Source organism: Rutilus rutilus (genome assembly GCF_951802725.1).
Source record: "Rutilus rutilus genome assembly, chromosome: 8".
Classification (NCBI taxonomy): domain Eukaryota; kingdom Metazoa; phylum Chordata; class Actinopteri; order Cypriniformes; family Leuciscidae; genus Rutilus; species Rutilus rutilus.
In genome coordinates, this window is record NC_140222.1 from 3433115 (window position 1) to 3577293 (window position 144179).

The 144179-nt window shown below is 42.4% G+C and overlaps 3 protein-coding genes across 3 annotated transcripts in view; 1 reads left to right on the forward strand and 2 right to left on the reverse strand.

Annotated features, from left to right (window-relative positions):
• Positions 1–358: 358 nt before the first annotated feature.
• On the reverse strand, positions 359–77759 carry LOC311295713 (uncharacterized protein). The gene is made up of 6 exons (XM_084417200.1): positions 77658–77759; positions 49272–49949; positions 47692–48351; positions 6444–7073; positions 4536–6215; positions 359–2354 (listed from the first exon to the last, which is right to left on the reverse strand). The coding sequence occupies exons 1-6, from the start codon at positions 77671–77673 to the stop codon at positions 466–468; spliced, it is 5553 nt and encodes a 1850-aa protein (XP_084273326.1). The 5' UTR covers positions 77674–77759; the 3' UTR covers positions 359–465.
• A 35693-nt stretch (positions 77760–113452) lies between these two features.
• LOC311295715 (uncharacterized protein) overlaps positions 113453–144179 on the reverse strand; it is a 59119-nt gene continuing 28392 nt past the window's right edge. Inside the window, exons 5-7 of the mRNA XM_084417202.1 lie at positions 118246–118875; positions 116544–118025; positions 113453–116280 (exon numbers count right to left, since the gene is read on the reverse strand). Coding sequence (XP_084273328.1) covers positions 114410–116280; positions 116544–118025; positions 118246–118875 — 3983 coding nt within the window. The 3' untranslated portion in view covers positions 113453–114409. The remainder of the gene's footprint in view (positions 116281–116543; positions 118026–118245; positions 118876–144179) is intronic.
• LOC311294747 (uncharacterized protein) lies at positions 131794–137686 on the forward strand (the record flags this gene model as incomplete). Its single annotated transcript, XM_084415777.1, has 3 exons — positions 131794–132015; positions 132198–137598; positions 137675–137686. Exons 2-3 carry the CDS (start codon positions 132403–132405, stop codon positions 137684–137686), a joined length of 5208 nt encoding a protein of 1735 aa, XP_084271903.1. The 5' UTR covers positions 131794–132015; positions 132198–132402.

Sequence of the window (144179 nt, forward strand, 5' to 3'; positions counted from 1 at the left end):
TGTTCGTTGGAATGATGGTTTCGGGAAACACCGACTCGTTGAACTGCTGATAACGACGGAACTTACGACTATAGTTGGTAACGATGCTTTCGGGAAACACCCCTGTTTAATTCTCCATTCTCAAATATTAGATAGAAATTTCACAAATATATTAAGTGTATTTTAAATAAATAATTAGTTTGTCAAATACTAAATGAACCGTTGGATTTTTAGTTAATTATTTTGGTTTGTTCAACTCAAACCATCAAGTAAATGATATTCAGAGACTTTATTAAGTTAATAATGTTAAATAATACCGGTTTACTTACTAAACCACTGAATTATTTTTTAGAGTGTTACAACAAAATGTGTGTGTGTGTAAGCATGCTTAAGAGTGTATTAAGTGTGATTTAACCCTTTCATTTCTCTGTGTTTATGTGTTAAGCATGTTCTCCATCGTGATTGTGTTATGGGAATGGGTCATTTTTAGCCCCAAAACAGTTTCTCAACACCTTTAATAATAAGATTTAACCCTGATCTTTTTTTCTCTTTATATAGTTGTTCAAGCCTCTCTTTGAGCTCCTGAACCTGCTGCTCTTTTCTCTTTCTGAAATCATTCAATTCTTCTTCTTGTTTTTTGGCTTCATCTTGATGTTTCTTCTTCATCTTCTCTATTTCCTCTTTATTTTTCTGTTTTATTTCATCACACTCTTTTTCTTCTCTTAATATTCTTTCTCTCTCCTCTCTTTCTCGTATCCAGATCTCATCTTGCTCTCGTTTCAGATCTTCCATCATTTTCTCCCATCTCTTTCTCTTCTCCCCTCGTCTCTCTCCATCCTCTCGTTTTCTCCTCTCCCACTCCTCTGTCCTATCTTCCTCCAGCTGCTCATAACGTATCTTCATTTCAGCTTTCTTGTCTTTATATTCTTTTTCTATCTGTTCTTTCTCCTTTCTCAGTTTCTGCTTCTCCTCTGCTATCATCTGTTCTTCTTCTTTTCTCTCAGTTTCAAATCTCTCTCTCATTTTCTCCAGATCTTCCTGTTTTTCTCTCAGTTGTTCCTTGTGTCTCTTTTTTATCTTTATTTCCTTGTCCTCTCGTTCTTTCATCTGTTGTTTCTTCTCTTCCTCCCATTCTCTCTGCTGTCGTTTCATTTCCTCTTGAATCTCTTCATCATCTTCAGCCTCTTTTATTTTTCTCATCCATTCTTCTCTCTCTTCCTCTTCCTCTTCTTGTTCCTTCTTTATTTGTTCCTTTAAATCGCTCTTTTTTATCTCCTCTTCCTGTTTTCTTCTTAACTCTGCCATGATGCGTTCCTGCTCAGTTTTCATCTTTTCTTGATCTTTTTTATAATCTTCTTTTCTCTTCGTATCTTCTTCTTCTCTTTCTTTTATCTGTTTTTTATACTGTAATCTGTTATTTTCAGTCTCTTTCTCCATATCTTCTATTGTTTGATCATATTCAGCTCTTCGTTGTTCTTCCTCTTCTGATCGTTTCTGATCCTCCATCTCTCGTTTCTTCTGCTCTGATATTTCTTTCTCCTCTAACTTTCTCCTCAGTGTTTCCACTTGTCCTCTGAACTTGTTCTCCAGCCTCGCTCTCACCTCATCTATCTTTAGTTTCTTCTCCTCCAGTCTCTGTCTCATGCTGTTGACTTCCATCTCATATTTGGCTTCTAATTCTTCAACTTGATCCTGATTTTTTCTTTCATTCTCTTCTAGCATTTCTCTTCTCTTTTCAATGGAGATCGCTGCCTCCTCAAACATCTCAGTAGTGAAGTATCGGCCCTCATTAGACTTCTTCACCTCTTCTATCATGTTTATCAGTCGAGTAACTTGCGTCCGGTCTTGTGTTTCTGTGTTGTTAAAAGCCAGGAATCTGTTTCCACATTCGCTGATCAGTTTCTTGAGTTCATCATTTTTACTTTTCTCTACATATTCTTCTATTGTTTGTTTCTTCAGAGCATCTCCTCTAGTGAAGAGAACAATACTGAAATCTGCTGCTTTTGGGCCAAAGATCATCTTTATCATGTCTAAAGTGTCTCTCTCCTCTTGAGTGATTCTTCCCAAACTCAACACAATGATGAACACATGAGGTCCAGCTGCGGACAGTGAAACACACTTCATCATTCCTTCAACCACTTGTTCTTTTGACACTGTAATGTCAAGGAGTCCTGGAGTATCAATAACAGCTACTGATTTACCATCAACTTCAACATCTCCCTTCTGACAAGTAGTGGTCACCAAACGTTTCCTGGCTTCACTGTGAAACTCATTGTTTCCGAGGATAGTGTTTCCTGTGGCGCTCTTTCCATTTCCTCTCCTCCCAAACAGCAAGATTCTCAAACATCCTGGATCTGAAGGTGAATCTTCATCATCTGAAAATGACAATAATAGGGTTTAGAGATTAATAACAACTTATTCAATTTGAGACCCAGAGCAACTAGTGTTGAACTTAAACCTAAAATGTAACCCTCTGAGGTCGGCAAACGCGCCGGCGCGTTTTGCTGGATTTTCTCCACATTGTAGCACAATAAACTTAAATTACTCCGTCATTTATGGTCATACAGAAAAAAGAAATATAAAAAAAGAATCTGTGATATTTCTACTTTTGTATGTGTCCACTTACAATCAAATCAAAACATTGTGCTTTTGAAAAATAAAGAAAATAAACAGAGTGTGCGTTCTGCCTCTCCGTCGTGGTGAACTTTTTTTTCTTGAGCACGTCTATAAACTGAAACAAAACTCAGCGAATACTTGTCACACATTTATGAGCCATATACCTTTATAAACATGTACTTTTAAAAGTGTGTACTTTTAAATGATCGGATTCAAACTAAAAACAAATATTCTCTGTTTAAGTAATTTGTATAAAACCAACAAGATGTCCAGCTTCTCAAACGCTTGCTCATTATTTTTAATTTGACCACGCCCACGCGCGTAAAAGAGATTCACATGCAAATCTCCACATGGAACGCGAACGCGCTCGTTACCTCAAAGTCCACAAGTCTCTGCTTTTCGTCGTGAGCTTACATTGGATTTACCTCAGAAGAAGAAGAACGCGATTTGAAGACAAGAAAGATGTAAGGTAAGAAATTCTTACTTATGTTATTGTTGCATAAACTTCACATTGCAGTTGAACTGTTGCTAGATATATGGTGACTATTATCATATTTAGATCCGTGTTTACTGTTACTGTGTCTGTGGATATCTGGTCAAACGTAGATATGTATGGTAACCATAATGTTTTATATTTGAGCACGATCGCGTTTGAATGTATCACATTTTGGATCGCGATCACGTTTGAATGCATCATATTTTGGAAAAGCAAAACGCTCCAAACGGCTTCATGTTTTTACTATTATCTCATTTCATATCATCATAATGAATGGAAACATTTGAAGTAACATGATAATCAATATATTTTTCTCTAGCTTAGTTACTGAAATCTTTTGGAAGATTTATATAGGCTGCTATATTGTTATTATTTTATGCAGCACTGCGCATAGCCTATGCCTACAAGGCACAACAAACGTGGTGTTCATTATATAATATATTGTTGGAAACATTTGTGTGTGTGTGTGTATTCTGTGAATTTTAAAAAGCAATTTTAACCAGAAAAATCTAAAATGTATTCCCAAAATCGTGCAGGCCTTTCTCTTGATATCAGTGTGTTCACTTTTTTTTTTTTTTCAGGACCCAGATGCCACTGAGTCCTGCTGACTTCAACATTCACAGTACATGTCTCTGTACATGAACATGGTAAAGTGAAAATCAAACACCTTGGAAATGAAAGGTATGTACAATGTTTTTAGGAATGGCACAAATGTCTCTTTCTTTGGATCATGTTGTGTTGTAAATAAATCCAAACAATCTAAAAGCCATTCTTTTTTAAATCTCCTCATTCTTTGTGGAAGGTTGGTCAGAATGATGGGCCCTGATAAGCTCCTAATAGGGCCATTAGGGTGTGTCTTTGTCTTTCTCAGGTGTAAAAAGCCTTACATATTAATGAGATGACCCGCCCCTTCGCATATTGCTTTTTCACACAAAACACGTCGTAAAAATTTTAAATCAATATATTGTCTTCTCTGAATGAGCAGTCAGGGTGATTTTCACATAGTTTTAGAGCAAATATTCTAGGCTACGCCATACAATTTTCAAAAGTCTTGTGAAGAAATAATCAGTATGGGTTTCATGACCTTATTTCAGTGAGAATTTTTTTTTGTATTTTCACAAACCACGCATAAATGTCATTATCTCAAAACTACAAACTTTTACACACATGCTGCTGATATATTATTGTAGCAGAGTTTGTGCTGAATACAGTGTAATTAGACTTTAGCCATGAAAATGTCACAAGTAACAGAAATAACCACAAATGTCAGAGCATGTCAGAACACCTCCAGGGCCCAGAAAACAGCTCAGACCTCAGAGGGTTAAACTATTTACAGTCCATCTCAGTGGTTCCCTTTTCTTTTCTTTTTTTTGTGATTAAAAAATATATATCAAAAGGATAAACAATGCAGATTTATTTTCACAGGCATATTTATAATTCTGACCTTCAGGGTGTGTGTCTGTATTATGTGTTTCCTCTCTTCTTTGTCTTTCCTGTTGTTTCTGTTTGTTCCATTCCTGTCGTTCTCTCTTCATCTCCTCTTGAATCTCTCTCTCTTGATCCTCTATGTCTTTAATATCTTTTCTATACTGTTCTTCTCTTTTTATATTTTCCTCTTCTCTTCTCTTTCTCTCTTCATCATGATTCTGTCTTTCTTTGTCCATCTTCATATTCACTCTCTTCATCTCTTCTTCATGTATGACCTGAAGATCTTCTCTTTCTCTCTGTCTTCTTTTTCTCTCTCTTTTAAGTCTCTCATAATATTCATCCCATGTTTGTGTGTCTATTTCTCTCCTTCTTTTTCTTTCTTTATCTTGATTCTGTCTTTCTTCCTCCATCATCATCTTCATTCTCTCTTTCTCTTGATTATATTCATCCCTCATTGCCTGTTCTTTCTTTCTCCTTCTCTCATCCTCTTCATCTCTTCTTTGTCTTTCCTGTTGTTTCTGTTTCTCCCATTCCTCTCGTTCTCTCTTCTTCTCCTCTCGCATCTTTCTCTCTTCATCCTCTCTTTCTTTAATATCTCTTTTATATTGTTCTTCTCTCTTTCTAAACTCCTCTTCTCTTCGCTTTCTTTCTTTATCATGATTCTGTCTTTCTTCCTCCATCATCATCTTCATTTTATCTTTTGTTTGTTGAAGTATTTTATTATATTCATCCCTCATTGCCTGTTCGTTCTTTCTCCTTCTCTCATCCTCTTCATCTCTTCTTTGACTTTCCTGTTGTTTCTGTTTCTCCCATTCCTCTCTTTCTCTCTTCATCTCCTCTCGCATCTTTCTCTCTTCGTCTTCTCTTTCTTTAATGTCTCTTTTATACTGTTCTTCTCTCTTTCTAAACTCCTCTTCTCTAGTCTTCCTCTCGTTGTAATGATTCTGTATTTCTTCCTCCATCATCATCTTCATCCTCTTTTTCTTTTCTTCATGTTTGTTCATCAGTTCTTCTTTCTCTTTGTTCAGTTGCTCCACTCTTTCTGTCTGAATCATTGTTTGTTTTTCTTGTATTTCTCTTTCCATCTCTCTGAACATCTTACATGAGTAGTAACTCTCTCCGTTTGCTTTCACCATGTGGTCTATCTTCTGCAGTAGATCAGACACCTGTGTTCGGTCTCCAGTCTGATTATTATTGAACACATGGAATCTGTTTCCACACGCTTCAATGAGGTTTCTGATCACAGATCCAGGTTTTCCAAGCCACTTATCAACAGTTTTGTTCCTCAGATCGTCTCCTCTGGTGAAGAGCACAATAGTGAACATTAAAGATTTCTCACCAAATGTCTCTTGGATGATCTTCACTGATTTTTCCTCCTCTTGAGTGAATCGTCCCACTGGTATCAGTAGGAGAAGCACATGTGGTCCAGGCAGGATCATGGAGATGCAGTTGCTGATTTCTCTTTGGATCTCTTCATTAGTAAGTTCAGTATCAAACAGTCCTGGAGTGTCGATCACAGTAACGTGTCGGCCGTTGATTTCAGCTCTTTCTCTCTGACACTCTTTAGTAATTGATTCATGAGATGTGTCTGATATAAATGCTTCTCTTCCTATGATGGTGTTTCCAGTTGAACTCTTCCCAACTCCAGTTTTTCCCAGCAGCACAATCCTCAGATCATCCACACTCTCCCTTGAATCTAAAGATAGATCAAATAAAAATTAAAAACAGTATATTGAATTTTAAGTGAAGATTGTTCATCATCCAGGTCATCAGATAATATTGTGTATAATTTATACTGAAGCATCATGTGCTTATCATTTTATTTTCTCTGAACTCTACATGTAATATGTTTTTCTCACATATCTTTATAAACCTTTGCAGCCATGAAAAAGTGTTTAATCCCTGCAGATTTTCTGATCATTACCTTTTGACTGAAACCACGTCTCTAATGAATGGATTTTTGTCTTCATTTCTTCAAATTTCTGCAGTTTTTCCATCTGTGCATCCATCAATGTCTCTGTGGAGAAACAAACACCACTATTTGCCTCAACCATCTGCTCTAGTTTCTCCATTAACATGGACACTTGTGTGTCGGGTTTAATGAAATGATGTCGTCCTCCAAAACTCTCAATGACAGACTGTGTTTCTTCATTTAGTTCTGCTGTCCTGTCTTCTGGATTCTGGTATATGAGGATCATGGTGTGTTTGCTGATTCTTGAGCTGAATATCTTCTGGATTTTGTCCATTTCTGCTCTGTCTTCATTATTTAGTGGAGCATCAGGAATGATGAGGATGAACACATGAACTCCAGGATCACAGAGAGACACACAGCGGAGCGTCTGACGCATCACTTCCTCCTCTGAGATCTGAGTGTTGAACAGAGCTGGAAGCTCCACCAGAGACACCAGACGCCCATGAAGCTCCACGTCTCTCCTCACACACCCTGAGCTGAGCGCTGATCTTCTGTCTCCCTGGTTCAGGATCAGGTTTGATATGAAGGATCTTAATCCATTACTCCCACACAGAACCAGATTCAGCTTCACACCCTCTGGATCTGTCAAAGGAATAAACTAGGTTAACATTTGTGGTTTTAACTGTTTTAAAAACCTTTCATGTCTTAGCTGAACTGAACTTAGTCCTGTGGAAACACTGAAGAGAAAGCTCTAACCTCTCCCATGTGATCGTTGTGAAATCAAGTAAAAACAGGTAAAATGGTAGTGGCTTCGACAGGGAGTTCAACAATCTTCATTTGAGATTTTCTACTTAAATGAAGGGGTCATCAGTCGGTCTGTGTTCTGTCATGAGCCGCTTGCGCTGATTACTGCAACTAAATCTACGATCAAAGTGCAGGCTGATTTCCAGCAGTGGTTCTCAAACTGAGAACAAATTACTGAGTTTTGCCGTTCATTTAATTCTACTCAATCTTAAAATGCCATAAATACATACCATCCAATCAAATTGCCTTATCCTTTGCAGTCAAAACTGACTGCATCCACACAAACCAGCAAATTGCGCTACATTACTGCCAGGGGCGTAGGAGCAATTTTGAACCTGGGGGGGACAGTAAATGCTAGGGGGTTTGGGGGAATTTTATATATATATATATATATATATATTGGGGTGCATCAAATTTGAATGGGAAATTTGAATTTCAAAATAACAATTTGGCTGGCATTGCATTTTGTTCCAATTAACATAAAAATTACTTTTGCAAAGTTTTGAGGAATTCCATTGAGAATTAGGGGTGCCACCTAACACATGAACTTTGGCGAAATTTCACAAAATTAGCAATTTTTAGTCTAATTGCCAAAAGGTTGATCTGGAAATGTTGAGTACAGTGAACTTTTATACAGTAACATGTTCTATAGGGTTATCAAAGTAAAAGTTGTTTGTTTGCCCTTTGAGCAACTTGGACATTTCTCAGAATTCAACTTTCAAGATTCTCCATTCATTTGTCCTATAGACAAAATGAATGGAGGTCAATGGGACATGTTCACGTGGCCTTACCCTGTTAATTTACTGTAACAACTACAATGCTACACTCAATACACGTGAGACATCTACAGTGGGGAGAACAAGTATTTGATACACTGCAGACTTTTCAGGTTTTCCCATTTGCAAAGCATGTAGAAGTCTGTAATTTTTATCATAGGTACTCTTCGACTGTGAGAGACGGAATCTAAAACAAAAATCCAGAAAATCACATTGTATGATTTTTAAGTAATTAATTTGCATTTTATTGCATGACATAAGTATTTGATACATCAGAAAAGCAGAACTTAATTTTTGGTACAGAAACCGTTGTTTGCAATTACAGAGATCATACGTTTTCTGTAGTTCTTGACCAGGTTTGCACACACTGCAGCAGGGATTTCGGCCCACTCCTCCATACAGACCTTCTCCAGATCCTTCAGGTTTCAGGGCTGTCGCTGGGCAAAACGGACTTTCAGCTCCCTCCAAAGATTTTGTATTGGGTTCAGGTCTGGAGACTGTCTAGGCCACTCCAGGACCTTGAGATGCTTCTTACGGAGCCACTCCTTAGTTGCCCTGCTGTGTGTTTCGGGTCGTTGTCACGCTGGAAGACCCAGCCACGACCCATCTTCAATGCTCTTACTGAGGAAAGATCTCGTGATACATGGCCCCATCCATCCTCCCCTCAATACGGTGCAGTCGTCCTGTCCCCTTTGCAGAAAAGTATCACCAAAGAATGATGTTTTCACCTCCATGCTTCACGGTTGGGATGGTGTTCTTGGAGTTGTACTCATCCTCCTTTTTCCTCCAAACATGGCGAGTGGAGTTTAGACCAAAAAGCTCTATTTTTGTCTCATCAGACCACATGACCTTTTCCCATTCCTCCTCTGGATCATCCAGATGGTCATTGGCAAACTTCAGACGGGCCTGGACATGCGCTGGCTTGAGCAGGGGGACCTTGCGTGCGCTGAAGGATTTTAATCCATGACGGCGTAGTGTGTTACTAATGGTTTTCTTTGAGACTGTGGTCCCAGCTCTCTTCAGGTCATTGACCAGGTGCTGCCGTGTAGTTCTGGGCTGATCCCTCACCTTCCTCATGATCATTGATTCCCCACGAGGTGAGATCTTGCATGGTGCCCCAGACCGAGGGAGATTGACCGTCATCTTGAACTTCTTCCATTTTCTAATAATTGCGCCAACAGTTATTGCCTTCTCACCAAGCTGCTTGCCTATTGTCCTGTAGCCCATCCCAGCCTTGTGCAGGTATACAGTTTTATCCCTGATGTCCTTACACAGCTCTCTGGTCTTGGCCATTGTGGAGAGGTTGGAGTTTGAAGTTTGATTGAGTGTGTGTTATACAGGTAACGAGTTCAAACAGGTGCAGTTAATACAGGTAATGAGTGGAGAACAGGAGGGCTTCTTAAAGAAAAACTAACAGGTCTGTGAGAGCCGGAATTCTTACTGGTTGGTAGGTGATCAAATACGTATGTCATGCAATAAAAGCAAATTAATTATTTAAAAATCATGCAATGTGATTTTCTGGATTTTTGTTTAAGATTCCATCTCTCACAGTTGAAGTGTACCTATGATAAAAATTCCAGACCTCTACATGCTTTGTAAGTAGGAAAACCTGCAAAATCGGCAGTGTATCAAATACTTGTTCTCCCCACTGTATACTCTGAATATGACATTGTCCACTCTAGAATACTGTTGATGTTAAGCTTAATAGCTTAGCAAACATAGATAGCTAACTGTGGTAAGCAAACGTCTCAGGTTACGACTGTAACCTATGTTCCCTGAGAACAGGGAACGAGACACTACGTCATTGACGCTTTGGGGAACACCTCAGGCGTGACAGGTGTCTAAAATCAATATCAACTCACGGCAATCATGTTGACCGGCGACAGCCCGTGAATCTTTAGCGTGAACGATTACCAGCGACCTGGATGTATAAAAGGGAGCCTTGCAAACATGACAATATCCTTTCGTCTGAAGGGACTGTTTGGTAGGCAGGCCCCGATGCATGGCAGGGAGACGTAGTGTCTCGTTCCCTGTTCTCAGGGAACATAGGTTACAGTCGTAACCTGAGACGTTCCCTTTCGAAGGGAACTCGACACTACGCCATTGACGCTTTGGGGAACGATATACCCACGCCGCCATGCTAAGGGGAGTGCATGCCCAAAGGCAGTGACAACTGTCAAATGAATTCAAATGAACGCTAGAACCACTCACCCTCAGGTCACACTGGGCTGTCAGTGACAGCACTCCCTACGGTCATAGCCCAAGCTATATGATACCACAGAAAACCTCCATAAACATAGTTTAGTGAAAGGTCTACCTGGGCCTGCTCAAGGGCCTAGGACCACAACTTCAACTTCTTAGAAGGGGTCCCTTCTAGGGAATGTGGCTAGGGAACCCGAGGGAACCCCACAGGCAGGACTGACCTGGTGTCACTACATAAAACACTACAGTCTGGCCACTTCCTGTCTGTCTGAAGACAGAGCTTCTGGACACTTGCCTTTAGGAAGGCATCCAACCCGAGGAACTGCGAAGCAGGCAGTGAACCACTCGGCCCGGATCTCAGAGACGGGATATCCTGGAGAGTATGACTCAGCATAGTGCTTTACAACCCTTGCCAGCGAGGGGAGTTCCTCTACTCGATCCATGGATCTACCCAGTGTTTGTGTTTCAAAACACTGAGGAGGCCTGTAAGGGCCTAAGGACTGATCTAACTGGGAGACCTCACGAGAGGCCTACGACCGACTGACCAGACTCAGGAGACCACATACTCATATTGACCCTCAGTGAGGGGAGCATAAGATCTACCTGGTAGGCAACCAGGCTGTAGCAGGATAAAGAGGTTCCAGGAGGGAACCCGTAGCAGAGAATAAAAACTTGAGTCGAGCCAGGGCGCAAGCTCACCTTCGGTAGCTGCCTGATAAGGACTGCTAACTGAGAGTAAGCGGCCACTAGCTTACAAAACCCAGCACCACTGTGAAACTACTCTCAGGGAGACCTGGAGAGGCCTACTACCTGACCACCACAGTATGTTGGAGCTCACCTTCAGGGAGGCCTGGTGAGGCCTACTACCTGATAACCACAGTACATGGGAGTTCACTTACAGAGAGGCCTGGAGAGGCCTACTACCTGTTACCAGAAAACCACCTTAAGTGGAAACCCAAAGTATGTTGGAACTCACCTCCAGGGAAGCCCGGTGAGGCCTACTACCTGACAACCATGACATGAGGGAGCTCACTTTCAGGGAGGCCTGGAGAGGCCTACTACCTGAAAACCATGCTAAGTGAAAACACAGTATGTGGGAGCTCACTTCCAGGGAGGCCTAGTGAGGCCTACTACCTGACAACCACAAAACGTGGGAGCTCACTTTCAGAGAGGCCTGGAGAGGCCTACTATCTGAAAAGCCATGCTAAGTGGAAACGCACAGTATGTGGGAGCTCACCTCCAGGGAGGCCTGGTGAGGCCTACTACCTGATAACCACAATATCTGGAAGCACACCTTCAGGGAGGCCTGGTGAGGCCTACTACCTGACAACCATAATAAGTGGAAGCACACCTTCAGGGAGGCTTGGAGAGGCCTACTACCTGATAGTGATCCTATGCTCACAGTATGTAGGGGCTCACTTCCATGGAGGCCTGGTGAGGCCTACTACCTAACAACCACAAAGTGTGGGAGCTCACCTTCAGGGAGGCCTGGAGAGGCCTACAACCTGATAACCACCATACCTGGAAACTCACAGTATGTGGGAGCTCGCTTCCAGGGAGGCCTGGTGAGGCCTACTACCTGACAACCACAATATGTGGGAGCTCACCCTCAGGGAGGCCTAGAGAGGCCTACTAACTAACTGGAAACTCGCCTTATGGGATGTGCAACTTATCTTTCAGGGAGGCCTGGTGAGGCCTGCTACCTGACAACCACATTATATGGGAGCTCTCCTTCAGAGAGGCCTGGTGAGGCCTACTATCTGACAGCCAAGACATGTGGGAGCTCAACTTTGGGGAGGCCTGGTGAGGCCTACTAGCTGATAGTGAGCCAGACTGGCAGTCCAGTTGTCTGTCTTTGGGGCTTTGCCTTCAGGAAGGCCTTATGAGACCTACTACCTGATAGTTCAAAAAGCGGGAATTCAGCTTCAGGGAGGCCTGTGGGGCCTGCCACCTAGTAACCACAGTATGTGGGAATTAACCCTCAGGGAGGCCTAGTGAAGCCTACTACCTGACCACCACAAAATGTGGGAGCCCACCTTCAGGGAGGCCAGAAGAGGCCTACTACCTGAAAACAGTCTAACAGCTGGATGCTAAGAGCCCTAAATCCGGTTGCTTACAGTCCCAGGGCGGCCTGCTAAGGCCCGCCAGACTGGGCTACATGGTGACTGCTGCTGGGGACTTGCCTAACAGGGAGGCCTGGTCGGGCCTACTAGCTGATAGCGAGTCTATTCTGCTACTTTAACGAACACTGCTGGAACCACACTATTTAAAAAACTTTCCTATAGTTTTGTACTTGTGTATGTTCCACAATGTTGGGACCCACCTTAGAGGAGGCCTGTTAAGGCCTACTACCCATCAGTGAGCCTACTGCCCGAACTACCAAGGCCAACCACCAAAGATGAGCTAGCCTAAGAGCCCTATTGGGGGCTACCCGGTCAAGGAGGCCTGCTGAGGCCTACTAACTGACCATGCAGCCTTCGTGGCAGAAAGCTGTTACTACAGCGCTTACAGCATCCTGGTACCTAATCACATTGCCAAAGGCAGTGTACTCAGCAAAAAGCAATACCCTTATAGCAGGGGAGTACAACATACGCCACTCTGCCTGGTGGAGGCCCCATTAAGGGCCTACCTACTATATGCATGGGCGTCAGCTCATGGCAATGCTCTGGCTTCAAGGGAGTGGAGTTCAAAAACCTGAATGAAATGAGTTTGGAACTCCCTGCTCAATCATGGTGTGAGGTAGATAGATACAGAGCTGAGAAAGGAGTACTCAAAACTACCCTGAATTAACGGGGGAGTAACAACCATATGCCCCTGAGAATTTAGACAGGGAGCGGGCCTGCAAGTTGCTCCAAGGGTGACAGGGATTTATCCTGCGCCCAGCCTAGGGGAGCGGGGGCTTGCTTGTAAGCCAACCAACTTCCACCCATCGTTTGAGCGGTTTAGCTCAACGGGCTGAGTGGAGCCAGCTCTAGAGGCCCAATTATATGTTAGCTCTGTTCGGCAGGGTCTGGCAAACTAACACATCGCAGAGTGAAAGATGGCCTAACCCTGCCCGAAGGACCATACCTCAACTACCACCCTGCATTACTCATTCACCCCTGAATGCAGTGAAAGGGGCGGGCCTTGGCCAACAACCCCATTTATGGGAGGAGGCTGAAATCTAGGGGAGGAAGCAGAAAACGCATAGGAATGCGGCAGCTATGCTTAGCAGAACGCCTCCACTATCCCTAGCATAGCCTAGGCCAGCTACAGAGGCGGCCCGGGTGAGGGCCAGCCTACAAGCATAGATCTACCTGAGGGCTCGGAGGGGCCACGGCCTAATTTGTTGGGGGCTGCAAAACCACTCAACCTACTGAGACTCGCTCTTTTACAGAGTTCAGGGGAGCGATATACTCAGGATATCAATGTCAACAAAACAAAAGGTCGGACATAAGACCTATCTGAAGCACTAGCGTCAGTCTATACTTAACCCTCTGAGGTCGACAAACGCGCCCGCGCGTTTTGCTGGATTTTTTTCAGTTCAGTTCAAAAGAAATTTATTTTGCTCTGTTGACTTTGATATTACAAGCAAGTTTCATACATCAATCGATTCTGTTAAATGTGTATTATTTTTGTGTATACTCACAATAAAAACAAACTGTTGTGCTTTTTGCCAAATAAAGAAAAATAAACGTGATGCGAGTTCTGCCTTCTCTCTGTCAGTGAAGACCATTCTGAAACGCGTCCGAAAATGAACAATAACTCAGCGAATACGGAGTCAAACAGGCTAACAGTCACACAGGCATGAAGCTTGAATTCTCTTCTTTAAAATTAGGTAATTTATATAAAAAACAAATATTCTCATCTTGTGAAATCTGTATTAAAAGAGAGCGATTCCAGTCGAGCTAATTAGAGCTCATTCAAAGGTAATGTGACTCCGCCCACGGAGAGCGCGCGCTATTCAAACGCAAATTACTGAGGCAAACCTGTGAACGCCCCCATATCAGCTCGAGGAAACACAAGTTTAATCATATCATTGTAGCCTACGTGTTTACACCATCTGGCAGCGCTGTGAGGAATAATAATAATGGAAAATCTACCTCAGAGTGCGGGTATTGCAGGAGAGAGGATCCGAATATGTAGTAAGTTTTTTTTCCTTCTCAAGTTAATCGCGTTTCTGTGAATGAATGAACGGCAGCCGCAGAGATGCGCGCTGTTTATCACAGCTCGCAAAAAGACAGTTTAAATTTAAATTGCGTCTCTGTGTGAATGAATGATGATGTTTTAGCAAACTGTATTGCTATACTGAGCTGAGTAAAAATCGACAGAAATATGTTGAAATAAAATGTAGGCTATTTGTATAAGCAACGTATTAAACTGAAAATTAACATTTATATGCCCTAATATTTCATAAAAACAACGTTACAGTCAGGCGTTTCTGTTTGTGAATGAATGTTTCGGTTTTAGCAAACTGTATTGCTATACTGAGTAAAAATCGACTGAAATATGTTGAAATAAAATGTATTTGTATAAGCAATGTATTAAACTGCAAATTAACATTTATATTTCTTATAATAAAAATGAAAGACCTATGTTACAGACATATGAAAGACAACATTTCGTTGATTAGTTTTGGATAGATTATACATTTTTACTGTAAAATATCTGCCAACTCAAATAAGCTTTTGTTTGCCAATATTTGCTCATGTTAAATATAGTATGTTTTGTCAAAAATAAAGTAATCAAATAATCAATCAAATCCTTAACTTTGAAATATGTATGATAAAATGTATACTTTAGTTTTTACAAAGAAAGATTACACTTGAATTGTTGTTGTAATTGTAACCTTTTTAATAAAAAAATATATTTACAAGGTAGATGTAAACAAACTATTAAAAAGTAAATATAAGCCTTTTCTTTAAATAATTTTTATTGTGTTTTATTAGTGACAAATTTGGGGAGAGGATAAATATTCCAAAACTGAAAATACAGTATGAGAATTAACTGCACAATTACTAGACATGTTTTCCTTGGATATTATAGGCCAAATTGCAATAATTAATTAAGTATGCGGGCCCCATTGTCTCCTAAGGTGTGAACCACTAAATATGCATGATCTGTGACGCCCACTCCGCATATTGCCTTTCCAAACGGAAAGTGCTTTGCAAAATTCAAATCAATGTATTGTGTTATGTGAATGATTAGGCAGGGTGATTTTCACATCATTTTGAAGAAAAAACACTAGGCAATGACATCTATTAGACAAAAGTCTTATTGGCACATATTTAGTATGTGTTTTATGGCCTTATTTCAGAAACTTTAGTTTTTAGTTTTTTCAATAACCACGCATAAACATTATTCTCTCAAAAATGCAGACATGTACATTCTTGTTGCTCACATATTATGGTAGCCCTGTTTGTGCTAAATAGTGTGTAATTTTTTTTGCCATTAATATGTTTATAAGCAACTGAAAAAAGCACAAATGTCAGGGCATGTCAGAACATCTCAAGGACCCCAAAAACACCTTAGACCCCAGAGGGTTAAGCACAACCCCTTTTTTTTTTTAAGAAAGACCAACTAATCTACCCCTGGGTGGCTAATAGCCCGAAAGGCTATTCACAGGAATGAGCTCTGGCACACCTCGCATAGTTCTCTGAAGATGTTATGACAAGAAGGCCATCACATACTCATGAAGGAAGCCAAATTTTTCTTTAGCTTCTTCCTAATCGTTCTAGCCACCTAACAGGGGGCGGCTTCAGGGCCCTGAATCCTTATTCCTCCTTACAAGTACGACCCATTAGGTCTATACAGGTATTTTTTTTTTTTTTTAATGTCTGAGAATACGGGCAGAGTATGGGTTCTTCCAAGCCTTCTCGATCTCAGTATGGCGATCAGGAAGGAATGGAAGGCTCACCTGAGCTGGTGGCCTATGTTCAGGGAGAAATCGATCGTCAACTTTTTGCCGTGAGCGATCTCTCCCCGAGCGTGCTGCCATGGCAACTGAAGTTTGTCTGCGGCACGCCCCATAACGTCCACCAGCAGGATGTCTGACGAGGCTCTGGATCTAATTCATCCTCATCAGCCATCTCTTGCCCGTCCTGAAGAGCACTCACTGCAGTACCAGTAGGAGAATCATCTCCGTCATCCACCTGCAGCTCGCTCTCGCCAGTCGATGACGTGTCTGAGAGGTTTACACACCTCTCAAGACTGTCAACGAGCTCCATCTGGGAGCCACATGAAAGTGAGTCGCCGCTCTGCCTCGGCACCAGCGGGACCTGAACCACGAGGTCCAGATGCTGAGCTCTCTTCCCTCGAGAAGAGAGCCAGATGAGAGCGAAGCGTTCTCATAGACAAACGCTCACAGTTTGCACAGGACGCTCCCTCGAGAGCGTCCCGTGCGTGCTCTTCACCCAGACAGAGAACGCACATTTCATGTGTGTCACCCAGCAACAAAAACTTTGGGCATGGGTTGACATATTTAATGAAATTCTTTACCTTAGGTCTTGCCTTAAGTGTGCGCTTCATTTTCTCTCAATTGGCGTTAACCCCCTGAGGTCGGCTATCGCGCCGGCGCGATATGCTCGTTTTTTTCCTTATCAGTGCAAAAAAAATAAAAAAAAATAAAAAAAATTATCTTATATGCTTGTGTTATACATCAATCGATCCTGTTAAGTGTGTATTATTTTTATGTATACTCACAATAAAAACAGTGTTGTGCTTTTTGACAAATAAAGAAAAATAAACATGATGTGAGTTCTGCTTTCTCTCTGTCAGTGTAGTCCATTCTGAAACACGTCCGAAAATGAACTGTAACTCAGTGAATTCTCAGTCAAACAGGCATACAGACACACAGGCATGAAGCTTGAATTCTCTTCTTTTAAATGAAGTAATTTTTATATAAAAAAAAATATTCTCAGTTTATGTAATATGTTAGCCTGGCTAACGTCAGACCAAGTCTCATTTGAGACTTGGTCTGGGAACCACGTGTTCATTTTCTCGTATTTGAGGCGTGGTTTACGAATGCCCAGAGCCGTTTATTGGGCGCTATGAATGTCTATCAAATGCGCCTGTACGTAGCTCATAGCCAATCGCTTCAATTATACCAGATGACGTATGTAGAGTGACAGAAATTCGACGAGGAGAAAGACGATGGGTCAAAGATTTATTTGTACACGATGGCGTTTAGCGAATATTACCGTTTGTGCAAGATAAACATGAGGGTAAAAGGTAACGTCGAGTCTGATGCCATGTTGGATCCATAGATATAAACAAACTGCTTCGGTGTCGTCATCGTCTTGCTGCTCCCTCCCCGTTCTGTGATTGGTTCCCTTTTTCAGGGGAAAATCTGGTCCATGGTGTCCAGACTGCCTAGCAGCGTGAATAAAATCGCGCTGCGAGCAAGGCAGTATGGGGAAACCCAGGCTAGTAATATGTATGAAAAGAGAGAGTCGTTCTCATCTCAGCTCATTAAGTTTTAATGTGACTCCGCCCACGGAGAGCGCACGCTATTCAAACGCAAATGATCTGAGGACGCAAACCCGTGAACGCCCACATCAGCTGGATAACACACACCGCGAGTTCACTTTCAGACTCATGTACTTTACAACGCTGTGAGGAATAATACTATCTTGATAATAATCCTGGAAAATTTACCTCAGAAGTGCTGGAAGTTTCATTTCGAGGAGCAAAGGGATCCGGCTGAGGAATAGGTCAGTTCTCTGCTTTGTTCTAATCGCAAGTATCTGTACACGCTGAATGAATGAACGCACAGATGCGCGCTGTTATGTAGCTACAGCTGGCAAAAAGACTGTTTAAATATGAATTGCGTTATGTATGAATAAATCAACGCACAGATGCACGCTGTTATGTAGCTACAGCTGGCAAAAAGACTGTTTAAATATGAATCGCGTTTCTATGTATGAATGAATGAACGCACAGATGCGTGCTGTTATGTAGCTACAGCTGGAAAAAAGACTGTTTAAATATTAATCGCATTATGTATGAATGAATGAACGCACAGATGCGCGCTGTTATGTAGCTACAGCTGGCAAAAAGACTGTTTAAATATGAATCGCGTTTCTATGTATGAATGAATGAACGCACAGATGCGTGCTGTTATGTAGCTACAGCTGGCAAAAAGACTGTTTAAATATGAATCGCGTTTCTATGTATTGTAAGAATTGAAATGGGAAGGTTTAAATAAAGTTAGATGGTACGAGAGATATCGCGAGCGTAAGAAACACGCGAAAAAGGGGAGTGGTTGAAAAAGAGGAAGGAGAGAGTTGATATGGATGGAGAAATGGACGATGTAATCGGGTGGAACAATGTAGAGTCATAGTTAAGAGAAATGTTGAAATAAACACTGAGTTCTGAGCACAGAAGACTTGGTCTGACTCCTCTATCAAGTGACCACGACAGATACAGAAAATAGCCAAGAACCCACGCATAATACTCGGTAAGCACGGATTCCTCGAGACTCGCAAACACGAGTATTACACTGGTGGCAGCGCTGGATGGCTATTTTTATCTTTCTGTTCTCAGTATGGACATTTTCTACTTGACTCTGAATGACGTAAAATAGCCACATTAACCTGCAGGCACGTTGCCCACAATATTTTACGTGCTATATTTTTGCAAGTTCAGATCACGTGCCATTTTTTTATTATTATTTTTTTTCCCCTCCTCTCGCCGTTGCTCGCACACACAAAATGTCTGATGGTGAGCATGATATTGTGGAGCAGCCGCAACCACATAACGTGATGGCTGGTACAAATTAACATGTGCCTTTCAGAATTGATCTTCCTGCTCCCTTTTCGGGTGATAACGCTGAACCATTCAGCTGCTGGATTCAGAGATTTGAAGTTGCTCTTAATGTCTCTGCCACACCACCAGATAAAGCTAAACTTCTCCCTGCTAAGCTCTCAGGACCTGCGTTTGCATATTGGCAGTCTCTCTCCCCTGCTGTTAAAGCGGACTATGATCTGACTAAGGCCAGTTTAGGTGCTGTTTTTGGACGTGCCACATTTTTGGCCACATTCCAAACATATTTGAATGCTCGTCCCCGCAAGCCTCAGGAACCTCTCGAAGTTTATGCAGCTGAGCTCACCAGTTTAGTGACGGAAGCTTTTCCTCAGTATGATGTTCGTAGATTTATTACTGGCTTAGATCCTGCACTTCAATTGAAAATACATGAGCAGTGACCTTGGACAATGCTTTAAAAATAGCCAGTCAATGTGAACGTGCACAGTTGGCCATCAGCATAGCCAATCCAACGGCTATCATGCCAGTTACTGTGCATCAGCAGCCTTTATCTACCACAGCGACGCCAACGCCCATCGCAGATCTGGCCTCAGCCATCGCTGACCTCCGGATGGACCTGCATACTTTACGCCAGTCTCACGAATGTCGGACTGACGACCGCCTGGATGTACTCTCACAACAGATTGGCAACCTTCAGCACAAGATGACAGAAACTACACACGCCTGCCCAGCTGTTGACTACAACATAACACCACGGACTCGCCAGCCTGAGTGGGATGACCGTCACCATCATCGTCAGGACTGCCGCTGCCCGACACAGCACCTACAGAGAGAGCGACGATAACAACCTTATGATGACTACAGCTCCTCGCACCGCCGCCGCTCTTCTCACGATCACACTACATCTGATGAAGACCCCCGTCACCAGAGCCATCCCAGCTATTCTCCCCCTCCCGTGTTGTGAGTCACACACCCCATATCATTCACATCCCGATCAACATAGCCCCCATAGACACAATTATACACACCCTGACCGCTCCCCCTCAAGAGAACCCCGATCCCATTTGGTCTATGATGACAGACCACACGCCACTTGCTCGCTCTCACCAAACTCACATTACAGGCATTCTACTTATCGCACCCATCGCTCACCATCGATGGTCCACTCTGATAATATGCACTATACAGATGTGGCCTTTAAAAATGCGCGTCTCAGAGAGAAGAATGCTGCAAGCACTTCCGAAATTCTGCGGGATCGTGCAGAAGGGGGATTAGGTGTTGGACACAGGAAATACTAAAACCTGTAGATGGCAGTCGTGTTTCATTTGGCCATACTGAGTTGAGGAAGTATGACGAAGACAATGTTTTCTTTTGCCAGTTTTTGATTGATTGATTCCTTTATTGTCATTGTACAGCCATACAATGACATTTTTATACTTTCCAACGTTCACAGCAAGAGTAGTTACAGTCACATTGCAAATTGCCCATTATTAAATAAGGTGCTTAGATTAAGTAAAAATTTCACTTAATTGTCTACATGTCAAAAATGTCTTGTGGTGATAATTTGAGGATGTAGTTTCAGTTCATGATTCATTATCCTGATGGCATTAGGATAAAAACTGTTCATGAATCTGGTTGTGCGTGTTTTGATTGACCTAAAGCGTTTTCCAGATGGCAACAATTCAAAAAGCTGATGGGCTGGATGATTCGGGTCCGTCACAATGTAGCGTGTTTTCTGCAGGGAGCGGGAGTTAAAAATGTCATCCAAGGCAGGTAGCTGTTGATTTGTGATGTTCTGTGCGGTTTTTATAACTCTCTGCAGTGCCTTTTTATCACCAGCCGAGCTGCCTCCATACCACACCAGCATATTATATGTGAGGACACTTTCAATAGAACAGCGATAGAATGACACCAGGAGACGCGCTGACAGGTTTATTTTCCTAAGCATTCTGAGAAAGTACATCCGCTGTTGAACCTTCTTGACTAATGCTATGATGTTTGTTGTCCATGAAAGGTCCTCGGAAATGTATGTGCCCAGAAATTTAAAGCTTGATACTCTCTCCACTATCTCCCCATTGATATGCAGTGGTGTGTGAACAATCTGTTTCTTCCTGAAGTCAATGATAAGTTCTTTCGTTTTCTTGATGTTTAGGGTAAGATTATTCTCCGTGCACCACGTCGTCAGCCTCTGTACCTCCTCCCTGTAGGCATACTCATTTCCTCTGGTGATCAGCCCCAGCACAGTCGTGTCATCCGCAAATTTGATTATGATGTTGTTGTCATTAGATGGTACACAATCATGAGTATACAAGGAGTAAAGAAAGGGACTTAGCACACAGCCTTGTGGGGCTCCCGTGCTGATTAGCGTAGTTGTGGAATAATGTGAGCCCATCCTCACTGACTGTGGCCTCTTTGTTAGGAAATCTTTAATCCACAGGCAGATGTTATGCTGTATGCCTAGGTCAGACATCTTATAAAACAGTCTGTTTGATAAGATGGTATTAAAAGCAGAACTGTAGTCAATGAACAGAAGCCGTGCATACGTCCCTTGATGTTCCAGGTGGCTCAGTACAGTGTGGAGTGCAATGTTGATGGCATCGTCTGTCGACCTGTTGGCCCTGTATGCGTACTGGTGGGGGTCCATGGTGGGTAGCAGAGCAGACCTAATATGATGTAAAACCAGCCTCTCCATGCATTTCATAATTATAGATGTTAGTGCAATGGGCCTATAGTCATTGAGGGATGTTATAGCAGCATGCTTTGGCACCGGCACTATTATAGACGTCTTCAGGCAGGTTGGAACAGTGCACTGCAACAGAGACAAGTTGAAGATGTTTGTGAGTACCTCACCTAGCTCAACTGCACAGTCTCTGAGTGCGCGCCCTGGAATGCTGTCTGGTCCAGATGCTTTCCATGCCTTGATCTTACGGAGAGTGCGTATCACCTCAGTAGGTTGAAGAATAAGCACCTGGCTATTTGTGTCTGGAACAGGGTTGATGGTAGTCTCAGTACTTTCCACCTCAAAGCGGCTGAAGAACCGGTTAAGCTGTTCTGCCATTAAAGCACTGCTATTAGACAGGCAAGTGGTGTTAATCTGCCCCGTGATGTGCCGGATCCCCTGCCAAGCCCGGCGGGGGTCGGAGTTGCAGAAGTGGTTCTCAATCCTCTGCTTATAAGCGGCCTTAGCATCCCTGATGCCCTTCCTTAAATTCGTCCTGGCTGCACTGTAAAGCTGCCTGTCACCAGACCGAAAAGCAGAATTACGGGCCTGCAGCAGATGTTTTACATTGTTGGTCATCCACGGCTTGTTGTTAGGAAATATACAAATCCGTTTCGTGGTGGTGACATTTTCAATGCAGCATTTTATATAAAATAGCACAGAGGATGTATAGATGTCGATTTTATTGTCCACAAATACGCTCCAGTCAGTGCGTCTAAAGCAGTCCTGCAGCTGCTCAGACGCTCCTTCGGGCCATAATTGTATTATTCTAGCAGTAGGTTTGATTCGGTTGATAACTGGTCTATATGCTGGAGTCAAAAACAGTGAAATATGATCAGACAGACCTAAGTGGGGGAGAGGTGATGCCTTAGGCCTATATCCATGCTTAACGTTACTATAAACATGGTCGAGTATGTTTTTCCCTCTTGTGGGGCACTTTACATGCTGGTAAAATTTTGGGAGAACAGTTTTTAAGTTGGCTCTGTTGAAATCACCTGCTATGACAAAAGCTCCTTCTGGATAAGCCTGCTGTTGTTTCCTAATGGCAGTTTGCAAATAAGCCAAAGCTGTTTTAGTGTTGGCATCCGGAGGTACGTAAACAGCATTAATAACAACAACTGTGAATTCGCGCGGCAGGTAAAAGGGGCGACATTTTACTGTTAAATACTCCAAGTCCGGGGAGCAGTAAGTGTCAGTTATTACAGCGTTTGTACACCAATTGTCGTTGGTGTAAACACAAAGCCCCCCTCCTCTGTTCTTACCGGAATCCGCGGTCCTGTCGGCTCGGTGCGCTACACGGCCTGCTAGTTGAATAGCCTCTGCTGGAATCGCTGGTTTAAGCCAAGTCTCCGTAATTACCATGGCACAGCAGTCCTGGATGCTTTTCTGCGTAGATGTAATGAGTTCCAGCTCCTCGATTTTATTGGTAAGTGATCTTGCATTTGTGACGAAGAGGCTCGGCAGTGGAGGCTTGTGTGGGTCTCTGCCTAGCCTAGCTCGTATCCCGGCTCTGCAGCCCCGCTTCTGCCTCCTCTCACAGCGCCGCCTCTGTCGCTTCTCGGCTGGGAGAGTAATCCACGGAGACCCCGGTGGTCTGACGAGCTCAGACGGTAGGCTAGAATCTTCCTGGTTAAAAATACAGCCCCCGGGCGTCAAACCAATGACGAGAAGTTCGTGCCGGCTGTATTTTATGTATACTTGTGCATACGTGGTTCTTAGAAAAAAATAAACTATTAGTAGACTACTTATAGTTACATAAACAGTCACATATTCTTCATAAAAATCCGACTCAAACGCGCATAATTTGTCTTTTTTTTTCTGTGTACTACAGTAGAAGAGATGTGATGTATGATAACTGAGTCTTATAACACAATAATTTGCGAAGACCTTTGAAGAGACCGAGAGCATTTGCGCAATATCATTATCTAATTTTACATTTAGTTCCTTTTTGCATCTTAACGTTTTAAATAGCTTTAACATGGTTGTAATGCGCTTTTCTGCATTACTGTACAGTACTTTTTATATTATCATGTTTCCCTTATAGGCGTCGATTTCGGTGGGGGCGGTGGGTACCACCCACCAGATTTCGTCATGAGTCATTTTGTACCCACCACTTTTAACTTCCGTCCATATTAATTTGACTTTTGGTTCGATTTTTTTGACCGGTTTCAGTGGTTATGAGGAGCAATATGAGAGAGAAATTTGGTAATCATTGTCTGACCCAACAAAAAAAAAACATAATAATATTCATTTTTTTTTACATTTTCGTGTTCACATTTATGAGGGAAAAACAACGTGTCAGTTCTCGGTTACGGACGTGAGTGCTCTGAAAGCGGCACTAAAAGACTGCTTTAAAACTTTCACAGAGACCTCAAACAGAACAGCTGCCTTTCTTTAAATTGAATTTCGTTTTGCATTAATTATATCTTAATTTTAATCAGTGTTTCATAAACCAATTGCCTGGATTTAAGAAGTAGGCTAAATATAGCAGACAATCATGACATTGGAGGCGCCGGAGAGTGAACTGGAGTTCGTCTCATAAATTAAACGAAACTCAGTGTATAATGCACATTCACATTCACAGCGTATTTAGACACATTTAGACGCATTCATAATCATTACTTTTACCAGTTCTTTGTGGCAACCTTTATGCGTACGGTCGTGCGCTTGAGTGCGGCTACGCAAATGCTCATTGTAAGCTATATAAGTAGGCTAATTAAATTAATATAAAGGGGCGATTTGTCCACGAATTACTTAAATGAACAACTAGCCTTAGTAGCCTACTAGTCGAATAGAAAAAAAAAACTTTTAGTTGGAAGCAGCCCTTATTCCACATATTTTCGAACCAGGCAACAGGACATCTGTGTTGAGCGAGCGACCCTGCGGAATGAACGAGCGGAGCGGAATATTCAGAAATGCGCTCTCCACTCACGAGCTCTGATCGGAACAAACCCGAACCTCACTGTCTGCTGAACTTGCAGAATCATCAAAATATAATATTTTCTAAAGAAGAATTTTAAAACTTTATTGGTGGTAGTTGAGAAGAATTCCTCTTTCCATATCTAAATCATTTTGAGCCCAATATAAATGTAGGCTATCATATTGTTATTCTTATTATATAAGAATAATATGTTTTTTTTAAAGTTTTTTTTACAACATTTTTAACATATAGAGAATATAAGTTTAGCGTGTTGTGTGTATTTCCTAATTATAAGCTTTTGGTGAAATTGCAACAAAACTAAAAGTGCATAAAAACATAAAAAACGTCATTACTTTTTAAATTCTTATTCACTCTTTGTTTAGCGATGTTTATAAATATACTTTTTTTTGTTGCATTTTGTTGACAACCTGTCCTACACTGAGGCCACATCCACACGAAGCCAGAGCTTTCCCTATCCGATATTTTTTTTCCCCTGTTTTTTTTTCTTTTCTTTTTTTATCAAGAACTTTGTTGAGCAATATGAACAACCATAAATGGTCTGGTACAAAATATGAGTCACGATATTCGATAGTTAACGGACGCATAAAGCTTGCCACAAAGAACCGGCAAAAGTAATCATTTGTCAAATATAGCAAGGAGACATTTTAATTGTTTATTAATAAACTAGTGTTTTATGTGTCAGTCAAAGATGTTGACAATGCTGACTCGTCATCTTCGCAGATGAACGTGCCTATAGAGAGAAATGCACACTTCATACGGATTACATAAGAGAGTTGTCTGTTTCTTTTCTTTTCGTTTTGAATTGTTTTGTTTAAAAGTGGACATTTCAAGCTTTCTAGATACATTTCTGAGTTTCGGTTCATTTATGAGACGAGCTCAATTCACGAGCAATGCAAGTTTTATCGCGCCGGTGCCTCCATTTCCTGATTAAATCGTCTTAAATGCGTCTCCGTGTGGACAGTAACCAATGTAATCTTCCTGATTTAATCACGTAAAACACAAGTCTAAACACAAGCACCACTCTTCTGAATGATGGTAACCACAAACCTCCAAGAGTTTGTAAACCAATTGTTTGTAAAACATATTTAATACTTTACTTACATATTAAAAAAAATATTTTTTTTTTACAGTGTATAAATAAAACGACATGAAGGAAGTTATTTCCAAAATGTAATTAATTGCATAGTCTTTGTTTTAGCTGCTTGTTTTAGCTGCTACCAATTGACACAGAGTCAAGAAATTACAAACCACCCACCCCCCAGGTCTGCCGATTCTTAGTCAACCCCCAATGCTAATCGATCTCCTCTCAGGGAATCAAAAGAAAACCGTTTTTTCCTGTTTTCACCAGCGCGTGGGCGGGGTTTTAATCCCTTGCAGTTCATTTGTTTAAATGCTATTTAAGCAAATTTACTATAGGGGAGAGCGGGGCACAAAGTAATGTTTTTTGACTTTCTCAGTTTGTGTAAATCTACTTAGGGTGCAGAGTATTTATTTTTTTCCACATTCATTTCCCACATGTCTAGTACAATTATGTGTTTTTGTTTTATCAATACAGTATATACTTTTTTTCTTGATATACCCCGAAAGAATGGAAGTGAAATGTGACAACATGCCCCATAGGTGGGGTACATTGTAACATGTGCAGGGGCACATTGTAACATGACCATATGACAGCTTAAAATGTTATCTGATCTAATAAAAAAAATATACAAAACAAACTAAAATATTTTCTAAATAAAATACAATTAAAAAACTTTTTCATATAAAATAATGGCAATTTTTAATAATTAAATATAAACTAATTTTTGAGTTTTGACTACGAACACACAGCTATACAACATAGTTCAAAACAAATAAATAATTAGTAATTTCTGAACATTGACTCTCAGTCTTTATTCACCTTTTTCTCACGTTTTCTCAATAAAATTAATAAAAGTATAGAATATAATAGCATATTTCTAATAGGGGCACATTGTAACGCAGTGTTACAACATGCCGTGTTTTACAGGCAGAGTCACGTGTATTATGCTCACACTAAATTCTCTGTTGCACTTATATAAATGCGCATTGCATGCACAATCATCTTAATAGTTGTACAAAAAAGTTATGCGCTGGCAAGAACGTCACGTTGCTGTTTTAATAAAAGCAATGTTAAATATTCTGCATGCACTCATCTCCTGGAAACCACAGCAATGACAAAGCATATAAAAATTCGTAAACGTTGTCCAATAGCCCTTCTTGTCTTAAGACAACTTTGATGAACCTTTTGCTTTTACAAATATTTTCAAATGTCTGTATAATACAGTAGCCTACTGTAAATATTTGTGTCTATTACTATTTATAATTTATATTTTATTGTGGATGTTTTCTCACAATCATGACGTGATGTGAAGTAAAATAAAAAATCGAATGTAAAGTTGTTTTTTTATGCGCCACCTGGTGGATATTCTGTGAAGCGAAACACATTGAGGGATTTTTTAAGTAGGCCCCCCCGAAAGCACTTGCAGAATTCTGCGAGACGAATTGCCGAATGCCGCGGGAGAAAACGCGCGTTTTTAAAGGCCACATCTGTACATCCACCCCACCTACACCATTCATTCAAGTTACGCTGGCTGGCACCGAAATCTACGGTTTAGTCGATACCGGTTCGGGTTTATCCCTCATTTTCGACGACTGTCATAGATCGATCCCAGCCTTGGCATCTCAACCTATTAATAAGTCATTCGTGTTGGCCTCCTCAGTCACAGGACAACCATTAGACATACTGGGCTCTGTAACAGCCCTTCTGCATATTGGGGATGCCACATTTTCTCACATTTTTCACATAACACGAACAGCAACCCATCCGGTGCTTATCGGATGGGATTTCATGGTCAAACACGCAGTTACGGTCGATATACCACACAAACAGCTACGATTGTATGACACTACAGTATTTCTCTCACCGCCACAGTCATTCATTCCAGTACAGGGCACAGCGATCACTATCGCACAGGTAACTGTGCCGCCAATGTCAGAAATAACGATCTCAGTTTCAATTAAAGACGGTGCTGTCGCAAACCCCTTCACAGACTCATATGTGGGTATTGTAGAGCCTCAGTCTCCCCAGACTGTGTCTTTAGGCATTGCGCGCACTCTAACGTCGATTCAAAATGGTAGAGGCATCGTTAGAGTCGTTAATCCGACCAGCCAACCGGTTATTTTAGAGGCGGGTGCCCCGTTGGCCAGTTTTTCTCCATAACGGGAAAAACACAGGATGAATACGTACTAGTTTCATCTGTATCCACCTCCACTGACAGGACACGCTTTTAGCAGACACCTGCTTAGATGCAGACCAGCAGTCGTTACTTAAGGAGTTGCTGACAGAATTTGCAGACATTTTTAGTTCACATCCACACGATTACGGACGGACCGATCTAGTCACACACCATTAACACAGGAGACGCGGCACCAATCAAACTACGCCCATATCGCACATCACCAGCGACGCAGAATATTCTACAAGAAGAGGTGTCTAGGCTTTTGGAGCTTGACATCATTGAGGAGTCACAGAGCCCATGGTCAGCCCCGGTTGTACTCGTTCGAAAGAAAGACGGTACATACTGGTTCTGTGTGGACTACAGACGACTCAATGCAGTCACAATCAAGGACTCACACCCTCTTCCTCGGGTCGACGACACTCTAGATAGGCTGTCTGGGGCACAAATGTTCAGCACGATTGATTTGACTGCGGGTTATTGGCAAATACCCCTTAACCCGGCAGACAAAGAAAAAACTGCGTTTTCAACGGAAGCAGGGCTTTATCAATTCCGTATGATGCCCATGGGTATATCAAACGCGCCGCCTAGCTTCCAGCGCTTAATGGAGTTGGTGCTCCGTGGTCTTCATTGGAGCATTTGCTTGATCTATTTAGACGACATAATCGTTTACAGTGCAGACTTCGCACAACATCTGAAACATTTGCGCTACGTTTTTGGACGCTTCCGTTCGGCTGGACTTAAACTCAAGCCGTCTAAATGCCATCTGGCATGCTCCTCGGTTACATTTTTGGGCCATTGTGTCTCCAGAGCCGGAGTTGAGCCTGACCCATCTAACATCGAGAAAGTTAAGACGTGGCCAATTCCAACATCCGCCACGCAGGTCAGGGCTTTCTTAGGCTTATGTTCGTATTACCGCAGGTTTATAAAAAAACTTTGCTCATACAGCAGAGCCCTTACACCGGTTAACACACAAGGGTGTTGCGTTCACTTGGTCAGTTCAGGCGGATGAATCGTTTCGTGTCTTAAAGGAAGCATTGACGTCGCCGCCTATTATCGCATTTCCGAACCTTTCTATACCCTTCCTACTTTACACAGACGCGTCCCTGTATTCAGTTGGCTCTGTCCTCTCACAGCAGGTGGATGGCAAGGAGCATGTTATTGCATACGCCAGCCATGTGCTGTCTGTGTCGGAAAGGAAATGGTCCACTTTCGATCGAGAACTATTCACCATTGTGTGGTCAGTGCGCCATTTCCGCCACTACCTTGCGTGCCACCCATTTACTATCATCACGGACCACAAGCCATTGGTCGGCCTAAAAAAGCTCCCTTTGGACCACGATCCAGCGGGTAGACGTGCACGTTGGGCAGTAGAATTAGACCTTTATGATTGGTGTGTGCACCACCGCGAAGGTGCCAAACACTTGAATGCAGACGCTATGTCTCGACGGCCACAGGGTGAGTGTTCTGCCCCCGCTTCTGTGTGTGTATGGCGTGGCATAACCTGCTACATCAGCTCGGCAGATAGCTAACAGTTTCCCCAAGACAAAGAATGAAGCTTGTTTATCCTTTCCAAACTTTACTCAGGAAGCACTGTAAAACTGCAAAGAATAATACATTTCAGTATTCAATTCAAATACATAAATTGTTTAAGAACAATATTGGAATTTAATCTGTTGAACGTATAAAAATAAATGCGCTAGCTTAATGCTAACTTCTATAGGAAATTACATTACGAGGCTAACGTTTAGCATATGCGATCAAAATACACATTTAGAACGAACTCAACTTCATAAACAAAGGATCTCATTACTAGTATTCTTAGTGCTAGATGATGATGTAACTGTATGACTTCGTACTTACAGGCAAACGTGTTTCCTGGCCAAATTTAATCCAGAGAGAAAAATATGAGATTGCTTAATTTACCGACAGACATTGAACTGACGCGAGATTGCTAGTGGAATGTGAACTGACGCGAACTGACGCGAGACTACTAGTAAATGTAAACAGCACGCTATGTTAGGAGTCGCCACAAGAGGTCTCTCTTTTGCCCAGATAAACAACAGAACATAACAGTGAGGTTGTTCAACAAGATAATGGCAATGAACGGGAGTTCACCAAGTTTTCGGTCGCCACACAGACCACATTGTTCGAGCCTCAGTCAAACCCTGCGTCGACACCTCTGCAAACACCAAAAATGGATGTTAATTCTCTCGTAGGCACGCCTGTTCCAAATTATGTCACAGCGAACCTAATTCAAATTCAAAGTGACTGGAAAGTAGCAGAACAACAACAGTCTGACCCTCACTTGGCCGCTGTCCTCTCATGGGTAGAAACGGATCATAAGCCCCCTTTGTGGAGGCTCCGGAACGCATCACCATACATTAGGAAATTGTGGTCACAATTCAGTCGGTTAACTATACATGACAATGTCTTGTGTAGACTGTCGCGCGAATCTCCTGCGGACGACGTCCTCCAAATTGTCATTCCAACGTCCTTGGTTCCAGACATACTGACCCATGTGCACGGCGATCCTTCAGTTGGCCACTACGGGCATGCTAAAACCTTGAATAGGGCTAGGCGGCTCTTTTATTGGCCCTACATGTCTGCAGACATATCTAAACATTGTTCTCGATGCGCGGCCTGTCAGTCCCGACGTTCGCCTGTGCCCCGACCACAAGCTCCGCTCATTTCCATTTCTCCTGATCGACCATTCGAAATTGTAGCCGCGGACATAACCGAGCTACCTTTGTCGACTAAAGGCAACCGTTACGTTTTAGTGATGATGGACCTGTACACTAAATTTGTAAATCTGTATCCTTTGAAGGATCAGACAGCTATCTCTGTGGCAGGTTGCATTTTTGATTATTATATACTGCAACATGGGGTTCCAGATGCCTTGCACTCCGACCAAGGCAGACAGTTAGAATCTGACCTCATTCAAAATCTCTGTAAGTTAATGGGCATTAACCCTCTGAGGTCGGCAAACGCGCCCCCGCGTTTTGCTGGATTTTTTTCACATAGCAGCAACATAAACTTAAAAAAGTCCGTCATTTACGGTCATATTAATAAAATAAATACATGATTATAAACTATAGAGGGTCTTCTTTTTTTTGTGTACACTCACATTAACATCAAAACCTTGTTTTTATTTTTAAATAAATAAAATAAACAGGGTGCGCTTTCAGCTCACTCTGTCTCCGCAAAAATCTTTTTGAAACAAGTCTGGAAAATGAACTGAAACTCAGCTAATACTTATCACACAACCATGAAACATGCGTCTAAAGAAAGCTTTAAATTTCTACTTTTAAATAAAACAATTCACATTCAAAACAAATATTCTCCTGCAATGTAATCTGTAAGAAACTAAAGAGAAGTACAGTTTCTCCCGTCTCACCTAATTATCGGTAATGAGTTCACACCCACTCGCAGAGCGCGCTATTCATAAGATAATGAGCTGAGGTGATCTATGCAAAATAAGGTAAACGCCCCCTGAAATGCCTTAAAACCAGCAAGTTTCATTTATTCACTTTCCTGTGCTGTTGGAAGATGACACGAGTTCAAATTTTGCTCAGAAGAAGAGCAGGACTCTGACGACGAACGTTTGTATTTTGAGCGACGAACGTTGAGCGACTTGATCCAGCCGTGGATAATATTTCGGGTAAGTCTTTTTAAATTTACTTGCATTAGTTGACACATGTTCGCATTTATGAGGAAAAAACAATATTACGTGACAGTTCTCCATTATGGACGCGAGCGCTCTGAAGCAGCACTAAAAGACTTTCAAACTTTCACAGAGACTTCAAAACAGAAAGCACAAATCCATTCTTTAAAACGAATTTCGTTTTGTTTTAATTGTATCTTAATTTTAATATTATTTTCATTAACAAATTTCCTGGATTTAATACATAAAAAGTAAATAGGCTAGCAATCACAACATAAGGTGCTTGAACTGGAGATCATCATGAACCAGACCGTTTGTTTATAACAGACTGATTATTTTTTTTATTTTGGTCACATTTGATTTGCTTACAGCAAATTTAGAACATTATGTTCTCCGGTAAAGACGGTCTTCAGATGATCCTGGACAGCGAGGAATAACTCACCTTGGCTTTTCCTCAGAGGAAGATTGTAACTCAGACGAACGGCAGCATGTTCAAGAGCGAATTGATCACGCCGAGTAAACACCGAGTTTTCACGTGAGCAAATACGTGAACTCAAGTGGTCTAGTGGTAGAACATTTGCCTAGCGTGTCAGAGGTTCTGAGTTCAAATCTGCACTCATAGTTTTTTTTTTTTTTTTGTCAAATCAGATTATGTTTATCAGTGGTTGTATATCAGGCAGAGACATGTGTGTGTGTGTATTTTGTTTTGTAATTTCACTGGAACGAAAAGAGAGTCTCCACAACGGATTGAAGCGCGCGTCCGAGTGAAGACTGCGCGAGCCTAAAACAAACACAGTATCCGCGTCTGACTCGCGGGAATCCACGGCGCAAACCTGTGAGGGGCTGTGTTTTCTCGAGCCCCATATCAGCTCAAGAAAACACAAGTTTATTCAGATCATTACTTGTTTACACCGTCTCGCAGCGCTGTGAGGAATAATAATAATAAGGGAAAATGTCCCTCAAAAGGTAGATGTAAACAAACTATTAAAAGGTAAATATAATTTTTTTTTCTTTAAATAATTTTTATTGTGTTTTATTAGTAACAAATTTGGGGAGAGGATAAATATTCCAAAACTGAAAATACAGTATGAGAATTTACTGCACAATTACTAGACATGTTTACCTTGGATATTATACAATTTACAAGCACAATTTGTGGAAAAAAAAAATGTATATAAAAAATATAAATAAAATTTATTTTTGTGTATAAATATATACACATGTATATGTGTGTGTGTGTATGCACATATATATATTTGTATAAGCAACGTATTAAACTGCAAATTAGCATTTATATTCCTTATAATAAAAATGAAAGACCTATGTTACAGACATATGAAAGACAACATTTCGTTGATTAGTTTTGGATAGATTATACATTTTTACTGTAAAATATCTGCCACCTCAAATAAGCTTTTATTTGCCAATTTTTTTGTCAAAAATAATCAAATAATCAATCAAATCCTTAACTTTGAAATATGTATGATAAAATGTATACTTTAGTTTGTACAAAGAAAGATTACACTTGAATTGTTGTTTATTTAAATATTTACAAGGTAGATGTAAACAAACTATTAAAAGGTAAATATAAGCCTTTTCTTTAAATAATTTTTATTGTGTTTTATTAGTGACAAATTTGGGGAGAGGATAAATATTCCAAAACTGAAAATACAGTATGAGAATTAACGGCACAATTACATGTTTTCCTTGGCTATTATAGGCCAAATTGCAAGCACAATATGTGGAAAAATAAAAAAGAATTGAGATGCTTCCAACTGTTGCTCTTGCATTCTTGTGGCTCAGTGACTCACCTGAATGAATGGCTCATTAAGTATGCGGTCCTCAGGTGTGAACCACTACATATGCATGATCTGTGACGCCCACTCCGCATATGGCCTTTCCAAACAGAAAGTGCTTTGCAAAATTCAAATCAATGTATTGTGTTATGTGAAGGATTAGGCAGGGTGATTTTCACATAATTTTGAAGAAAAAACACTAGGCGATGACATCCATTAGACAAAAGTCTTATTGGCACATATTTAGTGTGTGTTTTGTGGTCTTATTTCAGAAACTTTAGTTTTTAGTTTTTTCAATAACCACGCATAAACATTATTCTCTCAAAAATGCAGACATGTACATTCTTGTTACTCACATATTATGGTAGCCCTGTTTGTGCTAAATAGTGTGTAATTTTTTTTTGCCATTACTATGTTTATAAGCAACTGAAAAAAGCACAAATGTCAGGGCATGTCAGAACATCTCAAGGACCCCAAAAACACCTCAGACCCCAGAGGGTTAAAAAGCTTCGCACATCTCCCTACCACGCCCAATGTGACGGCGCTGTGGAGCGCTTCTATCGCACCTTAAAGGATGAGCTTGCCAAATATCTCTTTGAGTCTGGTAAGGAATGGGACGAACACCTCCCACATGTCGCATTAGCTTACAACACCATCAATCATTCCAGTACCGGGTTCACGCCATTCTTTTTAGCGCATGGACGCGAGGCCCGCGTTCCCTTTGACGTGCTATTTCAGGATAGCACCTCTGTCACTTCAGCCACATCGGGCACGCCTGCAGCGTTTGCTAATTCGCTACAACACAGATTATCTTCTGCTTATCGGTCAGCAACTGCCTACCGGGACAAAGCGCAAGGACAACAACGACATTACTATGATCGTCATGTGAAGTACACTCCATACAAGGCGGGCGGCTTGGTACTCCTTGATGACCCAGCCAACAAGCAAAATAAACTACGTCCTCGCTGGGTGGGTCCTTATGAGGTTTTACATTCAATAGCACCTCTTGGTAGTCTTACCCCCATGGATTTTGCTGTTCGTGATACTTCCAAACCACACGCCAAGACCAAAGTTATTCACTATAACCGCATGAAGCCATACATCACTGAGCACTCACAAACACACACACCCTCCTCACCTCAATTAACCGCCAATCCAAACACTCTGAACACACTATCAGGTCTCCTTCCACCTCATGTTACGCCAATAGCCCCAGGACCTCCCGCTGGACCCCCCAGGCCACGTTTGCCGCCAGCACACCAACCTTTGCCACAGTACGGCCCCTTACCTGATGTTTCAAAGGACAATGCTAGAGACATTTGCCCCGCACCTTCCTTGGTACAGCCCCCCCAAATGCCACCTTCGATGGTAGTGGGAGTACCCACTGGTTCCCCAGTGTCCCCTGTCACGCAGTCCTCCACTCCACACGAACGTCCAAGGTTGCGTCGAATGCCGGCTTACTTGAAAGACTTTCAATTGTACTAAATAGTGTACTTGGAAGTTCTGATGTGACTTGGTTCTATCATTATACAGTATGCATAGTATAATGAGTATTTTGTTCAATTTATTTTTATTCTATTTTTTTTTTTTTTTTATACCACTGTAAGTTGTTTAACAGTATGACGAGTTCATTGTTCTCATGGCCTTACAGTACTGGAAAAATATAATGTGTACGTTTCATGACATGCACTGTTATCACATGTTCTCTTATGGGGTTTTGTGTCGACATACATAGAAATGAGGACATTTCTTATAGGAAGGGGAGTATTATGTAAGAATAAAAAATGGGAAGGTTTAAATAAAGTTAGATGGTACGCGAGATATCGCGAGCGTAAGAAACGCGAAAAAGGGGAGTGGTTGAAAAAGAGGAAGGAGAGAGTTGATATGGATGGAGAAATGGACGATGTAATCGGGTGGAACAATGTAGAGTCATAGTTAAGAGAAATGTTGAAATAAACACTGAGTTCTGAGCACAGAAGACTTGGTCTGACTCCTCTATCAAGTGACCACGACAGATACAGAAAATAGCCAAGAACCCACGCATAATACTCGGTAAGCACGGATTCCTCGAGACTCGCAAATACGAGTATTACAGTATGAATGAATGAACGCACAGATGCGCGCTGTTATGTAGCAACAGCTGGCAAAAAGACTGTTTAAATATGAATCGCGTTTCTATGTATGAATGAATGAACAGCTTTTACCAAACTCTATTGCTATACTGAGATGAGTAAAAATCATTATAAAGATTATAAAGTTTTTACTGTAAAATACTGTCACATCAAATAAGCTTATAATGTTGCCAATTTCTGCTCTTATGAATTGAATTACGTATGATAAAATGTATACTTTAGTTTTTACAAAGAAAGATTACACTGGAAATATTGTTACAATTTTAATTGTTGTTGTAATTGTATAACCTTTTTAATATAATATATATATATATATATATATATATATATATATATATATATATATATATATATATATATATATATATATATATATATATATATATACACTAGGCCTACTGGTCAAAAGTTTTAGATCGGTAAGATTTTTTTTGTTTTTAAAAGAAGTCTCTTCTGCTCACCAAGGCTGCATTTATTTGATAAAAAAAAACAATAGAAAAAACTGTATTATTGTGAAATATTATGACAATTTAAAATGACTGTTTTCTATTTTACTACATTTTAAAATGTAATTTATTCCTGTGATCAAGGCTGAATTTTCAGCATCATTACTCCAGTCTTCAGTGTCACATGATCCTTCAGAAATCATTCTAATATGATGATTTGATGCTAAAAAAGAAATTCATTATTATTTTCAATGTTGAAAACAGTTGTGTACAATTATTTTTCAAAATTCTTTGATGAATATAAAGTTCAAAAGAACAGCATTTATTTAAAATAGAATATTTTCTAACATTATAAATGTCTTTACTGTAACTTTTGATCAGTTTAACTCATCCTTGATGAATAAAAGTATTGATTTATTTTATTTCTTTCCCCCAAAAATAAAATTAAAATTCTTACTGACCCCAAACTTTTGAAGGGTAGTGTTTAATGTTACAAAAGCTTTCTATTTCAGATAAATGCTGTTCTTTTGAACTTTCTATTCATCATAGCGTCATGAAATAAAAATGTAAACTGTTTCTTGAGTATCAAATCATCATATTAGAGTGATTTCTAAAGGATCATGTGACACTGAAGACTGGAGTAATGATGCTGAAAATTCAGCTTTGATCACAGGAATAAATTACACTTTACTGTATAGGCCTATTCACATAGAAAACAGCTGTTCTAAATTGTAATAATATTTCACGATATTACTGTTTTTGTTTGTATTTTTAATCAAATAAATGCAGCCTTGGTGAGCAGAAGAGACTTCTTTTAAAAACGTTAAAAATCTTACCGATCTAAAACTTTTGACCGGTAGTGTATATACAAGGATAGACGTAAACAAAATCTTAAAAAGGTCAATATAAGCCTTCTCTTTAAATAATTTTATTATGTTTTATTAGTGACATATTTGGGCAGAGAATATATTCCAAATCTGAAAATACAGTATGAGAACAATTAACTGCACAATTACTAGAAATGTTTACCTTGGATATTATACAATTTGCAAGCACAATTTGTGGAAAAAACAACAACAACTGTGAACCAATTATATATATATATATATATATTGTCCTTGCATTCTTCCTTGTGGCTCAGTCTTGTGGCTCAGTCACACACCTGAATGAAAGGCTCATTACGTATGCAGCCTCATTATGCGGGGGCCCATTGTCTCCTCAGGTGTGAATCACTAAATATGTATGATGGTGTTGGATCGTTGACGCCCCTTGCGCATACTGCCTTTCCAAACAAAAAGTGTCTTAAAAAAAATAAATCAATGTATTGTTTTATGTGAATAAATAGGAAGGATGATTTTCACATCATTGAAGTAAAAAATCTAGGCGACAACATCCATTAGTCAAAAGTCTTATTGACACATATTTAGTATGTGTTTTGTGGCCTTATTTCAGACATTTTCATTTTTAGTTTTCAATAACCATGCAAAAATAACCTCAAAAATACAAACATGTACATACATGTTGCTCACATATTATGGTAGCCCTGTTTGTGCTAAATAGAGTGTAATTATACCTTTGTCATTAATATGTTTATAAGCAACTGAAAAAAGCACAAATGTAAGAGCATGTCAGAACATCTCAAGGACCCCAAAAACACCTTAGACCCCAGAGGGTTAAAAATGACAGCGAAGTTGCTGGACAGGTAAATTAGTCCAACTTTAGCAATGTAACATTAAGGCCCCGTTTACACGATGGGAAAACGCAGATATTTCCCTGCGTTTTGGCCTGTCATTTACACGAAAACGCCGTTTTTATCCCTGAAAACGATTATTTCTAAAAACTCCGGCCAAAGTGGAGATTTCTGAAAACGCCGGTTATGTGTTGCCGTGTCAACTGGGAGAAACGGGGTTTTAGGTTCTCAAACATCACATTATGCGCCAGAAAATGCTTATGTCATGTGAGCGCCCTATGTTTAGAGTTTGTTTGGCTACTGTTTGATCATGGATGCTGTTAAGGTGGTGATTTTGTGAAAAAAAAAGAAAAAAAAATACTTTTGTGCAAACGCTTTTGGCCTGTTTGCATTTGCAAAACACAACTGCTGAACTATATCGAGGAGCAGAGGCGAAGGAGTACACGAAAATCAGCATTTTTACAGCAGCTTTTCCTTCCAAGACGCCGGTACATTGCCTCCCAACGTCTGTTGTTTTGAAAGGAACTGGAAGTCGCTCGTGCTATTTGTTGTTGTCGATTTTGAGGATTCTGATTGGCTTGCATGGCTTTATCCTTCTCCCTACGCTCCCTCCCTCCGCTGCCCATATGTTATGATGGCGCTCGAAGGCGAATTTATGCGGGTTGATGTAAACGACAACTTTTTTGAAAACGATGTTGTGTGCACGATGTTATTTTTGAAAACGGAGGGGGGGAAATATTCGTTTCTCTAAATACCCGGCTATGTGTAAATGTGGCCTAAGTGAAAAACTGTTGTTTGGTTTCTTTGGCTACAAAATGGGCATAATCACGGCAGGAAGTAATGTTTCCCTATCAGTCGATCACTTCAGGGAGCCCTATTTTCATTTCATTTTATTAAGGATAACCCCTTGAGATGGAACATCTCATTTTCGAGGGGGTCCTCAAAATAACATCAAACAATTACACACAATTACAAACTCACACATAAAGCTCTTCGACACATTCAACCAACCAGTCCCTCCTCTATTCAAAACATATTCATATAAACAATATGAAATAATTTCAGAATATTACAGGAGAAAAAAAAAACAAAAAAAAAAACATACACAAGTCATATAGAGAAACATTTGCATTGTTCACAGGATTGTAAATTAGTTAACAGGGCTGACTTAAAGAGTGAAAAGGAAGAGATGGACCTTAAGGAACAAGGTAAGCTGTTCCAATCAGAGGGAGCTTTGAATTTGAAGGCACGTCTTCCAATTTCTTTTGAAATATTTGGGACAGAAAAAAATAGATGATCAAGGTGTCTCAGTCCATAAGTTGATCTATATGGGACTAAATACTGCTTCAAATAAAGAGGATAATTAAAAAAGATACATTTATAAACAAACTGAAACCAATGTAACTGTCGTCTGGCCTTAGGTGATAAGAGATTCAATTGTTGATACATATAACAATGATGGGTTAGGAACGGACATCTCAACACAAATCGACAGAGACTGTTATAAACAACGTTTAAAGGTTTCAGGCATGATTCTGTTGTACTCATATAGACAATATCAGCGTAATCAATAATGGGAAATAATAGCTGAGTTACAAGTCTTAATCTAATCGGTAGTGAGAAACAATTACTTGAACGATATAATAGTTTTAAATTATAGTTTACTCTTCTCACTATAGATTCAATATGAGACCTGAAGGAGAGGCTGGAATCGAGCCAAAGGCCCAAATATTTAAATTTCTCAACATTCTCCATAAGTGTACCATCTGAGAATTTAATTGATAAACTATTGCCCTGATTATGTCGGTTATGTCGGGCAGACCAAGTGGGGAATAACATACTATACGATTTACTTTTATTCAATATAAGTCCGTTTTCTGAAAACCACTTTTGAATAGTATTAAAATCAAATTGCAGTGAGGATTGAATCAAGTTAATGTCACGTTTTGAAGAATAAATAACTGTATCCTCAGCATACAGGAGAATTTGACTATCAGAGCACATTTGAGGGAGGTCATTAACAAAAATTGAAAATAAAAGAGGGCCTAAAGAAGAACCTTGAGGAACACCCTTTTCCATTATCATGAACTGAGAGAGAGAACCATTAACAATTACACACTGGCGTCTGCAATGAAGATATGAATTAAACCATGAAATGGACTGTTCAGAGAGACCAATGTTATATAATTTATCCAGAAGAATATAGTGATCAACCAGATCAAACGCTTTGGTTAGATCTATAAATATTGCTCCAGTGGACAGATTATTACCTAAAGAAAATGTAACATCATTAACAAATTTTGTAAGAGCAGTAGTGGTGGAAAAATTGGGTCTAAAGCCTGATTGATGTGGAGAAAAAATAGAAAACTCATTAATATATTTGAACAGTCTCTTAAAAATATTTTTTTCGAATACATTTACTACATTACTAATAATTGAAATTGGTCTGTAATTGTTAGGATCTAAAGGATCACCACTTTTGTATAAAGGTGTTATTTTAGCACACTTCCACATAACTGGGACTTTACAAGTAGATATAGATAAATTAAATAAATCACATAATGGGTATGCTAAAACATGAGAGGCAATTTTAATAAACTTTATTTCTAGACCATCTACACCGACTCCACTTCCAGATTTAATTTCGGAGATTGCCTGCTGTACCTCAGTAGGAAGAATTGTGGTAAATGAAAAAGAACTGTTTGCAACATTACTGTTTACAAAGTTGGAGTAACAGAAATCAGGTGGACGTAGATTACAAACAGAAGAAAAGTGTTGATTAAAAGCATCAGCTACAGAAGTTGGATTACTAACGATATTATTATTTATTCTTATTTTTACAAGGGAGCTCTTATTAGATTTATTCAACAGGCAATTGAGTTTTTTTCCAAAAATGTTTCGGATTTTTAAAATGATCATTATCTTCGAGTATCTACAGAATGAGCCAATGAACGTTGGCGTGCATGAATTGCGTCACACGCCCCGCCCCGCAGCGCGGGTATAAACACGGAAGCGGGCGCACGCACCTTTGTCTGATAGGGCTCCCTGAAGTGATCCTCAGTTGGACGATTGGTTTCTCGGGGCGTGCCACGCTGGTTCTCAGCGTTTCGGCCCTGTGCCATTCTTCCTGCACAGGAAGAATGCGGCGGGCGTGACGTGAACAGTCTCTGGAATCGGCGGGCGTGACGTGAACAGTCTCTGGATTGGCAGACGTGACGAGAACAGTCTCTGGCTCGACGGACGTGACGTGAACAGTCTCTGGCTCGGCAGACGTGACGTGAACAGTCTCTGGCTCGGTGGACGTGACGTGAAGAAACTCAGGCTCGGTGGACGTGACGTGAAGAAACTCAGGCTCGACGGACGTGACGTGAACAGTCTCTGGCTCGGCAGACATGACGTGAACAGTATCTGGATCGGCAGACGTGACGAGAACAGTCTCTGGCTCGGCGGACGTGACGTGAAGAAACTCAGGCTCGGTGGACGTGACGTGACGTGAACAGTCTCTGGCTCGGCAGACGTGACGTGAACAGTCTCTGGATCGGCAGACGTGACGAGAACAGTCTCTGGCTCGGCGGACGTGACGTGAAGAAACTCAGGCTCGGTGGACGTGACGTGAAGAAACTCAGGCTCGACGGACGTGACGTGAACAGTCTCTGGCTCGGCAGACGTGACGTGAACAGTCTCTGGCTCGGCAGACGTGACGTGAAGAAACTCAGGCTCGACGGACGTGACGTGACGTGAACAGTCTCTGGCTCGGTGGACGTGACGTGAAGAAACTCAGGCTCGACGGACGTGACGTGAAGAAACTCAGGCTCGACGGACGTGACGTGAACAGTCTCTGGCTCGGCAGACGTGACGTGAACAGTCTCTGGATCGGCAGATGTGACGAGAACAGTCTCTGGCTCGGCGGACGTGACGTGAAGAAACTCAGGCTCGGTGGACGTGACGTGAAGAAACTCAGGCTCGACGGACGTGACGTGAAGAAACTCAGGCTCGACGGACGTGACGTGAACAGTCTCTGGCTCGGCAGACGTGACGTGAACAGTCTCTGGATCGGCAGATGTGACGAGAACAGTCTCTGGCTCGGCGGACGTGACGTGAAGAAACTCAGGCTCGGTGGACGTGACGTGAAGAAACTCAGGCTCGACGGACGTGACGTGAACAGTCTCTGGCTCGGCAGACGTGACGTGAACAGTCTCTGGCTCGGCGGACGCGACGTGAAGAAACTCAGGCTCGACGGACGTGACGTGACGTGAACAGTCTCTGGCTCGGTGGACGTGACGTGAAGAAACTCAGGCTCGACGGACGTGACGTGAACAGTCTCTGGATCGGCAGACGTGACGAGAACAGTCTCTGGCTCGGCGGACGTGACGTGAAGAAACTCAGGCTCGACGGACGTGACGTGAACAGTCTCTGGATCGGCAGACGTGACGAGAACAGTCTCTGGCTCGGTGGACGTGACGTGAAGAAACTCAGGCTCGACGGACGTGACGTGAAGAAACTCAGGCTCGACGGACGTGACGTGAAGAAACTCAGGCTCGACGGACGTGACGTGAACAGTCTCTGGCTCGGCAGATGTGACGTGAACAGTCTCTGGATCGGCAGACGTGACATGAACAGTCTCTGGCTCGGCGGACGTGACGTGAAGAAACTCAGGCTCGGCAGATGTGACGTGAACAGTCTCTGGATCGGCAGACGTGACGAGAACAGTCTCTGGCTCGGCGGACGTGACGTGAAGAAACTCAGGCTCGACGGACGTGACGTGAACAGTCTCTGGCTCGGCAGATGTGACGTGAACAGTCTCTGGATCGGCAGACGTGACATGAACAGTCTCTGGCTCGGCAGATGTGACGTGAACAGTCTCTGGCTCGGCGGACGTGACGTGAACAGTCTCTGGCTCGGCAGATGTGACGTGAACAGTCTCTGGCTCGGCAGATGTGACGTGAACAGTCTCTGGATCGGCAGACGTGACGTGAACAGTCTCTGGCTCGGCGGACGTGACGTGAAGAAACTCAGGCTCGACGGACGTGACGTGAACAGTCTCTGGCTCGGCAGATGTGACGTGAACAGTCTCTGGATCGGCAGACGTGACATGAACAGTCTCTGGCTCGGCGGACGTGACGTGAACAGTCTCTGGCTCGGCAGATGTGACGTGAACAGTCTCTGGATCGGCAGACGTGACGTGAACAGTCTCTGGCTCGGCGGATGTGACGTGAACAGTCTCTGGATCGGCAGATGTGACGTGAACAGTCTCTGGCTCGACGGACGTGACGTGAACAGTCTCTGGCTCGGCAGATGTGACGTGAACAGTCTCTGGCTCGGCGGACGTGACGTGAACAGTCTCTGGCTCGGCAGATGTGACGTGAACAGTCTCTGGCTCGGCAGATGTGACGTGAACAGTCTCTGGATCGGCAGACGTGACGTGAACAGTCTCTGGCTCGGCGGACGTGACGTGAACAGTCTCTGGCTCGGCAGATGTGACGTGAACAGTCTCTGGCTCGGCAGATGTGACGTGAACAGTCTCTGGCTCGGCGGACGTGACGTGAACAGTCTCTGGCTCGGCAGATGTGACGTGAACAGTCTCTGGATCGGCAGACGTGACGTGAACAGTCTCTGGCTCGGCGGACGTGACGTGAACAGTCTCTGGCTCGGCGGACGTGACGTGAACAGTCTCAGGCTCGACGGACGTGACGTGAACAGTCTCTGGCTCGGCAGACGTGACGTGAACAGTCTCTGGATCGGCAGATGTGACGAGAACAGTCTCTGGCTCGGCGGACGTGACGTGAAGAAACTCAGGCTCGGTGGACGTGACGTGAAGAAACTCAGGCTCGACGGACGTGACGTGAAGAAACTCAGGCTCGACGGACGTGACGTGAACAGTCTCTGGCTCGGCAGACGTGACGTGAACAGTCTCTGGATCGGCAGATGTGACGAGAACAGTCTCTGGCTCGGCGGACGTGACGTGAAGAAACTCAGGCTCGGTGGACGTGACGTGAAGAAACTCAGGCTCGACGGACGTGACGTGAACAGTCTCTGGCTCGGCAGACGTGACGTGAACAGTCTCTGGCTCGGCGGACGCGACGTGAAGAAACTCAGGCTCGACGGACGTGACGTGACGTGAACAGTCTCTGGCTCGGTGGACGTGACGTGAAGAAACTCAGGCTCGACGGACGTGACGTGAACAGTCTCTGGATCGGCAGACGTGACGAGAACAGTCTCTGGCTCGGCGGACGTGACGTGAAGAAACTCAGGCTCGACGGACGTGACGTGACGTGAACAGTCTCTGGATCGGCAGACGTGACGAGAACAGTCTCTGGCTCGGTGGACGTGACGTGAAGAAACTCAGGCTCGACGGACGTGACGTGAAGAAACTCAGGCTCGACGGACGTGACGTGAAGAAACTCAGGCTCGACGGACGTGACGTGACGTGAACAGTCTCTGGATCGGCAGACGTGACGAGAACAGTCTCTGGCTCGGTGGACGTGACGTGAAGAAACTCAGGCTCGACGGACGTGACGTGAAGAAACTCAGGCTCGACGGACGTGACGTGAAGAAACTCAGGCTCGACGGACGTGACGTGAACAGTCTCTGGCTCGGCAGATGTGACGTGAACAGTCTCTGGATCGGCAGACGTGACGAGAACAGTCTCTGGCTCGGCGGACGTGACGTGAAGAAACTCAGGCTCGGTGGACGTGACGTGAAGAAACTCAGGCTCGACGGACGTGACGTGAACAGTCTCTGGCTCGGCAGATGTGACGTGAACAGTCTCTGGATCGGCAGACGTGACATGAACAGTCTCTGGCTCGGCGGACGTGACGTGAAGAAACTCAGGCTCGGTGGACGTGACGTGAAGAAACAGGCTCGACGGACGTGACGTGAACAGTCTCTGGCTCGGCAGATGTGACGTGAACAGTCTCTGGATCGGCAGACGTGACGTGAACAGTCTCTGGCTCGGCGGACGTGACGTGAACAGTCTCTGGCTCGGCAGATGTGACGTGAACAGTCTCTGGCTCGGCAGATGTGACGTGAACAGTCTCTGGATCGGCAGACGTGACGTGAACAGTCTCTGGCTCGGCGGACGTGACGTGAACAGTCTCTGGCTCGGCAGATGTGACGTGAACAGTCTCTGGCTCGGCGGACGTGACGTGAACAGTCTCTGGCTCGGCAGATGTGACGTGAACAGTCTCTGGCTCGGCAGATGTGACGTGAACAGTCTCTGGATCGGCAGACGTGACGTGAACAGTCTCTGGCTCGGCGGACGACGTGAACAGTCTCTGGATCGGCAGACGTGACGTGAACAGTCTCTGGCTCGGCGGACGTGACGTGAACAGTCTCTGGCTCGGCGGACGTGACGTGAACAGTCTCTGGCTCGGCAGATGTGACGTGAACAGTCTCTGGATCAGCAGACGTGACGTGAACAGTCTCTGGCTCGGCAGACGAGACGTGAAAAGTCTCTGGATCGGCAGACGTGACGAGAACAGTCTCTGGCTCGGCGGACGTGACGTGAAGAAGAAGAAGAATCGGGCATTTATATAGCGCTTTCATATGTACTACTGTACACCCAAAGCGCTTTGCAATCATGTCAGGGGATCTCTCCTCAACCACCACCGCCAAGAAACTCAGGCTCGACGGACGTGACGTGAACAGTCTCTGGCTCGGTGGATGTGACGTGAAGAAACTCAGGCTCGACGGACGTGACGTGAAGAAACTCAGGCTCGACGGACGTGACGTGAACAGTCTCTGGCTCGGCAGATGTGACGTGAACAGTCTCTGGATCGGCAGACGTGACGAGAACAGTCTCTGGCTCGGCGGACGTGACGTGAAGAAACTCAGGCTCGGTGGACGTGACGTGAAGAAACTCAGGCTCGACGGACGTGACGTGAACAGTCTCTGGCTCGGCAGACGTGACGTGACGTGAAGAAACTCAGGCTCGGTGGACGTGACGTGAAGAAACTCAGGCTCGACGGACGTGACGTGAACAGTCTCTGGCTCGGCGGACGTGACGTGAACAGTCTCTGGATCGGCAGACGTGACGAGAACAGTCTCTGGCTCGGCGGACGTGACGTGAAGAAACTCAGGCTCGGTGGACGTGACGTGAAGAAACTCAGGCTCGACGGACGTGACGTGAACAGTCTCTGGCTCGGCAGACGTGACGTGACGTGAAGAAACTCAGTCCCGGTGGACGTGACGTGAAGAAACTCAGGCTCGACGGACGTGACGTGAACAGTCTCTGGCTCGGCGGACGTGACGTGAACAGTCTCTGGATCGGTAGACGTGACATGAACAGTCTCTGGCTCGGCAGACGTGACGTGAAGAAACTCAGGCTCGGTGGACGTGACGTGAAGAAACTCAGGCTCGACGGACGTGACGTGAACAGTCTCTGGCTCGGCAGATGTGACGTGAACAGTCTCTGGATCGGCAGACGTGACATGAACAGTCTCTGGCACGGCGGACGTGACGTGAAGAAACTCAGGCTCGGTGGACGTGACGTGAAGAAACTCAGGCTCGGTGGACGTGACGTGAAGAAACTCAGGCTCGACGGACGTGACGTGAACAGTCTCTGGCTCGGCAGATGTGACGTGAACAGTCTCTGGCTCGGCAGACGTGACGTGAACAGTCTCTGGCTCGGCGGACGTGACGTGAAGAAACTCAGGCTCGGTGGACGTGACGTGAAGAAACTCAGGCTCGGTGGACGTGACGTGAAGAAACTCAGGCTCGGCGGACGTGACATGAACAGTCTCTGGCTCGGCGGACGTGACGTGAACAGTCTCTGGCTCGGCAGATGTGACGTGAACAGTCTCTGGATCAGCAGACGTGACGTGAACAGTCTCTGGCTCGGCAGATGTGACGTGAACAGTCTCTGGATCAGCAGACGTGACGTGAACAGTCTCTGGCTCGGTGGACGTGACGTGAACAGTCTCTGGCTCGGTGGACGTGACGTGAACAGTCTCAGGCTCGACGGACGTGACGTGAACAGTCTCTGGCTCGGCAGATGTGACGTGAACAGTCTCTGGCTCGGCAGATGTGACGTGAACAGTCTCTGGATCAGCAGACGTGACGTGAACAGTCTCTGGCTCGGTGGACGTGACGTGAACAGTCTCTGGCTCGGTGGACGTGACGTGAACAGTCTCTGGCTCGGCAGATGTGACGTGAACAGTCTCTGGATCGGCAGACGTGACGTGAACAGTCTCTGGATCGGCAGACTTTTTTTCAGAAAAAAGTACATACTTTTGAGTGTGTAGCAGAAGAGTAGGCAAGCTTTGGGACAAACTATTACTTCATAGCATATATTTCATCATTAAAAGATGCTCTTTGTCACATAGTTATGTGCATCCTGTCACCGTAAACTGACCTGTCAATCATCTTGTCATGATTAACATCCTCCACATTTCATTTAGTTTCATTTCCTACCATAGTCGTGGGTCTTTCATGCGCAGACTCTTCTCATTTTTTGATTAATGTTGCATTTAAAATTCAATGGCCAAAAGGATCTTTATAAAAATTCACATTGTTGTTGCAGATTAATTATAACATGGATAACATTAAAACATTTTTTTTATCAGGTTAGACATTGATTAGTCTCTCAAACTCCTTTCTAAACATCTCTACTTTATCTCTACTCTCTACTAAGGTCACGCACATCTGCCATGCTTGTGGTTTTTTAAACTCTTTACACACGTTTGTAGTTCTGAACCGAATCCTCCAAAGCACAGCTGGTTGTGTGCAATATTAGCCTTTATAGTGAACACGGATCCACACTTCCAAAATCTACTGGAAATAGTAGACCATCCCGGGACTTCTGGCATACTCTTTTCAACATACTATGCTTTGAGACACATTTTTCTAATCTCACATATGATGGATAGTATAGACATTGGGATGCAGGGTTAGTGACTGTTACTTTCTGTCACAAAGAGTTACTGAATAATTGTCTTAATTCATTTAAATTATATTTTTTTGTCAATTTTTTTCTCCTTGACATTGGTAAAGGGTGTTTATCAATGTATGGTACTGTACTGTAATAACATGTAAGCTCATTACTGTATTCTCACAAATATGCTTTATTCAGAAAAGTAAATGAATCCACTCACCCAGTGTCTTGATCTTCTCCTGTAACTCTTTGATTTCATTATCTCTCGCACTCAGTTTCTCCTCTAGTTCATCTCTGACTCTCTTCTCTGGAGCTCTCATATACATCTGAAGTGAATAGGGTTCAGTCTTCATGTTTTCTATACAATCCAGAATCTTTGAGATCTCTCCGGAGTTTCTTTGGTCCTTTAACCCCATCACATGGTACCCACTCCCATAGAGACTCACGACGCTCTGAGATTCAGTGGATGCTATAAAATCTGACACACTTCGGTCAACAGTGAGATCAGTAATGAAAAGCACCATGAAGTGCTCATTAGAGTTAAATATTATTTTAATCTTCTCCATTTCTGCTTTGTCTTCATTAGTCAGTGGACTGACAGGAGTAACGAGGATGAACACATGAACTCCAGGATCACAGAGAGACACACAGTTGAGAGTCTCCCGCATCACTTCCTCCTCTGAGAGCCGAGTGAGAACTGGAAGCTGTATTACAGTAATCTGCCGTCCATGAATCTTCTCCTCTTTCTTCACACACACTTTACTCATCTCTTTCTGAGGTTTACTCGTTACCCCTCGAAATATTTTAGACACTGAGTCCTTGAAGGTTGTATTGTTTCCACACAGGACAATGTTCAGCTTTGTTTTTCCAGAAGTAGTCACTGAAACAATATTAGAAACAGACTCAGTTTAGCTTTGGTACCAAATGTACACTTCATTTAACAACAACAAAAATATACTGTAATATTATAAATAATATTACATTATATCGGAATAGTTCACCCAAAACTGACAATTCTGTCATCATATACCCACATGGTGTAACAAATACGATTCACTTTTTTTTCTATTTAACACAAAAGGGGCTTTTTAGCAGAATGTCAAGGCTCCCTTTTCACAATACAAAAGTGTAATGGTGTTGTCGAATGTTTCTGCATGCGTGATATTCCAAGTGTGTCAAGCCTAGCTCTGCCATGTTCAGCTCAGCCGTGCCGTGCCTGTATTTTCCCCCTACGGTGTAAACAGGGCCAGCGCCAAGGGGGGGCATTGGCTGGCCATGCTCCCCAAACAAGTTACTGTGCCACCCCTCCCCTCCCGTGAAAGTGCAAATCGACCATGCATTTGAAAGCGTTAACAAATGCGTGAGATACACGCACTCTGATGTATGCTCCCCTGGGTGTTTAGTCGTTTTTGTTCATTTTCTTGTTTTGTTTGACATTTAATAAAAGCCCTACTCATCCATCAACACCGACACTATGATGTTGAATGTGGTGTGCTTCAGGTAATATACAAACAAAGAATGTTCATTTTGTGGTGAACAGTGACAGTCTAACAACAGTAACAGTATTACTCAAACTTTGTCTAAAAAAGCAATTTAAGTCTTTCTGTCAATGTCTGATACTCTATTCAAAAATATCATTTATTTTTATTTACAAAATTTTTAGAAGCTTTTAAACCTAAACAAAAAAGATTAGATTTTTTTCCCTGTAATAACCTGTACAGTATAACAGTACAGTAAAGATATGGAAGGCACAGAATGGGGGGATGGGGATTATTCTGAAAAAAAAAGACTTTAACAAACCTCCTCCATTACTTCCTCTTTTCGTGCTCTGATTGAGTTTTCCACTGCCTTTGTGATCAGAATTCACTGGAACTCCATCCACTGATGATCCATCATCTCCAGCCTCATACATGTTACAGATGAGAAATTCTTCATGTTCTTCCTTTAGCATCTTCTCTGTCCTTCTGATCATCTCAGAGCGCCATCCTGGGTTTATTTCATCAAACTGAAGATGTCTTCCTCCACACTCCTTTATCAAATTATGAATAGGGTTATCCCATATCTTAGTAGCCCATTTAGATGTGCGTGGCTCTTCATCAGTAGTCAGCACTATAGTGTGTTTAATGGCCTTCTCACTGAAGAGGTTCAGCACAGTTCTCACTCTGTTTCTGTCCTCCTCACTGAAGTCATTATACTGCAGTACGAGTAAGATCACATGAAGTCCTGGAACAGACAGAGACACACACTCTCTCCCTCTCTGTGTGATCTGATGCTGTGAGAGCTGTGGCTGGAACAGGTGAGAACTGTTGATGACTGAGATGTGTCTCTTCTCCACCGTTCCACTGATTATCACACTGTGCTGCTGTGAATAAGATGATGAAGCTTTACTGTCAAACGCTGTTGTTCCCAGTATGATGTTTCCCACTCGGCTGTTTTCTGACTCATTCTTTCCCAGCAGAACAATCCTCAGATCACTCACTGAAAAAGAGCACAGACACACACACACATTGGGTTTCAATGTTTTATGTACTTTCTAAAGATATGATTTTATACTGTACAAACTGTGTATTCTAGCCCCTAACCCAGCACTCAGGAACCTAAGAGCCACACTTCGCACTTTTATAGAAATCATGTGGCTTGCCAGGTCTTAGTTTAGTTCAGTTTATTCATCCCTTCATCCCTTTGGTTTGCACAGGTGCCACACATCACATTAACACAGTCTCACACATAAACATTCAAAACAAAGAAATTAAAAGAACATAAATAAGAAACGAGTAAAAAAAAAATTATAAAAGAAATGGGGGGGGTGGATATTTTATTTAAACAATATATTTTTAAACAATTAATTTCCGCCGTCACTGCTTTCCTGGTGCTCGTGTTCTCGATGTCGCTGCTCAGATACCCGAGATCCTGAATTGTGACGAGAGCATCGGAGATGTCGTGCTGCACACGGGGGTGAATGACATCAGGCTGTGGTAGATGGAGGTTTTGAAGAGGGACTTCAGGAGCCTGATCCAGACGCAGCACATCACCCGCGACGAGGATCATCGGATGTTTCATTTACTTGTGCATGTTTGGGCTCAGTCAGCTGAAAACTCTTAGTCATACTCCATTATTCATCCGTTGTCCAGATGACTCCACCTTGTCCAAAGGACCTTGATGATTAAAGAAAACGTCTCGGTTACGTATGTAACCCTCGTTCCCTGAGACGTGTCGTCGGGGGAGTTCCCTGACGAATTGGGATCACGCTAGGGAGCCAATTGCCTTCGAGAGAATTAAAACAAGCCAATGGACATTGGCATGCAAGATTTGCATTCCGCGACCCGCCTACCAGCGCGGATATAAAGGCGGAAGTAAACATTGCATCAGTGCTTTTCGCTGAGGAGCCGGACAGTGTCCAGTCCTCCGCGAAGGTACAGCAACATGGCGAAGGGACGACACGTCTCCGTTCTGAACTCAGGGAACGAGGGTTACATACGTAACCGAGACGTTCCCTTTCGTCCTGGGAACTCCGACGTGTCGTTGGGGGAGTTCCCTGACGAATTGGGATACTTAATAAAACGCCATGGTGCTGGCCCCTTCCAGCGCCCAGCTAAGCTACCCTGCAGCAGTTTCTTGAATAAGTTGCGGGAGCTAGCTGGGGAATCACACTGCTGTTCCGCAAGACCCGCTCAGTGGATTTTGGATAACACTGGGAAAACGTGCCCTAACCCCCCCAAAAAAAGGGGGGGGGGGAACGCTGCGGAAGCCCAGCCTGCCTGAGGAAGGCCTGGAATACAAATATGTTCTAGCCCAGTGGGATAGTGAACATATGGCAGTCCCTGAGGTGGTCCCAATCCAGAGGAAGTGGGAGCGTACTCAACAGGGACGACAGAACGAGTCTGTCAAGGGGAAGACACGGCTGAACTGCACGTGACATAATGGGTCACTGTAGAGATCACTGGAAAACACCCAGTCTACTAGCAACTCCCTACTAGAGATAGCAGACCTGGCGCCGGGTGGTCCACCACGCCTGGCACCGGAGGGGTGATGGAGGAACTCACGAGGCTCACCGACGTTGGGCGCCATATGGAGCAAGGGACGCACGTATCCAGCCGCGAGGCGGAGTGGCGTAGCAAGCCGACACAACCTATTCCCTCGCACCACTGGCCGTAGCAAGTACTCGGGAGGAAACAGGTTCCATACGAAGGCTATAGAACCTAGCGAACATGTCGCTCTACAGATGTCTGTCAGCGAGGCGCCTTGAGCCAAAGCCCAGGAAGCGGCAACACCTCTAGTAGAGTGAGCGCGCAACCTGGGAGGACAAGGCTCACCCAGAGACTTATATGCTCGGGTGATAGCATCCACTAGCCAGTGGGCTAACCTCTGCTTGGAGACGGCCTTCCCCTTCTGCTGGCCTCCGTAACAGACAAAGAGCTGAACTGAGGTCCTGAAGCTTTGCGTTCTGTCAATATAAACCCACAGAGCACGGATGGAACAGAGAAAAGCTAGGGCTGGGTCTGCCTCCTCCTGGGGCAGCGCTTGCAGGTTCACTACCTGGTCCGCGAAGGGAGTGGTAGGAACCTTGGGCACATATCCGAGCCGGGGCCTCAATACAACGTGAGAAAGGCCCGGCCCGAACTCCAGGCACGATTCGTCGACCGAAAATGCTTGCAGATCCCCGACCCTCTTGAAAGAGGCCAATGCTAACAGGTGTGCTGTCTTAATGGACAGGATATTAAGCTCTACTGTCGACAAAGGCTCAAAGGGAGGACTTTGAAGAGCTCTAAGTACCAGAGCTAGGTCCCAAGAGGGTACAGAGTGCAAAACACGAGGTGGGTTTAACCTCCTAGCACCCTTAAGGAATCTGATGATCAGGTCGTGCTTTCCCAAAGACTTAACTTCTACTGCATCGTGATGCATGGCTATTGCAGCGACATACACTTTGAGGGTGGAGGGAGACAGCCTTCGCTCCAACCCATCTTGCAGGAAGGAAAGCACGACTCTAATCGGGCAAATTCGGGGGTCCTCCTGACGAAAGGAACACAATTCGAAGAACAGGTTCCACTTCAACGCATAGAGGCGCCTCGTAGAGGGGGCTCTAGCGGAAGTGATGGTGTCTACCACTGCCTGTGGTAGACCACCTAGAAGAGCCATAGAGTGCCCCGTCTCTGAGAAAGAAGGTCCTTCCTCAGAGGAATTGGCTGTCGCGAGGAGCATGAGTTCCGTGAACCAAGTCCTGGTGGGCCAATACGGCGCCACTAGAAGGACCTGCTCCTCGTCCTCCCTGACCTTGCACAGGGTCTGTGCAAGAAGTTTCACTGGGGGAAATGCATACTTGCGCAGGTCCCGGGGCCAGCTGTGAGCCAGGGCGTCCGTGCCGAGGGTTTGTTTGTTTATTGTTTATTCACAGAACAACAAGTTCCTGCAAAAAGGACTACCCAGAAGCCATACCGGCTTATAAATAGGGCCCTTAAAGACACATAGCCTAATCAGCACTAATAACAACAAATTCTAATTCACCCAGATCTACACCAATAACGCCACCATTCACCACAAAATATCCTCCCACCAGTCAGCATACATCACACATCTCATCCACCCCTCAAACAACGTCAATAATAGGGGTATTCAAACATCACAAAAAAAATAAAAATAAAAAAATAATAAAAAATAAGTCAATAAAATATGAAACCTTCAGCCTTATGGTGTCTATCAAGCATAATGTTGTAACAATTTGTGTTTAAAATGCTTTTTAAATATATCAAGAGAAGGTAGTTCCTTTATAGAATTGTCAATCTCATTCCAGATCCCAGGACCCTTACATGCTATACTAAAACTAGTACACTTCATCTTGCGCTTTTTCCCTCGTAATAGAGTTCTCCTTCTAGTGTTATGGTCATGCATAGACGAGGTTACTGGAATGAGACGGCAAAGTGTTGGATGCAGTTTATGAACTACATTATACATAATACAAGCATTTTGAAAACTATTGCACTCAGCGAGCTTCAGAAGCTCATACCTATAGAAAAGCGGACCAGAGGGAGCATCATAATTTGCCCATGATATAACACGTATAACTTTCTTCTGTAGAATCTGCAATTTTTCAAGATGGCTTGGATATGTGTTACACCATATAATATTACAATAATTTAGATGTGATTCAAAAAGTGACCGGTACAATGTTAGAAGAGCATCAAAAGGAAGATCATATCTTAATTTATAGAACAAACCAACATATTTTGACAATTCCTTTGTTAAAAACTCTATATGTTGTTTAAAGTTTAAGGACTCATCCAAATAAATTCCTAAGAATTTGATGTTCTCTACTCTTTCAATTACTTTGTTATGTATTTTGACTTGTATACTTTCAATGTTTGTCCTCATGGGAACAATGGCCGCCTCCGCAACTTTCGAGAAGACACGGGGCGACAGGGCCAGCCCGAAGGGTAGGACTTTGTACTAATACGCTCGACCCTGAAAGCAAACCGTAGAAACGGTCTGTGTCGAGGAAGTATCGAGACGTGAAAGTACGCGTCCTTCAGGTCGATCGCTGCAAACCAATCCTGGGGACAGATGCATTCGAAAATGCGCTTCTGCGTGAGCATTTTGAACGGGAGTTTGTGCAGGGCCCGATTCAATACTCGCAGGTCCAGGATTGGCCGTAACCCACCGCCTTTCTTGGGTACAATGAAGTAGGGGCTGTAAAACCCGGACCTCATCTCGGCAGGAGGGACCGGCTCGATCGCGTCCTTCGCCAGCAGGACGTCGATCTCTTTCCGCAAGACAGGGGCGTCCACTGACCGCACACGGGTGAAGTGGATGCCCCTGAACTTGGGAGGCCGGCGTGCAAACTGAATTGCATAGCCAAACCGAGTGGTGCTAGCCAGGCTTCCAGATACCGTCCCAATAAGCCCACCCGAACCACCGGCATACCCGCGAAGGGGCAGCGAGGTGGAAGACAGGGACCCGGCTCTGGTGGCGTTGTAGCGACCGAGAGCGGGGTCTGGGCGTGGAACTTGACACCAACCTGCTTCCACTGGGGGGCAGACGGCAGAGAAGGCCCATGGGCATTCTGCTGCGGGCTGCCCGGTGGCGAGGGGAGGGGGAGAGACGAGGAACGAGGCCCTGACTCTTCGTATCCTGGTCTCTGCGCCTCCGGGCCCAGCTGCAGACCGGAACGACGCACAAGCTATCCACAAGCTGGGGAGAGGGGAATGGGAGTGGTGTCGCTCGGGGGCGGCGCACACTGCCATTCTGGCCCTCTCGGACGGGGGAGACTGTGTGCCCACCAGTCTCAGCCGTGGATGACCTGGAGGAGGAGGTAGAAACCTGCCTCCGACTGCTTCTGGGCGGCGGAGAACTCTTGGGCGAAGCTCTCCACCGCGTCGCCGAAGAGGCCCCCTTGGGATATGGGGAAGTTGAGAAGTTTGTTCTTCTCCGCTTCCCGCATATCCTCAAGGGTAAGCCATAGGTGGCGCTCCTGGACCACCAAAGTGGACATCGCCCGACCCAGGGAACGTGCGGCGACTTTCGTCACCCGGAGGGCTAAGTCCGTCGCCGCACGCAGCTCCTGAAGCAATCCTGGGTCGGGACCACCCCCCTGCATGTCATGGAGTGCCTTGGCCTGGTGGACCTGTAGCAGCGCCATAGCATGCAGGGCGGAAGCGGCGTCTCCACACGCCATGTAGGCGTCCCTGGTCAGACCAGAGGAAAACCTACAGGTGCGGGAGGGGAGTGAAGGGGCACCCCACCAGGAGGAAGCGGTCTTTGGACACAGTTGCATCGCGATAGACCGCTCCACTGGGGGGATTCCCATGTACCCGTGCGCCGCTCCACCATCGAGAGTGGTGAGGGAGGAGGGGCGAGGTTGTCTACGTCTGGTCGCCAGAGGGGCCAGCCAAGACTTCCTCAACTCCTCATGCACTTCCGGTAAGAATGGTACCGGAGCGGACTGTGGGGCAACAACACGGCCTGCTCCGCGAGACCAATCATCCAGCCGCGAAGGTTCGGAACCCGGTGGAGTGTTCCACACAAGCCCGACATTCGCGGCCGCCCGTTCGAGCATAGCCACCACACCCGAAGGGGGTAGTCCCGCCAAGTCATCCCCAGAAGATGACCGCTCTCCCTCCGATGCCGCGATCGACATCTGGTCCTCAGGCGGCTCCCTGAGGGAGACACCCGGAACCGCACGAGGCGGCTCCGGAAGCTCCACCGGGACAGCCAATGGCAACGAGCTACTAGAGGAGTGAGAAGCCCGTGAGGATCTTTCACCAGACGGGACATTCTTCACTGTGATCCTCATTCGCTCACCAACAGGAATCACCGAAGTAGCCGCCTGCCGAACTGAACCGGCAGACGAACTAGATCGGGGAATCACTGAAGGGACTTCCCCATGTTTCAGGTTTCTTAGTCTCGAACGCAGCATCGCCAGAGTCATGTTCCCGCAATGAGAACATGACTCGTTCACAAACGCTGCCTCACCATGCTTTAAGCCCATACACGAGAGGCAGTGTTTATGACCATCTTCCTAAGGGAGAGGTCGACCGCATCCAGAAACGCACGGGTGAAACAACATCCTGAAAAGGACGCGAAACGCCCGTGATGCTCTCTTAGAAAGAGAAAATACTCTCTGTTCACGTGCCGAAGCACCGAGGGACCACCGCGGCAGACACAACGGTGAAACTGCAAGGCCGTGTTCTGCACTCACCCACTACCAGCCATGAAAACAGCTCTTTTTTTTTTTAAGAGAAAAAAAAAAAAAATCAGCAGCAGCAGGAAGCGATGGTCACTGAAGTGCCGTCACACCAGCACCAGAGAGGATCTTCTTCCCAAAAGAGGACTCGTAGTTTATAAACTCTTCTTCAGGCAAAAGAACAGCAGCTCACACAGAGACACACTGGATGGATCCGAAGCAAAAAGCACTGATGCAATGTTTACTTCCGCCTTTATACCCGCGCTGGTAGGCGGGTCGCGGAATGCAAATCTTGCATGCCAATGTCCATTGGCTCGCTTTAATTCTCTCGAAGGCAATTGGCTCCCTAGCGTGATCCCAATTCGTCAGGGAACTCCCCCGACGACACGTCGGAGTTCCGAGGACGAAAGGGAACTAGTTCACATAGGGCTACACTGCAAGATTCTTCGCGTGTCTTATATGCACCTCATGGCAGCCCACATGTCTAACGACTAGATCTGCTTTTGGGAATACTGTGTATGGAGATCTAGTCTGCCAAGACCAAGCATGCGCCTCATTTCTCATACTCAAAACTAAAGGGCCATGTACACATAGCTAGCATACACACGTTCCTATGGCTCTTCAGAGAAGCAGCAGTACATATGTTTTGGCAGTAGATCTGCTGGGGGTGGGGGATTATAGTACACTTGGCTTGTATTGTTTTGTCAAATACTTTGTCACCTGCTCTGTTGGGGGATAATTCATGTACGCTATATTGTACAGCAGCAGCATGTCTGACTTGCTCACAGCAGCGTGTCGTTTATGTATTGGCAGTAGCAAGTCCCGTACTTGCTCTGTCGCAGCAGCAGCGTAGCAGATCTATTCCGCCAAGACCAAACATACAACATTGTCATACCCATTACCATCCCAATAATTCCGAGAGGTGTCATAACTCAAAAAGAGATTCTTCTCCGCTTCTCCGTGAAAGATACGAGACCGGTGTGTCTCACAGGTGTCGCTCATTAGCAATCACGCCACCGGCCTCGCACCAATCTCCCACGGTCCCTTAGCCTCGTCCTGCTCGCCACACAGAGCTTCACCAATTTCAACCTTGACAAGGCTGGAAGCTGTAAATCTAATGTAGCTAATTTGATTTTTTACAGGTCCTGTATTGGTAAAGTGAACAACTGGCACCCTGGAGAGCCCCCTCCGTGCCTAAACCAAGGTCTTGGTACCATCCGGATAATCTATATGTGGCTATTCTGTTGTTACAAGAGCTGAGTGCCTAAGGCAGGGGTGGATTGCTGGTGGTCTTTTCATCACGTGTGCTGTGTCGTGAGTGGTGTGTGTGTACGTGTGCGTGAGTGTTGATGCACAGGTGTACGGAATGCTGACTTGCCGTGGATGCCTTATTGTGCCCTTTTTTCCCTCCTGTCACGCCTTTCCGAATCATTCAAACTTAAGCTTAGTGACCTTAGGGAAATGTAAAATTGTTGTGGAAATGTAGGGGAGCGGCAAAGAAATTCCTTATGAGTCTTGAAGTTGATTTCATCTTCTGCCTGATGAAACTGCAAACTATCTTTTTTTCAATTTATTATAATTCAGTGTTTGGAATAACGCCGTTTAAAAGAACGGCGTTAGGTAACGACGTTATTTTTTCAGTAACGGGGTAATCTAACTAATTACTTTTCCCGTCGTTACAACGCCGTTAACATTACTGAACGTTAAATGCGGTGCGTTACTATGCATTGATTGAATAAACTGTGTAATCCGAACGCACCCCTGGCTCGCACAGCGATTGAGGAGGTGGGTTAATAACAAGGTAAGCGATTATGATTGGCTAAGGCAGGGTCATGTGTTTCATGGTAGCCAATCAGAGCCAGTGTTTTTACACACATGCCAGCACACGCGCCACACACACACACACACACACACACCAGCTAAACAGAGATGCGAAGAAGCAGCAGAGATGGCGAGTCAGGAGCAATCCAATGAAAAGTTGGCATTTTCAAGGTGGAGATATAAGCACTACTTCAAATTCATTGAGGTCAAAGGCAAGAACTAGGGGTGGAACGGTACATGTATTCGTATTGAACCGAGAGAGAGAGAGAGAGAGAGAGGCGCGGGCGCGATCGAAAAGTTGCAAAGTGTTTACATTAATGTGTGTGTGTGTGAGAGAGAGAGAGAGAGAGAGAGAGAGAGAGAGAGAGAGAGAGAGAGAGAGAGAGAGAGAGAGAGAGAGAGAGAGAAAGAGAGGCGCGGGCGCGATCGAAAAGTCGCAAAGTGTTTACATTTGTGTGCGTGTGTGTGTGAGGCAATCAAACATCAAAAAGTGTTTAAGTTACTGCTAAATTAAAATTTTAAGGAAAACAAATATATTAATCTTATATAATGTGCACAGTCAGTGCACTACAAATAAACTGGTCCAATGCCTTTACTTTATTAATAAAACTTTTAATAAAAAGTTGAGAGAGGTTGATTTAATTTGCAGAGTTAAATGCACTTTATATGGTGTAACTGTTTACTTTTCTTACAAAGATAATGCTTGAAGTGCAGGATAAACCTCTTGCTGTCTGTCGACATGCAATAAATATTGAAAGTTATGTACAAACACCTGTCTGTTCTACTCATTTCAACTGACTTAAAAACTGCTCAAAGAAATCCAAATTCTTTGACATAGCAATTTTTTTTTTTTTTTTTTTTTTTACAGTAACGCAAATAGTTACTTTCCCTGGTAACGAGTTACTTTTATTATAGAGTAATTCAGTTACTAACTCAGTTACTTTTTGGAACAAGTAGTGAGTAACTATAACTAATTACTTTTTTAAAGTAACGTTCCCAACACTGATTCTGACTCTTGTCTTCAATTGTCTGCATTTCTGACTCCTGGTTTTCATTCATCAAATCTGGTCCTTGGGTCTTTAACTGTAAATTCCCCAACACTATGACTAGTACTGTAAGTCAAACCTCAAATCAGTCATTGTTCACCCACTTAATTGATAGTAATGCCTGTGAAGTCCATTCTATATAGACTGTATCTATTCCCCAAATTGTGATTTCAATAATCTACTATAGGATCTTATCTGATTTTCTTATCAGATTTCAGAAAAATCTGATTTTGATTAAACCAGAAAATCAAAAAAAATTGTGAACAAAACCAATTTCTAAATATTGGGCTCCTAAACATTAGATACTGCTCAGTGTACCCAAACACACAAATTTGAGGAAATGATTAGCAGTATGGGCATCACTTTCTCTAGTACATTAGGAACTGTTGCTCCTATCAGATTAAAATAGTTTAGAGCGAAAAGTAATGCACCATGGTACAACAGTGCTACACACACTATCAAGAGAAAAACTCATAATCTAGAGTGCAAATGGAGACAAACTCATTTAGAGGTCTTTAGAATCGCGTGGAAAGACAGTATTTCACGTTATGAAAAGGCTCTAATAGCAGCCAGGGCTCGGCATGTCCCCAAACTCAGAAAATAACCAAGTCATTATAATGCGAGAAAAATGTTGAAATACAATGTTGAGAATAAAGTCATTAAATTTTGAGAATAAAGTCATTGTGTTTCAAGGAAAAAAAACTTGTTGCATTTTGAGAATAAAGTCGAAATAATAGGTTGAGAATAAACGAATTTGATCATTGTTTATTGCATACTGATAGAAGACATGACAGTTGAATCACTTTGTCAAGCTATATTTTACACTTTCTTTCAGTAACAAAGAAATTGTTGTGAAGCATCAGAGTCAGAGAGATCTGTCACGGTTATGACAAGATCCATTTGCAGCTTAATTTATTGAGCAGAGTAGTCAAACAGCTTAATTTATTGAGCAGAGTAGTCAAACAGGCAAGCACAAAACACAATGACTTTATTCTCAAAATTTAATGCTGATAGTATTTCTTTGTTACTGAAATGAAAGTCTAAAGTATAGCTTGACTTAGGGGCCGATCACACCTAACGCGTTTTTCAGGTTCGAAAACACGAGGTGCACAGCACTTACCATCACAGAACGAGCAATGCGCTGCGTTTTTTATGTTGCTAGGCAACCACTGAAACAGCTGTCCTGTCAGTCAAGTAAATGTCAAATCAGCCTTTTATTAACTTTATTTACTTTCTGTTAACATTGTGGTAGTTACGGTTTGTGAAGTCGTTAAGCTCCTGGTAACCCACGAGATCACCACAAGTTTATCCTCCATCATCGCACTCTCCTGCCGTTCAAGCAACTGTAGCTTTCATCACTAAAACGGAAGGCCCGCCTCTCACTTCATTCGATTGGACAGTGGAAAAAAACGCGATGACGTCGGGCACCTTTTCCGCTCGGAGTTGCTTTTTTTTTTCAACTTCAAAAACGCGAGGCGCAGCAGACGCATAAACAGCGCACAGAACGCTCACTGCCATAGGAAACCAATTGAAAATAGGCGCCTCTCACTGCAAAAAACGCGTCAGGTGTGATCGGCCCCTAAGTGATCCAACTCAGTCATGTCCTCTATCAGTATGCAATGAACACTGATCGAATGGAGGCGGGCCAAGATGGCGGCTTGACTATACGCACATGTTCTAGGTGTAGTCTCTACCAGCCATTTGTTGTAGTCCTTAAAAAACAATTTCTTTAAAAGCAAATATCTCCCTTTGCTTTGAACTTTGAGCGTTGTAACTTTGCAGATGTTGGTGGGTTTGTGGAGCAGCTTAGCCAATTGCTGATTTAAGATATACATGTTTGACATAAACTGTAGCCAATCAGCGAGCTCAAATCTAGTCAGCTATGGGTGCTTCTGTTAGCGCCCCAAGCTGTGCGTGCCCGCCCGCGCACGCGCTCATGCCGCCTATCTCCATCAGACAGCTATTGGCCTGGCTAGCTGGATGCGGTCATGCTAATGTCTTGTTTTGCTTTCCGTGATTACTTTTTAAAACAACAGCGACAGATCCAGCATGGACAGTTACCGAAGTGAGGGACCTATCTGAGAAAGTAACTAAACTTTTTGAGTTAAATTTCAAATGCAAATGGAAAGTTTGTGCAATTTGTTTGTTTTTGTGTAACGTTATGCTTCAGTCTTGTAATATGGCATTAAATAATTACTGACTTTTTCACAGAGCACTGGTATCATGCAGTTTGTTTTAAATTGTGTTTGGGTGGTTAATTACGGAAGCGTATTGCATTCACTTGAGGAAAAAAAAATCTACTCTGTTTTTCTGAATTAATGACTTAATTATCTCAGAATTAAGAGATAATTTTCATGAAAAATTTTTTTTTTGCTCTGTTTTTCTGAATTAATGACTTAATTATCTCAGAATTCTGAGATAATTTTTCATAAAAAAATATTTTGTTCTGTTTTTCTGAATTAACGACTTAATTATCTCAGAATTATGAGATAATTTTTCATTTAAAAAAATTGCTCTGTTTTTCTGAATTAATGACTTAATTATCTCAGAATTCTGAGATAATTAAGTCATTAATTCAGAAAAACAGAGCAAATATTTTTATTTCAAGAAAAAATTATCTCAGAATTCTGAGATAATTAAGTCATTAATTCAGAAAAACAGAGCAAAAAAATTTTTTTTCATGAAAATTATCTCATAATTCTGAGATAATTAAGTCATTAATTCAGAAAAACAGAGTAGATTTTTTTTCCTCAAGTGAATGCAATACGCTTCCGTAGTAAATACTAATAATTATTTGTAATATTATTATTATTTTTCGTTTTACAAGGTTATGTAAAGGCAGCTGGTTCTCAAACTGGGTTTGTGGTGGTTCTCAAACCGTGAGGTGACAGAAGGGGGTGCGGAACAAAATGCTGAATTTTGCCGTTCCTTTAATACTATCTCATCTTAAAATACGATTTAAACTGAGCATGCATTTCTCTCAGGTTAAATGCTGTAAATACATGACATACGATCAAATTACCTCATCTTTTGCGGTCAAAACTTTCTGCATTTAAGCAGCGTGTCGGCTATATGACAGGTCTCGTTTAAGCAGTGTGTCGGCTATATGACAGGTCTCTGCCTCAGCAAATCGCGCTATACTTGTTACGTGTTTTATAGGTACACTGTAACCTTTATAGGAGGCTTAACACAAGGACCACAGCTGTACATCCGTTGAACCCACGGCTTTATTATCGTTCCCCCCTACAACAACAACCTACACATGGTTCCTACCCCATTAGTTAACCTGATACTACATCCCCCTTTCTGAGCAAAGGATAATCGTTGTGCAGATGCAAAAATAACATTAAGAGCATTTCTAAACTATAACAGAAGGCTCTTCCGATTACTTATACTGAAAATATAACCCATACCATCATTAAATGGTAATCAAGATCAGTAAGATTAATAACACACATTTATGGTACTCAACTTTTTCCATACTGTTCAACTGTGAAGTACTATGAACATGTGCTTCTGTAAACCTTTATCCATAACATAAACTGGCGACAATCAACTACTCCCTGCCCTCCTGCATAACTCAGGTGCCATTCCTAAGACCGAACAAAGTCTTTCAAGTAAGATGGAGGATTCCTTATTCGGGCTGGGAAACGTCTTTCACACACAGGAGACTGCTGACTGGCTACACACTGTGCTCCGGGTGTGACAGGAGTGTGTGTGTCATCAAGAACTGTGCTCTTGGGTGCTGGTTCAATTAAGTTAGCAGGTTCTCCAGGAGCCACAGGGGTTGGTGAAAGATGGTATCTGTTCCTTCGCAGAGTGCCCCCGGGCGTCTCAATGATGTATGACCTCGGCGTGCCGGCAGTAGACACCACCGTGCCTCTTTCCACTGTATCTTTGACCCACACATGATCACCGGGTTGAAGGAACGGCATGTCGCGTGCACTGTGTCTTTTGTCATAATTCTGTCGCAGTTTTTGTCTGTACCTTTGCTCTGTCCTTTTCAGGTTATCCATGTCTGCGCACCCTGGGTTGAGCTTGGATGGAATGACAGGAACTGGCGTTCTTATTTTCCTCCCCATCAGAAGTTCAGTGGGACTGTATCCATTCGCCAGGGGAGCAGCTCGATAGGCCATCAGGGCGAGGTAAGGGTCGCTGGATTTCTTGAGAAGACTTTTGATCGTCCTCACCGCGCGCTCCGCCTCCCCGTTGCTCTGTGGGAAATGGGGACTGGATGTCACATGACTAAACCCCCAATCCTGTGCAAACTGTCTGAAGATCTCAGATGCAAATTGTGGGCCGTTGTCTGAGCGGACCACTTCAGGTATACCATGACGAGCAAAGATAGACTTGACGTGATCAATCACAGCTCCAGATGTTGTAGATGTCAGTTTGGCTACTTCAAAATATCTGGAGAAATAGTCCACGATGACCAGGTATTGTTTGTTGTCTATCTGGAATAAATCCGCTCCTACAGTGGACCATGGTCTTGGCGGAAACTCAGTAGACATCATCTTTTCTTTGAAATTGACTCTTTCACGGCTGCACACATCACATTTCTCTATCATGTTTGTCAGCTCTCTGCTGAGCCCTGGCCACCACACTGAATGCTTAGCTCGCTCTCTGCATTTTGTTATTCCTAGATGGCCCTCGTGCAGCTTGGACAAGATGTCTGCCCTGAGTGACGCTGGGATAACTATTCTGCTGCCATACAACAGTAGACCCTCTTGGATTGTGAGCTCACCTGAATATTGCAGATATGGCTGGAATGCTCTGTTAATTGAGAATTTATCTGGCCATCCTTCGACACAGAATTTCTTCAATTGCTTGAGTATGGGGTCGTCGTCCTGGTGTCTCTGAATTTCTCTTAACCTCTTTTCTGTAGCTGGGAGATTCGCTACAACAGAGTCAACATAGAGGTTGATTTCCTCCTCCTGCAATCCTTCTGCAGTGTGACTGATGGGAGCTCGGGACAGCACATCCGCAGTAGCAATGTCTTTGCCCGCCACATGTGATATGGTGTAGGCAAACCGCATTAGTCGCATGCGTAGACGCTGTATGCGTGGAGGAAGTTCATCTAAGCTCTTTGAGCCTAGTAGAGGAATCAGGGGCTTGTGGTCGGTCTCAATGTGAAAACTCTTTCCAATGAGGAACTCCGCGAACCTCTCGCAGGCCCATGTTGATGCTAGCGCCTCCTTCTCGATCTGGGCGTATCGCTGCTCAGTGCTGCTGAGGGCTCTGGAGGCATACGCCACAGGTTTCCACTCTGTGTCTGTTTGCCGCTGGAGAAGAACGGCGCCCATCCCATATGAGGAAGAGTCAGCAGAGACAAGCGTTTCAGCGTTCGGGTCATACAATGAAAGCCCTGGGGGTGTCGTCAAATCTTCTCTTATGTTATCGAAGGCCTGCTGTTGTTGCGGCCCCCAGGCCCACATACTGGACTTTTTCAGCAGGTCTCTGAGTGGTCGTGTTTTCTCAGCCAAGTGAGGCAGGAACTTCCCCAGGTGATTTGTCATCCCCAGGAAGCGTCTCACTTCGCTGACGTTACTGGGTGCTGACATAGCTTTTACAGCGCTCACTTTATCAGGGTCAGCACTGACGCCTGATGCCTCAATGACCTGCCCCAGGAACTTCATCCTGCTCTTAGAAAACTCACACTTATCGTTGAGCGTCACTCCCGCCTCCTGCAGTCTTGACAGTACTTTCCACAGTCTCTCATCATGCTCCGTCTGTGTGGCTCCCCAGATGAGCACGTCATCCATCTGACATAGAACACCCACCAGGCCCTCCAAGATGCGTGACATGCGCTTTTGGAAATGTTCTGGTGCTGATGAGATCCCAAAACACAGGCGATTATAACAATACCGCCCGAACGGAGTTATGAAAGTGGTTAGCAGAGATGACTCCTTGGACAGTGGAATCTGCCAAAAGCCTGCGTTGGCGTCTAGCTTTGAGAACACTTTGGCCCCAGCGAGCTGCCCTAAAGTGTGTTCAACTGAGGGGAGGGGGTGCTTCTCTCTCATAACTGATTTGTTCAGCTCTGTAAGATCGGTGCATATTCTCACCTTCCCTGTGCGTTTCGGCACCACCACCATAGGCGCACACCATTCAGTGGGCCCCTCCACCTTTGAGATAACACCCTGCTGCTCCATTCGGTCCAGCTCCTCTCTGACCTTTGGCAGGAGTGGGAGGGAGATGCGCCTGGGAGTTGAGAGGGAGAAAGGCTGAGCGCCTGGTTTCAGTACTATGTTGTACTCGCCCTCCATTTTACCGAGTCCACAGAAGAGCTTAGGGAACTCCCTTTTTACTGTCTCTTTGGAGTCCAGGCTGATGTTATTTATTCTGGCGACCAACTGCAGTGCCACTGCAGCAAGCCCGCCTAGCAGTGGTGTGCACAGCCCCTCCACAACGTAAATTTCCTCTTTAGTACTTTTACTGTTCTTACTGAGAGTGGCTGTGAACTTGCCCTTCACATTCAGACGAGTCCCTCCTGGCCCCAGCAGAACCCTCGTTGACTTCTCCAGCCTGCTGAACTGACCCTGGTTATACAGCATTTCTGATATAGCGGTGACGTCTGCGCCAGTGTCAATTTTAAAGCGTGCATTGAGATTCTCCACATGTATGTCTGTCATCCATGGGCTGTCATTTGCATCCGCTGACAGTGAACCCAGAAATGCAACTTCCTCACCAGTGTCCTCAACCACTGTAGCTACATGCATTTCACACATTCTCTTGGTTTTGCACACTCTGGCGTAATGTCCTTTTTTCCTGCAGTTATTGCATATTACCTCTTTAGCTGGACATTGTTGTTGGCTATGCCATCTTGAATCACCGCATCTGCTGCATTGTACCTGTTTTTCCTTGTGTTTTTTCTCTGTTTGCTTGTATTGTGGCTTGGGTTGTTTTGCGCGTGCGCCGTTGCGCTGTCGCACGTGCACGCTGTCAAGCTGAGCGGTGGAAATATCTGCTTTAAAGTTCATTTTTAGCATTTCTTGTTGCTTCTTCACCTGCTCGCTTTGTCTAGCTCTGTTAATTGCTTTCTCTAGAGTCAGTTCGGGATCAAGTTGTAGCTGTTCAGACAAGCGTTTATCTCTCAGACCCACAACAAGTCTATCTCTCACCATTTCGTCATGCAGAGCTCCGTATCCGCAGTGCTCCGCTAGACAGTGCAGCGCAGTGTGAAAGCTGTCAGCCGACTCGCCCATTTCTTGCTGCCTCTGGTTAAACTTTGCCCTCTCAAAGATCACATTTCTGCGTGTTACAAAGTGAGCATCCAGCTTTCTCTTAACTGTTTCGTACTCACTCGCTTCCTCTGGGCTGAGGTGCAGGGAAACCAGTATATCCTCCGCCTCCTCCCCCATTGTGTAAATCAGTGCATTCACTTGATTTTCGTCCGCTTGTGTCTCCAATCCAGATGCAATGCGGAATCTGTCGAAGCGTTTAATCCATTTAGTCCAGTCTTCGGCTTTAAATGTGAACTTTTCTGGTGGGGAAACTTGAAACTGATTCATTTTGCCGTCTGTGAGCTCACTAGCGTTAGCGTTAGTCCCAAACTTTTGGTAATCGGCAGAGAGAAAGCAAATAAACAACTCGCCTGCGTCCTGTGTTATCTCTTATTTGTTCGACGTTTTTGCTTCTGACACCATGTTACGTGTTTTATAGGTACACTGTAACCTTTATAGGAGGCTTAACACAAGGACCACAGCTGTACATCCGTTGAACCCACGGCTTTATTATCGTTCCCCCCTACAACAACAACCTACACATGGTTCCTACCCCATTAGTTAACCTGATACTACAATACTGCCGTTCTCGACAATGTACGTTACCTTTGTAAAAGTAGGGATTTAAGTTAGCACTTACTAGCATGAAGAACAAATATAGAGGCTGTGCATAGATCCACACGATTGCGAATGTGACATTGATTTTATACAACAGTTCAACAAACGAAATATTAATATTAAGTGATGTTCATTTTCAACACAGTTGTCAGTATTTTTACAATAAATGAATAGCTCCAATGAAAGCCACAGCAGAACTGCAGCAATGATTGTGAACGAATCTTTAGAGTCAATGATCATTAATTCAAATACAGCCACTTGCTTTGTTACTGAATGACTGACTCGATGACTCATCACCTACTGGCGGTTTTAATTTAATATTTAAAAGCATCACTTCGTTTTTACCATCATTGCATATTTATCTATTTAACTTTTTTTTTATTATTCAAAGCATTATTTATTTTATAAAGGTATTTGCAAAGGTAAAAATGCACTTGAAAAAATCGATTTAAGGGGGCAAATATTGTCCCTTACTGAAAAAGGTGTGACTGAAGAGTGGGGGTAAGCAGAAGGATATTAAAGCCTCTTGGGGTACTATGGCATCCCATTTTAACATTTAATCATTTAAACCGACTAGTCTCTATTTTCATGCTTCTAGTACTTATTTTTTAGATAGTATCTATTCCATTAAGTACTAGTACTTATTCATTAGCTACTAGTATCTAAAAAATAAGTACTAGTAGCATGAAAATAGAGACTAGTCGGTTAAAATGATTAAATGTTAAAACGGCTTGCCATAGGGGTACAACCCTAAAATGTTTGAGAACCACTGGGACTGGGTTAAGGAATAGAACAAAATAAACATCAAAGCACAATACACATACCAAGGGCAGAAAGTAGGCCTAACACTCCCATGGTTACCAGACTATTAAAAACGGCTGATTATGACAGCCCCACCTAAGATATTTTTCACCAGCCGCCACTGCTTTACACACTCTCAACAAACTTAATTTGCTCACTGTTCACCTAATTGTTCTATTACAGTTTTGTTTCCTTCTTCTTTAAATTTATGTCAATATCAATATTTTCTGTTAATGCTCGGGGTATACGAGACATGCTAAAAAGAAAAGCTCTGTTTTTGTTTTGTAAAGGTAAAGAAGCAGATTTTTGTTTTATTCAAGAAACCCATGCCTGCAAAGATGATGTGCTTTTTTGGAAGAATCAGTGTGGTTCTGACATTTGGTTTTCTTTTGGTGCCTCAAATAAGACAGCAGGTGTCGCTATTTTAAAGGACAGGTTTTCAGGGAAGGTTAGAAGTCACAAAACAGATGATCAAGGTCATTGAATTGCTCTACTTATTGATATAAACCACGCTAAAATTATTATTATATGCCACCAATAATAAAAAAAAAAACAAATGAGTTAATCTCTCAAGATATTGAAGGCCATATTAATCATTTACGTTCAAAATTCCCCTCAGCTGTAATTTGGGGTGGTGACTTTAATACGGTGTTCGATGGAAAACAAGATCGATTGCCACCTAGAATTGACAATATGGCAAGTGCATCAAGCAATGTTTGTTTACGACTGAACATAATGGACATATAAAAATCCACAGTCACTTTTGTATACATGGAGTAATAGGGACATCTCAGCAATTGCGTATTTATTTTTGGCTTATTTCAGAACATACTGTAAAAATGAGAGAGTTGAATTTGTTACTACTGAACCATCAGTTTTAACAGATCACAAAGGCATATCTATTAAAATGAATGTGTTACTTTGTCAATCAAGTAGAGTTAAAGAGGATATTGGAAGTTAAATAATAGTCTATTGAAACATAATGATTTTTGTGACCAAGTTAAGAATTTAATTGTTAAATATTTGCAACAAGTTTCTTTGATTCAAACTTATGGGAATTTATGGGAACAAACAAAATTTGAAATAAGGAAATACGCATTATTGTATGTAAAATCCATTAAAAAAAAGAAAATGATTACAAAATAATTAATGAAATAATTAATCAAAAATGGATGGAAGCAGGAGAAAAAAATACACTTTTGGTTTAGAAAAAATAAATAGAGAAATAACTTCAGTAAACAAATTAATAATACATGGACTTACTAATGCTAATCCCAAGGATATTTCTTGTTTCGTTAATCAATTTTATAGTAAATTCTATAGTTTTCTTAGTAATTTATCAACCAGTATTGATTACACCAGACTACAAAAAAAGCATGTGATAAAGAATTAAATATTGAGGAAATTTATTTTTTTTATAAATAGTCTTGAAGAAAATAAATCTCCTGGGAATGATGGCTTGATGGGAGTTTTATAAACATGTTTGTAATGATCTTACACCCTTTATACTTGCAGTTTTAAAGAAGCAGTTGATTTGGGAGAAATGCCCGCATCACTAAAACGAGGGGTAATTACACTTATACCCAAGCCTTACAAAGATAGATTGTTCTTAGAAAACTGGAGACCAATTAGTTTCTTAAATAATGATACTAAAATCTTTTCTTTCATTTTTGCAAAAATTCGTAAGAAAAATCGTCTCTGGTTACGTATGTAACCCTTGTTCCCTTAGAGGGAACGAGACTGCGTCAATGACACTTTGGGGACGCTCCCTTAGCGTAGCGGCCCTGAAGTATGAATGAAAACTAATCCAATCCTATTGGCGTTGCGTCGTGACGAAATGAGTGACGGCATAGGTGGAAGCTAGATAAGGACGCCGGCACAGCATAGAGTTAGCTTCGCGATGAAGCAAGCGCTCCCAGGCAGGGGGAGGCGTGGCGAAGGGACGCAGTCTCTTTCCCTCTAAGGGAACAAGGGTTACATACGTAACCCGAGACGATCCCTGTCAAGGGAACTCGACTACGTCAATGACACTTTGGAGAACGAATACCCACTATGCCACAACGAGCCCTGCCTGTCCCAGTGTGAAGCTGAATACAGGCACCCTTAGGACGAGAGCACAAGGGTGCCAGGTGTCGAGGGAAGGTCCAAACTATAAAACCTAATAAAGGTTTGCGGGGTAGCCCACCCTGCTGCATCGCAGACTTCTTGGATGGGAGCCCCAAAAAGAGGGCTTTAGAGGACGCCATGCCTCTGGTAGAATGAGCCCTCACGGCCAGAGGTGAAGGCAGATTGCGCACCTGGTAGGCGAAGATATAGCCTGAACGATCCAGTTACTGATGGTGGGCTTGGAGGCAGGAAGCCCCTTCTTGGGCGACCCGAAACATACCAGCAACTGGTCCGACTTCCGCCATGAAGAGGACCTCTGAATATAGTTTCTGAGAGCTCTGACGGGGCAGAGCCGATGAAGTCTCTCTTCGACCACCGTCTCATGAGGTGGAGGATGGAAAGCCTGCAGAACCACAGGCCGAGCCACATTGGATGGAACCTTAGGTAGATAGCCCGGCCTAGGATGAAGGATGGCTCTGATGTCGCCTGGAGCAAACTCCAGGCACCCGTGAGATAGAGAGAGCACCTGAAGATCTCCTACCCTCCTCAGAGAGGTAATGGCCAACAGGAAAGCCACCTTCAAGGACAGGTTCTTGGCCTCAGCCGACTCCAGAGGTTTGAAGGGGGCCTCGACCAGCCCTTCGAGAACCACTGCCAGGTACCAGGTGGGAACCCTGGTACGAGCCACAGGTCTCATCCTCCGAGCCCCATGGAGGAAATGTGCGACCAGCTGTTGTCTTCTCAGCGGCCCATCACCCACAGGAGCCTCAATGGCAGCCACGTACACCTTAAGTGTGGACAGGGTAAGACCAGCAGAGAAGCGATCTTAGAGGAATTCCAGCACTGAAGCCACTGGGCAGTTAACTGGATCCACTTCACGTTGTCTACACCATGTGGTGAAGACATTCCACTTTAGGCCGTACAATTTCCTCGTGGAGCTTTGAATGTGGCCAAGGACGACATCTCGATGCCGAACCGCCATATCTTGAGACTGGGCCAAAATGAGCCAGTCGTCGATGTAGTTTAGCACACGGATGCCCTGGAGCCTCAGCGGGGCCAGAGCTGCATCCATGCACTTGGTGAATGTGCGAGGGGAGAGAGCTAGGCCGAATGGAAGAACACGATACTGGTACGCCTTGCCCCCAAAAGCGAACCTCAGGAACTTCCTGTCAGAGGGAAGGATGGAAACGTGGAAGTATGCGTCCTTCAGATCTATCGTGACAAACCAGTCCTCGGACCTGATTTGATTCACGATAGTGGGAATGGTGAGCATCCTGAATCTGAACCTCCTCAGAGACCGATTCAGATGCCTTAGATATAGAATCGGACACAACCCTCCATCCTTCTTTGGAACTATGAAGTACCGGCTGTAGAACCCGGACTCCCTGTCTGGTGGAGGAACATACTCTATGGCCTCTTTTGCCAGCAGCGAGTGAACTTCTTGTTCTAACACCATTATATTGGAGAGGCTTTGCCATGCCTCGGCAAAATTCACCAAGGGAACCAGCCCCTCGGGAACCCCTCGAAAACGACTCTCGTTGTGCGGACGCGAACGCTGCCTGACCATAAGCCTGTAGGGTGGAGAGAGCAGCGTGCGTTCGCTGGAAACCGATGTGTCCCGAAGCGCCAAAGGCGGCGGGATACTGACACCAGTTTCCTGAGGGCCCAACGGGAGAGAGGACCTCGATCGCTCTCTCTCGTGGGGGGCGGCCCTCAGAGGTCCCACTGACATTAGGACCTCTTTCCCTTAGCCTTCTTAGCCTGAAGGACATTTCTTAAATCTGCCCTTTCAGGAGGCTGCGGGTGAGAGCGCCATCCAGAGTCCCAAGCTCTTCGAGGGGGAGCTCTAGAAGCGACACTCTCTCTTTGATCCTGCCTAAATGAGGAGCTTGCAGATGTCTGAGGCTGGCCACTTCTCCCAGAAGCCACCCTCCTGGACCTCGAGCGGCGAGGGATGTGCTGCCTAAAAGCTGTGCTCTATTTCTTGGCTTCCTGAAATCTGTCGACGACCGTATTGACTGCGTCGCCGAACAGACCAGTGGCCGCAAACAGGGGCATCCAAAAGAAAAGCCCTATCTTTCTCTTTTATACCGGAAATATTGAGCCACAGATGCCTCTCCGCAGTTACCAAAGCTGCCATGGAGCACCCAATAGCACGGGCCGTCTCCTTGGTAACCCGGAGAGACAAATCTGTGGCTCTGCACAGCTCCGCGACATCCTCAGGTGTCGGGCCCTCGCCCTCATCAATGTCCTGTAGCAGGTTGGCCTGGTAGGCCTGCAAAATAGCCATGGTGTGCAGGCTCGCACCAGCCCGCCCCGCTGCCATATACGCCCTGCCTACTAAGCCAGATGTCGTGCGACAGGGCTTAGAAGGCAATGCCGGGGCTTTAAGAGATGATGCCGCGTCAGGAGACACATAACTGGCCAAAGATTCCTCGACCCGTGGTAACACCCCATATCCATTTTCCTTAACCCCCACGATGTTGCTGTAATCCAATATCGGGGGATTAGACAGGCGAGCAGAAAACGGCCTGTTCCACGACTTACACAACTCATTGTGTAAGTCTGGGAAAAATGGCAAAGCCCTGCGTGGAGGCTGAGGTCGGTACTGTAAAAAGCGCTCATCCAGTTTGCCTGAAGCACGCGCTTCCTGCCTCTCTTGAGGCCAGTTAATATTTAATTTCTCTACAGCACGTGTAATGACCTCTAAAAGCTCCTCATATTTAACTGGTGCCGATGAGGTTTGCACAGTGTGTGGGGGCTGTTCAAGGAATTCCCCTTCCACGATGCTGAGCACATCTAATTCCTCGGAATCAGAGAGCTGCAGCACGGGATCATCAGCGCGAGCGGAAGAAGCCGCAGGGCGGGCTTCCGCACAGGGAGGAAGGAAATCCGAGCTACCAGACGAGGACGGGGAAAGTGCAAAAGCAGTCCCGGTCGCGTCTGCTAGCTCACTCTGCGAGCCCCACGATCTGAGCCGCCGCGCCGCCTCAGCGGACGCGGGACCAGAGCCGTGGGGAGCGCAAGGTTGGCCGGCTTCATCAATTATAGCCCGCCGAGAGCGCAGCACTCTGATAGATAAACTCTCACAGTGGCCGCAAGCAGCCCCCTTGAGGGCTGCTTGGGCATGCTGCATTCCCAAGCATAGCACACATAAATCATGAGTATCCCCGCCCGGGATGTAGCGTGGGCAGGGAGGAACACACAACTTAAACTGCTCACTAGCCATTTCACACACTTTTTCTTTTCTCTTTCAGTTTTCACACACAACAGAGAAGCGCTTGCTGAAGAGCAAAAGCTAACTCTATGCTGTGCCGGCGTCTTTATCTAGCTTCCGCCTATGCCGTCACTCATTTCGTCACGACACAACGCCAATAGGATTGGATTAGTTTTCATTCATACTTCAGAGCCGCTACTCTAAGGGAGCGTCCCCAAAGTGTCATTGACGCAGTCGAGTTCCCTTGACAGGGAACTAAATGCAATAATTGATGAAGAGCAGTCAGGTTTTTTGAAAGGCTATTACATTGGAAATAATATTAGACTAATTTTAGATTTAATTGATTATAGATATCTTATCCCAATAATATCTTTTATATTATTTATTGATTTCTATAAAGCGTTTGACACTACTGAACATTTGTTTATGTTCAAAGTTTTTGATTTCTTTGGTTTTGGTCATTTTTTTCAAAAAGAATTTTGTACGCTTTAATGATTCGTATAATGGTATAATTCGTATAATTAAACGTATTATGGTTCAAATAGTTCAGTTATCTCGCAGTACCTGTCAGAGATCTGATATGGGCCGTGGGATCATGGGCGACGCTAGGGAGGGGCTAGCAGTGCTTCAGCACCCCCAAGAAAGACCAAAGCACCCCGAAAGCACCCCCAAAAATAATTTCTGGAAGCAATTATATTCAGGCTGTATTCTATGGAAGCCCTGAACCGCATTTTGAAGAAAAAAAAAAAGAAAACTTATCTTGTTATTTCGAGATATTAAGTCGTTATTTCAACATAAGAAGTCGTTATTTCAACATAATATCTCGTTATTTCGACTTAAGAAGTTGTTATTTCGACATAAGAAGTCGTTATTTCAACATAAGAAGTCGTTATTTCGACATAATATCTCATTATTTCGACATAATAACTCGTTATTTCGACATAATAAGGGGACATTCTAATCTGCATTAAGCCACATTAAATGTTCTTATAATGCTTAACGTGTAATAATTAAATGTCACGTTCATATTCTGGGCTCATCTGATTTTTTGTACATAACATAGCCTACTTTGTTATGATTTTAGTATCATAATGATTAATAAATGCACGCACAATTATCTATGAACTTGATTTGAACAAATGCCTTTCAACTTGTGTGTGCAAAATTCAGAAGTAAATGAATGTGCAGCAATTTGTACAAATAGAGAGTCTGTAGGCCTACTATACTGTTGTAGCCATTAAATAAGCGCATTTAGTTTCATATTTGTTAAAATATTATAATGTTATTTTTTTCCATTTATGTTGATTTATGAAAAGTGAACAGCATGAGTAAGATAGGATGCGCAATATATCGAGAGGAGCGGGCCAGACATGATTTTGACCACTTCATTAAGTTTTGTTTTGTAGAAAACCTTTCTTTAAAGTGAATTTCGTTTTGTATAAATTGTATCTTAATTTTAATAAATTTTTATCAACCAATTGCTTGGATTTAATAAATAAGAAGCAAATACAACAGACAATATAATCATAGAGGCGCCCGCTCGGTCACTTGCACTGAACGTTAACTGGAGCGCATCTCAAACGAAACTCCACGTATGCCTCACACAGACATGAGAAATACATCAAATACACAAAGCTTGAAATGTCTTTAAACGAAATAATTCAAAACGAAAAGAAAAAGGCTACTCTCTGATTATGTAATCCATTATGTGCATTTCTCTCTGTATAAGCACGTTCACAACGAATATGGCGATCGCCAACTTCATCTTTGCAGCCGACACTGTCAGAAAACACTAGTTTATTAATAAAAATCAATGCACGCGTCACCGGATTTACAAATGCACATCTTGCTTGTTGCACGCACACATATTATGTCGAAATAACGAGATATTATGTTGAAATAACATTATTATTAATAATAGCCTACATCTTTTAGAATATTTGATTGAATGCTGAATGTTGCGCTTCTTGAATTAAATAAAATAAAACTTTAATTGTGATCATTAAAATAATTGAATATTAAATATTTAGTGGCCAAGTTTTGCTCATTTATTAATAGTATATATATACTGTATATATTGCCAATAATTGCGCAGCTCCCACTGTCAATGATCTAGCACCCCTCAGCACATGTTAAAAATTCTCTGGCGCCGCCCCTGCGTGGGATAAGACAAGGATGTCCTATTTCACCTTTTCTCTTCACATTGGTTACTCAGGTCATGGCTGCTCATATAAAAAAAGCACGTTTTCAAGGAATTTCAGTGTTTGGAAAAGAGATTAAACTTAGCCAGTTAGCGGATGATACCACAATTATTGTCAAAAACAGTGACGTATTGGATGAAGTTATTAAATGTATTGGAACATTTTCTGGAATCTCTGGATAAAAGATGAATAAGAATAAGTCCACTTTATTCTCTCTTAAAGATAGTGTGTTGAAAGACATTTGTGGGATACCAATTAAAGACAATACCACATACCTTGGTGTGTAATGGTGATAATGGTGTGTAAAGATTTGAATCAAAGAAGCTGGTTAAATTTTGAGCTTATTATTGAGAAAATTAAACACCGATTCAATATGTGACTTATGAGAGATCTGTCCATAAATGGATGTATTCTACTTTCAAAAGCAGAAGGGATCTCAAGGTCTGTTTATATATCTATGACAGCAAATATTATTCCATATACAGCATCGATGTGGTGAAAAGTTGCCAAGCCAGCAGTGCCTTCTTATGAAAGTTTGCCAGTTTAACTGGGATTTTTTCAACTGAGAAATTACATCTTAAAAGAAAATTATTGCCACCCAAAGACTTAAATATGTAACTTGGGAAAGCATTCCATACACTATCGTTATTTTTAATAAATTCGATTATTCATTCTATTTTAAACACATTATTGGGATCTATAACATTTAAAACTTCAAGGCCACTAAAGTCTCTATTTTTTGTTTAGAATATCTTTCTGTAAATTGTGTATTTTCTTCTTCCAAATAAAATCATAAAGAATCTTATCTAATTACCTGACAACATTATTTGGAACATCTGCGGACATAGATGTATAAACAGACCTTCATTTCAAAAGTAAGATGTGCTTCCTTATACAACTTTTTATTTTACTTAGAAAATATCACATTCATGTGAAAAAATGGACTAAAGCTAAGCCAAGCTTTGAACAATTTATAAAAGAGATTAAACAATATGGTGACCCATTAGATAAAATTAAGAACAAAAAAGCAAGAAAGACCTATGAAGATTTTTGTTTACTTTAAATATTGTAATTTTATCCCTGGCATGAACTACTTTATTTTACATGTTCTTATGTATGTTATTTTCTACTTCTTGTGAAATATATATGCATGTACAAATATTTGTATATATTTTTGTTGCAATAATAAAATAATAAAAAACTGATCGAATGCTTTTCAAAGAATAGAATAATAAAGAATAATGAGTTTATTCTCTACATTTTATTTCAACTTCTTTCTCAAAAAAAATGTCTCAAAAAGTTTCACAAAAAATTCTCAAAGTTTTGTTTTGAGTTTTTTTCTCGAAATTTAACAAGTTTAATCTCACATTATAATGACTTTAATCTTGAGATGGTTTTATTCTTTTATTATTGCTTGGCCCTAATCCTGTTCTGTATGCAATAAATTAAATGCAACAACAATAATTATAATAATACTAATTATAATAATACCAACAGAGTTGTTTGAGGAAAGTTAATGGTGCTCTAATTATTTTATGTTTTTTAAATGGCAAAATATATAGGTTATATATAAAAAATCGTAGTAAATGGACTTGAACTTCCCTAAGCCAGTAGAGTAGGCTAGGCTTGTGGTCTGGGTTTAAACATTTCGACACGCAAAGTGAAGCATTCACGTGACTGGAAACAAAGCGAACCTTGGTTTTTTGTTGATCACGTGTTTCTCTGAAAACACAAAGCCGCTCAGTGACTGGGGGAACGTAAAAATAAATAAAAAAAACCTGTGTGTAGCCTGAGATAAAATCCTGCAGGCGCCTCTGATATAGGGACCCTCAATCAGAGTGCTCTGGTTTAGATTTATGGAGTAAAAAGTCTTGACCAGGGTTTAAAAATGTTAATTTTGGTATATTTGCATTGCATTCTTTTACTATTGCACATCTGATTAGTCTCAACATGCTTTATTTTTTTGTCACTACGTTTCCATCAAGATCAAATTAAAATGTCTTGCTTTGGTCTGCACTCTAGAAGTGTTCTGTTAATTCTGCTTACTGAAACTAAAATATATAAAAACAAAAAAATGTGATCACAAAATAAAAATGTTAACTTAAAACTATAACAAACTCATTAATGAAATCAATAAAAACGGAACTGAAAGTTATAGCAAATTTGAACAAGATTTTAAAATAAAAACTAATTTAAAATGCACAACTATAACCTTGCATAACCTAGATAATACATTTTATGAGTATTAAAAGTTTTTATGTAGCCTATAAAAATGCATGTGAGAGCCTTTTACGTCGGTTATTAGTTTCTTCCTGGTGTTCAAATCTACTTTAAAACATAAATGTAAGAGCGCAGTGAATAAACTAAATGAAGTAAACCTGATGTTTGCTAATATTTCATAAATAGCTACTTAATGAATAGCTAATTGAGGAAACGTTGCTGCATATATTTAATTGATTAATATTTAATTGATTCTTACCCGAAAATGATGCCATCTCAACACCAACGCCTTGAAATCTAAATTGAAAGAAAAGCACTGAAAGACTCGCCACGCCTGCAGGAGGCTGGAAAACAACAGTCATTCTGTATTGATTTGAGAGAATTAAGAATGAAGCCGTGTTATGTGTTCCAGTTCCAGTTCCAGTTTTTAAACTTCTGTTATAGAATGATACAAACTCATCTTCATTTTTCAAAATTCGTATTCAATTAAATAATCATAAAAATCATAGCAATTAAATACAACTTGTTATATATATATATATGGTCTATATATATGGTCTCCAGGAACTGAATGCCCTACGTGCATAGAATATTATCTTACAACTAGATAAAAAAGGTTTGTTGAGACAAACATTAAGTTGGCTTGAGAAAGCCGGACCAGAAAGTTTGAATTAGTTTTAAAATATTAAAGTTTGAAGGTTTTCAGTTGAAGTAGTTTGAAGTGTAAAGTAGTTTACAATTTAATACAAATTTAAAGACCAGTGAAGGCCAAGTATGGTAACCCATACTCGGAATTTGTCCTCTGCATTTAACCCATCCAAGTTAGTGTAGATGTAACGGTTCTCTATGGATCAGTCTCACTGTGTTGTGTATGTGGAGCTGCATCTGCACATGGGGAAACCAAACTGAATCAGGATAGGCATGTCGACATCACGGACAGAGACAAACAGGCCACAGCAGTTATCAGGAGTTCTGCTCTTTTTATTAAACTTGTTCAACTCTGATCGTATAGTGGGATGGTTATTTTTAACAAAAGTACAGTGATACATGTTTACAATACTTTGTCTATTTCACAATAAAATGTAAAATAAAATAAATTAAATTAAATCTTCAGCTTCTAAGGCATTTCTGCTGTATAAAAACAGTATATGAAACAGTACAGTGTCTTCAACACGGGATTAAAGCTGTTATAGTAACATTATACATACTTCACATAACAAAAGTCAACATCACATTCAATATCAGTTAACTGCACATGTGGAAACCAAGCTGAATCAGGATAGGCATGTCGACATCACGGACAGAGACAAACAGCCCTACACAACGCACAGTAAGTCAGAGGGAGGAATAGCATTAGAAGCCATGCAAAATAAGCTACATTTATAATTCAGCTCTGAGTCTAAAACTAGTGACTCACTCGACGCCAAACAAACGGCATTCATCTGGAAAAAGCAGCTGAGAAGTTTGAGATATCCATGACCAATGTAATGGTGGTTGTACATGATAATGCTGCGAATGTTGTTGCTGCTCTATGGATTTTGGAAGAAAAGCATGGGATTGCTTCTCTCAGGTGTGCTGGTCATACATTACAGTTGGTTGTCAACCATGCTCTAAAGGATCCCCAGATCAGTAGGGCACTGAGGGCTGCGAAGAGCCTTGTGGGACATTTTTAAAAAAGTGAGCTGGCCATCACAAGGCTGAAAGCAAAGCAGCAACAAATGGGTACCCCTAAGCATATCTTAATACAAGATGTATCCGTAAGCTGGAACAGTACTTTGCACATGATCAGCCGTCTGCTTGAACAGAGGTGGCCTGTGACAGCAACGCTTTCAGATCCTGATGCCACACCACAAGGGAAGCGCTTCCTGGATTTAAAAAGTGATCAGTGGAGCCTACTTGAGGAAGTGGAACAAGTCCTGAGGCCTTTTGAGTGTGCCACTGTCTTCCAGAGTCCAATGTGACTGTGTAACGGTGGTGGCCGCCCTAACATGAATAAATTATTTTAAAGAAAACTTCGGGCGCCAGACAGGATTAAAACCTGTCAAAATTTAAATTAACCCAGGATAGCCAGACATAAATGAATAACCACCTGTTACACAAACAAATCAAAATAATAATCCCAGAAAAATTCAGTTCACAATGGGATATTTATTCTTTAATTATATAATGTTCATAATAACAATAGTAATAATAATAATAATAATAACAAACTCCTTTTTTTAAAAAGTAAAAAAAAAAAAGTTCAACACTAGCAGTAGATAATCAGAAATCCAGTCTTTGAAATCCGTGCAGAAAATCGTGTCGCTCTAATCCACGTTTGCAGATTCGTGTCCACATTCATTCACAAATTGTCCATAAAAAAAGAAAAGAGAAAAAAGTAAACATCTGATAAACATCTCATTCATTTCATTGTAAATCAACAACATCAAACAACAATTTTAACGGGCGGCAACAATTAGGAACAACAAAACACTAAGCACACAGAATGTGCAAATGTGGAAGGTATGCGAGTGGTTGCGTGCGTGTGTGTGTGTGTAGTAGTGTGTGTAATGGCGGAGCAGAGGTACTGACCAAGTTTGCAGGTATGACGGCAGCTAGAGAGTATCGCGGGTCATCGTCAGACACCAAGATAGGCGGATAAGCAGCTTTGACTTGTCTTCAGAACAGCTCAAAATCAGTCGGTCTGGAAGTGCAACGCTTCAGTCGAACTACAGTAACGTTATATTTTCAGCTGTCTGGGCTGACTTAAAAAAACAAAAAACAGCTCAAACATCCCCTCAACTTGAATTATTTAACAAAAGCAAAGAAGAAACAGTGTCTGACTGACACTGAACCGAACTTCATAAATAAATAACGATGTTTGAAGTTGATGTTTGTTGAAGACGGATTATCTTTATTTTGGCTAGCATCCTGTGACGGGGGTTCGGCCCGGGGTAGGGTTAACGTTACAGATGCTGGAGCAAAGAAAGAGGTCACTTTTGGTAGACTGAGTAAAGCTTTTCTTTTGTTGTCTGATATCTTTAGTTTTTCAGCACCACTAGCATATGTACGTTTCATTTCCTATTAAAATCATTTTCCTGCTCAAAATAACGTTTTAACCTAACGGCAAAAAAGGCAAAGTATAACTACCGGTATTTATTTACTTCAGATCACCATTCGTGGGGGTGGTAAACATCGCCATGGTAACCGCGAGTTCGACCAATCAGAGACGTCAGTGTTTTGCTTAGAATTATGGGTAGTGTAGTATTTCTACAGAAGATCGCAAATAACAAGGTTGATTTTTATACCTTGTGGCTTTTATAGGAGCAGAAACTTTCGTTTCACAACCTCGTAGCTCGTGGTCAATCTACCTTGGATGGTTTAGACCAGTGGTTCTCAAACCTGTCCTGGCGTACCCCCAACACTGCACGTTTTCTTTGTCGCCCTAATCAAACACACCTGATTCAACTCATCAGCTCATTATAACATGGGTGAATGAGCTGATGAGTTGAATCAGGTGTGTTTTATTAGGGAGACAAAGAAAACGTGCAGTGTTGGGGGTACGCCAGGACAGGTTTGAGAACCACTGGTTTAGACATTATGGCTGAAAATCAATATCCTGCGGAGAAAATGAATGGGATTTTGCTGGTCTGTTGGGGCCCCCCTTAGAGGGCAGGGCCTGTTTCAATTGAAAAGGGGGAAAAATAGGTAAGGCCGCCTTTGGACACACTTCCCTATATCCAACTTCCTTCCGTCGTTAATTGAAGCACTCCACCCATTCACGCAAAAAGGAAAGTGAAAGTAAAATAAACAATGTTGTTGCACAGATTCTCTTCACTGCCACAACTGTTTCCGCTCTACCTCCGCTGGTGAAGGCCCTACAGAAGTCCATATAGAGCACATTATTTGAGAACGCAGCTGTCAAGGCTTTCCAAGGCGTTGCTGCACAGGAGATGACATCAAGATGGGATTGGGAAACTAAATTCAGAGATGATGGAGAAAATGTATGTATTATTGCAGCAGCCCTTGACCCCAGATTCCGCAAACTAAAATTCCTGCAAGCAGAGGACATTTTAAAAGTTCACTTCAAAGTTCAAGGTCTTGCACTGGAAGAGAAAAGAAGAGAAAAGAAGAGAGAGGGAGCAAACACATCAACATCAAGGTGGGGAACAGGATGACGCAGTTAAGACAATCTGATGTATTCCACTTAATACACAATAAAACAATATACTATAAGATTCGTTAACAACATGTTCTTCTAAAATAAGGGTGAGCCACAAATCCGTGAGTACAGTTTACAAACCCGTGGGAACGGATTGCGAAAGCGTGGGCATGGTTTATGAATTTGTGGGTACAGATTGCAAAAACTGAAGGCACGGTTTACAAATCTGAGAGTGTGGATTAGAAACTCGTGGGTACGGTTTGTTAAACCAAGGGAACAGTTTGAGAATTCGTGAGTACGGTTTATAAACTGAGCGGACGGATTGCGAAACCATCACCACGGATTGTTTTTTTTTTTCTCCCACAGGTGACTTCCCGGGCTCCGTATTTTTTTATCTGTTACTTGTACTGAGTGAAGTGAAGTTATTCAAATTAGTAACACAGTCCCCCAACTTTTTTTGCACAGTTGGGCAGTGTTTGTGTTGGACTTTGCTCCTTTAAACTAAAGGAAACATTTCAGGTGATCTTTGCACTGTATTAGGCAGTGTTTATGTTGGACTTTGCTCACATTAATGTATTTTTTTTTTTGTGTGTGTTTGGCAGAATTTATGTGGCATTAATGTTACATGATGCACTAAAGTAGTGTTTGCATTTCAATTCTGGCACTTTATTTTTTATACTGGGAAATTTCAGTGTTTTTCAGAAGATTTATTAATAAAAGTTTGAAATACTTATGGTAGAAGTTGTAACTATTATCTATTGTAAAGTTTGCCAATGGAAAAATCAGCTAATCCAAAAAATAATCATTAGATTAATCGGAAAAATAATCGATAGATTAATCGACAACAAAAATAATCGTTAGATGCAGCCCTAGTTGAAACGCTCTGTGATCCCGTTACCCATCGGGTGGTAAGGGGTAGTGTACGATTTCTTTATCCCAGCCATATCCAACAGTTCCTCGATGAGCTTACTCTTGAAATTAGCCTCCTGGTCAGAATGCACACGCTTTGGGAAGCCATAAATGCAGAAAATATCATCCCATAAGCGGCGAGCCACTTGTTTCGCTGACTGGTTCTTACAAGGAAAAGCAAAGGCCATCTTGGTGAAATGATCCGTCGCTACGAGAACATCAACAGACTTGTTGTCTTCCTGCTCTGCTGTCCAGAGATCAATGCAAATAAATTCCATGGGCTCTGTGGTGTGAATGTTCTCCAAAGGAGGACGAGCATGAGGCTCCGGCACCTTACCAACAATACAACGCTGGCAGTTTCTGACATAATGCACAATATCATGCGCCGTGCCTGTCCAAAACAACCTGTGTCTGGCCAGTGAGAGTGTACTTGAGCATCCTTGGTGACCTGCGGCATCATGAATGCCATGAAGCACTTGTTGTTTCAGGCAATCTGGTACAATGAACTGATAGAGCTTGTTGTTCATGTTGTGATCTCTTTTCACTTTAAATAGCATTTAAAGCAGTGTGAGCTTGTTCCAGTGCTTGAGCAGCTTGATTACACTACGAGGCTCCTTTGTACGCTCACGTAGGCCTGTCACGATAATTAAATAACCGTCTGATCGCGATTATTTGATCTAACCGCGATTGTTTCAGACAACCGCGATTATTGCGCTCTTTTATAGGCCTACGGCACAAGGGGGAGTCATGGACCAAAATAAATAGTACAAGCACTAATTACGTTTTCCTAGCCTGACTACGTCAGACTTCCTACTTCCGCTCAATTTCATTTCGCTTCTGTAGTCAGTCTGAGATAGCAGCTTATCTTTCAGTTTTCCACCGGCTTTCGGACGGCCGGGCCAATCAACGAACAGAGGGCGGGCTGAGAGCCGTGACGTAGACGCTGATTGTACCGTGGATGCATAGATTTACTTCACAAATAATCTGCAAAAGTCGCGCACAGCCATGTTTACTCCGGTATTTCGCTCGATGGTTTTGTTTTCGCATCATACATGTGTTTACAGTGGAAGTTAGATGCGGCTGAGCATGCGCATAACACACGCCATAACCAAACGTCATGTGATTGGCTTACGGGTAACCAATGGTTTTAAACTTCAGACAAGCGCCCCCCGCAAGAAAGAAAACACTTTTCAATTGTGCCATGCCAGACTCTGTCTACAAAGCAAAGCGAAGTAGCAGAGTTTGGTATTACCAGGCTAACGTTTTCCAGCAATATATTCAAAGTCATCTGAAGCCATTCCATAGCTTAATGTGAGGGACAGTAGTATATTTACATTGTTAAATTAAAGTTCACAAACTCGTCTGCAGCTGTCAATCATTCCGTTCAGCATTCAAACTCTGCAGCTGTCAATCATTCCGTTCGGCATTCAAACAGCGCGCGTCGTCCGGTTACGACAGGATACACGGTAAAACTTTCTCCAATGTGACATTGACGTTATAATGCTTGATCTGTAGATAAAGGGCTGTGGATTTGCATAAAATGACTTTATTTTGCTGGAGTTTTTTGCTGTTTCTAAATGACTCGCTCACTACCGTGTGCCTACACAGCACAATGACTATGAATTGGCATCAGACGCACAATAACGTCTCGTTTACATATGGTAACCCTCGTTCCCTGAGGGAGGGAACGGAGACGTACGTCGTAGTGACCGGACGATAGGGAACTGGAGTTTAAAACTGTGAAGAAACAAGTGATCAATAAACTGTTGGACTGATATACACTAGGATTTGTGCCCTCAGTCGACATTTCTTCGCTTTGTGCCGTGAACTTTTAAATGCGCACTTGTGCAGCGCTGCGCACTGTGACTCCATGTTGCATTAAGCACATCATTCTGCACCCGCGATGCGCATACGCGCTTTGTTCCGCTCTGTTTTGAAGCGTATCATATTATCATGATTTGTGCACATTTGTTTTTATTAACATGTTTAGATTTTATTAAATTACTGTGCAGATGTTTTCAAAAATGACTTTTTGCTGTTGATTTATACACTCACTAAGTTTAATAAACAAATTGTCATAGCTATTGAATATATTTATTTAATATTTAAAGGTGTTAACTGTAATCTTACACTGCAAAATGATAACTTACAAAGGATTAAATTCATCACAATTATTTAATGAATGAAGCACAAAGCCCTAAAACAGACAATTAATCGTCATAATCGCCAAAGCCCTAACACAGACAATTAATCGTCAAAGCCCTAAAACTGACAATTAATCGGCATAACCGCAATTATTTTTAAGACAATTAATCGTCAGCCAAATTTCATAATCGTGACAGGCCTACGCTCACGTTTGTCAGGTCTCTTGTGCCTCTGGACATAGTAAACCACTCTACTCACTGTGCTGTCCTGCTCCTGCATATTCAGAAGAGTGCTTTCAGGCAGAGCAGTGGCACAATCCTCTTTCTCCAGATGAGGGATGACTCCTGTCCCCATTACACGGCTTGTCCCACCAGAGCAGTGTGCATCCAAGAGGGCGGAGATTTCATGAGATGTTAACTTGCCCTGGGAAAGTGGGTGGGAGAGATCAGAGCTTGGCTCAGCATTGACAGTTGTTTGTGTATCTGAAAGCATCTTGAACTGTTTCATCCATCACACCATTCAGTTGATATAACAAAGCATGGTATGGCTCTGTCACAAGGCGATGACTGACACTGGACTGGACAAAAGGCTTAGTGCATCACTATAGAGACCCCTGCCCTGTTCTCCTCACACCACAACTCAATTAGTCTCCTCTGACCGTTGTTTTGTCTAATCCTGGCCTGTCTCTGCTCTCTTGGCTGCATAGCAGGCTCATAATTATGACTGAGGTCCGTTATATGAGTAAACATTTTCCTCAGCGTCCGAACTGTCATTGCGATCCATTGCTTTCCTATTGTTTACTTTGACCGCACTCCCTCCTGTTACGTCACGTCCGGTTTGGCGGTTTTCAGATGCAGAAGTAAAATTCTCACAAAAACGACTCCAGAAGCCTTAATAAGTATATATTTATATTTAAATCTCGTTCCTACATTATTTCTATACATTGACTCACTGGGTACTCTACCCTGCAGAATGCCCTTTAATGATGTCACACAGATGTTGGAGTAATGACTACTTTTAATGTATTTGTTTGAGATCGAATTAATGCTAGATGTTTTGCTATAGATAACAGAGATGCATCTGCGGACTATTTCTCATTTTTCTCAGTTATTTTGCTTTATTTCCAGATTCAATCATAGGCTCGTTCTCACTAGAGCTCGTTCACACATGCGCACTCTTCAAAAAATCTCTTAACAAACTAAAAGACATTAATGACATTTGTATATATTCTGAATGAAAGATATAGATTGTACTGAATATCAGCTTGCTTATTTTGCTCAAGATAAGGATTTATTGAGTCCACATGTCATGCAAACAAGAAAGTCTGCTTCTAACCACAGGTCGAGATCTGTCGCTCCAAACACACCATTTTCATTTCATTAACTCTGATGCAAAGCATAGATCCAAATGAAATCAAATGAGATAGATATAGAAAATACGTCAATGAATGCACACGTCACCTCATCCACAAAAACACATCTTCTTTGTTCCATGCACAAATTATGATATACTTATGTAAAAGAATACGTTTGTATTCACAAAAATGTCTCTATTTGTACAAATTCCTGCATATCTGAATTTTGTGCAGTTCGGTTGAATGTGTTTTCGACTTCCTCTGTTAGTGGTCAAAAGTGGACGAGCTCAAAACGTTTTAGACCCGTTTACACCAGTATTTAGCACTGTCTACTTGTCATCCGATCGACCAAAACGCTTCTTAATACCAGCTGTAAACACGGCCTCTAATTAATCTGATATTATACGGTCATTGCCTGTTTTGTCTCCCTTGTACTCTATCTCCATGTTCACAAATTGCAAATATCAAGCATAGCGTTAGTTCTGGCAGGTCACGTTAGTCAAGCTCGCATCAGCTGACCCTCAGCTGATCCACATCTACCTATAGGAATACGACACCTATCACCGTATACATATATAAGCTCCTTCAGTATTATCAGCAGCTATCGCGTTTCTCAGGAGCAAATTACCCTCCTCCATCCCCAGCTCCTCCTCTCGCCCAGTCAGGATTTGACATTCTGATTCCCCTTGAATCAGAATAATTATTGAATAATGTTGTACTTTAAATCTTGAATTAAATATATTTGCAAATTTTCATGTTGGTTCTGTTCTGTTTACCCCAAGGGGGATTATTGCTGCTCTCCCTGCTCTTATCCATGCTAGGCTGCATGGATGCGCAGGGAGTTCTCGCCCAGAACGGAACCATTCCGCCACTCCAAACTGTATGCTAATTGTCAATCATATTTGACGGTAGTGGTCCTGACAGAACTCTCTTTTTAACACACACACACACACACACACACACACACACACACACACACACACACACATACACACACACACACACACACACACTGAACATAGTGGTGGTTATAATCTAAGATAAATCACTTATCACTTATGTAAAAAGAATTCATTACATTTGGTTATCTGTATCAGAAATTTCTAATGAAACTATCTACAGAATCTGTATCTATAGATATCAATAGATGTACCAAATAATTAATTGATTAACCATTAAGTTCAGTTGAATTAAATAATAGACAAATGTATTTAATTGATACTTTGTGATTTTGTGTATTTTACTAACACAATGCTGAAATGCACTTTTGATGATCTATTGAAACTTTGAAACTCGCTTGTGAAAACTGCACTAAAGCATTTAAACCAAAAGGAAGTGGAATTTTGTATCTGCTGACATCAGCCTCTGCTTTCAGAGCATCTGAATCTGTAACTTCAGTCGACGGATTTTGTCATCTTTGGGAATCTGTAATATTCTTGTGTTTGAATGACACAAAACACAGAAATATCTTCAACAACAATACAGAGATCATTTTCTGACACCTAAACCCTAAACACATTCTGAACCTAAAACCCTACAGTTGTAGCAGCTGACGTCACTGATGTGATGAATAAATAAGATCAAATGAAGGACTGGAATTTTTTTCAGTGAATGACAACTTATGTTATAATAAGTATAAACAAAAAAAATTATCGTACGGGTTCAGAAATCTTGGAATGTAGGCCAAAAGCTGGATGAACTAGTTTATTGATCTGTTTCTCATTGCACAATGTTCTCATTGGTCTTTGAAACGAGCCTCTGAAATGCAATGTAGGCTATCTGTATGTATATTTATGAATGTGAACACATTTTGTCCAGTCGTGAACTTCAATTTTCACATGTTCAGGGAGAAGTGAACACTGCACAGGCTCCCTCAATCGGAGCTTGTGTAGATTTATGGAGTAAAAAGTCTTGACTGCTTAATTTTAGCGTATATTTGCATCATTTTACTATTACACTACACATCTGATCAATCTCAACATGCTTTAAGAGTGTGTAGTTACGTTTGCGTCACTATAAGCTTAAATTAAAATGTCTACCTTTGGTTGTTAATTCAAATTTAAAAATGCTAAACTATAATAACATTGGCCGAGATAATCGAACTGATGTGTAAAAATGCATTTCAACACCAGCACCTTGAAATCAAAACAGAAAGACAAACGCTGAAAGATGAGACTCACCTTTGCCACGCCTGCAGAGGTTAGAAAAAAGTAATTTTACATTATTACGTCCATTAATTATTCCATTATTAAACCATAAATGAAATATGGAAGATGCGGTTTATTCTTCAACTCTGATGAATAGAATAAGTGAACAAATGAATAATAGAACAAACTTATTTTCATTATTCAAAATTCTTATTCCATACAGTACTAGTCAAAAGTTTGGAAACATTACTATATATATAGATACTATATTGCCAAAAGTATTGGGACACCCCTACAAATCAGTGAATTCAGGTGTTCCAATCACTTCCATGGTCACAGGTGTATAAATCAAGCACTGGGCATGCAGGAGCTCTCCTCGCTCTCAGGAGCTCAGTGAACTCAAGTGTGGGACCGTGATCGGTTTCCACCTGTACAATAAGTCCATTCGTGAAATCTCCTCACTACTAAATATTCCACGGTCAACTGTTAGTGGCATAATAACAAAGTGGAAGCAATTGGGAACAACAGAAACTCAGCCACGAGTTATGGTAAGCCATGTAAAATCAAAGAGCGGTGTCAGCGCATACTGAGGCTCACATTGCGCAAAAGTCACCAACTTTCTGCAGAGTCAACAGCTACAGCCCTCCAAACTTCGTGTGGCCTTCAGATTAGCTCAAGAACAGCCTTTACGAAAAAGAAGTATACTTAAAGCTCATTTTATAAAGTATACTTGAGTAATGTTTAAGTATATTTTTAAGTACACATTATGTAGTAAAGTATACTAATGTCAGTATGTACTAGTAGTAAACTTGTAAGTGTACTATTTTAATACCGCTTGGGACTAAATTGGCCCACTTTTAGTATATAAAAGTATATGTTTAAGTGTACTATAAGTGTAACAGTAGTAAACTTTTAGTGCACAACTAGTTCATGATTACATTTCTCATTTGTACTGCAAGTGAACTCATGGGTATACTAGTAGTTTACTATTTTAATACTTGTAGCAACTTTGAAGTATACTCTCAGTAAACTACTTGTTTAATAGTTTTATACAGCAAGTTTTCTTTAAGTGAACTAAACATTATACTTATAGTTTACTATTTATATATAATTTTTGCACTTGCAATAGGCCTATACTACTATGTTCAAATGTTATTTTTTATACTTGAAAAATACCTTTAACTGTACTTTAATTTTAAAAACATTTTATTAGCTACATGCAACACTTGAATGTCAGTAAGTTTCATAAAGAAAGGCAACATTTTAAACAAAAAAGATGAGAACGATGATCAAACACAATCCAACAACCCCCCCCCCCCCCCCCCCCCCCCCTTCATTAATTTCATTTGGAAACATTAAGCAGTTTTGATTTACAAGCTGTTTAATGTTTGATGATCACATTATTTTAGAGCACATTAAGGGTTTTCTGTTGAATGAATGAATGAATGAAAACTTTATTGAACAACAACAATCAACACGAAGTGTTCAAAAGGATAAAAACACAAAAAAGCCCAAAGGCTTGTTTCCATTGTGGTCCTTATGATGGGAAATGAATAACAGTACATGGACTAACAACATTGAGAACAATAAAGAAAGGGAGCAAAAAAAATACAAATAAAATAAAGCTGATAAAAACACAATAAAACAAAAGAAACAATGACTAAATTCCCAAATAGACAAACAGACAATACAGTATTCCTACTACTTCAAGGATTTCTATTTCTATTTCCTTTCTTTTTTTTTCTTTATAAGTTTAATAACCAATTTTTTACTGAAGATTTAAAATTATAATATGAAGAGCTCAACAGTTTAAGGTTTAAATGTAAACTATTCCACAAGACAGCTGCAGAGTATAGGAAAGAGTACTTTCCTACACAGCTCCTAAAGCGACAGGGCCTATAATCTGTGGAACTCCCCCTGGTACAGTAATTGTGCGTATCACTAATTTTTGAAAAGTAATCACATAAATACTTGGGTGCCAGATTATTTCTTATTTTATAAACCAAACACAGTTTAAGTTGAGAAACCCTCTCCTCCACTCTGAGCCACCCAAGACTGGAGAAATGGTGAGAAAGAAGATGAGTTTTAGGATTTAATTTAAGAATCACTCTGATTAGTTTGTTTTGACAGATCTGTAGCTTGTCTTTAAGACCTTTAGTAATGCCTGTATACCAAGATGTACAGGCATAGTCAAGATGACATTGAACAAGCACATCAGCCAGGATTTTTAAGGTTTTACTATCTAAGAGGCTGGATATTCTTGCTAGGAACTTAGTCCTTTGGCTTACCTTTAAAATAATTTTTCGGGCCATAAGCTCACCTGATAATTTGTTATCTAGTATACAGCCCAAGTAAGTAACTGCTTCCTTGGCTGTAATTTCAACATTACCTACGACTACCCTAAACCCCAAACGGTTCAAACGGTGTGGTGTCGTCTCAGTTAATAACTAATGATCTTTGCAACGGAAGTGAATCAATCATATTCTTTACTTTATTATGGTGTGGGGTTGTTTGGTGGAGGGGGGATTGTGGTGTGGGGTTGTTTGGTGGAGGGGGGGTTGTGGAGGGGGGGTTATGGTCTGGGGTTGTTTGGTGGAGGGGGGGTTATGGTGTGGGGTTGTTTGGTGGAGGTGGGGTTATGGTGTGGGGTTGTTTGGTGGAGGGGGGGTTATGGTGTGGGGTTGTTTGGTGGAGGCGGGGTTATGGTGTGGGGTTGTTTGGTGGAGGGGGGGTTATGGTGTGGGGTTGTTTGGTGGAGGGGGGTTATGGTGTGGGGTTTAGAGCCCTCATTTCAGCCTGAGCCCGACGGGCCCCGACTTAAATACGCCCCTAGGGCCGGGCTTCGGGCCAATTTTCACGTCATAGTTCACATGCGGGCCGGGCCTCTGGCTTTTTTGGGGTTATCCTTCTTTTTATATTTTTAGACATTAATTAAAAAAAAAATATGACAAGTTGACGTCGACGATAGAAAAACAAACATAGAAAGACATTTCATAACCTCAACTTTCATAATCTTACACTGACATATGACTGACATGAAAGTCGCACGCACGCACGCACACAGAAGGTTTCCCATCAGCGCGACCCACGATTCACCTCATGTGCAAATAATGGAGAATATTAAGAGAAAAATCGCAGATGCTTAAAATGCAGCGGGAAGAGTGATAGAAGAGAGGAGGACTGGGTTAAAATCTCCTGTGGATGCTATTCTTTTTCCACGATGCTCTCTAAGAGACTGTTCTAACTTTTCGTTTGATTGGGCTTTATTTTCGTTTAACTGTTGGAAACTACAGATGTTTTTCGTTTGATTGGACTTTATTTTCGTTTAACTGTTGGAAACTACTGGAAAAAAGAATGGCCATGTTCTGTGGTGCATTTTTGAGGTAAGATAACCGGCAAGTTTATTTTTAATTTATTTAATTTAATTTGTTTAGATTGTAGGCTGTTGCTCATTTCGTTTGCGAGCGCTGTTGCGAGCGCTGTTGCGAGCAGCCTAAGCCTGCCTCAGTATTTCAAAAATGTTGTTTTACTCACTGTGGTTTATTAAACTTACTGTCTGTGTGATATACTTGAAGTGTTTTAGGCTATATCTATGGATTTTATTGTAGCCAAGTAAAGTATTAGCGTTGATTTGAGAGGCTAAACTGATCACGTTTTACTCGCTGTCGGCTCGGCTGCTTGGTCGTCATTAAAAAAAAAAAAAAAAAATGCACCATTGTCTAAATTAACTTAATAAAGAAATGAAAAGAAACATAACTAACAAAACTGACCTATATTAATGGCTGCAAATAGAGCAGTGTAATAATTTTTTTTTTTTTAAACGGGCTCGGGTCGGACTCGGGCTGATCATTCTGATGAGCTGTCGGACACGGGTCGGGCTAGGGCCTGACCGTCTCGGGCCAGGGCCGGGCTCGGGCCTAGATTTGAGGCCCGTGCAGGGGGTTGTTTGGTGGAGGGGGGATTATGGTGTGGGGTTGTTTGGTGGAGGGGGGATTATGGTGTGGGGTTGTTTGGTGGAGGGGGGATTATGGTGTGGGGTTGTTTGGGGGAGGGGGATTATGGTGTGGGGTTGTTTGGTGGAGGGGGGTTATGGTGTGGGGTTGTTTGGGGGAGGGGGATTATGGTGTGGGGTTGTTGGTGGAGGGGGGGTTATGGTGTGGGGTTGTTTGGTGGAGGGGGGATTATGGTGTGGGGTTGTTTGGTGGAGGGGGGATTATGGTGTGGGGTTGTTTGGGGGAGGGGGATTATGGTGTGAGGTTGTTTGGGGGAGGGGGATTATGGTGTGGGGTTGTTTGGTGGAGGGGGGGTTATGGTGTGGGGTTATTTGGTGGAGGGGGGATTATGGTGTGGGGTTGTTTGGTGGAGGGGGGATTATTGTGTGGGGTTGTTTGGTGGAGGGGGGATTATGGTGTGGGGTTGTTTGGTGGAGGGGGGTTATGGTGTGGGGTTGTTTTTCAGGGCTTGGCATTTTGTATTTAATGCATTTTGGAGAATTTCACACTCCCAACTTTGGTGATGTTCCTGTACCAGCATGACTGCACTCCAGTGCACAAAGCAGGTCCATAAACACATGGATGAGGAGTTTGGTGTGGAGGAACTGGACTGGCCTGCTCAGAGTCCTGAACTCAACCCGATAGAACAGCTTTGGGATGAATTAGAGCGGAGACTGCGAGCCAGACATTCTCGTCCTACATCAGTGCCTGACCTCACAAATGAGCTTCTAGAAGAATGGTCAAAACTCCTTCCCAGAAGAGTTGAAGCTGTTATAGCTGTCAACTCTATATGAAACCCTGGAGATTAAGAATGGGATGTCATTAAAGTTCATGTGCATGTATATACATATGTCCCAATACTTTTGGCAATATAGTGTGTGTATATATATTTTAACTTTTACATTTTAGTCATGCAGACAGACTTTTGGACGAGGTTTAGTGTCCTTGCGTGATTCAGCCAGAGGGTGGCGCTGTAATGTTGAATAAAAGGCTCCTACCTTTATTATTCAAGTTATCCTGAATACCTTGGGTGCTTCTCAATACTCAAATTAATGCTTCCTCGTTTCTCCCTCTGCCTGTTTGTCTTCTTAATAATCATTATATGATATTAGCCTGTGCTTTGGTCAAAAGACTTAAGTGTGTTCTGAGTTCTGTTATTGATGAGACTCAATCAGGATTAATGCCAAAAATACATATACACACCGGCTCCGCCTCAGTCCTCACTCACACCGGCTCCGCCTCAGTCCTCACTAACACTGGCTCCACCTGAGTCCTCACACACACCGACTCCACCTCAGTCCTCACTCACTCCGGCTCCGCCTCAGTCCTCACTAACACTGGCTCCACCTGAGTCCTCACACACACCGACTCCACCTCAGTCCTCACTCACTCACTCTGGCTCCGCCTCAGTCCTCACTCACACCAACTCCACCTCAGTCCTCACTCACACTGGCCTCGCCTCAGTCCCTATTCACACTGCACTCATACCGGCTCCATCTCAGTCCTCACTCACACGACTCCACCTCAGTCCTCACTCACACCGACTCCACCTCAGACCTCACTCACACTGGCTCCGCCTCAGTCCCTATTCACACTGCACTTAGACCGGCTCCATCTCAGTCCTCACTCACACCGACTCCACCTCAGTCCTCACTCACACCGGCTCCACCTCAGTCCTCACTCACACCGACTCCACCTCAGTCCTCACTCACACCGACTCCACCTCAGTCCCCACTCACACTGGCTCCGCCTCAGTCCTTATTCACAATGCACTCACACCGTCTCCGCCTCAGTCCTCACTCACACCGGCTCCACCTCAGTCCTCACTCACTCCGGCTCCACCTCAGTCCTCACTCACACCGGCTCCACCTCAGTCCTCACTCACACCGGCCCCACCTCAGTCCTCACTCACACCGGCTCCACCTCAGTCCTCACTCACACCGACTCCACCTCAGTCCTCACTCACACTGGCTCCGCCTCAGTCCTTATTCACACTGCACTCACACCGGCTCCATCTCAGTCCTCACTCACACCGACTCCACCTCAGTCCTCACTCACACCGGCTCCACCTCAGTCCTCACTCACAGCGACTCCACCTCAGTCCTCACTCACACCGACTCCACCTCAGTCCTCACTCACACTGGCTCCGCCTCAGTCCTTATTCACACTGCACTCACACCGTCTCCGCCTCAGTCCTCACTCACACCGGCTCCACCTCAGTCCTCACTCACACCGGCTCCACCTCAGTCCTCACTCACACCGGATCCACCTCAGTCCTCGCTCACACTGACTCCACCTCAGTCCTCACTAACACTGGCTCCGCCTCAGTCCTTATTTACACTGCACTCACACCGGCTCCATCTCAGTCCTCATTCACACCGGCTCCACCTCAGTCCTCACTCACACCGACTCCGCCTCAGTCCTCACTCACACCGGCTCCACCTCAGTCCTCACTCACACTGGCTCCGCCTCAGTCCTTATTCACACTGCACTCACACCGGCTCCATCTCAGTCCTCACTAACACTGGCTCCGCCTCAGTCCTTATTCACACTGCACTCACACCAGCTCCATCTCAGTCGTCACTCACACCGACTCCACCTCAGTCGTCACTCACACCGACTCCACCTCAGTCCTCACTCACACCGGCTCCACCTCAGTCCTCACTCACAGCGACTCCACCTCAGTCCTTACTCACACCGGTTTTGCCTCAGTCCTCTCACAGCGACTCCGCCTCGGCCCTGACTCACACCATGGTCCCTATTTTAACGTTCTGAAACGCAAGTATCATCGCGAAACACAAGTAACTTTGTGGGCGGTTCTTGGGCGCTGTTGCTATTATACCGGCGGGATAAATGACTCTTGCACCCGACGCAAATCTAAAATGGGTTGGTCTGAAGTAGCTTCATTATTCATAGGTGTGGTTTGGGCGTACCGTGAAATAAACCAATCAGAGCGACATCTCACATTCCCTTTAAGAGCAGGCGCGCTTGTTCCATGGCGGATTGCTATTAGAACGGCAGATTTGCCAGGCGCGCACCAGGAGCGGTTCACAGCCGTAAAACACAGAGAAGTGACATTGGGGATGGAGAAACACACCCAAATTAGCTTCGGTTAAACAGGCGTATAAAAATTTGGGTAAATGTGTAAGATAGATTTATGCCTATTTTTTCACATCTTCATGGACACAACAATGATTTCCCTTGTGTGTTAATATTTTTCCTTGTAGTAATGTATGGTTTTCTAAAAATGTGAACTGCTGCGTCTGTGTACATGAGAGAAGCAAAGTGCATGCGCGTTGTGCACACGCTACATTGATTATGGCCAAGCATGCGCCCTTAAAATAGCATATGAATAACACACGCAACGCGCCACTGACTTTAGACAAGGTTTTTCCTGGTCAGTGGCGGAATTGTTTTCTAAACCTGCAAAATAGCACAAGGGAACGTTTATAGGACTGACCAAAATAGGACTGATACATGCGTCGGTGTACAAAGTCAATTGCGCTGAGTGCAAGATAGGGCCCCATGGCTCCACCTTGGTCTCCTAGTCCTTTAGTGTCGCCTAGTTCTCTCTGTTCATCGAACTCCACCAAGACCTTCACCGATCATGCCATCACCATGGTAGGTTCACTCTGTTCATTGCCTTGAGTTGATTGTGGCTACCACACAGTGCCAAGAATAGCTAAATCCACAAGAGGAAGAGCACTTTCGTGCATGAAAGTGCAAGACAGTGCTCTTGAAAGTACCGTGCTTAAAAGGTTTTCATTGTAAGCACGGTAACATATGTAAAACTTAGGGACCGTTCGGTATTTATTGAAGGGGCCACCGGAGGAAAATAGGGGAGGGTCATGTCTTTTTATTCTTTGTTGAGGGGAGGGTCATCCAACTTTTTTTAGTCTAGAGGGAGGGTCACCCAACTTTTGTGAAAACAGCAACATTTCAAAGTGGCTTGTTTGGTGCATATTTTTTTACATGTAGCTCCATGTAGCTCTCGCGGTCTCGGGCCCCCATCTCTATCAGATGCGTCTGACCCAACAAAAATCCAGTTTGGCGCTGTTTGACAGTGCGCGCGCACTTCAGTACGCGCTCAGAAAAAGTGCATCATGTCAGAACAGAACGCCAATGAAATGTTTACCCGGCAAAGCTTTAAAGCACGAGCAAACAAATGAACTTTTATGATTGCGAATAAGTGCAGTGTCCTGTGAGTGTAACTCCGCTGCATTAACATGTGATGTGAATGTACGTCGAGTTTTAGGCTACAGTATTGGGACTGAGGCGCCAGAACTGCAGCTGATAGAATGTGCGCTGTAGTGCGATACTACCATATTTTAGTTTCCATTCTTATTTTGTTTCCACAATAATGTTAGTGAGTAAATCTACTGAAATTGCACCATAACAGTGGAGTGTGATGTGTAAGATGTAGGGCTACCACATCTTTAAATTACTAAGGTAGGCTACATAATAAAATACGTAGACCTAGACCAAAAAACTAGTTGAGGATAAATTCGTTAAAATTGGGCAATTCCAGCGTTATGGACGTGACATTTGCAGTCAAAACTTGAAATATAAGTTCTCAGAAAATGCATTTAATACCAATATATTGAAAAGTCTGTTTATATCATACTCCCTTAATAAAGGAATCAAGACATTAGAAAAATATCGCTCTACACGTTTTATACATGTACGTTTTATACTTAATATGAGGGAATTTCACATGTGACGTGACAAAAAATCTTTAACTTTTAGGTGGTAAAATATTTTTTTGTAATTCTATGAATTACACTGCGCAAACCAAAAGTAATATATCCACCGGATGAAGAAGGGTCGGCCTCCACAGAACATAAAATATTCTTTTTATTTTATTTTTCGTGTTCGCTTTTATGAGGAAAAAAACAATGTTATGGACGTTGACAGTTCTACCAGAAAGACTCGGGAGAGTTATTTCAATAAACCATACATTTATTGACAGCTCAGCAAGCTGATAAACTACAAAGTCATTTGGCGTAGGCCCCGTCCGTAGTGCATAATCCGAGAGTATCGGATCTGCAATTCCTGCCTAGAGATGAAGGCAGGGGCGCAGCCGACCCCCCCTGGGAGATATGGACGGGACCATCCTGGTGGTGGTGGGGAGGATGGGGGTAATCGTCGCTTCAGTATCTGCGAACTCAAACATGTGTAAGTACCGTGCTTTTATACAGTGAGCATAAGAATATGATTGGATAGAAGTGAAGGCAATAAGTGACGTAGTAATTGAGTCTTCCCAGCAGAACTTATGCTAAAGCTTTCATTTCTCCGTTACGGACAAGACCGCTCTGAGAGCAACTTTAAAACTTTCACAGAGACCTCAAACAGAAAGCACAAAGCCTTTCTTTAAAGTGAATTTCGTTTTTTTATTAATTGTATCTGAATTTTAACCAATTGCCTGGATTTAATAAATAAGAACTAAATATAGTAGAAAATAGATAATTATGACATGGAGGCGCCAGCGAGTGAACTGGACTCTCGTCTCATAAATGAACCGAAACTCAGCGTAAGGTACTTGCCTCACAGACCTGAGAAATATATAGAAAGCTTGAAATGTCAAAACGAAAGAAAACAGACTGCTCTCTACTTATGTAATCCGTATGAAATGTGCATTTCTCTCTGGCGCATTCACTACTGCGAAGATCGCGAGTCAGCATCGTTCTTCATCTTTGCAGTCGACACAGAAAACACTTGTTTATTAATAAACAATTAAAATGTCTCCTTGCTATATTTGACATATTCATAATCATTACTTTTGCCGGTTCTTTGTGACAGCTTTTAGATGCTTTATTGGATTAGGTGGGCTGGGGGGTGAGTTTGGTCATTTCCAGTGGTGGCTGTTGTATTGAGGGTGTGGGTTAAGGGTGATGAGAGTTTGGTTCAGTCTAACATTAGTCTTTTGGGGTAACTGGTTAAAAAGGGTAATGGATTTAGTCATTTATTGTTTTTTGGGTGTATTATTGGGTTTGTTTCTGTTCTTAGTATTGATTAGGGGGAATGAAGTAATGAGTAGAATGTAGTTTTACAGAGTCCCATATGGGTCTCTGTTTTGTGGGGGGAGTGATGTCACGCCTGGCTTTGCCGTGCTGGGTGTGCTCACTCCACCATGAACAATATGTTTGGGCCGTCTCTCTCCCCCCAATCTGAAGGGGGAGCTGTTTGTTTTCGGTCCATCTGACAGTAGCTGATGGGCGGGACTGTTTAAAAGCATCTCCTGCCAGTTGTTCTCTCTCTGCTCTGGGCTGCGCCAGAGAATGTCTAATAGGAAGAGAATTGGCACTCTCTGCTTACTTCCGGTTTCTGGACTGGCTGCAGTAACACGTCTCTGTCCATGCGGGGGCGCTCGCAGGCGAGTGCAGAATGAATGGAGGTCTACGGCGAAAAACCCTCAAAATCCACTTTTCTCAGGATATAATTTTTTGTCTAGTAATTTGAATGTTGTATTCGAAAGGAGATGCAAAGAAATTACACATTGCTGGGTGTTAGATTTTTTAGAGTCACTTATTTGGTTTAAAAAGTCTTTTAAAATGTCAATGACGTCAGAATGCTGATGTCATTAGCAGAATGCTAGCGTGTTATGGGCAACAACAACTCAACCTGTAAGAAATCGAAAAGAAATAAGTACTCGTTCATTCAACTTTCGACCTATAACCCATGTTGAACTTGCAAAACTTACAATAAAATCTGAGATTTCTCAACGGGAATCGGGTGAAAGAGACACATTTAGCCGTCTAGCCCCATAGACTCCCATTCAGTCTGCACTCGCCCGCGATCACCTCCAGTGGAATTCTAATGGAACTGCAACCAAGATCGATACAATGGGGCTAATAGGAAGTGCCAAGGCTCTCCGTAGACGGGCTCTGGCTGCGCATCTCTGCTTTGCTTTGGCCTTCAGGCTGGCAGCAGCAGCACCATCCTACTCCTTTTTTGCATTACACATAGTCTACACTTTACACTTTTTGATTAGCTTTCTCTTGCTTTTCATTTACTGACTCGATACATTTATTCATTCAAATTATGATTTCATTGTATAATGTAATGCTTTAATAAATTATTTTTGATTTAACTTAACAAACGGTGTGGTCTCCCCTATGTCATTGCTACTGTGAGCCAGGTAGTCGTGCCATTTAATAGATGTATAATTTGCTCTTGTCTTTTTCCCCCATTTTCTTCAGCTCCTCCACAATTGTTCCCAAGCTGGTCACCATCTTTTTTTCGAAGGGCACCTCTCCTTAAATTGCCGCCATCTCTCCAGATCTGGCCTTACCAGGGACTCAAGTACAGCAGTCCTTCTCTCTGCATGCTCTTCGTAAGCCTCCAGAAATTGTGAGGGTTGTGGTCGTCTCTGCCTGCTTGTGAGGTTTGTATTTTGTATGGTAGAGGTTCCCGGCTGTTCATCCATACTAGCACCTGCTGGCTGGTCTTATAGAGAAGTAGTGGGCCTGCTTTTGGAGGAGGTCTCTTCCAAACCCAGAGGTGTAGAGTGAATGGTGCCAGGTGGTGCACCCCATGACCCAAATAACTCATCCATTAGCTGATGGTTAGGGTTTCAAATGTACAATGAAAATGACCAGTGTTTCAGTCTTGTAAGAAATGACAATGTTAATTCAGAAACATAAAAGTAATAAATCAGTCTTCAACTTACTGTATATTACTCCCAGGTGTTCTTCCCCTCAGCTAAAAGCAGATTCGCCATGTTTAGAGTGAACCCTTGGTATTTCTAGCTGATATGATCCTAATGATCTGAGTGATCTGTTGGGTTTATATTCAGTGAGCATATCTGCAATATATTGAGGTCCTAGGCCATTGAATGATTTATATACCAGTAATAATACTTTAAAATCAATCCTAAATCTAACTGGGAGCCAGTGTAAAGACCTGAGGACTGGTGTGATATGTTCATATTTTCTGGTTCTGCTCAGAATCCTGGCGGCAGCGTTCTGTATGAGCTGCAACTGTCTTATGGTCTTTTTGGGAAGGCCAGTGAGGAGTCCATTACAGTAATCCACCCTGCTGGTAATGAAAGCATGCACAAGTTTCTCTAAGTCAAGTCAAGTCAAGTCAAGTATATTTGTATAGCGCTTTTCACAATACAGATTGTATCAAAGCAGCTTCACAGTATTAAATTAAAATAATACAACAAGGTTTGTTTCTAGTGGAATTTATTGATTGATAAAATCAAATTAAATATCCCCAGAATATCCCCAACTGAGCAAGCCAAAGGCAACAGTGGCAAGGAACCGAAAAACTCCATCAAGTGACCTAATGGTGTCCTAAAACTCCATCAGGTGACCAAATGGAGAAAAAAAAACCTTGGGAGAACCCAGGCTCAGTCGGGGGCCAGTTCTCCTCTGGCGTTTATTAACTAGAGGCCGGATTGTAATTTGAACTGTAAGATTAAAAATATTATATGAATGCCTGGCTGAAGAGATGCGACTTTAATCTAGTTTTAAACTGGGAGAGCGAGTCTGAGCAACGAACACTATCAGGAAGGCTATTCCAGAGTTTTGGAGCTAAATGTGAAAATGCTCTCCCTCCTTTGGTGGTTCTGGATATCCTAGGTATGACCAAAAGCCTTGAATTTAGTGATCTTAAAGAGCGCGATGGATTATAGGGCGATAGAAGATCCGTTAAATATACTGGAGCTAAGCCGTTTAGGGCTTTATAAGTCAGTAGCAATACCTTGTAATTAATACGGAACTTTATAGGTAACCAATGCAGTGATGATAAAATTGGTGTTATATGATCATATTTTCTTGATCTAGTTAGAACTCTAGCGGCGGCATTCTGGACTAACTGTAGCTTGTTTATTGAGGATGCAGGACAACCAGCTAATAAAGCATTACAGTAATCTAGTCTCGAGGTCATGAATGCATGAACTAACTTTTCTGCATCAGAAACTGATAGCATATTACGTAGCTTAGCAATGTTTCTAAGGTGGAAAAAGGCGTTTTTTGTAACATATGAAATATGATTTTCGAAACCGCTCTCAAGTCTAGTCTGGAAACAAAGCATCTTATTCTTGCAATATTTTTCAGATGATAGTATGCTGATTTAGTTATTGCTTTGACATGACTACTGAAACTAAGGTCTGACTCTAGTGTCACACCAAGATTCCTGACTTGATTTTTAGTTGTTTGACCCCTAGAGTGAAGGTATGCGTTCACCTTGAAAACTTCATCTTTGTTTCCAAACGCAATGACTTCAGTTTTGTCTTTGTTTAACTGAAGAAAGTTTTGACACATCCAACTGTTTACTTCATCAATGCATTGGCACAGGGAGTCAATGGGGCTGTAATCGTTAGGTGATAGGGCTAAGTAGATCTGTGTGTCGTCTGCATAGCTGTGGTAAGAGATTTGGTTCTTTCTCATTATTTGGCTCATTGGGAGCATATACAGGTTGAACAGGAGCAGCACAAGAATTGAGCCTTGAGGGACTCCGCATGTCATGGATGTCCACTCAGACTTATAGGGCCCTATTTTAACGATCTGAAATGCAAGTGTCAAAGCGCAAAGCGCAAGTAACTTTGTGGGCGGGTCTCGGCGCTGTTGCTATTTTCCCGGCGGGATAAATGACTTTTGCGCCCGGCGCAAATCTAAAAGGGGTTGGTCTGAAGTAGCTTCATAGGTGTGGTTATTCATAGGTGTGGTTTGGGCGTAACGTGAAATAAACCAATCAGAGCATCATCTCACATTCCCTTTAAGAGCAGACGCACTTTTTCCTTGGCGTATTGCAATTATAACGGCGGATTTGCCAGACGCACGCCAGGAGCGGTTCACAGCCGAGGAGAGCAACGCTCTCGTCACGGCCGTAAAAGAGAGAGAAGTGACATTGGGGATGGAGAAACACACCCAAATTAGCTTCGGCTAAACAGGCAGATATTAATGTGGGTAAATGTGTAAGCTAGATGTATGCTTTTATAATAAATTGTCTATCTATCTATCTATCTATCTATCTATCTATCTATCTATCTATCTATCTATTGTTTGTAATAATATGATTTGCAAAAATGAAAACTGCTGCTTCTGTGTAGATTAGAGAATCAAAGTGTATGCGCGTTGTGCACGCTATACATTATGGTCAAGCATGCGCCCTTAAAATAGCATAATGAACAATGCGCAACGCGCCACTGACTTTAGACTAGGTTTTTTCTGGCCAGTGGCGCAATTGTTTTATGGAACAGTAAAATAGCACCAGGGAACGTTTGCGCCAAAACACGCCTCCTTTTTTGCGCTGAACCACCCAGGGAGCGCAAGTTCATTCCCTAGTTTAGCGACGTGCTTCTGTGGAGGGAAAAGCGCGCTTTGCGCGGGTGCAAAATAGGAATGAAACATGCGTCGGTGTACAAAGTCAATTGCGCTGGGTGCAAGATAGGGCCCATGGTCTCCTATACTCACATAATAACCTCTCCCATCTAAGTATGACCTGAACCATTTTAGGACTATCCCAGAAAGCCCCACCCAGTTTTCCAGTCTGTCAAGAAGTATGTTATGATCAACAGTGTCAAATGCAGCACTGAGGTCGAGTAGCACCAGCACTGATAATTTGCCTGAATCAGTATTTAAGCGAATGTCGTTTATTATCTTTATGAGCGCTGTCTCTGTGCTGTGGTGCGGTCGGAAACCAGATTGAAAATTATCAAAGGATCCATTTAAGCTCAAGAATTTGTTCAGCTGATTGAAGACAACTTTTTCAATGATCTTGCCTATGAAAGGAAGATTTGAGATCGGTCTATAGTTGCTTAATATGGTCTTATCCAGATTGCTCTTTTTCAGGAGGGGCTTGACAAGTGCAGTTTTCAGGGAGTTAGGAAAACTACCAGAGAGAAGTGAGACATTTACCACTTCTAGAAGATCTGCTTCTAAACTGTTTAACACACTTTTGAAAAATGATGTGGGAAGTGTGTCAAGAGTGCAGGTTGATGTTTTAAGGTGCTGTACGGTTTCTTCCAAAATTTTGCCATCAATTTCTTTGAAATCAGACATAGTAACTACTTTCTCAGGTGGTCTGGTCTGTCTGACCTCAGCGCAACTCAAGGATGTGCTGATCACCTTTCTGATATTATTGATTTTCTCAGAGAAGAAAGAAGCAAACTCACTGCACTTGTTGTCTGAGAGCATTTCACTGGGAATCTGGCTTGGGGGGTTTGTCAGTCTCTCTACTTCTCCAAGACATCGCGAATAAAAGGCATTTATCCCAAAACAAGGTTAGTGCCCCATGAACTTTTGGCGGTTATATGAGCATATACAATCGCTTAGTACAGCCGTAGCTGGTTTTAAGTCTACCATGTATGGTTACGTTTTTATGGCTTATATCCCAACTGTCAATGGAGAAATTGTATTGAATTTTTACTTCCGGCACCGGCTGTGGGCGGGACTGTGATGCTCTATTGTTAAAGTTTCACCACTGATGAGAAGAAACCCACTGCCAGACAGGGATTGAGCAGAAGATCAGGACGGTGGTGCAGAGTGGCGGTCATAAATCCGCATGTCAACAGCTTCACTCGGTCCATGATGGTGTTTAAATGGAAGATACACTGAGGGTCAGTTTGCCACCAAACACATGTCCTACAGTTATGGGTGAAGGTTGTGGGAATTTTTAAGATACGTAAAGCCTTGTCTTCAGACACTGGTTCCCAAACCAGCCCTCAACTTCCCTTCTCTTGCATGTGTTTGTCTATTTTATATTCTTGCACACTTAAAAAGGCTTTCATGGCTGTAAATTGCAGATGCACTGTACTCTGGGTAACAAACACACCAAACTGGGTAAACCAAACTGTTTAGAACTGTTTTTAATAGTTTAAATATATTGATTGAATAAAAATATATTTTGAAAATAACTCAAAGTATGGTAGTATTATAATATTACTAACTATAGATTCATGTCTACAGTAGAGCTTAAACTCATTGAAAGTCATTGGCATGTGCTGGAGGAGACTTTACAGAGTGCTGGACTCTTGCTGTAACAAGGAGTCATCGGATTGAGGATCCATCTGCAGCTTTATTAACACAGAGTCGAAAACAGGTACAAACAAGGTCGAGGCAGGCAGCAAACATTCACAGAACAAGGACAGGCAAGAGGTCTGGGCAGGTAGCTGACAATCGTAATCCAAAAGACAGGCAAAGGTCGAGGCAGGCGGCAAGGAATCAAACAACGAGAAACAGTCCAAGATCAAACACAGAAAATAATCCACAGTAGAAAACGCTCAGAAATGATCACCACGGCAAATCAAGACTTCGCAACGGTGGTGTGTGTGTGGAGTGTTTAAATAGTGTTTGTGAGATGAGCTGCAGGTGTGTGTGTAATCAGTCCCAGGTATGAGGGCCTATGGGATTTGTAGTCCGAATAGCAACAGTCAATATTCTGGTGAGAGCTCCCTCTGGTGACCTAGAGGAGGCGGAGTGGAAGCCTCTCCTGTAACAGAGCCCCCCCCCCCTGCGAGCGGCTCCTGACGCGAGGAGGCAGACGACGCCGGGGTCTTCCACGTGGTCGAGGGGCCAGTTTCTCCGGGTGCATCCTATGGAACTCCTCTGTGAGGGTAGGGTCGAGGATATCATCCATGTTGACCCAGGATCGCTCTTCCGGACCGTACCCCTCCCAATCCACCAGGTATTGTAGCATAGCGCCCCGGCGCCTGGAGTCGAGTAACTCACGAACTTGGTACGCCTCCTCGCCTTCAACCAGGATAGGCGGGGAGGCCTGACCTTCGGCTCCACTCTCCGACTCTCCTCCCGGAACACCAGCGGGTTTAAGCAGCGAAACATGAAATGTGGGAGAGATACGATAGTTAGCAGGTAACTCTAAACGAAATGAAACTGGAGTAATTTGTCTAAGAATTTTGAAAGGACCCACATACCTAGGACTGAGTTTTCTGCATGGGTGTCTAAGGCGGAGGTCCCTTGTGGAAAGCCAAACCCACTGCCCTGGAGTGTACTCTGGACCTGGACGGCGGTGACGATTGGCCTGTTGTTCTTGTCTGTGTACTGCATGAAATAGATGAGTGTGTGCTCGGTTCCAGACTTCCTCGCTATGCTGAAGCCAGTCAGTGACAGACGGTAGATCGGACGGTTCACCGGACCAAGGAAACAAGGGTGGTTGGTAGCCCAAGATGCACTTGAAGGGAGTCATCCCAGTGGCGGGTTTCTGCAGTGAATTTTGTGCGTATTCTGCCCACATTAAGTATCTACTCCAATCAGATTGGTTGTGTTGGCAATACGACCTGAGAAAACGGGTGAGTTCTTGATTTAATCGTTCAGTTTGCCCGTTGGACTGCGGATGATAACCAGAGGTGAGACTGATGTTCACGTTGAGCTGTTTAAAGAAAGCCGACCATACTCTGGAGGTAAACTGTGGACCTCTGTCTGACACAATGTCCTCAGGTAATCCATAGAAGCGGAAGACGTAGTTGCATAGGACCTCGGCTGTTTCAAAAGCAGTGGGAAGTTTAGACAAAGGAATGAGACGACATGCTTTGGAGAAACGGTCAATAACTGTCAGAATGGTGGTGTTGCCCTGGGAGTTGGGGAGGTCGGTCACAAAATCAATGGCGATGTGGGACCAGGGACGCTGAGGAATCGGCAGGGGTTGAAGTAGACCAGCGGGTAATTGTCGAGGGCTTTTGGATGTGTTACATATGGTACAGTTCTTTACAAAGGTTGTGGTGTCTGTAGACATTGTGGGCCACCAAAATCGGTTAGTGAGGAGATGGTGAGTTGCTGTGATTCCAGGATGCCCTGAGCTGGGAGTCGAGTGGACCTGCTGAAGGAGTCTCTCCCTCAGTTGTTCGGGCACAAAGGTGAGATTGTGTGGGCAGTTTGATGGTGGAGGATTTTGGGTGTTGTATTGGTTAATCTCCGTCATGATGTCCCACTGAACTGGAGCAACGAGCAGTGTTTCGGGGATAATGTTCTCGTCAGGGTTATAATGAACTGGGTCTTCAAGTTGTCGTGACAGTGCATCAGCTTTGGTATTCTTGGAACCAGGTCTGTAGGTGACAATGAAATTGAAGCGAGTAAAAAACATGGCCCACCTTGCTTGACGAGGATTTAGTCGTTTAGCTGAACGTAGATATTCCAGGTTCTTGTGATCAGTGATTACTGTAAATGGATGCTGTGCCCCCTCTAACCAGTGACGCCATTCTTCTAGGGCGGCTTTCATGGCCAAGAGTTCACGATTGCCGACATCATAGTTTCTCTCTGCAGCGGATAATTTCCTGGAGAAGAAGGCGCATGGAAACATCTTTGCTGGGGATCCATGGCGTTGAGAGAGTATGGCCCCTATGCCTGTGTTGGAGGCATCCACCTCCACGATAAATGGAAGATCTGGATCAGGATGATGGAGAATGGGCGCAGAGGTGAAGCGTGTCTTGAGATCCTTGAATGCTTGCTGAGCATCAGGTGACCAGGAAAGGCGTGACGTGGAGCGTTTGGTCATGGCGGTTAGTGGAGCAGCGATCGTGCTGAAATCTCTTATGAATCTTCTATAGAAGTTCGCAAATCCAAGAAATCTCTGTAGCTCCTTCACTGAGCGTGGTTGAGGCCAGTCGAGCACTGATTTTACCTTGTTCTCATCCATTGCCACTCCCTCTCGACTGATGATGTATCCCAGGAAGGTTGTTGCCGTTTGGTGGTATTCGCATTTCTCTGCCTTGGCGTACAGTTGATGCTGGATTAGGCGTTGGAGTACTGACCTTACATGCTGGATGTGTTCTTCGAGAGAATTGGAGTAAATCAGGATATCATCAATGTACACTATTACCCATCTGTCGAGCATGTCACGGAAGACATCATTGATGAATGACTGAAACACAGAAGGACTATTTGCCAGGCCGAATGGCATAACCAAATATTCGTAGTGCCCAGAGGATGTTGAAGAAGCCGTTTTCCACTCGTCACCTTCTCTGATACGGATCAGATTATATGCACTGCGCAGGTCGAGTTTAGTGAAGTATCTAGCTTGACGGAGTTGTTCGAGTGCAGTAGGAACCAACGGCAAAGGGTATCGAAATTTAATGGTGATGTCGTTAAGGCCACGATAATCTATGCAAGGTCTCAAACCACCATCTTTTTTCTTGACGAAGAAGAACCCAGCTGATGCTGGGGATGTAGAGGGTCTGATGAAGCCTTTCGCCAGTTCTTCCTTGATGTAAGATTTCATGGATTCTGATTCAGGTTGTGACAATGGAAATATTCTTCCCCTAGGGGGAGTTGTGCCGGGTAACAGATCAATGGCACAGTCACTGGAACGATGAGGTGGCAATTGTGATGCTTTAATTTTACTGAATGCTTCACTTAAATCGGAGTATTCGGTGGGCAAGCCCTGAATTACAGGAGTTTGTTCGTAAACGTCCATTTCGTGTATTGGCAAGGGATTAATGCGGGTGAGACAATGTTCATGGCAGACAGGATCCCACTGGATGATTTGTTCCTCCTTCCAGGAAATATGAGGATTGTGTTGACGCAACCATGGCAGACCAAGTATAATGGAATTGTGAGGGGAATGAATTATATAAAATCGAATAGCCTCCCTGTGTAAAACTCCAACCTGCATACGGACCTCCTCAGTGATGTGTGTGATCCTCCCCTCTCCAATGGGACGACCATCTAGTGCCTCCACTGCCAGACTGGGGTTACATCGTGTTAGAGTGAGTTTATGTTGTTGAGCAAATTCATGTGACATAAAGTTGCCAGCAGCACCTGAGTCTAACAAAGCAGACGTGGAAATAGTTCTATCTTGAACCGTTATTTTCACTGGGGTTTTAACACATGAAGAGGAATAATTTAACTGTGCGCTTTCACTCACTGCTTTGGAGATAGAAGACTTGGGCCGAATGGGGCATGATGTCTTCAGATGTCCGGCTTGGCCGCAGTACAAGCACAGATGGTGTTGAATTCGCCGCTCCCGTTCCTCAGGGGTTAAATGAGTGTAACCAAGCTGCATCGGTTCTGGATGGGAGGCTTGTCTCTCGGTGAACAGGTTGCGAGCAGGACGACGTGAGCGAATTAAATTGTCAATTTGAATAGTTAGTTCAATGAACTCATTAAGTGATCTTCCCTCATCGCGGCACGCTAATTCAGCTTGGAGTTCCAGATTTAACCCCTTTCTGAACAGCAGTTTTAACGGATCTTCTCCCCAGTTGGTTTGTGCCGCGAGAGTGCGAAATGACAATGCATATTCTGCCGCCGTTCCTCTCCCTTGACTTAGAGCGAGCAACTGATCACCAGCACTTTTACCTCCAACCGGATGTTCAAATACTTCTCTGAAGCGTTGAAGAAATACATTGAAGGAAGGGAAAGCAGTTCCGTCATCTCTCCATACTGCGGTAGCCCAGTCTAAAGCCCTTCCGGTTAGCAATGAGCAAACGAAAGATATCTTGCCCGAATCTGCTGGGTACAAGGTAGGTTGCTGGTTTACAAACAGAGAGCATTGAAACAGGAATCCTTTGCATTTCGCTGGGTCTCCCTCAAATTTTTCGGGGAATGCAAGACGTTGGTTCACACTGGTGGAAGGAGTGGGAATGCTTTCAGCGGAAGGAGGTGACGGAGCCGCCGCATCCTCTGCGGGTGTCACACGTAGCCCTTGTAGTGCTTTAACGAGTTCTTCAGTCAAAGAGGTTACATGAGCGAGTTGGTGCTGATGTACTGCGAGTTGGTGGGCTTGAGCTGAAAGTTCAGATGACAATTGCGTGATGGCTGCTGGATCGCTTGTTGGCGAAGTCTTCTGTAACTAGGAGTCATCGGATTGAGGATCCATCTGCAGCTTTATTAACACAGAGTCGAAAACAGGTACAAACAAGGTCGAGGCAGGCAGCAAACATTCACAGAACAAGGACAGGCAAGAGGTCTGGGCAGGTAGCTGACAATCGTAATCCAAAAGACAGGCAAAGGTCGAGGCAGGCGGCAAGGAATCAAACAACGAGAAACAGTCCAAGATCAAACACAGAAAATAATCCACAGTAGAAAACGCTCAGAAATGATCACCACGGCAAATCAAGACTTCGCAACGGTGGTGTGTGTGTGGAGTGTTTAAATAGTGTTTGTGAGATGAGCTGCAGGTGTGTGTGTAATCAGTCCCAGGTATGAGGGCCTATGGGATTTGTAGTCCGAATAGCAACAGTCAATATTCTGGTGAGAGCTCCCTCTGGTGACCTAGAGGAGGCGGAGTGGAAGCCTCTCCTGTAACACTTGCATTGTCAATACAAGATCTTGACCAAAAATGTATGCACCTTATGATGGAAATAAATGTTGTAAGTGTTATTTTCATGAAGAGGTACATCAATTTTTGGACATTTTCTGGTCTGCGTGAGTAGCTTGTTTTCTGAGGAGTGATCAAATTCAAACACTATCCATCCTAAACAGTATGTGAGATTAAAATATGTGTGTCCCAAAGCGTAGTATGTTGAAAAGAGTATGCCAGAAGTCCCTGGATAGTCTACTGTTTCTGGTAGATTAAGTAGAGAGGTTAAGTAAAGAGGTTTTAATAATATTAAACAATTAATGTAATTAAAAATTATGTTAAGTAAAAAAAATAATGTTAAGTTATTCATGGTATATTTCATCTGCAACAACAGTGTAAACTTTTATAAAGATCCGTTTGGCCATTAACTTTAAAATGCATCATTATACAAAAAATATGAGGAGAGTTCTTCACATGAAACACCCAAAACTGGCTGAACAACATGCTACATCTTGTCTCTCCAATATGATTGGAAATTAAATGAAATATGGAGGATGTTAACTGTGACGATAGGCCAGTTCACGGTGACTGATGCGCGTAACTCAATGACATGATAGTTTGTCCCAAAACTTGTCTACTCTTCTGCTGCACACTTAAAAGTAAGTACTTTTTCCTCCACAAATAGAGTAGGCCAACTGCATCAGCCGATCTAAACCCCGTCTTTCCTCGTGTTGGACCAGTTCGAACGAAGAGACAAAAGCCTGAGGCTTTATTCTTTATTGTCTTTATTATGTATTCTTTGTTCTTTATTGTTGATCAGTAGAGAGAACAGAGTAGAAGAAGAAAAGAAGAAGCAGAGAGAGTCTAAAGGTCGACATTCTCTTATCTCTTACTTATGAAGACCTACCCATTGAGACCACGCAATCATAATAAATAAACAACAAAAGCAAGCATTGCAAGAGCTAGAAAAATAAGTAGTATTATAAATGATTATATGTTTATGATGTATGATAAGGGATTATATGTCTGCCATGCCAATGAAGACCGGATGTGCCAATACGCATAGTGATGTGCCATTGGCTTCTGTGTGTCAGATGCCATGTCACTTAATGTTAATACCGCCTCTCTCCCTCGCATCCTACACCCAGAGTTATGAGGTCACCTGCAGGACAACCGGCAAATTGCACCTAAACTTTACTTTAAAGCAGCACTCAGTAGCTTCGGGATTTCTTTGCTGTATTCTCGCTTTTTGCTCGCAGGTTTCTCTCTAGAGCTCCCCCCACAGCTTCGGAATAGATATTTGACAACACTGTTGTTGTCTTTGGTGATTCTCAGACACCAGAGGCTAGTAGATCAACGACATCAAAGCAGATGGGACATTCTTTAAAACGTCTTCTTCATTCGGGTTCGGACAGTGTGAGGGAGCGCAATAATGACGGCATTTTAGCAGATTTCTTTTGGCCGTAAAGCAATTGTTTACATCGCGAGACCTGATATCACGTGAGACTTCCTGACGCGGCGGCCGGCGGCTCAAAGTTGCAAGTGCGAATTTTCCGCTCACGGGCACCAGGGGGGTGCGAAACGAACACCATTCAACCCGAAATAAGTATTATAACCATTCCAATGACTCCGAAGCTGTTCAGTTAAGGTAAAAAAGTTACTTAGTTCACCTTTAATATAGTTTTATGTATATTTCTTTATTTGTTTTTTTTACTTGTTTTATCCCCCCCCCCCTTAAATTTATTTAACATAATTCAATAAACAAATAATAATGAATGAACAAATAAAATCCAAATTACATGAATGAACACAAATAAATGAAGGAATGAAGGAAAAATTACACTGCTGTATGTGGACAGGAGAGTACACTCTAAAAACTTTTACTATGATTATGAACTGATTAACTGCATTTGGTGCATTGACAATCAAAAATTGAGTGGAAATAATTGAGGAAAACATTTTAAAAATATTTATGAGTACTATTAACTGTTTTTATTTGAGTAATATTAACTTTTATAGTATGAGTAATATTAACTTTTAATTTTCTCTAAACCTTTGTAAAATACTCCACACAAACACAGGTAACGTTATACATGACATTGGCCTTTATTGTCGATGAGTACAGCAATACATAATATTTTATACTGTTTTAGGCAAGGCAAGACAAGTTTATTTATATAGCACATTTCATACACAATGGCAATTCAAAGTGCTTTACATAGAAGAAATAAAAAAAAAAAAATTCAAACAAATAAAATACAGTACAAACAGTCGGACGAACATTGGCACAGTGCTCATTCAGTAAATGCATAGCTAAACAGAAGTGTTTTGAGTCTGGATTTGAATGTGACTACTGTAGGAGCACATCTGATCTCCTCTGGAAGCTGTTCCAGCATAATAGCTAAAAGCGGACTCGCCATGCTTAGAGTGAACCCTTGGTATTTCTAGCTGATATGATCCTAATGATCTGAGTGATCTGTTGGGTTTATATTCAGTGAGCATATCTGCAATGTATTGAGGTCCTAGGCCATTGAATGATTTATATACCAGTAATAATACTTTAAAATCAATCCTAAATCTAACTGGGAGCCAGTGTAAAGACCTGAGGACTGGTGTGATATGTTCATATTTTCTGGTTCTGCACAGAATCCTGGCGGCAGCGTTCTGTATGAGCTGCAACTGTCTTATGGTCTTTTTGGGAAGGCCAGTGAGGAGTCCATTACAGTAATCCACCCTGCTGGTGATGAAGGCATGAACAAGTTTCTCTAAGTCTTTCTCTAAGTCTGGAAACAAAGCATCTTATTCTTGCAATATTTTTCAGATGATAGTATGCTGATTTAGTTATTGCTTTGACATGACTACTGAAACTAAGCTCTGACTCTAGTGTCACACCAAGATTCCTGACTTGATGTTTAGTTGTTTGACCCCTAGAGTGAAGGTATGCGTTCACCTTGAGAACTTCATCTTTGTTTCCAAACGCAATGACTTCAGTTTTGTCTTTGTTTAACTGAAGAAAGTTTTGACACATCCAACTGTTGACTTCATCAATGCATTGGCACAGGGAGTCAATGGGGCTGTAATCGTTAGGCGATAGGGCTAAGTAGAGCTGTGTGTCGTCTGCATAGCTGTGGTAAGAGATCTGGTTCTTTCTCATTATTTGGCTCATTGGGAGCATATACAGGTTGAACAGGAGTGGTGCAAGAATTGAGCCTTGAGGTACTCCGCATGTCATGGATGTCCACTCAGACTTATGATCTCCTATACTCACATAATAACCTCTCCCATCTAAGTATGACCTGAACCATTTTAGGACTATCCCAGAAAGCCCCACCCAGTTTTCCAGCCTGTCCAGAAGTATGTTGTGATCGACAGTGTCAAATGCAGCACTGAGGTCGAGTAGCACCAGCACTGATAATTTGCCTGAATCAGTATTTAAGCGAATATCGTTTATTATCTTTATGAGCGCTGTCTCTGTGCTGTGGTGCGGTCGGAAACCAGATTGAAAATTGTCAAAGTATCCATTCAAGCATAAGAATTTGTTCAGCTGATTGAAGACAACTTTTTCAATGATCTTGCCTATGAAAGGAAGATTTGAGATCGGTCTATAGTTGCTTAATATGGTCTTATCCAGATTGCTCTTTTTCAGGAGGGGCTTGACAACTGCAGTTTTCAGGGAGTTTGGAAAACTACCAGAGAGAAGTGAGGCATTTACCACTTCTAGAAGATCTGCTTCTAAACTGTTAAACACACTTTTGAAAAATGATGTGGGAAGTGTGTCAAGAGGGCAGGTTGATGTTTTAAGGAATCTTTAACATGCATACAACATTGCCTACATTTAAACTCATATAACAAACATATTAGAACATAGTAAAATTTTAAAAGTAATTAAAGTGTAATCAACCGGTCTGATAATTTCCACCGTTATCAGCAGCGCTGGTTCTCATGCCTGAGGGTGAACTTTGAAAACGAAAAGACCGACGCGACCCTGGGGCCAATTTTCTTCAAAGCGAAGCGAAGCTGTAATGATAAATTATTATCATTGTTAAATGTTTTTTAACAATTAGCCTAAAGTCAGTCCTGCATTAATAATGCAGTTTGTTTGCGCTAGTTAATATAGTAAATAAGCACAAATGAACTATATCTTGAAAGATACAATACAACTTGATGAAATGTATCATGTCTCATTTAATCGCTCAATCAGTGTTTCAACTGTGGAATTAGGTCAATAAAACAGCTTGATAACAATATGTCACGTAACGTAACATTTATCTCAGGAAAGCCATTTAATGACCACAGCATAGCTAGAAAAATTAACTATAGACAGGAGTATTTTGCTAAATATATGCCCTATATTACATATTAGGATGCATAATTAGGATGGAAACGCCACTTTTAATTTGACCGTATTTTTGTTTTTGGTCAAACTGCCTTGTGAATGGGAGTGCTTGGGGCACTTCTATGATAGCTTCAAAAATGGCTATTTTTAAAACACTAAGAAGGCTTGACACAACATGAAACTGTGCTGGAAGTCTCACCAGCGGCTCTACACATGAACTCCAGCATTGAGAACATTGTTTGTGTAAAGAAATAAAGATTTTGAACAACTCACTGTCTCTGTGTCCGCCGGCATTTTGACAGTCAAAAATAGTCGATCTCCGAATGCGAATGAACTGACTCTGAATTTTAGTATTGCTTCTTATATGAGGATTCTTTTTCAAATACAAGGTCAATATTGATTTTCACTAATGACAAAACCACAAATTATCCGTGAATTTATATGGAACTGAGCTTTAGGAGCTTTCCATCTCTACTCTTCTCCTGTTACGGACATCGACTATTTTTGACTGTCAAAGTGCCGGCGGATGGAAAATCAAGTGTACACAAACACTGTTCTCAGTGCTGGAGTTCATGTGTAGAGCCGCTGGTGAGACTTCCAGCAGTTTCATGTTGTGTCGAGCCGCATTAGTGTTTAAAAATAGCGATTTTTGATGCTATCATAGTCGAGCCCCAAGCACTTTTTTAAGCGCCATTTTAACCTAAAACGAAAATACAGCCAAACTTAAAAGTTTCCATTATAATTATGCTTTTAAACGAAAGTTTGCCTCGGGTAGATTAACACATTTTTTACCAAAATTTTAACTTTCTAATAAACCGACTGAACCCCGATCTATTTTCCTCCTCATATAGTTCTTTAAGCTTCTTCTTCTCGAGCTCATGAACCTGCTGCTCTTCTTTTCTCTTTTTGAAATCATAAAATTCTTCTTCTTGTTTTCCGGCTTCATCTTGATGTTTCTTCTTCATCTTCTCTTTTTCCTCTTCATGTTTCTGTTTCATTTCATCACACTCTTTTTCTTTGCTCTCTATTATTTCTCTCTCCTCTCCTTCTCTTCTCTCGATCTCTTCTTCTTGCTCTCGTTTCAGATCTTCCATCATTTTCTCCCATCTCTTTCTCTTCTCCCTTCTTCTCTCTTCATCCTCTCGTTTTCTCCTCTTCCACTCCTCTTTTCTCTCTCGCTCCAGCTGATCATAATCTATTTTCCTTTCATGTCTCTCTTTTTCATATTCTCTCTCTTTTTCTTCTCTCTCTCTTTTCTGTTTTTCTCTCTCATTCTCTATCATCTGTTCTTCTTCTTCTCTCTCGGCTTCAAATCTCGTTCTAATATTCTGCAGTTCTTCTTGTTTTTCACTCAGTTGTTCCTCATGTCTCTCTTTTCTCCTCCTTTCCTCTTCCTCTCGTTCTCTCATCTGCTGTTTCTTCTCTTCCTCCCATTCTCTCTGCTGTCGTTTAATTTCCTCTTGAATCTCTTCATCTTCAGCTTCTTTTATTTTTCTCTTCCATTCTTCTCTCTCTTTCTCTTCTTGTCTCTTCTTCATTTGTTCCTCTAAATCTCTCTTTTTTATCTCCTCTTCCTGTTTTCTTCTTAACTCTGCCATGATGTGTTCCTGCTCACTTTTCATCTTTTCTTGATCTTTTTTATATTTTTCTTCTCTCTTCCTATCTTCCTCTTCTGTTTCTTTAAGCTGTTTATCACACTGTAATCTCTGATTTTCAATCTCTCTGTCCATCTCATCTATTGTTTGATCATATTCAGCTCTTCGCTGTTTTTCCTCTTCTGATTGTTTCTGATCCTCCATCTCTTGTTTCTTCTGCTCTGATTCCTCAAACTCTCTCCTCAGTGTTTCCTCTAGTTCTCTGAACTTGTTCTCCAGACTCTCTCTCTCCTCATCTATCTTTAGTTTCTTCTCCTCCAGTCTCTGTCTCATGAGTTTGACTTCCATCTCATATTTGGCTTCTAATTCTTCAACTTGATCCTGATTTTTTCTTTTATTCTCTTCTAGCATTTCTCTTCTCTTTTCAACAGAGATCGCTGCCTCAAACATCTCATTAGTGAAGTATCGGCCCTCATTAGACTTCTTCACCTCTTCTATCATGTTCAACAGCTCAGTAACGTCTTGTGTTTCTGTGTTGTTAAAAGCCAGGAATCTGTCTCCACATTCTCTGATCAGTTTCTTGAGTTCATAATTTTTATTTTTCTCTACATATTCTTCTATTGTCTGCTCTTCCAGTTCATCTCCTTTAGTGAAGAGAACAATGCTGAAATCTGCTGCTTTTGGGCCAAATATCTTCATTATCACGTCTAAAGTGTCTTGCTTCTCTTGAGTGATTCTTCCCAAACTCAACACAATGATGAACACATGAGGTCCAGGTGCGGACAGTGAAACACACTTCATCATTTCTTCAACCACTTGTTCATATTTTTGTGAGCTGTCAAAAAGTCCTGGAGTATCAATAACAGCTACTGATTTACCATTAACTTTACCAACTCCCTTCTTACAAGTAGTGGTCACCAAACATTTATTATCTTCACTGTGAAACTGGTTGTTTCCGAGGATAGTGTTTCCTGTGGCGCTCTTTCCATTTCCTCTCCTCCCAAACAGCAAGATTCTCAAACATCCTGGATCTGATGGTGAATCTGAAGATGAATCTCCATCATCTGAAAATGACAATAGAGTTTAGAAATTAATAACAATTTATTCAATTTGGGACCCTAAGAAAACTATTTACAACAGTCCATCCCAGTGGTTCTCAACCTTTTTTGGGTCAAACCCTCCCCTCCCTCCCCCTCCCCCTCCCCTCCCCTCCTCCCCCTTATACTATTATTTTAATTATTAATAATTAAATTAGATCAAAAGCAAAAAAATATCAAAAGGATAAACAATGCAGATTTATTTTCAAAGGCATATTTATAATTCTGACCTTGAGGGTGTGTGTCTGTATTATGTGTCTCCTCTCTTCTTTGTCTTTCCTGTTGTTTCTGTTTGTTCCATTCCTCTCGTTCTCTCTTCATCTCCTCTCGTATCTTCCTCTCATGATCCTCTATGTCTTTAATATCTCTTCTATATTGTTCTTCTCTTTCTATATATTCCTCTTCTCTTCTCTTTCTCTCTTTATCATGATTCTGTCTTTCTTTCTCCATCTTCATCTTCACTCTCTTCATCTCTTCTTCATGTATGAACTGAAGATCTTCTCTCTCTCTCTGTCTTCTTTCTCTCTCTCTTTTAAGTTTCTCATAATATTCATCCCATGTTTCCTTGTCTATTTTTCTCCTTCTCTCATCCTCCTCTTCTCTTCTCTTTCTCCTTCTCTCATCCTCCTCTTCTCTTCTCTTTCTTTCTTTATCTTGATTCTGTCTTTCTTCCTCCATCATCATCTTCCCTCTCTCTTTCTCTTGATTATATTCATCCCACATCGCCTTTTCTTTCTTTCTCCTTCTCTCATCCTCTTCATCTCTTCTTTGTCTTTCCTGTTGTTTCTGTTTATCCCATTCCTCTCGTTCTCTCTTCATCTCCTCTCGTTCTGTCTTCATCTCCTCTCGTTCTCTCTTCATCTCCTTTCGCATCTTTCTCTCTTGTTCCTCTCTTTCTTTAATGTCTCTTTTATATTGTTCTTCTTTCTCTCTAAATTCATCTTCTCTTCTCTTTCTCTCTTTATCATGATTTTGTCTTTCTTCCTCCATCATCCTCTTCTTCTCTTCTTTGTGTTTCTTCATCAGTTCTTCTTTCTCTCTGTTCAGTTTCTCCACTCTTTCTGTCTGAATCATCATCTGTTTTTCTTGTATTCCTCTTTCCATCTCTCTGAACATCTTACATGAGTAGTAACTGTCTCCGTTTGCTTTCACCATTTTGTCTATCTTCAGCAGTAGATCAGACACCTGTGTTCGGTCTCTAGTCTTATTATTGAAAACATGGTATCTGTTTCCACACACTTCAATCAGGTTTGTTAAAGGAGATTCAGATTTTCCTAGATACTGTTCAATGGTTTTATTATCCAGATCATCTCCTCTGGTGAAGAGCACCATGGTGAACATTAAAGATTTCTCACCAAACATCTCTTGAACGATCGTCACTGATTTTTCCTCCTCTTGAGTGAATCGTCCCACTGGTATCAGTAGGAGAAACACATGTGGTCCAGGCAGGATCATGGAGATGCAGTTGCTGATTTCTCTCTGGATTTCTTCATTAGTCAGTTTAGTATCAAACAGTCCTGGAGTGTCGATCACAGTAACGTGTCGGCCGTTGACTTCAGCTCTTCCGCTCTGACATTCTTTAGTAACTGATTCATGAGATGTGTCTGATATAAATGCTCCTCTTCCTAAGATGGTGTTTCCAGTTGCACTCTTCCCAACTCCAGTTTTTCCCAGCAGCACAATCCTCAGATCATCTTCTCTTTCTCTGGAATCTAAAGATAGATCAAATAAAAATTGAAAACAGTATATTGAATTTTAAGTGAAGATTGTTCATCATCCAGGTCATCAGAGAATATTGTGTATAATTTATACTGAAACATCATGTGCTAATCATATTATTTTCTCTGAACACAGCATGTAATATGTTTTTCTCACATATCTTTGTAAACCTTTGCAGACATGATTAATCACTGCAGATTTTCTGATCATTACCTTTTGGCTGAAACCACGTCTCTAATGAATGGATTCTCTTCTTCATTTCTTCAAATGTCAGCAGTTTTTCCATCTGTGCATCCATCAATGTCTCTGTGGAGAAACAAACACCACTATTTGCCTCCACCATCTGCTCTAGTTTCTCTATTAACATGGACACTTGTGTGTCGGGGCCAATGCAATGATGTCGTCCTCCAAAACTCTCAATGACAGACTGTGTTTCTTCATCTAGTTCTGCTGTCCTGTCTTCTGGATTCTGGTATATGAGGATCATGATGTGTTTGTTGATTCTTGAGCTGAATATCTTCTGGATCTTCTCCATTTCTGCTCGGTCTTCATTATTAAGTGGAGCATCAGGAATGATGAGGAGGAACACATGAACTCCAGGATCACAGAGAGACACACAGCGGAGCGTCTGACGCATCACTTCCTCCTCTGAGATCTGAGTGTTGAACAGAGCTGGAAGCTCCACCAGAGACACCAGACGTCCATGAAGCTCCACGTCTCTCCTCACACACCCTGAGCTGAGCTCTGATCTTCTGTCTCCCTGGTTCAGGAGCAGGTTTGATATGAAGGATTTCAATCCGTCACTCCCACACAGAACCAGATTCAGCTTCACACCCTCTGGATCTGTCAAAGGAATAAACTAGTTTAACAATCTGGTTTTAACTTAAAAGTAATGCTGCATTCACATCATGTCAGAATAACTGCAATCTGGCTACAAGAAGTGTTTACAAGCTGTGACTCTTGCCATAGGGGCTGTTACTAATAAAGCTGTAATGGCAAAAGATATTCACATGCAAATCTCCACATGGAACGCGAACGCGCTCATTACCTCAGAAACAAAACACTTCATCAGTCTCTGCTTTTCGTAGAGTTTGAAAGACGCATCGTGAGCTTACATTGGATTTACCCCAGAAGAAGAACGCGATTTGAAGACAAGAAAGATAAGGTAAGACATTCTTACATATTAGTTTGTTATTGTTGCATAAATTTCACATTGCAGTTGAACTTTTGCTAGATATATGGTGAATATTATAATATTTAGACCCGTGTTTACTGTTACTGTGTTTGTGGATATCTGCTCAAACGTAGATATGTATATGGTAACCATAATGTTTTATATTTGAGCGCAATCGCATTTGAATGTATCATATTTAAAAAAAAAAGTTTTTAATATTATCTCATTTCATATCATCATAACGAATGGAAACATTTGAAGTAACATGATAATCAATATATTTTTCTCTAGCTTAGTTGTTACTGAAATCTTTAGGAAGATTTATATAGGCTGCTATATTGTTATTATTTTATCCAGCACTGCGCATAGCCAAGGCACAACAAACCTGGTGTTCATTATATTATATATTGTTGGAAACATTTGTGTGTGTGTGTGTATTCTGTGAATTTTAAAAAGCAATTTTGCCCAGAAAAATCTAAAATGTATTCCCAAAATCGTGCAGGCCTTTCTCTTGATATCAGTATGTTCACTTTTTTTTTTTTTTCAGGGCCCAGATGCCACTGAGTCCTGCTGACTTCAACATTCACATGAGTCTCTGTATATGAACATGGTAAAGTGAAAATCAAACACTTTGGAAATGAAAGGTATGTATACTGTTTTTAGGAATGGCACAAAGGTCTCTGTCTTTGGATGATTGTTTTCAATGAGTGCTTTTTTGTCATTTGTTGTGTATCTTTGGATTATGTTGTGTTGTAAATAAATCCAAACAATCTAAAAGCCATTCTTTTTTTAATCTCCTCATTCTTTGTGCAAGGTTGGTCAGAATGATGGGCCCTGATAAGCTCCTAATAGGGCCATTAGGGAGTGTCTTTGTCTTTCTCAGGTGTGAAAAGCCTTACATATTAATGAGGTGATCCGCCCCTCCCACATAAAGCTTTATCACACAAAACACGTCGTAAAATTTTTAAATCAATATATTGTCTTATCTAAATGAGCAGTCAGGGTGATTTTCACATAGTTTTAGAGCAAATATTCTAGGCTACGTCATACAATTTTCAAAAGTCTTGTGAAGAAATAATCAGTATGGGTTTCATGACCTTATTTCAGTGAGAATTTTTTTTTGTATTTTCACAAACCACGCATAAATGTCATTATCTCAAAACTACAAACTTTTACACACATGCTGCTGATATATTATTGTAGCAGAGTTTGTGCTGAATACAGTGTAATCAGACTTTAGCCATGAAAATGTCACAAGTAACAGAAATAAGCACAAATGTCAGAGCATGTCAGAACACCTCCAGGGCCCAGAAAACAGCTCAGACCCCAGAGGGTTAAAACCGGTTAACCGATTAGTTTAAAATATGCTACGCTATTTGAAATAACAGCCATCGAGCCGCGCCTGCAATTTCGCATCTCTCTGCCTCCCGCACACACACACACACAACCCCAGCGCCGCCCTTCCACTCACGTCACTTTTTTTTAAATCCCCTACAGCGCGAAACATGAGTCCCACAAACGCGGCGCCGAGGAGAGCTTGTATTTAATCGGAGGACAAATGGCTCCTTAGTTTCGAAATGGTTTTGGTACAAGGTGATCGCGTTGAAAATAAAGGCGTTTGTCTAGCGTTAGAAGCTCATTTGAAACATTGCCGCGGCTCATTTAAGAAAATGACAGCTCCGAAGCGTCGCTTTAGTTTGAGGTAGTGCTAACAATAATAAAGAAAGATGATGATCATCATCACTTTATCTGTTACCTGTGTAGATGTAATGTATTTCCAAATCTAAGCCCATCTTATGCGGAATGTTGCCTAATAGACTGCAACACGATAAAACACATGGATAAAACAGGCACCTTCATGCGTAAAAGACGCACCGGCCAGTCACATTTCCTACCAGCTAGCATAGATGACACGGTAGGTTGGCTTTGGCTACCTTTCTCACCCGAAGAGGCTTGCGGGGGTCGCGTTTTCAGGTGATACATCATAGATGATGTGCTTCTTCTGTATTTAAGCACTTTATCACACAAGTTGCAACTTACATCTGTGTCATTCTTTTTGGTAAAATGGTCCCACACACTACTTTTCTTTGAACACTTCATCCTGTCGTCAGCCCTGGCTCTAACCTCGAGTGTTTTAGCCTGTAGCTTTACTTTTCGCAAACCTTGTGAGCGCGCGAACCCAAATGCTGTGACCTCGCGCCAAATGTTTTTATTGGTTTAAGTACAAACAGGCGAGTTATGAAAAATTGAATGTGAGGGATAATTTGTTCACTTCACACAAAAAGATCTTGGAATGAGATGGTGTTACGTACTGAGAGGATATGGTGTTTTTGTTGTTTTTCTTCCTTTTGCTGTCATTCTCTCTCCGCTATCACCTCTCAGGGCTGTGCTGCTGGCTGTCCATCATCATTATGACGTGCACCTGATTGGGCGTCTTTACTATAAAAGATTGACGTAGACCGGAAGCGGGAGAGAGAGAAGGAGCTTTGTTTGGTTTTCGTTTTGGTTCACGCGGTGGCGTGCCTTGTTTTCTTTTGTTTGTGATTTACTGTTTATATTTTTGGGTCAACTATTTATTTTCTCTCAGTTGGTTATTTTTGGTTTACGATGGACTTGAGTCCCTACGTTTCTTTCTGTATATTGCTTTGTAACCGGCCAGGGAGTAGTGAATAGGAAAGTATGTCACGTGACTTCCATCCATGCAACACCTAGGGGAAATCCGTGTTAGTACATCAGGTAAGGAGCGGGTGCTATATTGTATGTTTTTGTTTTATGTAGTGTAGATTAAGTAGGGCGTGCTGAGCGCCGTTGATTTTGTTTTGTTTTATTTTCTTGTGGTAGTAGTTTAGCGGGGACGGGGAAAGTAGTTATTGTGGGTTTTGTTTTGTTTATTTCCTTAATTTAGCCCCGCTCAAGTTCCTACTCCCTGGGTACGGTATTTGTCTCTCTCTCATTTGTGCACGTGGGTGCTATGAATAAACACATGGATCTTTCATGATTTGAACCTTATTTTTTTTGTCTTTGTGTCCTTTTGCACCAGCACCGTAGAAACATTATCCGGCTGACTAATCCGGGGATTAAATTATTTTATGTTGTGTTTGACGTTACGCAGCGACCCATTGTCGTGTGCGCGCTTGTCAAACTCAGAGGTATTGAGCGATCTTTCAAACTTTCTTGTCGGGTTAACTGAGTCACAGAAACGGGATGTGATTGCACTTATTCGTGGTTTTCCTGCAATTTGTGGTGACGTTCCTACACAAACTCGGGTGCTGTACCATGACATTAACGTAAAGGATGCGCACCCTATTAAGCAGCATCCATACCGAATAAATGCTACTAAAAGATCCTTAATGAGAGAAGAGGTTGATTATATGGTAAGAGAAGGTCTTGCTGAACCCAGTAGTAGCCCGTGGAGCTCACCATGTCTACTTGTTCCGAAGTCCGATGGAAATTATCGATTCTGTACGGATTATCGTAAGATCAATGCTGTCACTGTGCCAGACTGTTTCCCTTTGCCTCGTATGGAAGATTGTATTGACAATTTAGGCTCGGCCCAGTTCGTTAGTAAATTAGATCTGCTGAAGGGATATTGGCAGGTGCCCTTAACCCCTCGCGCTTCAGAGATCTCTGCCTTCGTTACACCTGACTCGTTCATGCAATACCGGGTTATGGCATTCGGATTACGAAATGCACCGGCCACCTTCCAAAGACTAGTAAATACTGTACTCGCCGGGGTTTCGAACTGCAGTGCATATTTGGACGATTTGGTGGTGTATTCAAAGAGCTGGTCTGAACATCTATCCTTGTTGGAAACAGTATTTCAACGTCTTGAAACAGCTTCGTTAACATTAAATCTGGCCAAGTGCGAAATTGGCAAAGCTGTGATCACCTATTTGGGGAAGCAGGTAGGCCAGGGCCAAGTTCGACCAGTGGAAGCTAAAATTGCAGCCATTCTTGAGTTCCCAGCGCCGTCAACCAGGCGCGAATTGCGGCGTTTTATTGGGATGGCAGGATATTACAGAAATTTCTGTAGAAATTTTTCCACTGTGGCTCGTCCTTTGACGGATCTGCTTAGTCCCTCAAAATCTTTTGACTGGTCTTCAGAAAGTCAACAAGCGTTTGAGAATATTAAGGCACTATTGTGTAGTACGCCGGTGTTATCTGCGCCCAATTTCGCAGTGCCATTTAAGCTTGAAGTTGACGCGAGTGCGTATGGTACAGGTGCAGTGCTTCTCCAGGAGAATGCAGATGGAGTTGACCATCCGATTTGTTACTTTTCCAAGAAATTTAATAAGCATCAAGTCAACTACTCAACCATTGAAAAGGAGGCGTTAGCCTTGCTATTGGCACTCCAGAATTTTGAAGTTTACGTTGGATCTACGGCATGTCCAGTAATCGTTTATACTGACCATAATCCCCTAACCTTTTTGTGCCGAATGTATAACTACTAACTGTAGTAGCGTTTAGTCCACTGTCTATAATAGCCTAACTTAGAGATACATTTTTTTTTTTAACCGACTACCGACAACTTTGATCGGTTAACGTTGATACGGTCAACCATCGGTCAAATGATCATCGGTTAACATCCCTAATCTATAATATGCATTGTTGAAAAAAACAATGCCAAAAACAGAGTTTCGCTGATGTGTTTAAACTGCCAATGGATACGCTCTACATGCATTTCACAATGGAGTAGATGTCCAATCAACTGTTATGATGTAAATCTGTTGCTGACATCACAGTTCCTCACATATTGGTGTGTTGCTGTTCAGCAAGGTAAGCGGGAGAAGACCCTGATACAGTCATGCCTACATCATATAAATATCCTGAACATTCTGGCTTCCCAATACGTTACAACAGTGATGGTTTTAAACTTTCTTCAATGCGAGTTTCGTATATTGGATCTGTGCATTACGTCTTAAAGTGACAGCAGCCTAATATTCCTGTTTTTAATGTTAATCAAACTACTGTAAGACTGTTACGAATCATGCCTTTGTGGTTCCTCCCGCTCACCACCAGAGGGTTCCCTCACCTGAGTATTTACTCTCTTTCCCCGGACTTTTCTCATTTCTAATAATCCTCGTACCTGGCACTGATTGCCTCCACACCTGTTTCCTATCTATCAGACTATTTGGTACAACTTCCGGGCTCTGACGAGAGTGGCAGCATGTCCATGTAGCTCCGTGTGTTTTTCGTCATCTTCGTCGTTTGTTTTACTTTTTTTTTTTACTTCACAACCCTTGGATTATACACTTTGAGGAGTGTTTTTATTCTATCCCATGGATACGGAACAGTTATTGCAACGCTCTGGCGGCAACAAACTTGTTTATGCAAGGAATCAGCTGCTCGCGCTATGAAGGAATGCTGGTGGTGTTCACGTTAACATCCCCAAGAAATTGTGGTGCTTTTGGGGCTGTAGAGCTGGAGTTAAAATGAGGACGAGGCGACGGGAGAAGAGGTGGAGATATAAGCCATCAATTCCATCGATAGTGATGGGGAACGTGAACTCACTGGCTAATTAAGACTGATGAACTGGCTGCCCTGGTAAGGAATCAGAAATTGTACAGGGAATGTAGTCTGATATGCCTTACGGAGACGTGGCTAACTAGCTGCATCCCCACTGCTAACGTTGAGCTGCCTGGTTTCAGTGTGGTTCGTTTGGACAGAGATGATAAACTTTCGGGCAAGAAGACGGGAGGTGGACTGGTGCTGTACATAAACAAAAGATGGTGTAATCCCAGTCATGTTACAGTTAAAGAGACTGTATGCGGTAAAGATGTGGAGTTACTAGCGGTTAGTCTCCAACCATATTACATGCCGTTCTCGCATGCCATTGTTGTCTGTGTTTACGTTCCGCCACAAGCACTTCTGGACACAGCGTGTGACGTCATTTATTCTACAATTGCAAGACTCCAAACTCAACACACAGACGCTTTTTTTGCACCCTTACTAATATTTACCCGTTTGTTGAATGCCCAACTATGAAAAACAGGACAAAAGACCTCATGTATGCAAACATGAGGGATGCATACAGAGCTGCCCCCCTACCCTCACCGGGAAAGTCGGACCACAACCTCATTCATATCCAGCCAATGTACAAGCCAAAGGTACAGAGGCTACCGGTTGCTACGCGCACCCTCAGAAAGTGGATTCCTGAAGCGGAAGAGGCCTTGAGAGACTGTTTTGAATCCACTGACTGGAGTGTTCTCACATTGCACAACTGACTACCTGAACTTCTGCATGGACATTGTAGTTCCTACAAAGACTGTGCGCTGCTTCCCAAATAATAAACCTTGGGTGACAAGCAATGTCAAAAACCTTCCTAATAAGAAGAAGAGGGCGTTTAAGAATGGTGATCTGACGGAGCTGAAGCGCGTGCAGAATGGGCTTAAGGAATGTCTGAAAGAGGCAAAGGAGTCATACAGGAAGAAGGTGGAGAGTGAACTACAGGCCAACAACATTAAGGAGGTCTGGCAGGAATTGTGCAACATCACTGGATGTGGGGGGGAAAGTGGCATGGCAGATGGTGATATGGCCAGAGCTAATCAGCTGAATCATTTCTATAATCGATTCGACAGCTCTGCGGCTGCTGCTGCTTCTGTCCCCATTGGCACTACAATTACATCAACTCTGCTTGCATTTGATAACTACCGCACAACCTGCATCACTAGCATCACCCTGCCAACCGGTGACTTTTCACTTCACTCTGCCTCCCCTCCCCCACCGCTGCCATCCAACTCAGAATGTACCCCTCCACTCCCCACAGCGCAGACCAGCTCAGAGGAGAGCTTAGAAGGCTAAAGCCAGAGGCTGCGGGCCCTGACGGTGTATTCTCTACATTGCTCAAGGCCTGTGCTGTGGAACTTGGGGAGCAACTTCAACACCTTTTCAATTTGAGTTTGCAAGCAGCACAGGGGCGCCTGAACTGTTCTCTCTCCTGTACTGTTCGCCTTGTACACCATGGACTTAGAGTACAACTCTGAGTCATGCCATATGCAGAAGTTCTCTGACGGCACTGCAATTGTGGGGTACATCAAGGATGGACAGAAGGGGGAGTATAGAAGCCTTGTTGAGGACATTGTGGGATGGTGTAGGACTAACCAGCTGCAGCTGAACACCACCAAGACTAAGGAAATGGTGATGGACTTCAGGAGGCTTGCCACTCCCATGCTGCCTGTCACTATTGATGGGGTGAATGTGGAAACTGTCAGTACATACATGTACCTGGGGATACATCTTGACAATAAACTAGACTGGTCTGCCAATACTGATGCACTTTACAAGAAAGGGCAGAGCAGACTTTATTTCCTTAGGAGGCTGGGGTCCTTCAATGTCTGCAGCAAATTCCTGCTTATGTTCTACCAGTCTGTCATGGCCAATGTCCTTTTCTATGCTGTGGTATGTTGGGGATGCTGGATGACTGGACAGGCTGCATGGTTAGAAAAGCTGGCTCTGTAGTGGGCATGGAGCTGGAGTCACTGACATCAGTTGCAGATAAGAGGACCCTGAACAGAGTGCTCTCTATAATGGACAATGAACGCCACCCCCTGCACATCACTCTCTCCAAGCAGAAGAGCATGTTCAGTGGCAGGCTCCTGTCTCTGTTTTGCACAACAGTCAGGCTGCGTAGGTCCTTTGTCCCCAGGGTCATTCAGCTCTTCAATGCTACACAGAAGGGGAGGAGTGTGATTGATTTAGGTGTTTAAGTCTGCTCTTCAAACTACCCTTTGTACCATGCCTTCATCTGGGTGCCTTTATACATAAACATTATCTTCCTTGGACTACCCTGGACTGGACTGATTGGCACTGTTTGACTCCCTTATTGACTACATTAGCCACTTGCCCAATCTACTAGCTTGCCTGTATGGTTTATACACCATGCTGTCTTTTTGTCTGTATAGTCAGTTTTCTATTTTAACTTAAACTTTTTCTTCAATTCTTTTTTTTATTTTTTACGTATTTCAAAGTTAAGGATTCATTAGTTTGAATATAGCCTACATTGGAACAAACACTATAATAACATCTTAGTTGACGACTTTATTTTTGACAAAACATACTATATATATTTAACATATGAGCAGAAATTGCAAAACAAAAGCTTATTTGATGTGGCAGTAGTTTATTTTACAGTAAAAACTTTATAATATGTCCAAAACTAGTCAACGAAATGTTGTCTTTCATAAAATGTAGGCCTATACTTTATTTTTTACAAAGAAAGACTACACTTGAAATATTGTTAAAATTGTAATTGTTGTTGTTATTGTAACATTTTTAATAAAATAGCAAAACATATATTTACAAGGTAGATGTAAACACAATCTTAAAAGGTCAATATAAGCCTTCTCATTAAATTATTTATTATTGTTTTTTATTAGTGACACATTTGGGGAGAGAATATATTCCAAAACTTTCTGAAAATACAAGTATGAGAATTAACTGCACAATTACTAGAAATGTTTACCTTGAATATAATACAATTTGCAAGCACAATTTGTGGAAAAAGACAAAACAAACTCTAGATATTTCATTTATGTGTGCATATATATATATATATATATATATATATATATATATATATATATATACAGTGCAATGCATAAGTGAATACACCCATGCTAAAGTTGACTAAAAAGAGGAATAAAAAATCATATTTTGGAAATTGAACTTAATGCCTTAATTTAAAAAATTAGGAAAAATCCAACCTTTAAGGACACCAATTTTCTTTGTGAATGAATAATGTATCGTAAATAAATAAATGTTCTTCCTTAAAATACATGGTGCATAAGTGAGTACACCCCTATGTTAAATTCCCATAGAGGCAGGCAGATTTTTATTTTTAAGTATTTTTTATTTTTTTAAATTTAGGATACTATGCATCCTGATAAAGTTCCCTTGGCCTTTGGAATTAAAATAGCCCCACATCATCACATAGCCTTCACCATACCTAGAGATTGGCATGGGGTACTTTCCATAAGATCATCTCTCAATGCAAATCAAACTAGCTTTTAGGCTAACTGAAATAAAACCATGCCAATCTCTAGGTATGGTGAAGGCTATGTGATGATGTGGGGCTATTTTAATTCCAAAGGCCAAGGGAACTTTATCAGGATGCATAGTATCCTAAAAAAATTTTTTTTTTAATACTTAAAAATAAAAATCTGCCTGCCTCTATGGGAATTTAACATAGGGGTGTACTCACTTATGCACCATGTATTTTAAGGAAGAACATTTATTTATTTACGATACATATATATATTATTATTATTATTATTATTATTATTATTATATAGCCTATATATTTTTTATTTTTTATTTATTCTTTTGTCCTTGCATTCTTTCTTGTGGCTCAGTAACACACCTGAATGAAAGGCTCATTATGTGGGTCATTGTCTCCTCAGGTGTGAATCAGAGCATTATTCACGCCCACACGCATATTGCCTTTCCAAACAAAAAGTGTCTTACAAAGTTTAAATCAATGTATTGTTTTATGTGAATGATTAGGCAGGATGATTTTCACATCATTTTGAAGAAAACTCTAGGCGACAAAATGCATTATTCAGAAGTCTTGTGGACACATATTTAGTATGTGTTGTGTGTCCTTATTATAATTTATAGTTTTTTCAATAACCATGCATAAACATTATTCTCTCAAAAATACAAACATGTACATACACATATTGGGCCCTATTTTAACGATCTGAAACGCAAGTGTCAAAGCGCAAAGCGCAAGTAACTTTGTGGGCGGGTCTTGGCGCTGTTGCTATTTTCCCGGCGGGATAAATGACTCTTGCGCCTGGCGCAAATCTAAAATGGGTTGGTCTGAAGTAGCTTCATTACTCATAGGTGTGGTTTGGGCGTAACGTGAAATAAACCAATCAGAGCAACATCTCACATTCCCTTTAAGAGCAGGCGCACTTGTTCTAAAGCGGATTCCTATTATAACGGCGGATTTGCCAGGCGCACGCCAGGAGCGGTTCACAGCCGAGGAGACCGACGTTCCCGTCAGGGACGTTGGGGATGGAGAAACACACCCAAATTAACTTCGGTTAAACAGGCGTATGATAATTTGGGTAAATGTGTAAGCTAGATGTATGCTTTTATAATAAACTGTCTATCTATCTATCTATCTATCTATCTATCTATCTATCTATCTATCTTTTGTAATAATGTATGATTTGCAAAAATGATAACTGCTGCGTCTGTGTGTAGATGAGAGAATCAAAGTGTATGCACGTTGTGCACACGCTACATTGATTAAGGCCAAGCATGTGCCCTTAAAATAGCATATGAATAACATGCGCAACGCGCCACTGACTTTTAAACTGTTTTTTTTCGGTCAGTGGCGCAATTGTCAAAGTCAATCTCCGGCTCTTCCGGTCGGAGAGCACGCTGGCACGGTTTGGTTGCCGCTTCTCCCTCCGTGACTATCTATCACTGTTGGATTTAATATCTTAACACTGTTGGACTTTCTTTTATTATTGTTGACGTTTATTTGCGCTAGTCATAAAAGTGCGCTCTGTGTTGCCGGCTGTGATGCTGGCTGATACTGACCACTGGCATCTCAACAACGAAACGAGCCTGTTGGCTTCTACTGAAACGTCCTCACTCCTTGACTGTGGTCTGTGAAAGCTGTCCCAGGTGACGTCTGTGCCTGCTGTGGTGTTCTGCCCCGGAGGGCCTGCCTGCTACCGGGCCAACTACGAGGTGGATTTCTGTGTGTGTCTACCCTGGTGCGCTTCTACGCACGCACATACACACACACACTCATCGGTGGTGACGCGCGGCGGCATCCCTAACTCTTGAACTTCGGAATTCAACCTTCCTAGGGGGCTTCTAAAATACTGCTGTTAATATGAGGAATAATATGTGTCTCTGGTGGATTCTTCTATGCTCTACTGTCAGTGCCACTTCAGCATTAAAATATTCGGCAGCGGAGCTATTGCGTTTGAACTCAATGAACTTCAGGACTCCACTGGCTCTGTTTGCCCACCGTGATGTTCTTTCCCGACCGAGATACATCCACCGCGGATCGGGACGATCTTACACATCCAGTAAGTCATCCTCTGCTATTAGTTTGATCTGGTCTAAAGTTCGTCCTGTTTCCTCCACCGGCCGTGGAGCTAATCCAAATAATTTGTTTCCGGTTACCAAGGCAACGTCAAATGCTAGTTTTACTGACTGTTTTCAATGTGGACTTTTTAATGTTCGATCTCTTACAAATAAAGGTCTGCTGATAAGTGAGTTTATTAGTGATGGAAAACTGGACATAATGTGCCTCACTGAAACTTGGCAACAGCCTAATGATTACTTTCATCTTAATCAAACAACCCCTAGTGGTTATTCTTACATCAGCCAACCTCGCTCTAGTGGGCGTGGGGGTGGTGTTGCTGTTGTCTGTCGTGACACGATCAAAGTTAAAACAATCAGTATACCTCATTTTTCTTCATTTGAATGCTTGGCTGTTAAACTCTCTGGCTTTCAACCATTGGTAATTTTAACACTCTATAGGCCACCTAAACCATCTGATCTGTTCTTAACTGAATTTTCTGCATTAATGACTTCACTTTCTGTCTATTCTCCCAATATATTAATTGTTGGTGATTTTAATATTCATGTTGATGCCACTACTACTTGTTCCTTTGCTGCTGATTTTATGTCATTACTTGATGGTCTTGATGTCACCCAAAATGTACATTTTCCTACTCACAACAAAGGTCATACTCTAGATTTAGTTTGTTCAACTGGTATTGTTCCCTGCAATGTAACACATGCCGAGTTACCCATCTGTGATCACAAAGCTGTTTTATTTGAAGTCTCTGTCCCAGTTTCCAGGTATAAACATCAACGCATTATAGCCTACAGAAACATAAAACACATTAATCCATCTGACCTTGGGAGCCTCATAAATACATATTCGACTACTGACTCCCTCTGTCCCCTCAGCCTCATCACTCATTACAATGACTGCCTATCTTCTTCTCTTGATGCCCTTGCTCCCACTCAAACTCGATCTGTTTCCTTCAACCACTCGGCGCCGTGGTACACACCTGAGCTCCGCCAGTTAAAAAGATGTGGGAGACGCCTTGAGCGCTTGTATAAACGGACAGGCCTTGTATCTCATGCGCAGGCCTACAAAGATCACCTCTTGCAATATAATAACACCATTTCTGCTGCTAGAACATCTTACTATTCGAACATTATAAACTCTGGAAATAAAAATTCTAAGCTCCTGTTTTCTACAGTAAACCGGCTCCTTAAGCCACCTGAAAATGTATTCTCTGACCCCTCAACGGAACTCTGCAACAAGTTTCTAAACTTTTTTCATTCAAAAATTCAAGAAATACATCACCATCTGCATAATATTCCAAGCACTACAGCTCACAACCTGACCTACATAACTGCCCTGCAGGGCTCTGCTTTAACCATCTCCCTCTCAAACTTCACCTTGGCCTCTGAGAACCAGATCAAAGAACTTGTCAGCAAATCAAAAACCTCTACTTCCCAATTAGACCCTCTGCCTACCAGTCTTCTTAAAGCATGCCTGCCTTCCATCGCTCCACTACTCACTACATTAGTAAATTCCTCCCTCTCCACAGGTATTGTTGAGCTGAATCTCAGAAATGAGTCTCAGAGAACTACACTTCCCAGAATGCACCAGCAGCAAACCGGCTGCTAGTCACCTGATCAATCATCACTGATTTGGAGCACCTGTGAAGACTTGGAGGTCCTCAGTTATTTAGAGGAACAAACTTCACAGAGAAGACACTCCAAGTTCACTCACTCGTAGGTTCGGTCCAAAGACGCCAATGGTTGGTGAAATATTTTATTTACTTTCATGGTGTTTGAAATGGTGTTATTCAATGTAAAAGGCTTAAGTGGGTAATTAATCATAAAATGTATTTAAAATGTTTATTTAAACGTTTAAACTCATTAAAAATGTTTAACTGAAATGTTTAGTTAAAATGATAACTTTTGTTCTCTGTCTTTAAAGGTTTACAACCTAATTCATTGAACATACCAATCAACTGACAAAGCCAAAATAAAAATGATTGAGTTGGAAATTTGAGTTGTCCTTGTGTCCTTTGGAAATTGAACAAGAGTAGGACTTGACAGTTGTAAACCACGCGGAGCGGCCTGGCCCTGAGGATAAACGGCTTCAGATCCAGAAATAAGCTGTTGACGCAGAGGAAGTCAAGATGGCGGAAGATGTCCTGGGGAAGTCGGTCCAGCAGCTCAAAAAGGAGAGGACCACTGCAAAAAGCAGCTTCACCAGACAAGCCAACTTCATTTCAAGAGGAGCAAGCAGCATGCTTCAAGTGGAGTTAAGGGAAGAATTCACTAAGCTTTCAGTCTGTTTCAGAAAGATGCTCGATGCCAATGATGACTACAGGATTGGACTTGAGGCTGACATTAAGACTGAAGATGAGGAAGCAGGTCTTGATGAACAGCAAGAGGCTGACATTGATAGATCTGTAAATGAAGGTGAAGCAAAGTTGGAGGAGATAAGGGACATGGTCCAAACAAACCTGTGGTCGAGGTATGGAAGGAGTGAACTTCTTGTGGCAATCCTGGAAGCAGAAAAAGCTAATGATAAAGCGGCTGATGTACCTGTGGAAAGTGCCAATTTAGAGGGCTATGAAGTGCACCTCGCTCTCTTGGAAAAAAGAATAAAAGAGGCCAGCTCAGCAATGTCAACATGGGAGAGATGGATCCCTGTAGAATTAAAGGACGAATTAGATGGAAGAGTCAAGGACGTAAGAGCATCCTATTACAGGCTTGAGTTAAGGAAAGCTGAATTTGCCACTGCACGGACAATCAACGAGCAAGGCACAGGAGGGAAACTACTACCCCTACCGGCAACATCCACTCCAATAGTGAGAATCAAACCAACCTCTCTACCTATCTTCAATGGAAGCAAGAGAGAATATCACAGATGGAGGAAAGACTGGGAAAGCCTGCAAAAGCAGGGAGAGCCATCCGGATCAATTGAAGTGAAGAAAATTCAACTCTTGGGGAGTGTGGATGACAAAATCTCAAAGGACCTCAGACTTTCAACCTACACCACTGCCAATGACATGTTCAGAGTCTTGGAAAACAGATATGGCAACAAGTCAACCATCACAGTGGAAATCCTTGAAGAGCTGGAGAAGATGCCACATGTGAAAGGGAACCAGCCAAGAAAGGTCATTGATCTCATACAGTCAGTAGAGAAAGCCCTAGCAGATCTTACAGAGTTAGGAAACTCTGGAGCCATAAAGAACCCACTGGTAATTAAGACCATTGAAAGCAAGTTGCCTGACTTTATTAAAAGAGACTGGGTGATGTTCATGGTTGAACCCAGAAACAATGTCACATCAGACAACCACTTTGTCATGCTCTTGAAGTTCCTGAAAAGTCAAGAAGAAATACTAGAGAGACTCGAACAGCTCAGAACTGTGGAGAAGGTGGAGAAATCAGATCGTTCAGACAAGAAGTATGATCGAAAGATTGCCTCAACAAAAACCACAAAGAAAGAAGAGCTTGATGAGGTATGTGGTGTCTGTGGTGATAGTGGGCACAACAACAAAATCTTCTTCTGTAGAAAGTTCAAAAGACTTAAGCTACCTGAAAAAAAAGCTGTTTTGAGAAAGCTGGGAGCATGCCGAAAATGTCTCGGATGCCATGATGAAGATGGATACTGCAGAGACACTTTCTTATGCAGAAATAAAGACTGTAAAAGGGAAGGTGGTGCCCCAGACCACCATTTTTTCCTCTGCCCAAAAGGAGAAGTCAAAAGAGGGGAGGAGAGAAAGCGTGGAAAAGACGGCAAAGGTGAAAGCAAACTAACGGAGGAACAAGAGGAGATCTTGTCTGAACTTTCCCCAGAAATGGCAGATAGATGCAGAAAGGCTTTCACCAACACCAGCAAAACCGCAGTGACACTCGATGCTTCAGGCCAGTCTGAGCTACTGCAGAGGAATGGGCTCTCTGAACTTCCTGTCATCATGATGTTAATGCAAGTCACTGCAAACGCAGGGCAGAAGATTGGGACTTTAATTGACCTTGCTTCAGATACAAATTATATTACCCATAAGGCTGCTGAAAGACTGAGGTTAAGACATGAGAAGATAACTTTAGTTGTGCATGGGGTTGGTGGTATGGCCATGGAAGTGAAAACACAAAGGTATCTCCTCAAAGTCAGAGTCAAGACACCTAAAGGAACAGAGAGAGCTCATGAAATGGTCTGCTACGGCTTGGATGAAATCGCCAGAGTGCATCAAGTAATTGAACCTGAGAAGTTGAGAAAATTCTTTCCAGAAGTCAAACTTAAAGAATTGGAAAGGCCAGAAGAGGTTGAACTTCTCATTAGCCACCGAGAGGGAAGACTCGCTCCCCAGAGGGTAAAAATCATCGGAGACCTCGTCTTGTGGGAGGGTCCATTGGGGAAGACGGTGGGTGGAGCACATCCCGACTTATTTGAAGAAGTGGAGGTTGGAGCATATGAGTCCAAAACACACTTCGCTCGCTCCATGAGAACAGCAGCTGTCAAATATCAAGAAATCACAAGTCCAACAACTGTCACAGCTCAGCTACAGCAGGAGGATGTGGCTCAGACCAATTTTACAGCTGCCAGTAACCGTGAGTTCCTTGAGTGGTGGCACTGGGACAGCATCGGAGCTGCATGTGAGCCAAGATGTGGAGGTTGCCGATGTGGAAACTGTCCACCAGGAGGAAAAGAAATGACCCTGGCAGAGGAGAGGGAACTGGAGATTATTAAAGGAGGCCTCACCTACAAGAAGGGGGATGCTCACACACCAGCTCCACATTGGGATGCAATGTATCCTTGGATGGTAGATCCAGCCTCTCTTCCAAACAACAAAGGTGCAGTCCAGGCTTGTTTCTTAAGGATGGAAAAGCAACTAAGCAGAGAGCCAGATTGGAAAATGGCATATGCTACCCAGATCCATGAGATGGTCGAACGAGGCGCAGCCATAAAACTCACCAACAAAATCATGGACGAGTGGATTGGACCAGTGTGGTACGTAAGCCACCTGGTGGCGCCAAATCCTCATTCGGTGACAACACCAATCCGTATTGTATGGAATAGTAGCCAGAAATACAAAGGTGTGAGTATGAATGATCTTCTTCTGAAGGGACCAGACGTTCTCAACCCTATCAGAGCTGTTCTGCTGAGGTTCAGAGAAGGGACGTATGCATCTCTAGGAGACATCAAAAAGATGTACAACTCCGTATGGCTGGAGGAGCGTGAGATGCATCTTCACAGGTTCCTCTGGAGGGACAGCCCAGATGAAGAGATAAGTGAATATGCAATTACCAGAGTCAACATTGGGGACAGACCTGCTGGTTGCATTGCTCAGTTGGCTATGAGGGAAACAGCACGCCTGCCCAACTTTGTTCACTTGGCGGATGAGCGCAGAGTCATTGAAGAGGACAGTTATGTGGATGACCTCTTAACCTCCCAAAATGACCTAAATAAACTTGACAAAATCACAGCAAATGTTGAAGAGATCTTGAAAGCTGGAGGTTTCTTCCTCAAACCATGGGTCCGGTCAGGGCAAAGTGGGAGGCAAGGAATGGAGACGGAGGATCTAACAGAGACACAAGGTAAAACCTTAATTCTTCCAAATCAAATGAGGGACGAAGACAACAAAGCCTTGGGTATTGGCTACCAAATGGATGAAGACAAGCTCTACATGTTAATCTCAGTTAACTTTTCCAAAAGGAAAAAGAAGATGAGAGTTGGGAAAGATCTTCTCAAGGAGGAGGTGAGAACTGAGACACCTAAGCCACTAACTAGGAGAGCTCTCTTAAGCCAAGTGGCTGGACTGTACGACCCAATTGGCTTAATTACACCTGCCAAACAGAAAGGAGCAATTCTTGTAAGAAAGGCATTCCAGGAGGGAAGAGGTGGGAAACTAACCCAAGAAACCTGGGACCAACCTCTCTCAGAAAGCCTCAGAGAAGAAGCTATACAGCTTTTTGAAGAATATGTGCAGCTTGGACAGGTGAAATTCCACAGGAGCCTCACACCAGCTGGCTGGGAAGGGAAACCTTGGGGCATCACATTCTCTGATGGAAGTGACAAATCCTATGGAGCTGTGATGTACTTAAGATGGGAGACAAGTCAAGGCACTGAAGTTCGATTTGTTGAATCAAAAGCCAAGCTGACACCCCTGGATCAGAAGGGAGAAGCTGTAAAAGCTGAGATCTGTGGAGCTGTTTTCGCAGCCAGGATTAGGAAGTATGTGGAAAAGCATGCTCGAATGAAGATTGAGAGATGGTTCCATCTACTCGACAGTCAAACGGTCTTGGGAGCCATTCAAAGAGTCAGCTATGGGTACAAAACCTTCTTTGCAAATAGAGTGGGTGAAATCCAGAAGGCTGGACTAGTGCAAGACTGGTGGTGGATCCGTGGAGATCTAAACATAGCTGACATTATAACAAGAGGGGGCGCTCCTGAAGATTTGAAGGAGAACTCCACATGGCAAAATGGACCAGAGTTCCTGAAGTGGCCAGTGGAAAAGTGGCCTATAAGATCAGCTGGAGAGGTAGCAGCTCATGCCAGGGAGAGTGTAAACAAGCTCCAGAGGAAGGCATTCTCAGGTGCATTAACAAGAGCTCAAGCAAGAAGGAGTCAGCAGAAAGAAGACCAACGAGGCACTCAGGAAAGTCCAAAGAGTGAAACTCAAGAGGGAATACCTGTGGAAAATCCAACTCTTCTTCTAAAAAGGAAGCCCACTGGCTGGGTTAAAGATCTTGTGGAAGTAAGAAGATCCAGTAGCCTGTCCAAACTGGTGAGAGTCGTTGCCTGGGTTTGTCTAGCTGCCAAGCAGTGGCTGAAGAGGAAGTGCCGGGTCTCTAAACAGTCCAAGTGGGAGATAAGATCACCCAAGCAAGCTGTGCTAACTGTCAAAGAACGAGAAGATGCACTCAAAGACATCTTCCTTGCAGCTCAAAAAGGTACAGTTTTTCCAGACACAACTCTAAGCAGATTGGCAGTATACAAGGATGTGAACTCTGGATTGCTAGTTTGTGGAGGCAGAATTCAGACTTTCAACGAAGAAAAGACAGCAGTGCCAGTTTTACCATTTGAAGCATGGGTGTCTACACTGCTGGCACAGGAATCCCACAAAGCAAACCATGAGGGAGTGGCAGGAACCCTTCTCCGGATGAGGAAGAAAGCCTGGGTAATAAAAGGCCGTAGACTTGCCAAGAAAATGGTTGACAGCTGTGTGGTCTGCAGGAAAAACAAGGCAAAACGGTGTCAACAAATCATGGCTGACCTGCCTCTAGAGCGAACAGGCCCGGCTGCACCTTTTGAATTCACCACTATGGACCTGTTCGGCCCTTATGAAGTGAAAGATGAGGTCAAGAAGAGAACTAGACTCAGAGTATGGGGAATAGTCTTCTGCTGCATGGCTTCCAGAGCCATACACACTGAAGTGGTGAGTGACATGTCATCTGAAGGATTCCTGCTAGCCTATCAAAGGTTCACTTCACTGAGAGGACACCCTAGGAAACTCTGGTCAGACCGAGCCAAACCTGCACTAGAGAAGCTTCACAAATTCCTTAACCGACTAAACAAGTCTGATATTGAAGACACAGCTGCCAAGTATGGTACAGAATGGTCGTGGAAGATTCACCCTGCAGACTCTCCCCATAGGAATGGTGCAGCAGAGGCAGCTGTCAAAGTAGTGAAGCGGGCGTTGAGCAACCTTGGGGGAGATGGTGTTTTCACATGGGGAGAATTCCAAACTTTTCTCTTCATGGCAGCCAATCTTGCAAATGAAAGACCCATCGATGCAAGAACTCAAAGCAGAGAAGACTGTGTAGAGTACATCACCCCAAATTCTCTGCTTTTAGGACGTGCCAATCCAAAGGGAGACCCTGGAGATTTCCAGTTTGATGGCTACCCTTATAAAAGACTTAAACATATTCAAGCAGAGGTAAGCAATTTCTGGAAGAAGTGGAGCCAATTGGCTGGACCTAATCTGTTCATTAGAAACAAATGGCACACTAAAGAGCGAAATGTGGCTGTTGGAGATGTGGTCTGGTTGGCTGATCAAAACGCCCTGAGAGGACAGTACAAGCTGGCTAGAGTGGTCAGTGTCAATGCTGACAGCAAAGGCATCGTAAGAGATGTGCTTGTGAAGACATTTCCCAGCTATCCTGTTCACATCACAAAGGCAAACGGCAAAGAAGGGCCTACAAGAGCTAACGGAGAAAGAACCAAGAGACTTCAAACCAAAATCCCAGCCACAATTCTTCATAGAGATGTCAGACGCCTTGTCATTCTACTTCCCACTGAAGAACAAGCAAAGGTGTGAAGGGCTTGTGTGACCTCTCTGGTTTTGAAAAAACCAGGAGCTCAAGTGGGAGGTGTTGAGCTGAATCTCAGAAATGAGTCTCAGAGAACTACACTTCCCAGAATGCACCAGCAGCAAACCGGCTGCTAGTCACCTGATCAATCATCACTGATTTGGAGCACCTGTGAAGACTTGGAGGTCCTCAGTTATTTAGAGGAACAAACTTCACAGAGAAGACACTCCAAGTTCACTCACTCGTAGGTTCGGTCCAAAGACGCCAATGGTTGGTGAAATATTTTATTTACTTTCATGGTGTTTGAAATGGTGTTATTCAATGTAAAAGGCTTAAGTGGGTAATTAATCATAAAATGTATTTAAAATGTTTATTTAAACGTTTAAACTCATTAAAAATGTTTAACTGAAATGTTTAGTTAAAATGATAACTTTTGTTCTCTGTCTTTAAAGGTTTACAACCTAATTCATTGAACATACCAATCAACTGACAAAGCCAAAATAAAAATGATTGAGTTGGAAATTTGAGTTGTCCTTGTGTCCTTTGGAAATTGAACAAGAGTAGGACTTGACAGGTATTGTACCGCCCACTCTTAAGACTGCTGCTGTCACACCGGTCCTCAAAAAGCCCAATGCTGATCATGATGACTTGAACAACTACCGTCCCATCTCCAATCTTCCTTTTGTCTCCAAAATACTGGAGCGGGTCGTGGCACATCAACTACATCACCATCTCATCTACAATGATCTCTATGAACATTTCCAGTCTGGTTTCCGTGCTAAACATAGCACGGAAACAGCATTGGTAAAAATCAGCAATGATCTACTCTGTGCTGCTGACTCTGGTCTATTGTCCATCTTGATCTTACTTGACTTGAGCGCTGCCTTTGATACCATCTCACATCCCCTCCTCATTGAACGTCTGGCCAGCATTGGTATCATGGGTGATGCACTTTCCTGGTTCTGTTCATACCTCACGGATCGTCAGCAGTTCGTACAACTCAAACACTTTAAATCGGCCTGTGCGTTTGTGCCTCAGGGTGTCCCCCAGGGGTCAGTGTTGGGTCCACTCCTCTTCATTATATATCTGCTTCCCCTGGGCAAGATCATGAGACACCACAAAATTAATTTCCACTGCTATGCTGACGACACCCAGCTTTATATTTCAACTAAACCATCATCTCCCCTTCCACCCACCTCTCTCAGCAACTGTCTTAAAGACATTCAAATCTGGATGAACACAAACTTTTTAAAACTGAATGCTAGTAAGACTGAAGTCCTGCTCATCGGCTCAAAATCTTCTCTCTCAAAACAGCAAAACCTAAATTTAACCATAGATGAGATCACGGTCCCTCTGTCAACGCAAGTCAAAAGCCTTGGTGTCATTCTGGACAGTTCCCTTTCATTCAAATCTCATATAAAATCACTTACCCGGACTTCTTTCTTTCACCTCCGAAATATCTCCAGGCTTAGACCTTCATTGACACAAGCCAGCACTGAAACCCTAATTCATGCCCATATCACGTCACGTCTGGATTATTGCAACTCCCTTCTCATCGGTCTCCCTTCCAAGCTGATAAATAGACTTCAACTTATTCAGAACTCTGCCGCTCGAATCCTCACTGGTATCAGACCATCAGAACACATTACACCTATCCTTATCTCTTTACACTGGCTCCCTGTGCACTTCCGTATTGATTTTAAGACCCTTCTCATCACTTACAAAGCACTTCATAATCTTGCACCCAGCTACATTTATGACCTCCTATCAGGATATGTTCCTACACGTTCCCTCCGCTCTTCCTCGACTGGCCTCCTTGTCACCCCCAAATTCCGCCTCTCTACCATGGGGGCAAGGGCCTTCAGTTGCGCTGCTCCAAGACTTTGGAATGCCCTCCCCTCCCACATTCGACAGGCAGACACAGTTACTTCATTTAAAAAATTGCTAAAGACCTATCTCTTTAAGAAAGCTTTTAATCTTTAAAACTTTTCATTTCTACATCGCCATAGTAACTTTCCTGACACTCTTAATAGTGCTTTCTTCTGGCGTTCTTAGCACTTTTCTGATTTGTCTTATTTGTATCATGTATTAGCCTACAATGAATTTTAATATATTTTAATTTCTTTAGTCTTTTATGTCCTCCGAAACATGTAAGATGTCCTTGGGTATTTAGAAAGGCGTCGGCCAAATAAAATGTATAAATAAATAAATAAATAAAATTGTTTTCTAAACCTGTAAAATAGCATGAGGGAACGTTTGCGCCGGAACACGCCTCCTCTTTGCGCTGAACCGCCCCGGGGAGCGCAAGTGTATTTCTTAGTTAACCGACGTGCTTCTGTGGAAGGAAAAGTCCGCTTTGCGCGGGTGCAAAATAGGAATGATACATGCGTCCGTGTACAAAGTCAATTGCGCTGGGTGCAAGATAGGGCCCATAATGTTGCTCACATATTATGGTAGCTCTATTTGTGCTAAATAGTGTAATTACACCTTTGCCATTAATATGTTTATAAGCAACTGAAAAAAGCACAAATGTCAGGGCATGTCAGAACATCTCAAGGACCCCAAAAACACCTCAGACCCCAGAGGGTTAACTTTTGGAAATCAGATTATCTTTTACCCTGCTATTTACAGGAACAGATATTTTGACATGGTGTGCCCAAACTTTTGCATGCTACTGTAAGTACTTGCACATTAACACAATTTCTGTTGCTTTGATTCAGTAGTCCAGCACACTTTAAATCAGTGGTATTAGTGGTATAGTAAGCCATTTACTGTATCAAAATGTATCAAAGTGATGGAAAACAAAAAGTACAGCTTAACCCTCTGAGGTCGGCAAACGCACCCGCGCGTTTTGCTGGATTTTTTTCACATAGCAGCAACATAAACTTAAAAAAATCATTTACGGTCATATTAATAAAATAAATACATGATTATAAACTATAGAGGGTCTTCTTTTTTTTGTGTACACTCACATTAACATCAAAACCTTGTTTTTATTTTTAAATAAATAAAATAAACAGGGTGCGCTTTCAGCTCACTCTGTCTCCGCAAAAATCTTTCTGAAACAAGTCTGGAAAATGAACTGAAAATCAGCTAATACTTATCACACAACCATGAAACATGCGTCTAAAGAAAGCTTTAAATTTCTACTTTTAAATAAAACAATTCACATTCGAAACAAATATTCTCCTGCAATGTAATCTGTATGAAACTAAAGAGAAGTACAGTTTCTCCCGTCTCATCTAATTATCTGTAATGAGTTCACACCCACTCGCAGAGCGCGCTATTCATAAGCTAATGAGCTGAGGTGATCTATGCAAAATAAGGTAAACGCCCCCTGAAATGCCTTAAAACCAGCAAGTTTCATTCATTCACTTTTCTGCACCGTTGGAACGATTGACTGGTGAGGGTGAGGAAGCCCTTCAGCTAGTCCTGGATAGTGAAGAGTTCACATTTTCCTCAGAAGAAGAGCGGGACTCTGACGACGAACGTTTGTATTTTGAAGAGCGACTTGATCCAGCCATGGATAATATTTCGGATGAGTAAGTCTTTTTAAATTTACTTTCATTAGTTGACAAGCTATTTTATATAAACGTAGGCTACATATTTTACTGGTTGGACCATTTCCATACTTGTCATTCAGAGTAATTTATATTTAAATGGTCTAGGCTATGCTGTATAAAGTAGGAGAGAGAGGCTTCATGCAGTCTGTTTTCTTTCGTTTTTAATAGTTTTGTTTAAAATAACACATTTCGAGCTTTCTATATATTTCTCTGGTATTTTAGGCAAAGCTTATGAGTTTGGGTTCATTTATGAGGCGAGCTCCAGTTCACATGCCGACACGGAGCTCTATTGCGTGCTATTATTAAATTCTTATGTATTAAATACAGGCAATTGGTTGATGAAACAACGATTAAATATAAGATACAATTAATACAAAACGAAATTCACTTTAAAGAAAGGCTTTATACAAAATAAAAAATTAATGAAATGGTCAAAATCTTGTCTGCCCACTCCATTTGTCTCGCGATTGCGCATGATCTTACTCATGCTTTTCACTTTTCATATAATCAACATAAATTTAAAAAAAAAAAAACATTTTATTTAAACCTAAATATGAACTAAATTGTTTTATTTAATGACTAGGCTACAACACGTAGCCCAATTAGCCTACAGTACAGAGAAATTAGTTGACAAGCTATATTTATATAAACGTAGGCTACAGATTTTACTGGTTGGACCATTTCCATACTCGCCATTCAGAGTAATATATATTTAAATGGTCTAGGCTATGCTGTATAAAGTAGGAGAGAGGCTTCATGCATAAATAAACTTATTTGCACAAACGCGTTTCGGCGCGTGCCTTCAGAAGACTTTATACAGCATAGCCTAGACATGCTGTATAATATGTACAACGATATGTTTAGATCATAGGCCTGTATGAAAGTTAGAACCAAGACATGTAACTATATTCTATCTGCCTTTATTTTATTTTATTTTGCTCATTTTGCATTATTTTGCTTAGAGCCCGCATCAACGGGGCATAAGCATTTACTGTGAGATACTTGCAAATTTAGAACATTTCGTTCCTCCACATAGAGGAATTACAATAATATTACCTTGTTCAGGCTGCCTCACTTGATGGCCCATTAGCCATTGGGGGAGTGTCTATGTCACACCCCTGGTCTGAATCTCATTAATATTGATGGACCATTACCCCTCCCATGCATAAACCTCTTCAGACAAAAAAACTTTTTTACAAAGTTTAAATCAATGTATTGTTTTATGAGAGCGATTAGGCAGGATGATTTTCACATAATTTTGAAGCCAGAACTCGAAGCGACAACATTCATTAGTCAAAAGTCTTGTGGACACATATTTAGTATGTGTTTTGTGTTCTTATTTCAGCAACTTTCATTTTTATTTTTTCAAATAACCACGCATAAACATTATTCTCTTAAAAATACAAAGATTTACAAGCATGTTGATCAGATATTATGGTAGCCCTGTTTGTGCTATATAGAGTGAATTTACACCTTTGTCATTAACATGTTTATAAATAACTGAAAAAAGCACAAATGTCAGAGCATGTCAGAACATCTCCAGGGCCCAGAAAACCCCTCAGACCCCAGAGGGTTAAGTAATACAGAGCTTTTCAGGTGCTCAAAGTGGGATGTTTGGGATACCTGACATGTATCCCACTGACCTTACATTTTACTTTCTGAAGAGAGGACTGAAGGTAAAAAGACAAATGCAGGAGCTGAAACTGACAGCAGAGCATCACAAGGGAAGTTACTGAAGGCTGGAACACGACTTTTACAAGCTGAACAGATTTTAAAACACTAGGCATCACACACTTGCTGACTTTGTAAATGGTTACATAGGAAAAACTGCACTGAAAAAAAATTATTTGTTGAATTTAATAAAAAAAATTATCGTAAGTGGTTGCACACAAATGATTTTAGCTACATTTAAACAAATGCATTAAGTTTAACTTAATCAATTTTAGTTCAACTTAATGCATTTGTTTAAATATAGCTAAAATCAATTGTGTGCAACCACTTACGATAAAAAAATAAATAATTTAACAAATAAAAAAATTTTCAGTGTGGGCATCATACACTAAACAACTGAGGATAATACACTACACGAT

What these genes read in the sequence shown, in the direction of transcription:
- LOC311295713 (XM_084417200.1), bottom strand. An exon ending in GGAGAAGATCAAGACACTGG is followed by an intron (nt 7,074 to 47,691) that starts GTGAGTGGATTC and finishes TTCCTTTGACAG; the next exon opens with ATCCAGAGGGTGTGAAGCTG. An exon ending in TACAGACACACACCCTGAAG is followed by an intron (nt 2,355 to 4,535) that starts GTCAGAATTATA and finishes TGTCATTTTCAG; the next exon opens with ATGATGAAGATTCACCTTCA.